Genomic DNA, 118932 nt, shown 5'->3' with positions numbered 1-118932 from the left:
ACATACATGTTGATTGGGCAATGTTCTTCCCTCTGAAAAACCCTGGTAGGAAGAGAACTTGAGCGTAAGGAAATCAAAATGATCAGATGGAGGTGGGAACAAACTAGTTGGCAACTAGTAAAATTTTTTAACCTGTTGGTTTCCTCCTTTGTGAAATGACCAGTGTTAAAAAAGTTAATTTATGTAAATTTAAACATACTTTAGAAAATACTGAAGAAACACAATTCCATATTGCTAACTGAAAACAAACTACACAAAATTAGAAAAACCACATTTTACCCCTCACCCACAACATACTGTGACACCAGGTTTCAGGACTTCAACTTCAGTTACTTAGGCACCATCGTCATGGATCTCTGCCAGTTTCAGAACCATCAAGTTTACTTTCATAATACCCTTGCTGATTGATAGTCTTTGACTGGAATTCAAAAGTAGGAAGTCAAGAGCTACCTGGAGTAACAAGCAAATTTGGCCTTGGAGTACAAAATGAAGCAGGTCAAAGACTAACAGTTTTGCCAAGAGAATGCACAAGTGATAGCAAACACCCTCTTCCAACAACACAAGAGAAGACTCTACACATGGACATCACCAGATTGTCAATACCAAAATCAGATTGATTATATTCTTTGCAGCCAAAGATGGAACAGCTCTATGCAGTCAGCAAAAACAAGACCAGGAGCTGACTGTGGCTCAGATCATGAACTCCTTATTGCCAAATTCAGATTGAAATTGAAGAAAGCAGAGAAAACCACTAGACCATTCAGGTATGACCTAAATAAAATCCCTTACAATTATACAGTGGAAGTGACAAATAGATTCAAGGGATTATATCTGATAGAGAGAGTGCCTGAAAAACTATGGATGGAGGTTCATGACATTGTATAGGAGGCAGTGATCAAGAACATCCCCAAGAAAAAGAAATGCAAAAAAGCAAAATGGTTGTCTCACGAAGCCTTACAAATAGCTAAGAAAAGAAGAGAAGCTAAAGGCAGAGGAGAAAAGCAAAGATATTCCCATTTGAATGCAGAGTTCCAAAGAATAGCAAGGAGACATAAGAAAGCCTTCCTCAGTGATCAATGCAAAGAACTAGAGGAAAACAATAAAATGGGAACGACTAGACCTCTCTACAAGAATATTAGAGATACCAAGGGAACATTTCATGCAAAGATGGGCACAATAAAGGATAGAAATGGTATGGACCTAACAGAAGCAGAAGATATTAAGACGAGGTGGCAAGAATACACAGAACTATACAAAAAAGACCTTCATGACCCAGATAACCACGATGGTGTGATCACTCACCTAGAGCCAAACATCCTGGAATGCAAAGTCAAGCGGGCCTTAGGAAGCATCACTATGAACAAAGCCAGTGGAGGTGATGGAATTCCAGTTGAGCTGTTTCAAATCCTGAAAGATGATGCTGTGAAAGTGCTGCACTCAGCAAATTTGGAAAACTCAGCAGTGGCCACAGGACTGGAAAAGGTCAGTTTTCATTCCAATCTCGAAGAAAGGCAATGCCAAAGAATGTTCAAACTACCACACAACTGCACTCATCTCATACACTAGCAAAGTAATGCTCAAAATTCTCCAAGCCAGGCTTCAACATTACATGAACCGTAAGCTTCCAGATGTTCAAGCTGAATTTAGAAAAGGCAGAGGAACCAGAGATCAAATTGCCAACATCTGCTGGATCACTGAAAAACCAAGAGTTACAGAAAAATATCTACTTCTGCTTTATTGACTATGCCAAAGCCTTTGACTGTGTGGATCACAACAAACCGTGGAAATTCCTTAAACAGATGGAAATACCAGACGACCTTTTCTGCCTCCTGAGAAATCTGTATGCAGGTCAAGAAGCAACAGTTAGAACTGGACATGAACAACAGACTGGTTCCAAATTGGGAAAGGAGTATGTCCAGGCTGTACATTGTCACCCTGCTTATTTAACTTATATGCAGAGTACATCATGAGAAACGCTGGACTGGATGAAGCACAGGCTGGAATCAAGACTGCCGGGAGAAATATCAATAACCTCAGATATGCAGATGACACCACCCTTATGGCAAAAAGTGAAGAACTGAAGAGCCTCTTGATGAAAGTGAAAGAGGAGAGTGAAAAAGTTGGCTTAAAGCTCAACATTCAGAAAACGAAGATCATGGCATCCGGTCCCATCACTTCGCAGCAAGTAGATGGGAAAACAATGGAAACAGAGATTTTGTTTGGGCTCCAAAATCACTCCAGATGGTGGTGACTGCAGCCATGAAATTAAAAGATGCTAGCTCCTTGGAAGAAAAGCTGTAACCAACCTAGACAGCATATTAAAAAGCAGAGATATTACTTTACCAACAAAGGTCTGTGTAGTCAAAGCTATGTATGGTTTTTCCAGTAGTCGTATATGGATGTGAGAGTTGGACTATAAAAAAAGCTGAGTGCCTTAGAATTGGTGCTTTTCAACTGTGGTGTTGAAGAAGACTCTTGAGTCCCTAGGACTGCAAGGAGACCCAACCAGTCCATCCTAAAGGAAATCAGTCCTGAATATTCATTGGAAGGACTGATGTTGAAGCTGAAACTCCAATACTTCGGCCACCTTATACGCAGAACAGACTCATTGCAAAAGACCCTGATGCTGGGAAAGATTGAAGGCGGGAGAAGGGGACAACAGAGGATGAGATGGTTGGATGGCATCACCGACGCGATGGACATGAGTTTGAGTGGGCTCCGGGAGTTGGTGATGGACACAGAAGCCTGGCATGCTGCAGTCCATGGGGTCGCAGAGACACGACAGAGCGACTGAACTGAACTGACTGCTTATTACAGCCAGAGGCCCAATGTTTTACGCCTTTTATCACATTTACTCCCAGGAGAGGGCGCTAACGGTGTTTACCTGGTCCTGTTTTCACAAAATTTGAAAATATTTCAATTGCTACTGGTTAAGATCCATTTATAACTCTGGGGCTTCACTGGTGGTGCAGACGGTAAAGAATCCTTCTGCAATGCGAGACCTGGGTTCCATCCCTGGGTTGGAAAGATCCCCTGGAGAAGGGCATGGCAAGCCACTCCTGTTCTCTTGCCTGGAGAATCCCCACGGACAGAGACACGCAGGCTACAGCGCACAGGGTTGCAGAGTCGGACATGATGGAGCGACTGAGCACGCACATTTAGTGTTGCTACAGTGACCGCAGCTAAGTTACAAAGCAAGCTGGGGAGACGGTTGGACTAGGGATACCTACTCATATGTATCAACATGTTACTGCTAGACCTCCTGTTTCAGGAATCTCTCCCAGGAATACTCCCACCACTCCCTAGTCATGACATGAAGGTATAGGTCCAAGTTAAATGAAGGTAGGATTCTGCACTGGAATATAGAAACTTGTCTGCCGGTAATCTTAATCGGAGGACTCAGCCCTTGTGGACTCCTACTTAATTTGGACGCTCTCTCAAGAAAACACTGAGTTATGTAGCATACAGACTTATAAACACACTTTATGAATCCTTTTACAGTGGTAATTGAACACAATTTTTCTTATTTCCCATTTGTATGGTATGATACGCAGACAGCATGTCCATCTCTGAAATCTTCTGCATACCAGTATCAAAAAATAATTTCACATCTCAGTATTCCTGATTATGTACTACTTTTCTTAAAAGAGAGCTCCCTGAACTATACAAGCATTAAGTCCCACACTATAGAAACAGTATATTAAATCTTTAGCCTCCTTCTGTTCACACCTGTATTATCAGTACAAAATAAAAAAGGAACTTAGAACTGATCACCTTCCTGTTCATTTCTGCACTTGCATATGTTAGGTTACACAACCTGAAAATGTCCCAGTGATATGTACTAAAGAACATCCTTATTATATAACAAGATACCTAGATGTTCATAGTATTTACACACATTTATGCTATTTACCTCTAGGCCCTCCTGTGCCTGCACAGCCTCGGGTTGGTCCTCCCTGCCACCGGCCCTGGCCTCGGGCATGGGTGGCTCCTCCCAGCTGCCGAGCCTGGCCTCTGGCTCCTCAGGGTCACCACCCCTGGCCTTGGGCACGAAGTGGCTTCTCCCGGCCGCCCCTGACCTCGGACGCGGGGTAGCAGGCACAGAAGGGCCTAGAGGAGCTATCCCACGCTGAAGGTCAGGAACGGCAGTGGTAAGGAGATACCCCTCATCCAAGGTAAGGAGCAGCAGCTGTGCTTTGCTGGAGCAGCCGTGAAGAGATACCCCCACACCCAAGGTAAGAGAAACCCAAGAAAGATGGTAGGTGTTCCAACAGGGCATCAGAGGGCAGACACACTGAAACCATACTCACAGAAAACTAGTCAATCTAATCACACTAGGACCACAGCCTTGTCTAACTCAATGAAACCAAGCCATGCCTGCGGGGCAACCCAAGACGGGCGGGTCATGGTGGAGAGGTCTGACAGAATGTGGTCCACTGGAGAAGGGAATAGCAAGTCACTTCAGCATTCTTGCCTTGAGAACCCCATGAACAGTATGAAAAGGCAAAATGATAGGATACCAAAAGAGGAACTCCCCAGATCATTAGGTGCCCAATATGCTACTGGAGATCAGTGGAGAAATAACTCCAGAAAAAATCAAGGGATGGAGCCAAAGCAAAAACAATACCCAGCTGTGGATGTGTCTGGTGATAGAAGCAAGATCCGATGCTGTAAAGAGCAATATTGCATAGAACCTGGAATGTCAGGTCCATGAATCAAGACAAATTGGAAGTGGTCAAACAAGAGATGGCAAGGGTGAAGGTCGACATTCTAGGAATCAGCGAACTAAAATGGACTGGAATGGGTGAATTTAACTCAGATGACCATTATATCTACTACTGTGGGCAGGAATCCCTCAGAAGAAATGGAGTAGCCAAAAGAGTCCAAAATGCAGTACTTGGATGCAATCTCAAAAACGACAGAATGATCTCTGTTCGTCTCCAAGGCAAACCATTCAATATCACAGTTATCCAAGTCTATGCCCCAACCAGTAACGCTGAAGAAGCTGAACTTGAACCGTTTTATGAAGACCTACAAGACGTTTTAGAACTAACACCCAAAAAATATGTCCTTTTCATTATAGGGGACTGGAATGCAAAAGTAAGAAGTCAAGAAACACCTGGAGTAACAGGCAAATTTGGCCTTGGAATGCAGAATGAAGCAGGGCAAAGACTAATAGTTTTGCCATGAAAATGCATTGGTCATAGCAAACACCCTCTTCCAACTACACAAGAGAAGACTCTACACATGGACATCCACAGATGGTCAACACCAAAATCAGACTGATTATATTCTTTGCAGCCAAAGATGGAGAAGCTCTATACAGTCAACAAAAACAAGACCGGGAGCTGACTGTGGCTCAGATCATGAACTCATTACCAAACTCAGATTCAAATTGAAGAAAGTACGGAAAACCGCTAGACCATTAAGGTATGACCTAAATCAAATCCCTTATGATTATAGAGTGGAAGTGAGAAATAGATTTAAGGGCCTAGATCTGATAGATAGAGTGCCTGATGAACTATGGAATGAGGTTCGTGACATTGTACAGGGGACAGTGATCAAGACTATCCCCATGGAAAAAAGATGCAAAAAAGCAAAATGGCTGTCTGGGGAGCCCTTACAAATAGCTGTGAAAAGAAGAGAGGCGAAAAGCCAAGGAGAAAAGGAAAGATACAAGTAAGCATCTGAATGCAGAGTTCCAAAGAATAGCAAGAAGAGATAAAAGCCTTCTTCAGTGATCAATGCAAAGAAATAGAGGAAAACAATAGAATGGGAAAGACTAGAGATCTCTTCAAGAAAATGAGAGATACCAAGGGAACATTTCATGCAAAGATGGGCTCGATAAAGGACAGAAATGGTATGGACCTAACAGAAGCAGAAGATATTAAGAAGAGGTGGCAAGAATACACAGAACTGTACAAAAAAAAAGTCTTCACAACCCAGATAATCATGATGATGTGATCACTAATCTAGAGCCAGACATCCTGGAATGTGAAGTCAAGTGGGCCTTAGAAAGCATCACTACAAAAAAAAGAAAAGAAAGCATCACTACAAACAAAGCTAGTGGAGGTGATGGAATTCCAGTAGAGCTGTTTCAAATCCTGAAAGATGATGCTGTGAAAGGGCTGCACTCAATATGCCAGCAAATTTAGAAAACTCAGCAATGGCCACAGGACTGGAAAAGGTCAGTTTTCATTCCAATCCCAAATAAAGGCAATGCCAAAGAATGCTCAAACTACCGCACAATTGCACTCATCTCACATGCTAGTAAAGTAATGCTCAAAATTCTCCAAGCCAGGCTTCAGCAATACGTGAACCGTGAACTCCCTGACATTCAAGCTGGTTTTAGGAAAGGCAGAGGAATGAGAGATCAAATTGCCAACATCCGCTGGATCATGGAAAAAGCAATAGAGTTCCAGAAAAACATCTATTTCTGCTTTGACTATGCCAAAGCCTTTGACTGTGTGGATCACAATAAACTGTGGAAAATTCTGAAAGAGATGGGAATACCAGACCACCTGACCTGCCTCTTGAGAAATCTTTATGCAGGTCAGGAAGCAACAGTCAGAACTGGACATGGAACAACAGACTGGTTCCAAATAGGAAAAGGAGTACGTCAAGGCTGTATATTGTCACCCTGCTTATTTAACTTATATGCAGAGTACATCATGAGAAACGCTGGGCTGGAAGAAACACAAGCTGCAATCAAGGTTGCCGGGAGAAATATCAATAACCTCAGATATGCAGATGACACCACCCTTATGGCAGAAAGTGAAGAGGAGCTAGAAAGCCTCTTGATGAAAGTGAAAGAGGAGAGTGAAAAAGTTGGCTTAAATCTCAACATTCAGAAAACGAAGATCATGGCATCTGGTCCCATCACTTCATGGGAAATAGATGGGAAACAGTAGAAACAGTGTCAGACTTTTTGGGCTCCAAAATCACTGCAGATGGTGACTGCAGCCATGAAATTAAAAGACGCTTACTCCTTGGAAGAAAAGTTATGACCAACCTAGACAGTATATTCAAAAGCAGAGACATTACTTTGCCGACTAAGGTCCGTCTAGTCAAGGCTATGGTTTTTCCTGTGGTCATGTATGGATGTGAGCTGGACTGTGAAGAAGGCTGAGTGCCGAAGAATTGATGCTTTTGAACTGTGGTGTTGAAGACTCTTGAGGGTCCCTTGGACTGCAAAGAGATCCAACCAGTCCATTCTGAAGATCAACCCTGGGATTTCTTTGGAAGGAATGATGCTAAAGCTGAAACTCCAGTACTTTGGCCACCTCATGTGAAGAGTTGACTCACTGGAAAAGACTCTGATGCTGGGAGGGATTGGGGGCAGGAGAAGGGGACAACCGAGGATGAGATGGCTGGATGGCATCATGGACTCGATGGACATGTCTGAGTGAACTCCGGGAGATGGTGATGGACAGGGAGGCCTGGCGTGCTGCGATTCATGGGGTCGCAGTCGGACATGACTGAGCAACTGAACTTAACTGATGCTATTTACCTCTTTGCTACTCTGGTTCCACCTACTTACAAGCCATAGTTTTAAAGTTTTTGCCAAATCAACACGCCTTCTTCAGTTTCGATTTAACTTTTAGAAGTTTATCAGCCATCATTAACTGTTTGCCTACTTAACATATGCACTTCACTTAAAGTGTGCTTTATTGGTTATAAATATTGCTACACATTTAGTTTTAAAATCACTGCACCAGTTTTTACTAAAACTAATTTTTATAGTCCCTTATTGGTTGGATCGCATCGCTGACTTGATGGACATGAGTTTGAGCAAGTTCCAGGAGTTAGTGATGAACAGGGAAGCCTGGCGTGCTGCAGTCCACGGGGTCACAGAGTCAGATATGACTGAGCAACTAAACTATTGGGCCCATTACAAGAGGACTAACAAGCACTTCATCATAACCAGTGATGTGACTTTCCTTACTTAACCAATGCCCTTCAAATGAACGTTTAGTTTCCCATTTTTTAAAGTATCTCAGTATAGGCTTCCTTGATGCCCTCTCCTGTTTCTGAATATGGCAGAATTGCTTACCTCTGAACTGCTACTTGAGGATATGTAAAGCTCCGTTTTACTTAACAGAATATATTTTTAGGGGTCCTTCTTAACAACACTGTATAATCTAAAGTATACTGTGCTTAGAAAACACCTTAGGATGAGTGATAGACACATAAAAAATATAGGACGTGCTAAAAAAAAAAGGGGAGTGACGGTGGTGGGAACAGTCAATATTCAGTTTGAAGCCATACTTTATTTTTAATGTAGCTAGAAATATCCAGTAACTATGTATTTTTAAGCAGAAAAAAATTCCTTTACTTTTCCTTTTTATATAGCATCATTGGCACAAGAAAAGGACATTTCTGGTTTAGAAATGATGTTATGATGTTGAGTTCCTACTGAAACAAAGTAGGTACTTTATATTAACCTACAAATCTAAAAGCACAGGATTACATTTTCAGAAAAACAATTTTACTTTTACCCACTTATGTTAGAACATACTTAGGTAATGTATAAATCAAATAAAAAATCCAGCAGTAGCTGGTCCTGAGGTACTCACAGCACACACCGGACATTTTGAGAATGGAGAACACACATTAACAAAAGGAGCATCAGCAAGCTCAAATTCAGGTTTATATGCTGAGTATTTCTGAAGGGTTTAAAATGAATGCTCAATCAGCATAGTTTTTTCTCACTTCACTGATGCATTTCTATTTGCTGGTATACAGCAAAGGGTGAGAACCTGAATTAACTTATGATTTCAGAAATGTGTTCCATGGAATTTACATCACTGCTCCTACCACTGATTCCTCAAATAAGCAAAGTATAGGGGGTCTCATCCCTTGAAATTTCTGTTAAACACTGGCACTTTAAATTGAAAGATAGCTAAATAGAAACCTAGCAATTCCTGTTAACAGTGCTTGGACTTAAGTCTCATATAATGTAAGAATTGGATGTATAACAGAAAATCATTTTCTTTATCCTTGGAAGAGAGGAAAGAGGAGTAAAGAGAGTTGCAGTATTTAAAAACTGAATAGAACAATGAATCTTTCACAATGCTGACAACTCCACAATGAAGAATCATCATGAATCTCATTAATTCTTTAGTGATTAGGAAGACAAGTTTCCCTCTTTGTGTATCAATTAATTCAAAACTCTCCAAAGATTAATACTACAAGATAAACTCAAACTGCAATAGGTATTTCCTAAGTAGGAGACCAAACATCAAAGGGAATCCCTTCTTCCAAGGTCCTTTGATATGTTATGATTTCACCAAAGAGAAAATCTAACACTTAAATATGAAATCTCTTCGCCAAGTAAGAAACTGAAGCTATTATGGGTATTACCCTACATAGTCACTGTTTGTATTAAATATTAAACCCAGCATTAAATATGCCTGCACAATTATGCTATGAATGATGATAGCAATGATGTTAGTCAAAGAGGACCATCTTTAGCCCAAGAAGAGGAGGAGGAAAAAACTGAAAAGGAGCAGAAAAAGCAGACAAAGAATTGGGCATTTTCTGATGTGAAAAGGACATTTTTAAACACAGAAATACAAAAAGGAAAACATTCCCTTATTTCCCCTATGTGGAAATACGAAACATTTATTTTAGGTATCAGACAAGAACAGAGCTAAGTAATCCAATTTTACTGCAGCATTATAAAAACCATCCCTTCACCACAGTGTAAGATTTAACTGCACGTGCACAAGGGGACATGTGATATAAAATGTAGTGCGATGGCTGCTGCCCTGCCAAGTACTTCCAGTCCCTCCCCAGGTCCTACTGCAATACTGGTGGTCCCAAGAGTTCCAGAAGCAAATCATTTAAGATAGTAACAACAAAGCAATTAAAAAGACAAATCAAAATGCCTCAGTAACCATATGTCCAATTCAAACTTTATCTATTTAAATGTTGTATTTGTCTCCCACTAACAAATCTTTATTTCACTCAAACTTGGAACAATAAATCTTCCACACTGATGTATCTTACTTGCCTAATTAATTCAAAGGAAAAAAATCAAAATCATTAGTAAAGAAAAATGTAGGGGTTAATACACCTTTTTAAATATTTTTAAGGTTTAAAAATTGCTTAAAGTTTTAAATTTCTAGTAAGAAAACATTATCTGAATGAATACCCTAATGGCAAACGGCTGTAAAATGTTTTCAGCTGCATTTGGGGCAAAGGGGTAGGGATTATCTTCAAAGCACCCCAGCTTTCTTCATGAGAAGGTCAGAGGTACACTGGTTTGTATTATTGCAACATCCATTAGGTGATCTAAGTTGCTTTTCCTCCAGCAGGGCTTTATGTCAGAAAGGCATTATGCTTGACCTCCAAATTTGGCCGACAATTTACTGATGAGATTCATAACCTTTGGGTTGCTCTGATATTTTGACATATTTGCCGGGTTCTGGGCCACATCCTGGAAGGCCACCATAACTTCTGGATCCTGCAAAGAAAGGTATATGTATATGTATTTGTAGTATTAAAAAAAATATACTCTATGGGTCAATTTTATTATCCTAAACCCTATCTCTTAGACCTATAGTTCTGATATACGGCAGAAACTGACACAACACTGAAAGCAATCATCCTCCAATCTTCCTCATGGCTAAATCAACTCAGATTTGGACAAACCCCTGATGCATAAATATTATTAATGCACACTTCAAAGTCAAACTCGACTAGGTCACTCAAGACAATTGAAAAAAGAGGTATACAATTTTGATATAAAGAAAAGGACAACTGGATATAATTACCAACTATTGCAGAGTATTCCCTATAGACTGCTTTTTAAAAACTTGAACTACTCATTCTGAAAAACAGAAAATGAACGTCACGACTACATAATAAGCTACTGGGTAAATTCAGCTCAGTAAAATATGGCTATCAGAGTAACCTTAATATGTTCCCACATAGAATTATGAAAGAAATGCTTTAATGATATAAAGTTCAACTTTGTTCTTCCAAGTCTTACCTGCATGGCTGCAAGGACCTCTGGATCACTAAGAATTTCATTGAGGCCAGGCATTCCCGGCATTCCAGGCATTCCCCCTCCCATTCCAGGCATTCCTCCAGGAAAATTACCAGGCATTCCCCCAGGAAAGCCGCCTGCAAGAATAAATGAGAGATCTGTGTAGACACCAACCATATTCCCAAGTAGTCTGAGAGCATATTATTTCCTCTGATAAAACACATGTGCATGCACAAAGAACAAGGGTGCTGCTGAACACTAAATAGTCTGAACATTCAAACTGGATGCTACAAGAGGTAATTTTTATCATCAAATTTTCTCTTTAAAAATAAGGCTGTAAATACTTTTTCCCTAGTAACAAAACTAGAGAGAAAACTAATAGTCCCTTGGAATTATAAAATTGAAAAGTCTCATGTTGATATTGGAGAAGGAAATGGCAACCCACTCCAGTATTCGCATGGGAAATCTGATGGACAGAGGAGCCTGGTGGGCTATAGTCCATGAAGTCGCAAAGAGTCAGACACGACTGAGTGACAGAACACACACCAATGTTGATATATGGCAGAAACTGATACAATATTGTAAAGCAATCATCCTCCAATTAAAAATAAATATTTTTTAAAAAAGAAGAAATACAATTAAAAAGTGTAATAAGTCATCTTGTATCTTTTCAGTCTTTAATATTATTCATCTGTTTCAATTTAAAGTCGTGTTTTTTTCTTCTTAAAAACAATATTCTTCTAAGCAGTTATTCCTTCAAGAACTACCCTAAATACATGTTATAAAAAGTTGTGGATTTTTGGAAGTTCCCTGGTGATCTAGTGGTTAGGATTTGATGTTTTCATTGCCGTGGCCTGGGTTCAATCCCTGGTCAGGGAACTGAGATCCTTTAAGCCACACAACGTGGCCAAAATTAAAGAGGAAAAAAAAAAAAAAAAAGAAAAAGCCTATGGATTTTTAAATCTTCACCCAAATTGCATCAAAATTTCTGAAAGTGAAAAAAAAGTTCTAACAAAAAACAATCTAATTCTAGTATATGTTTAGATTATAAACTCAAATTTTTCTACTCAATTTTTCACTACCATTAATCTTTACATTCACTGGAGATATTCTAAAGTCACAATGAACACACTATAATAATATAGGGACATCCTAAAGAGAAATACAGGTAACATTAACATATTCTATGGATCAAGTCATTACAAGTAAAGCTACTCTAAAGAAGAAATATATACAACAAAGTGATTTCCATCTGTCTCAACAATTCAAACATGCCCATAAATAACCAACAATCACAGATAAGGAGACCTGAAAACAACTTCTAGCTTCTTATACTTGCTGTGACTTTCTAAAACTAGTCTCCACAAAAATTACTGACCCAAGGCAACAACAGTGAGAGAGCCTGTTTGTCAAATCTATGTAATAAAGCCCATCATACAAAAAAATTATCTCAAGTGCCAGCCCACATTAGTGGTCATTTTCTAAAACAAGCAACCTGATATGAGGTATTAACTTATAAACAAAAAGTAAGCCATGAGCTAAAATCTATTTTCTTGCTTTTGCTCCAAGTCATCCCCACCCCCTTTTTTAGTTGCCGGCACATGACCTTTCACCACAGCAACCACCTTTTGTATATTCTAAGTAGAGAGGTGGTGTGTAGCTGCCTCTATAACCCTTCACAAGAAAGCTAGTTACTTTGAAGCTGCTGATTCCCCATTACAATGACAAACTCAAAAAAAAACCAACAACAAAAAAACTCTTCATCTTTACGTAACTGTCACACTGCCTCAATTCAGAAAGTATCCAAAAATATACTGAGTACCTTTTTAACAGCTCTTCTACCTATATTGCAGAGGCCTCTGCTGGTGGCTCAGACAGTAAAGAAGGTAAAGAACCTGCCTGCAATGCAGGAGAACCAGGTTTAATCCCTGGGTGAGGAAGATCCCCTTGAGAAGGCAATGGCAACCCACTCCAGTACTCTTGCCTGGAGAATTCTATGAACAGAAGGAGCCTGGTGGGCTTCAGTCCATGGAGTCGCAAAGAGTTGGACACCACTGAGTGACTAACACTTTCACTGCCAGTATTCAAGGCTTATAGGAAAATAATATACTGTATTTCCAATAACTAAATTTTACCAAGAATGAAACTTTCCCAGGGACTAATGGTACTAAATACAATATACACACCTGAGCCCCAAAATGAAGAATCCCCAATTATCTACAATATTAGGAACTTTAATTTTTCTTTCAAAATACCTGGAAAAGAGCCATACTGAGATCCTGATTGTCTTCTGGCTTCTTCCTCCTTTAATACGAAAAGGAAATAAATTACATAGTAAGAAGTCTGCTGTCCATGCCTACCTTATCCATACAAACCATGAAAAAACTGTAAAATAAACTAGCTAGAGGAGGTACAAGAATGAAAAGTTTCAAAAGGCAATAGTGGGCTAAAGACAACATCCCATCCCTCAAAAAACCAATTTTCAACTGGATTCTCAATGAAGAAGTATTACTTTTGGTGGGCTTCCCAGGTGGAAGCTAGTGGTAAAGAACCCGCCTGCCAATGCAGCAGACATAAGAGCAGGTTCACACTCTGTGTTCTTGCCTGGAGAGTCCCCTGGACAGAGGAGCCTGGCAGGCTGCAGTAGTCCACAGGGTCTCAGAGAGTTGGACATGACTGAAGCAACTCAGCCTAACTTTTGGTAATGATTTTAAGTAGCATTTTGGACTTGGAACTAAAACTAAAAAATAACGAGTCAATTTTAAATAGCTATGAATTCACTTCTAAAACAGAAAGAATCATAAAACTTAAAATCAGGGCATGCATTCTAAACAAAGCAAATAATACTGCCAAGTTTTAAATTAATTACCTGGCCAGGAAGTCTTGATTTTAGGAGAACACAAGCAAGGATAAATTGGTGCTATAAAAACTCACTTAAGAACTTGAAGACTAAGCAATGAAGGGAAGGAAAACCTCCTTTTAAGTAGTATCACTATCCTATGGAACTGCAGCCAGCTCTTTTTATTTTTAAAATGCCAGGAATTAGAATGATATCCAAAAAAGTCTAATCTACTATATTTCTCTTTAATGGTTTAGGTACAGAAATCTTACCCTCTGGGCTCTCTCATGTTCTTCCCGAGCCTTCTTAACCCTTTCTATTCTTTCTTTGATCTCACGCTCTTCACGTTTTCGCTCATACTTCCTCCGATGTTCAGCAATTTTCTGGGCCTAGGAAAGAAACAGTCACAGAAAAACGTCTTCTCTGAAAATGGAATAAGGTCAACACAAATCAATGGTTTTGTTAAAGAATTATTTTTCTTTGGGGAAAGATTAAACTTAACACACTGTTCTGAAAAATTAATTAGGTTTATCTTACAGAAAAAGACCTAACTCAGCCACAAGCAGATGGTGGATAAATTTTGGGTTAATGGCCACCATTAAAGGATGTGAAGAGGGAACCATGTCTGGGCAGCTACAGTTCACGTGCAGGCAGCAGATCTTAGAGCTACCACGGCCAAGCAGCGAGACTCAGAACCTCAATGACGATGTGAGTGGGTTTCCCTGGCAGCTCAGGTGGTAAAGAATCTGCCTGCAACGTAGGAGACTCCAGCTCAATTCCTGATCAGGAAGATCCCCCGGAGAAGGGAAAGGCTACCAACTCCAGTATTCTTGGGCTTCCCTGGTGGCTCAGGCGGTAAGAATCTGTCTGCAATGTGGGAGACCTGGGTTCGAATCCTGGGCTGAGAAGATTCCTTGGAGGAGAACATGGCAACCCACAGTATTCCTGCCTGGAGAATTCCCATGGAGGGAGGAGTCTGGCGGGCTACAGTCCACAGGGTCTTAAAATTTTGAGTCAGACACGACTGAGTGACTAAGCACAGCAGAGGCTTATCAATTGTGACGCAGAGAAAAGAGGCTGGGATTTGAAGTTAGAGGAATGTTAAAAATTTCAAACAACTAGTGCCAAGATGATAAACAGATGTCAAATTGCATGGCAATTCTTGCCCGATACCTGCCATGGGAAGGCAGAGACTGGGAATACATATAGCAGTTATTTCCCAGTTTAATTATACTTAAGTTTTCCTCATCAATCAAATGAGGGGGCAAGGAAGAGAAGTATGTTAGTTTTAACCATAAGAATCAACCAGGCACTAGTACACAGTACATGTCAAATACTTGGAATCTATCATTTATTTATAGAATCAAAATCTAAGATTCATATTCGACTGTTACTTTAGCTTCATGATTATTTAAGAATTTGCATTCTAGAATATTTCACTCAATAACCTTGTTGATTTAGCCCTGTTACAAAAAGAAAGAAAATCAAATCATCTGACAGATTAAATTTAATAAAATTTCCACTATCTTAAAGTCTTTGAGAGTAAATTCTTCAGAGTGGAATTTCACACAAAAGGAAAGATCTGCCATATAGATGCACTAAGTTATTTTAACTAACAATTTTAGACAGAAATACAGACAAGCCAGACTCAATCTTGGGTCACATTTTCTAGATTTTGTTTTCTCCTCTGCTATCAAGTTGATGCCCCCTTTACCATTTCTAACTTTCTGGTTGTAACTTTGCAGGCCTGCAAACAGAGCTTGCTGTAAATAACTGAATGAGAAATTAAAGCATGAAAATCCAATGAGACTTTCTGAATTCAACACAAATTTAAGTGATTACAGACTATAACTTCTAATGGTTGTTTCTTTGCATCTGCAGTAAATTTACTGCCAAGGGCTAAGTAACAGAGCCAAGGAGTATCACCGTGATGACGTTCCCTTCCTTTACTTTAACATACCCTTGGCTGAACTTCCTTCAGCACTGCACTAGCATCTTCATCATAGTCCAGCTTACAGGCAAGGGCAAGATCATGGGCAGCTTCTTCCCAATGGCCCAGAAGTCTGAAACAGATTTAAAGTAATTTTTGGAGGCCTTTATCCATACTCATTTATGTAGCACAGTGTCTTTCTTATAAAAAAGGACTGTAACAGGACAGGTTTAAGTTAGATAAGGAACTACAAATTTTCACGAACTAATTATTACATTTCTACTCTACAAAAACTTAGTATGAGTTTATTTCCTCTATGGTAATTGGGAAGCTGTTTTACTAAAAAACATTTAATAACTTTAAAAAAAATTCTTAATTCAGAATATATTTTTAAAAATTATGTAGAGCCACAACTTTCAACTCATCAAAAACAGAGTTAAGGGGTGTGGGGTGGCTCTGGGGCTAGGGATGGCGGCGGTCGCTGTTGCGGCAGCTTCAGAACCAGCAGGAGGAGCCCAGGGAGCGCTGTAAGACGGGCCGGCTCCCAAGACAGTGGGGAGGACACTGCTTCTTATTACAGCTGCTCAGAAGCCCCGGAAGCTCAGATGTGGGCGCTCCAGCCAACAGCACAGAGGGGTGCAGGGCAGTCACAAAGAAGCCCCTTCTAACGCCCCAAGGAGTAAACCGACCCTTTCCAGGATTCCAGACCACCACAAAGCAGTATGAAATCTGTTCATGAGAGGAGTCAGGAATGCCTTCCACCAAAAAAAGAGACCTCCCCATGACCAACGAGGATATGGGGAGAACCACCAGCTGCTCAACTAACCACACACCCGCCAGTGATGGCTCTGAATGGTCCCCAGGGGTTGTGCTGGTCGGGCAGAGCCAGAGTCAGCCTGGGGGGCAATGGAGCTGAGGCCACCACTGGTCTGACAGTAGACCAGCATGGCATGCTGTATAAGGTGGCTGTGCCACCTGCCATCTTCTCCCCAGCTGGCTTCCCATCTGTGGTGAACATGAGCCCTTGCCCCTCAAAAACAAACAAAAAACAGTTAACATGATGTGTATTTAACATGCTAACTTCTATATGAGATAGGAAACAATACATGTGTACACATTTTATTTAAAATAGAAGATGAATAAGAAACTAAAGTTTGGTGAGTGAGTGAAGTCGCTCAGTTGTGTCCAACTCTTTGCAACCCCATGGACTGTAGCCCACCAGGCTCCTCCGTCCATGGGATTCTCCAAATGGAGTAGAGGATAGCAATGGAAATGAGACTTCGCTGGGTATACCTATTAACTCAGTTTTGAGTCTTTAAACATGCAAATGTTTCACATACTCAAATAAGAACGGACAGAAATAAAACAAGCCCTAACCCTGAACACAAGCAGAAATAAGAAGAGGCTACTTGTTTATCACATTGACAACATTAACCATGCAGGAAAAATCTATGCAAGTAATTTTTAAAGTAGCATTTTGACTATATCTTAAGTGAGATGTATTCTAAGGATAAGAAAAAACTATCAAAAAAAAAAAAACCACTTAGAGGGTCTATCATTTTTTAAGGCATGATTCTAGGAGAATACTGTCAAAAAATACAAAAGGGAAACCATTTAACGCTGAATTTTAATTGAAAATGTCAGTATAAACTCAAAATTTTTAAACTTTTCACCCCAAGAACATTATATTTTTAAGTTAACTGAAATGACAGTGATGATATCCTGGAAACAATAAACATACCTAGTGGCCAAACCTCAGTTTTCCACAAAATAGTCCCACTAAAACAAACCATGATTTCTTGGAGAAATGGTCTATTCCAAGTCAAAGTACAGAATGACTTCTTGTACCAGTAGACAAAGAAATGCTCAAAGACAAATGGGGTCTTCAAGACAATCCACAGCAATGCATGATCTTTTGTATATTCAGAGAGCATTAATAACAATTTTCCAATCTTTTACATGTATCTTTAACATTGTCTTCTCATTAGAGCTACTTTACTGAGTCACCTAATACAATTGCCAACATCCGCTGGATCATCGAAAAAGCAAGAGAATTCCCGAAAAACATTTATTTCTGCTTTATTGACTATGCCAAAGCCTTTGACTGTGTGGATCACAATAAACTGTGGAAAATTCTGAAAGAGATGGGAATACCAGACCACCTGACCTGCCTCTTGAGAAATCTTTATGCAGGTCAGGAAGCAACAGTCAGAACTGGACATGGAACAACAGACTGGTTCCAAATAGGAAAAGGAGTACATCAAGGCTGTATATTGTCACCCTGCTTATTTAACTTATATGCAGAGTACATGATGAGAAACGCTGGACTGGAAGAAGCACAAGCTGGAATTAAGATTGCTGGGAGAAATATCAATAACCTCAGATATGCAGATGACACCACCTTTATGGCAGAAAGTGAAGAGGAGCTAAAAAGCCTCTTGATGAAAGTGAAAGTGGAGAGTGAAAATGTTGGCTTAAAGCTCAACATTCAGAAGACGAAGATCACGGCATCTGGTCCCATCACTTCATGGGAAATAGAAGGGGAAACACTGGAAACTGTGTCAGACTTTATTTTTGGGGGCTCCAAAATCACTGCAGATGGTGACTGCAGCCATGAAATTAAAAGACGCTTACTCCTTGGAAAAAAAGTTATGACCAACCTACATAGCATATTGAAAAGCAGAGACATTACTTTGCCCACTAAGGTCCGTCTAGTCAAGGCTATGGTTTTTCCAGCAGTCATGTATGGATGTGAGAGTTGGACTGTGAAGAAGGCTGAGCGCCGAACAATTGATGCTTTTGAACTGTGGTGTTGGAGAAGACTCTTGAGAGTCCCTTGGACTGCAAGGAGATCCAACCAGTCCATTCTGAAGGAGATCAGCCCTGGGTGTTCTCTGGAGGGAATGATGCTAAAGCTGAGACTCCAGTACTTTGGCCACCTCATGCGAAGAGTTGACTTATTGGAAAAGAGTCTGATGCTGGGAGGGATTGGGGGCAGGAGGAGAAGGGGACGACCGAGGATGAGAAGGCTGGATGGCATCACTGACTCAATGGATTTTGAGTCTGAGTGAACTCCGGGAGTTGGTGATGGATGCGTGCTCCTATTCATGGGGTCGCAAAGAGTCGGACACAACAGCAACTGAACTGAACTGAATACAATAGGTCCCAAGCATGTTCATCTCCATCTGCACCCGCCCTTGAAGCACAGAACTTTTCCAATCCAGTAAGATGTAAACAGCACAGGACATTTCACCCCAAACCACAAAGACTTATCCATATATTAAACTTTGCTTTCAGATCTGATTACTAATCTGGGTGAAATTCATTTATTTTCCTCTTTATCTGATAGTTCATGTTACCAAGCAGTGATTGAAGTAGTTTCAAGTTACTGTATTCCTTCTTCCATAATATACTGGTTGTTTACTGTTAAGTTACAATGACAAAGTCTTAAAATAAGAGAAAGTTTTAAGACACTGATATAAAGTTACTCTCTTTTCTTAGAGACAACTTTGAGAAAAATCCTTGGCCACATGTGGCCAAAGATGTTAACACTGATATTCACTGAATGGAAGAAGTGAAAAGAATTCTTATTTTCTTACTTGTTCCGTATGACATAGAGTCTCTCAGTTTTACATATTGAGGATGTACCACATTAGGTTTTTTTTTTTTAATAAAAAGAAGGTATACTAAAATACCAGATTTAAATTTAAAGAGCTCTGAAAATAACTAGGTTCCGTTATTTACCTGTGCGCTTTCCCTCGCCACTTGTATGGCTGAGCTGAATCAGGATTTATTTCAATAGCTCTGTCACAGTCTCGGATGGCAGCATTTGGCTTCTGTAATTTGATGAAGACACTAAAAAATAAGTTTGGTGTTAAAAAGTTCTATCTAAACAAATAAGCAGAAATTAGCTCCTTTATTTAGATTTCTCACCTGGCTCTCTTGGCATACAGAATAGCCAAACGAGGATTTAGCTTGATGGCATCTGTGAACAAGTCAATGGCTTTCTGTAGTTCACCTAAAGTGAAACAAGTTTACTGAGAAATAGTGGATAAAAAATATTAACTGTTTATCTCTTTTATTAGCCTTTCACATTCCCCCTTTAGTCCAGTAGAAGACTAGTTTCTAAATTAATACACAAAAGTAGCTCTTCAAAGCAAATCTTTACTATACCTATACTGTTAAGTCACCCAAGACAGAGAGAATTTTGGGGAACACAACCCCCCTTAAAAATATCAGAATACCACACTCTTGGTAGGACTTATTGACTTTTTAAATTAAGATAAAATCAAACTTATAAAGGAAAAAGTAGCCATACTACATTCATGAGGCTGATATAGAAATTCAAAAAAAAAAAACTAAACGTATCAGAGACCAATAAACTATACATATCAGAGACGGTTCAAAAGCCAAAAAAAGGGAGGGGTGGTGGTGGAGTAGAACTGATGAGAGACCATACCCATATTTTAAATTCATTTTCAGTATCCCATTCTCATAGTTGGCTTTTGTTTATTAGTACCTTCAGTAAAGTCAGTTAATAAATAAACATAATACACAGGAAACTAGTGAGACAAAACAAACAGTTTTAAAGTAAAGGCCACAATTCACTATGAAAAATATTTACCCAGTTAACTAAAGTGTTAAGGACCTTAACAGAACTCATGAAACAATGCAGAAAAATGTTCTGTCTTATCAGTTACTCCTACAGATGTCTATTAGAAGTTAGATTTGGATGTCTAACAAGCAATTCACATCTACCAAAATGAAACTCTTAATTCCTACCCCATCTCCAAATTTACTCCCCTACCCTACATTCTCAACTAAACACTTTTTATGTATATAATAGGATAACACAAGTAAATATATTAGAGACAAAGATTTTGACTTTACAAACTAAATGGCTCCTTTGTTCAGTCTAGTTTAGAGGTCAGTAACATTTTCTAGAAAGGAAAATTTAATAATTATTTCAGGCTTTGCAGACTAACAATCGTAACTATTCAGCTCTGCAGTTTTAGTGGGAAAGCAGCCTCCAACAAAACATAAATGGGTGTGGCTCTGTTCCACCAACTCTATAAAAACATGAGGTTGCAGTTTGGAAACTCCTGATCTACCCTCAAGCCCAAATCTTGCAGTTATTCTTGACTGCACAATCTGAAACCAAAACCCTTCTGTCTCTACTTTTAAAATATATCTGGAATCTAACCACTCCTCATTCTGTTAGGTAAACAGAAATCCTAGGGGGTAGGGCTATTAAGAAAATATTAGTGTGGAAAAGGAATGGTCAGGAAGAGAAGTGGCTGGGACGAATTGCTGGGTACAAATTAAAAGCTGAAATAGGTGAAGACGACCTTTATACAGAAGCAGTAAAGTGTAAGTAAAGGAACATTGAAGGAAAGTGAGAATGGAAGACTAATATTCAAAAAGAGAAGAAGGCTGGGGCGGCAAATATGGGATCTGACTCTAGCAGGTCTAATGCTATAATTATCTTCAAAACGTATACAAAAGTTAATTGCAGGTTACAAGCAAAGAAGTGTGTAACAATAAAAAGTTCTAAGTAAGAATAACCTAGGAACAGTGATCAGAAAGCAATAGAGATGTTTCAGGTAGACAACCGATTAAGGTAACGGCAATCATATAAAGGAACCTGAGTAACAGTCAATACTGAACTCATTCTAGGGCCTTTCCTGATGGTGTGGAAACCATTTTAAAATAAAACTTTAGTCATTTTCTAAGTCGATGGATGAAGTCCAAATGCACAACAGCATCTATTCAACAATGGCACTGCGACACTACACCACAGTTATGAAGGGGTCTGCTCAGTACCCAGTTACTAAATGATTTGTTGTTATACATTTTAAGTAATTAAACAATATACTTAATACTATCAGCACTCTCCCATTCTGATAGGATTTTCTGAAGAGGTTCTAACATGCGAGACTAGAACAAGACTGTTATGTCAATGGACAGTATTTGTCAAGGGTTTTACTATGTAAAAAGTTGAGGCTCACTGATCTAATACCTTTTGGGGTGAAGACGTCTACCTTTCAAAAGCCTCTTGTCAGGGGAAAAACACTATAGTCAGGAAAGCACAGTCTTGGAGTGACAATCAGGATCTGTCCACACTCTGAGGCAAAATAATGATACTTGAGTGCTCATTCCAGCCTCTCTATCAATGGGCAAGAGCTGAGTGAAGAACAGGACACTTTCTTCTCCAGCACAAAATACTCAAAAAATTTTAATTCCCTTTCACTTTCCCATTATTAACAGTTACTATAGCAGAAAATTAGAGAATATTCAGACTACTACAGAAATATAGCAAAGAGAAAAAAAAAGAACACTCACCATCATTTAGGGCATCAATGGCAGCCACTTTTTTATCATTTGCCTGATCCATCATCTCCTCAGTTATCTAGGGGGAAATTGAAGATCAACTCAGAATTAGTAGAAAAGCAAAGAGAAAGAGCAAACAATTTGGATTTTCTTAGGGGTGTAGTAATCACAACTCCCATTTTCATTCATTTGTCTCTGGTCTTCAGGGAATAAAGAGGATAATTAGTAAGAAATCGTACAGGATACATTTAAATCTTCCATACTAAACAAATTTCACTCTCTATACTCTGCCCTAGACATGATTTTTGCTTCCCTCCATCCTGATCAGAGCAGGTTTTTCCCAACCTAGTTTTTTCAAATCTTTTCTAGTTATTCACAAGTATAGGCATAGCTTTTTTAAAATTGTACTTTGCAAAGAAACACTGCACCTTTTACAAACTGAGGGGGTTTGGCAACCCTAGGAGTCTACAGGAGGTATTTTTCCAACAGCACTTGCTCATTTTGTCTTGTATTTGCTATGGTGATCTGTGATGTTACTACTATGACTTGCTGAAGCCTCAGATGGCCAATTTTTTTAGCAATAAAGTACTTTTAAATTAAGGTATGCACATTTTTAAAGACATAATGTTATGGCACACTTAACAGACTACAGTATAGTGTCAAGATAACTTCTTATATGCACAAAAAAACTTGTGACTCACTTTATCCTAAAGGTCTGAAACCTAACTCACAATATCTTGGAGGCATGCCTGTACTATAAAACCCAGTCTCCTCACAAGTGAAAAAGTTAGTTCCTAAGAGGCTTGAATCTACACAAGAAAAACGTCTCATTCTTTTGGTCCAATAACCATCCATGAGCACCTATACTAGACAGAACAAGACACTGTACAAGATGTTGACACTACAAAGATTATTAATGACAAAAACATAGCAAATGTCCTACAAGAAGCAATTTAACAAAAAAAATCCACTCTATCACCATCACTATAAAATATGCTGGCTTCTTAAAAAAAATAAATAAATAAAATATGCTGGCTAATTCATTAAGAAAATGATTTGACGATTTAAAAACTGGAAGGAAAATACCAAGCTGTCTTTGTACCTAGAAAACCCAATAGAACTGACAAGTTATTAGATTTGCTATGACAACTGAATGAAGTTCTCAGATACAAAAGCTACATAAAAAATAAACCCAGAGTTCTTCCACATCTGTAAAAGTCAATTCTAAAATACAATAGAAGAGGATACCATTCTAAGAGCACACAAGACTTTCAAGGGAGGGGAAGGGGCAAGAGATAAAATTCTGTTAAAGGACACAGATAAACACTATGCTCATGAAAAATCTATTGACTACATCAATCTTTCCAGCCGTCATGTATGGATGTGAGAGTTGGACTGTGAAGAAAGCTGAGCACTGAAGAACTGATGCTTTTGAACTGTAGTGTTGAAGAAGACTCTTGAGAGTCCCTTGGACTGCAAGGAGATCCAACCAGTCCATTCTGAAGGAGATCAGCCCTGGGTGTTCTTTGGAAGGAATGATGCTAAAGCTGAAACTCCAGTACTTTGGCCACCTCATGCGAAGAGCTGACTCATTGAAAAAGACTCTGATGCTGGGAGGGATTGGGGGCAGGAGGAAAAGGGGACGACAGAGGATGAGATGGCTGGACGGCATCACCAACTCGATGGACATGAGTCTGAGTGAACTCCGGGAGTTGGTGATGGACAAGGAGGCTTGGCGTGCTGCTATTCATGGGGTCGCAAAGAGTTGGACACGACTGAGTGACTGAACTGAACTGAACCGAACCTCAAGTTACTCAGTAAATTCAAAGCAATTCCAACAAAAATTCATACAAGTTTTGGACAAACTAAAAAACCCTTTTAAAAAGAACAAAGGAAAACACACTTGTCAGATAGTAAGACATCCTGCAGAGCCAGGATAATTTGCAAAAAGACGACTTCAGCTTACGGCAATATGGTACACACGATACTCTGAAGAAGTCTAAAATACACCTTTCAAAAGCCATCTATGACCTAAGAATGTAGAAATCCTCAAAGAACAAGATTAAACGAAGACATGAAATTCAGCCAGGTGCCAGGCACTCCATCTGCTTTTAACACTGTGGAAGGTATCAAACCTGGTGACCTTGCAATTCTGTTTTTGAACATAGTGCAGGACACATGAAACAAAGTCTAGATTCAGGTGACACAAATGTATGCTGCCTACTCAGACAGCCTCCAAAACCAGTCGGGAACCCCAAATGCCTATTCCAAAAATAAACCTGTGCAAAGAGGGAGGGCTGTGTAGTGAGAAGAAAAAGAAATCTCCACTGAGAATTCATAACCACAGTCACATTACTTGTGTAGTTAAACATTCAAGGAAAAAACCATGAAAATTTAAAGTGGCCCTTGAGTCAGTAGCACCAAATCAGAGTGTTGATGGAAGCAAACATCTCTCTCTCCGGAGAAACACCTATTTAGGCCTCAAAAACTTTCCATAAAACACACAGACACACACACAGACAGTCTCGTGCGCACGCGCGCGAACCACAATAAACAAAGTACCTCAATGAACAAGAGTCAGAAAAAATAACAGAATAAGACCAGCAAAACAATCTGATAAAAGAATTTAATGTGTTTTAAGACTATTAAGAAAGATCTGAAAATGAGTAAGGAGCAAGACACTTATAAATAACCAAGTCATCTTTAAAATAAAAATCAAAGTGAAAATATCAAAATGAAAAACAAGCATTCAAATTCCAACTTCGATAGAACAGCTGATTAGACAAAGAAAGCATATATAATTCATCAGACTGTTAAAGAGATGGAACTTAATGATGAAAAGGTCTAATGTGTATCTAACTAAGGCTTCTGAATGATAGTAGAGAGAATGGGAAAGAAGCCATTTTTGAAAGAGATACTAGCTGTAAATACTCCAGAGCTTAAAAAGAAAGTTAATCACCCTAGGATTTAAGATGCCTAGTAAATCCCAAGTAGGATAAATACAAAGTATTATAAACCTAGACACACTGAGATGAACACCACCATTTTACACAGTAAGTATGGCAATGATGAAATAGGACAATATTAAGTAGTGATAAGGGCCTGGACCAATCTTTTAAGCTATGATTAATATATTACACTGTTTCTCAAGCTCCATTTCATTATCAATGTCCAAAAAAGCTTACTAGGCATTTTGCCCTTAATTCTCATCTCCTTCATTTTAATTGTGCAGATATACTCCATACATGTTAATGTGTTATGATCTTTGGAATACCACTAACCACTGTAACACCTAAAGGTTTGTGTCAAGACCTGCCTCCCAAGAATCAATTTTCACCAACTTGAGATTAATATAGTGTGTTGTGACAAAATCATTTTAGAAAACAACTGGTACTAAGAGGCAATTCCACTTGTAGAAATCAATGTGAGGTGAACTCTATAGTTTCAAGAACAGTTCAACCAGATGCAAAACTGAAATAGGTTAACAGAAAACAAGCTTTTTTTTAGAGTATGATTAAAAATACAGGGAGTTTTCCCAAATATTTTAAGTAATAAATGCTTTCCCATATGCCTTAAGTCAGAGTAAGATTTAACATCCCCTTTTCCTAGGAGAAACACGTCATAAGGTAACTGCTACAGGTAAGCTTTCACAGTCCTGACAGCAAATAGAAAATAAGCTATTGACTTTACCTCTACATTTTCATCTCCCATTTCTTGAGGTGCATCAGTGTCTGGTTCAATCACACCTTCATTGTCAATTTCTGTCAAAGTTAAGAAAATGACAATAAGAGCTGTGCTATCCAATATAGTAGCCCCTGGCCACAGGAGACTATTAAAAACGAATTAACCTTGGCTTGTATAACTGATGAACTGAACATTTTACTCTAGATTAACTTAAATATTTTATTTTGTTAGTTTTATTTAAACCGATATACTAAAATATTTCCTTGTAAAACACAATCCTATTGTTTTGGTGAGATTACATTTCATTTTAATAGGCACATAATGTATGTTATCACACTGCAGTAGGTACCCTGACAAGAGCAGAGTCTACACACTATTCCTAGTATGTATTACACACAGACACACCACTGATTTAGTCAATGTCAACAAACCGATTCAATGCAAATACTCCGTTCTGGACCAATACACTATACTTTTTTTTTTTAATTTTACGCTGATAGCACAAGTTACTGTGAAACTCTGTTGTAAATCGTGGTAAAATATTTAACTTTACCATTTTCTATCTTTGAAAACAGCACGGATAAATTTTAAACTAAAGGTATACTACTGACAGGGCTTCCCAGGTGGCACTTGTGGTAAAGAGCCTGCCTGCCAATGCAGGAGACAGAAGAGGTTTGGGTTCAATCTTTGGGTCAGAAAGACCCCCTAGAGAAGGGCATGGCAGCCCACTCCAGTATTCTTGCCTGGAGAATCCCATGGACAGAGGAACCTGGAGGGCTACGGTCGCAGAGAGTCAGATACAACTGAAGTGACTTAGCATAGCAAGTACTACTGATACAGTATTAGGAAACATATTTAGCAATGTGAATTTGATAAAAACAGTTTCCTCTAAACAGTCAAAAAAGAATGAAATTAGAATTAGCTACCTGAAATCAGAATTCACATCCAACAAAGAAAATTTTAATTCATTTTTAACAGGAACTGAGCTTGTGTGTGCACACTCGGTTGTGTCTGACTCTTTGCAACCCCATGGACTATAGCCCACCAGGCTCCTCTGTCCATCGAATTCTCCAGTCGAGAATACTGGAGTGGGTTGTCATTTCCTCCTCCAGGGGATCTTTCCGACCCAGGGACTGAACTCTCGTCTTCTTCACGGCAGGCAGATTCTTTACCTGCTGAGCCACCAGCTTAATTCAAGCACAAAATGCTTAGTTTTTTAGAAATGATTATAGTCATGATAATTTTCATAAAACTGTATAAGACTAAAAAATATTTTACAGTAAGTAAAAGACCTGATTAAGCCCCCAAACAACAAGCCCTTTCCAACATACCAAAGATTAAGAACCAATTCAAAATTTTAAAAATTTTAACCATTTTTTTTTAGCTTTTAGATAGGTTCTATGAATTAAGAGACTATCCAATTAATAACTAGGGTATATATTTATAGTCTCAAAGGACCTCCAAATTTATGAAGAAATTTATCAGTTTGTAGTCTGAAAAAACAAAACCAAATAAAACCCCAGGCCCATGACACATCAATTCTTCTAAACTGAACCAATATTACTAACAGAGATGTAGATACTAAAGGAAAACAATTTTTTGGTACTTGATTCAGTTATTTGAACATTTTTACACACATCTAGAAAAACCTGGGTATGTGACCCAAGTTTCTCTACAAATTTTTTTTTAAACAAAAAAAAATTGTTTGTTTTTTTTTTTTTTTACAAATTTCATGAAGTCTGAATACTGATCAAGTATTTGCAACAAAAATGTAACATGTGCATTGAGATATACTATAAATATTTAAATACTCTGAATTTGAAGACCTACTATGAAAAATGGAAAAACAGCTCATTAACAATTTTTCCATACTGATCACATGTTGAAATGCTAATAACATTTTACGTATTAGTCTAAATCCATTATTTGAATTAATTTCAACTGATTTTAATTTTTAAAATGTGGCTACTAGAAAATTTCAAGTTTCATATGTAGTTCATGTTATACTACTATTAACACTGATTAGTCAATCTAGTAAAAAAATCAACACGGGATCATACTATAGTGATCATATTATATTATCAAATACACACTAACTACCATCTCCTCACCTAGATCACTTTCCTCACTTGATGGTTCGTCTGTCTTTATGTTTTCCTCCGCCTTCTTACTATCTGTTTTTTCTTCCTAGCAAAGGGAAGGCAAACAATGCTATCAGCATTTAATAACACACCCAATATATATTCTATTAATTTATACAGAGTTATATATATACTATTCACATACATTATATTTCAGTTGTTAATGTTCTTTCTTGTTGTGTTTTAGTAAACTTCTTTTAGTTTTCTATTTTTATTGCTCTTTTTAAGTACAGGTCCACTCCCTTATCCAAATCATTTAGACAATGAGTTTTAGAATTAAAAAAAATTTTTTTTAGGAAGCTAATAAAATGGATATACCACATATTATGCCTTACCAGGTACTACAGTCCACAACTCCCCATAATCAAACACATTACTACTTTTGCAAAATAAAAAAGTTTTAGCAGGGATACATATTAAACACAATTTTATCCTCAAACATATTTATCATATGGCAAAATAGTATATCTAGGGCTGAGAATCTACCAAACTGACAAGTGACTCATCTAAAAAAAGAATTAACTATTTCTGGAGCTTTTACTTCTCTCATTTCACCCCTCAAAGATAATGTTAAATAATAAAACAGCAAATTTTCTCATCAATTTAAGACAGCTAAGGAGAAAATTCTGAGGAGGGGAAAACCTTCTAGACATAGAGGCACAAAGTAACAGAAAAAAGAATCCTGAAGAGAGCACTCTTCCCCCACCCTCATTTCTAAACTTTAGCTACCAGTAACCTCCCCCACGACTGCGTGACTTCACTTTCACTTTTCACTTTCATGCACTGGAGAAGGAAATGGCAACCCACTCCAGTGTTCTTGCCTGGAGAATCCCAGGGACGGGGAGCCTGATAGGCTGCCGTCTATGGGGTCACACAGAGTCGGACACGACTGAAGCGACTTAGCGGTAGCAGTAACCTCCCCCAGCAACCTCCCTACTGTACACACCTTTTCGGCAAATATGCTAAAGCAACACCCTGAATCACACTCAGAAATACCCCTCACGGAGTAGCCAGAAAAAATAGAGCACAACAAATTTGGGCTGTTTTTTCACTTACTTTCCAAATATTAATAAAGTACCCACAAAAATACTATACTACATGCTAAAAAATGATGATAATTATGAATGGGAGTTCCCCAGAGGCCCAAAGGTTAGGATTCGCTGCAGTGCCAGGTTTGATCCTGATCCTCAGTGGGGAAGTAAGATCCAGCAAGACATGCGGCATTGCCCTCCCCACCCCAAATGATGAAGACTACAAATGCACACAATGACAGAGCTTGCCACTTACAGCTCATGCATGTAACATGCATCCAGCGTTTATTCTCACTTATTTTACAACACAGTGAACATTCAAGCCCACATTCTAAGTGTCAAATCAGATTACAGAGATTTGACCGCAAAATATAAATCTTACTGAGATCTTATTTCCAAATGATTTCTTGGAGAAATCAGGGGTGGTAATTTGAGGGCAGCAGGTGAAAAACATTCCTAAGAAACCTTATAGTACTTTATCACTAAATACACAAATGAAATTTGTAACTTACCTTGGTATTTTCTTCCAATTTAGTTTTATGAGCAGCAGGTGGTATTTTACCCCCCATGCTTGAGGAAGATGAGAAAAAAATATATTTAGAAAACCAAAATTAAATGTGCACCTTTCCCATTCTATTTAATGTGATAGTTATCAAAACGAATCTTCAATTACTCAGTATCTTTGATACTGATAATGAAAAATGGCTCCTGTGCACCAATCACTAAATCATTACATAATCCAAAACACCTAAGCATGCAATTCAGCAGAGTGAAGGGATTTAATAAGGAACAAGCATACAAACAGGACAAAATTCTTTAAAAATAACTTTCAAAAGAACATAGTAATCAAATATGAGTTCTTTTCAGTTAAATTTTAATGAAGACACTAGAATTCTTAAACTAAGTTTCAAAATGCAGCATTCCAGAAATGTATTTAGGGTGACATCCAAACACAGTCCTAACAGTTTAATTCATGTTAAAACCTTGGGAGAGTATGGCAAAACCACTGCAATATTGTAAAGTAATCAGCCTCCAATTAAAATAAGTAAATTAAAAAAAAAAAAAAACCTTGGGAGGTAACAGTCCTGCCAAATAATGTATTAAACAAAATCTAACCCTAAGGAAAGATCAGACAAACCCAAATTGAGGTAAGTTCTATAAAACAACTTGCTCGTAATATTAAAAATTGCCAAGGTCATGAAAATCAGTGAGACTGAAGTACTATTTCAGAACAAAGAGACATGACAACAAAGTGCAACATGTAATTCTGCAGACTAGATAATATTAATATCAGTTTCCTGAGCTGAGGACTGCACTGCAAAGGACAGTCCTTGTTTGTAGAAAACACACACTAAATGGCACTGGGGACACAGTGTTGAAAATAGTTCAGGAAAAAAGTTCTTCATACTACACTTGCATTCTGTTTGCAAGCTAGAAAACTGTTTCCAAAAAATTTAAAACTTGGGAGGAAAACCCAAGAGGATTTTATTCATAAACTAGATTTAGAATTTCTCACACTCCAAATTCTAGTTAACTACTGGAAGGTAACACCAATTTATAGGTACAGAAGTTTTATTTTATGCTTCCAAGATTGAAAACAAGCTAGTTCCCTGTCAAAACTGCAAACTGGACTTTGTCAATACAGGCGTTTACGTAGGACTAGTGCAGAGACCTTCTCATGTGGGATCACAGAAGACTTCAGTCATAATTCTCTTACTTTGGTAACATTCAGTCTACTCTGGTATAGTTACTGACACACATGTACAAAAGACTGGGTGCTATATTCTAAATTCACTGACAGTAGAAATGCATTTGGTTCACTTCATTTAAAATATTTGCTGAAACAAAGGTTTACTATATAGGACAGAGAACTATTGGAAAAGGAAATGACAACCCACTCCAGTATTCTTGCTTGGAGAATCCCACGGACAAAGGAGCCTGAAGGGCTACAGTCCATGAGGTCATGAAGAGTCAGACACAACTGAGCAACTAAGACATAATGGAAAATAATTTTGAAATATATATATATAACTGAATCACCTTGCTCTTCACCTGAAACTGTATTTCAATAAAATAAATATATATATATATATTTTAAAAAGACAAAAAAAGAGTATCTGCTGAAGAGCAACGGTCCATGTACTATGCTGGAGACCAGAATACAAAGATACTCCCTTTTATCTTAAATTACCATAAAATCAAAGGATAAAAAGCACCTACAAGACAGAATGTAGACCGAGTTGTCAAATAGGAGAAAACAGCTTCAGAAAACACTTCTGCCTCTAGAAAAACAAAAATATTCCAAAACATATTTCTCGGAAAGAATGTAGCCTCCCCAATTCCCACTAGCTACCGAGCCAAAATTTTTTTCTTCATATTTCTCTTTGTCCAGTATATTAAACTTATAAATTCTTAAAACTAAATGAAGTTTGAAGGTATAAATAATGGTAGAAATTATGGCAAATAAGCAAACAGATTGTCTACGCCGCGGTATCCATGACTAATTTAGTACTGGAGTAGAGGAAAACCTGAAATGGAAACCTGAAGTAGCGTTTAGGAATATTCTTAGACCTTGCAAGTCTCCACATTCAGCCCAATCTACTATAACCTTAGACTGCTTTAAGAAGGGTGATATGAAGGCAGAAAAGAGAGGAATTGAAACACTTCAGACCGCAACCATTTAAGTTTTAATTTAGATGGAAATAAATAACAAAAGCTTGTAGGTTAGTAACTCAACTTAAACGTTCAGAATTAGGTGTGTACACATGCCAAGACCCTTCATTCCATACTTAAGCCAACCAAAAGAGAAATATGAAAAGAACCAGAAAGAAAAACTGGAATTACCTATGGGAAACATTAAAATAAGACACAAGGTTATCTTTTTTTTTTTTTAAACGACACCTGAGAGTATTTTTCAGACCTTAAATCAGAATTCTCTTACACAGAGACCAGCTCTCCGTGATAAGTTAACAACAATGTTCTCAGATATGTTTTAACTTTTCTTCAGGGTCCTCTCTACCCATCTAGTGGTGGAACAAACCATGTATCCACAGGGTATAACGTTCACTTTTGATGCCACTTATTTCTTTCTGCAGTATAGGTCCCCTTTTCCTGCAATTTTAAGAACTTGAACTAATTGTAGGCTCTTTCCTCTAAAGAATGGATAATAAGAGGAAAGCACACAAATACCTTAAGTGACACTTTTGGATCAAGTTACGCAATAAACAACTAAAATCTAGATCTCAGTTTCTAGTCCTGAAAATCTAACTGCAACTCTTACGGGCTTTTTTCTGTCAAAAAGGAGGATTTGCAGAATAGTATTCTTAACTGTTAACAACTGTTACTAAGCTACTACAGTAACTAACTGTAAGTGTGCTCAAAATTTTACATAAATATCAGGAGCAGAAATCTTATAGTAGAGAGAAAACTGGTATGGGTAAACAAGGACTGAGAAACTTAGAAAAAAAAAGACTATCCCACCACAAATAATGTTGATGGGTTTGAACTTAAATCTCTTCATTAGAACAAGCTCATTGGAAGAACTAGTCTTTCAAATGTTGGCTAATCGTTGGTGCAGCTTTCCCTATAAAAATATTACTGAAGTAAACAGATCAATGTTTAGGGTAGTACCTTTTAAAGGTCTCGTTTCTTTGTACTGTCGCTACGTAACACCGTGAGATGCAATTTTGTATGTCATCTCTTTCAAATTCCTCACCAGAGGTATTGATGTTTAAAATATCATCTCGGGGAAGGGTTCCCTTTCTTCCTTAAGTTCCCCTCCAAAACGCAGAATACTAACCTCTAAATATCAAAACGAGTTTCTGTGTTTATTCATTTGTATTACTCAATAGATTGTTCTCATACTGTTTCATAGCTAGCATCTGGCACAATGCCTGTTCAATTAATTTCACGCTCGTAGCGACGCACTCTGGAGTTACAGATAACAAGAACAGACGGTGTTAACAAGCGGGTTCTTAAAAAATCATTTTTCTTACAGTGTTTGAAGTGATGGAACTGCCACTACCAAAGGACAAGAAGTGATTCCCAAAATAAATCTACGCACTTAGAATCGTAAAGGTAATCACATACAGCTATCACTTGTACCGTAACTTATTAACCACACCAATTTTTAAGAGCATAGTGCGTATGAGTTGCTTTGTGTTCCTGCGACCTCAAGAGGACACCAGAGATGGCAAGAAAAACAACTCCACGCTAAAGAGCAGTCTTGCCGCCCTCCCCCTCCCGTCTACGGTGTCCAGGTCCCCGCAACACCCTGCATCTCCGTATTTCGACGAAGACACACCCCTGACCAACTCAGGGTGCAGGGAACCCAGCGCTGCCATTTCTTTCCGTGCCCCTGAACCATCTAAGCGTCCCGATCCTCCATTAGCCCCTCGAGGTGGCCTCGAGGGAGCGAGCCCCGCCGCCGAGCTCCCCGCTCCTCCGCCCCGCGCCAGCTCGCGGCCCAGCACCCGCTCCGGCCGTCCCTCTTCCCTCCCCCCAACGGTCCTCAGGCCCGGCTCTCACCTCTCCACCCACTCCCTCAGGAAGCGCATTTCCTCGGTGTGCAGAACGCTGGGGTCCTGCTTACACATTTTCACGAAGGCTCGAAGCTCGCTCACTTTGCGGGGGTCCATAGTCTAGCGGTGGCGGGAGGCGGCGGGCGCGGCGAAGGCGGCGGCCCGATTCCAGGCCCGGGCGCTACTTCAGCGTGACCGCGTAAAGGGGGCGGCTGCCGCGAGGCAGAACAGACTAGAACCTCCCTGGCCGCTGGCTCCGCCCACCCAACGGTCTCGTGACCCCGGGTCCTTCGCCTGTTCATTCCTACTCCCTCTGCCGCGGCCCTGCGCACTGCTCAGAACCTTCTAGAAGCGTGGCTGTTCGTGCTGTTGCCTGCCTCTCCATACACTCATTCTTATATTAACGCTAGAACTGGTGCTCTAGAGGGATCATCCTCCTATCCTGTGCTTTCAAGGAGGCGGAAGCTGTTAGACTCTGCAGGTAGTTATTTAGAATAGAATAGTCTCTTGAGTGTGACCATTAAATAGAACAGGATGCCATGACGCCACCAAGATGGCCCTCCGGCCACAGCGTCCCTCACAGCTCCGGGCGTGACGTAAACATACTGCGCCGCTGTGGGAGGAAAGCCCGGCGCGAGGCGCCGGCCGGAAGGGGAGGGGCGCCCGGCCAGGTTTCCTGGCGACGCAGCCCTGCTGGCGACCGCTTCTGCGGCAGGTTTCTTCGTTTTGTTCCTGACGCCTGAGCGTGGCAGTTATGCCTTGGCTACTCTCTGCAACTAGGCTTGTTCCCGCGGTAGCAAGCGCCCGCAGCCTCTCAGGTTAGACTTAACCTCCCACAGTGTCCCCTCCGGAGCTTGCTCTGCGAAGCCTGAGGCGCGCCAAGCGGGATCCAAGTTGGTCTCAGGCGACCCCTGCTTCGGCGGGCCATTCTGTCGGGACTTCCACGCCCAAACCCTCTGTGCACTCCTCGAATTTCTTCTCTTCCTCCTACTGCCCCTGATAAAGGGTGGGCCCGGTGTTCTCTCTACCATTGAGGTATTCTGGTAGTTGAAATGACTGCAGAGAGAAAAGTGTGTGCTGTCTTCCCCGAGGGGCTAAGTCATGCGGACTCAAGAAACTTGTGTCAGTTATCACACTTGTTCGGGTGACTTGTCTCTCATCAAGTAGCTCTTGTTAGGATAACCTAATAAGTTTAGGATAACTTAAAATCGTATTTTCCTGTTTTTAACGAGTTGACATGAGAGCTGGCTCTCACGAAATGGAAGTGAAACGTTACATTTAATAATACAAATCCTTTGAGTAGTTCCTCTTGGAAGAGGTAATGTTTGGAAATACTCCCGAGGCTTTTTATGTCTGAAAGTTTTGCTTGTAAAGGCAGGGTAGAGTATTCTGGGAATATGGGGGGGGGTTAATTTTTAGGATGTATTGTATCGTGAGGAATTAATGCAGTGAACATGAAACTTGATCAGTGAAGGCTGAATCGTCTGCCTTTCAGGCAGATCTGCCATTGGGTCATATTTTAGTTTTGGGGGGCGATAGATGAACAATGTGTACATCAGAGCATGTGGTCTGTGACACCAAACTGTGTCTTGGCATTTATTTGTTGTGTTGCTATACTTGAATTTATTGACACTGGGATGGTAATTATATCAAACTTACTCCTAACTCTAAAATATAGAAATAAAAAGTAATAATTGTCCAGTGCACAGAACTTGGTCTTTGCTTCTAATAGCTAGGCTGAAGAAATCTGTCCCTCTCCATCAAGAGTAGGTGAATAGATACGCTGTTAGTCTTGAACACAAAGGCCATAGCTTATGATTTAGAGCTGGAACCATTGATTTACTTGTGACTTTTCTTCTTTTTTTGTATTTGTTGAGGCTTTGTGTGAAACCCGACTAATCAAGGTTTAGGACAAGGTACTGGATTACACCAGGGCTTCCCTGGGGGCTCAGCTGGTAAAGAATCCACCTGCAGTGCGGGAGACCTGGGTTCGATCCCTAGGTTGGGAAGATCCCCTGGAAAAGGGAACGGCTACCCACTCCAGTATTCTGGCCTGGAAAATCCGATGGCCAGAGGAGCCTGGCGGGCTGCAGTCCATGGGGTCTCAAGACCATGGGATCTCAGTTGACTTAGCGACTAAACAACCACCATACACATACAGGCTTTCTGAATGAATGATCTCATTGGGTCTTCACAAGTCCAGTAAGTTAGAGCAAATATTTTACTGATAGGGAACTGAAACTAACATAGTACCACAAGTAGCAAATCAGGAATGTTTTGTGATTGCCATATAGTCCTTTTCCTGTTATACTTGTGCTAGGTGTTACTCTAGCTTAGTAGAGTTCTTTTGGAACCTTTTATTGAGCCAGAATAACTTCAGTCCATAACTTTTGAGTTAGGGTGTCATTCTGGATGAATCTCCACTTGCCTAGAGTTACAGTCTAGTCAGATGATAGAGAAGCAGCAGACGAATGAGAATATAGCAAAGAACGGTGATTAGAGTCTTGACTCAAGTGACATGGGAGCTCAAGAAAGGCAGTATTGTCAAGTGGCCAAGTTGTATCTGACTTTTGGCAACCTGACTCCCTGCAGTGGAAGTGTGAAGTCTTCACCACTGGACCGCCAGGCAAGTCCTACTTAACGCTGCCATAGTGGGCCTGTTTAAGTGTATCAGATTATGTCACTCTTCTGCTCAGAGCCTCCAGTGGCTTCCTGCCCCAAATGTTATACCATAGTTTATAGTGTGATCTGCAAGTCATTGCATCCTGTGGACTTGTGTTAGCTTTCATACTTCATGCTTGCTCTCAGAAAAGGCCACGCAGATCTCCTCCATGTTCCTCACGCACCTGGTACCACATGCTTTAGGGACATTGGACTTGCTGGTCCTGCTACCTGGAATCCTCTTTGATCAGATATCCACGTGGCTGACTCCTTCATTTTATTGAGATCTTTTCTCACACGTAACCATCATTTCACCCTGGCATGCTCTTGCTCCAAAACTTGTATGTCCTTCCCCTGATTTTTTTACTTATACCTGTGACTAACATATTTTACTTTGTATTTATTTATTGTCTCTCTCCAGTCTAAGCTCTGTGGCAGCTAAGAGTTTTTTGTTTGTTCATTATTGTATCCCAGGTACCTAGGACAGACCTAGGTAGACCTAGGACTACCTCACAAGTAGTGGGTACTCAAAAAATACCATTGAATGAGTGAAAAAATAAATAGGATGAAAGCAGTGTATTTTGAAAATGAAATAATTATAGGAAGCTAAGAAGTAATTGAGTTGAAATTAAATTCATTTAAAGGAAGCAAATGTATAAAAACATTGAGCTCAAACCAGTTGCTCAATATCTGATATGTCTGTAACTCTGAAACTCATCTGTTTTTCTTACATCATAAGCCTAGGTTGTGATGGCTAAAGGTGGTATTTTAGAGTAATGTATTTTTATATCCTGTGTACATACTCAAAAAATTAGAAAGTTTCCTATCTGGTAAACGTCACTGATGGCCACCCATGCATGATACAGTCACATTGCTCTGGAGAATCCAGGGTAAGTCTGGCTTTAAAAGGAAAAAAAAAAAGTAAAATACATGCATGCATGCTGTCACTTTAGTCGTGTCTGACTCTTTGCGACCCCGTGGATTGTAGCCCTCCAGGCCCCTCTGTCCATAGGATTCTCCAGGCAAGAATACCAGAGTGGGTTGCTGTTCCCTTTTCCAGGGGATCTTCCCCACCCGGGGATCAAACCTGCATCTCTTAGGTCTCCTGCATTGGCAGCTGAGTTCTTTACCGCTAGCACTACCTGGGAAGCCCAGTAGCCAGTTAAAAGTCTGTCTGCTGCTGCTGCTGCTGCTGCTGCTAAGTCGCTTCAGTCGTGTCCGACTCTTCGTGACCCCATGGACTGCAGCCTACCAGGCTCCTCCATCCATGGGATTTTCCAGGCAGGAGTATTAGAGTGGGTTGCCATTGCCTTCTCCATGTAAAATACATGTAACATCAAATTTACCATGTTAATAATTTTAAACAGTTGTGAAAAGATCTCCAGAACTTTTTCATCTTGCAAATCTAAATCTGTATCCCCTAACAGTGCTTTATCCTCCTCCCTGCAGCCCCTGGTAACCGTATTTCCACTTTCTATTACTATGAATTTGACTTTAGATACCTCATATAAGTAGAATCATAATGTCTCAAAGTTCATCCATGTTGTCACATGTGACAAGGTCCTTACTTTTTGAGGCTGAATTCAGAATCTGTGTATGCCTATATATATAAACATTTTACTTATCCATCCAACCGTCAATTGACATTTGGACTGGCTCCACCTCTTGGCTTTTGTGAATAAGTGTACTATGAACATAGACGTCCAGATATAAGTGTAGCTATTTTTAACTTAAAATGCGTGTCTTAAGTTGTGTATGAAGTGCTCTGTGATCATTGAAAAAAGTCATCTCATTAATAACTATGTAGACTGAACCCATGTGTTTTAATACATTTTTAGCTGCTAATGCTTTATGTGTGTCAGAAGTCTGTGATGTAGCTTTAATTAGATCAAAGGAATGATTATAGACTTGACTAAAGAAAAACTTCGTAATATAGAAGCATGTATATAGTATATAGAATATAGAAGCATTGCAGGCAGATTCTTTACCATGTGAGCCCTAAGGGAAGCCCAAGAATACTGGAGTGGGTAGCCTATCCCTTGGGCTTCCCTGGTGGCTCAGAGGTTAAAGCGTCTGCCTGCAATGTGGGAGACCTGGGTTCGATCCCTGGGTCGGGAAGATCCCCTGGAGAAGGAAATGGCAACCCACTCCAGTATTCTTGCCTGGAGAATCCCATGGACGAAGGAGGCTGGTAGGCTACAGTCCACGGGGTCATAAAGAGTTGGACACAACTGAGCGACTTCACTCATTCACTCACACAGCCTATCCCTTCTGCAGCATATCTTCCTGACCCAGGAATCGAACCAGGGTCTCCTGCATTGCAGGTGGATTCTTTACCAACTCAGCTATGAGGGAAGCCCATATAAGCATTTATCTCAAAAACAAAAAGTAAAATAATTGTTGCTGTTTTCTAAACTCTTAATATCACTGTTACTACATTTCATCTTTTTCTAACAAATCTAATCCAATGACCACTCATCAGATGTCTACAGTCCTGCTAAGCATGTTAAAAACATAATCTTAGTGTAGTATTAAACAAATATTATCTACAAAACTGATTAACAGAAACACACACAGAGTTGTGTTCAAATGTTATATGAACATAATGTGTCTGAAGAATCAATTTAACGATTCCTTTTAGTTGACTTCTTCTTCTGTACTTCTTTATGCTTCTTTTTTTTCCTCTTACCACCTTCTTTGAATCCTGCTGAGAAAACAGAGGGATTCCAGTTACTGGTGACCCAAGTTATACCCTGCTCATCATTGTTTGCATGTTTGGGGCTGCAAGATTTTGGTGAATAATTGTTAAATGACTGTCTTCTCCAACTGCATTCTTCAGCAAAGCCCTCTTCACTTGCCACACCATTTGAAAGAAAGAACTTCAACTCACCATCGTCTTCATCTCTTTCTAGGTCATCCTCAATAATTATTTTTGTATTGGTATTTCTGCCATTAACAATCTTACCTGAAGTTGTAACAGTAACGTAGTTATCCATCCCACTATCATCAAATGCCAGGGAAGAAAATAAATAAAGTCCCTCATGGCCCAGTGAATCAAATGGTGTATAGCTTGTATCATATGAAGAAAATCTCTCAAAAACTAGGTATTCACTGGATGTAGAGAAAAAGGATCTTGCACCTCTGTTTCTGCTTCCATCGGAGCTCCTTGAATTACTTAAAAGGTCTTCAAGTGAGTCTGCAAAGAAATGAAATGAAAATGGGTCCCTTTCACGAAAAATTTCTTTGAAGACATCATCTGGCTTACGGAATGTGAAGCCGTATTCAGAAGAATCATCGAAATCACTTCCACCTCCACCATTTAATCCTTCTTTGCCATATTTATCATAAATGTTCCGTTTTTCATCATGTGATAATACCTCATATGCCTCAGCTACTTCTTTGAATTTTCTCTCGGCTTCTTCTTTGTTTTCTGGATTTTTATCCGGGTGCCATTTAAGTGCCACTTTTCGATAAGCCTTTTTAATATCCTCAGGTGAAGCATGTCTCTCCAATCCTAGAACTTGATAGTAATCCACCATGTTTTTAACAAGATGGTTGGAAAGGGCTGCTCTAGGGATTGAGAACCGTAGTTTCCTCTCAGCTCAGGCTCTGCTGGTGCTGGTGGTAGAGGCAGTGACTGTAAATAGGCGTTTTTACATTGAGGACAATGTTATTACCTTGGACCACTGCTAGGAGACGTTAGGATACTGATTATGTGGCAGGCAAGCTTACAAGCTTATGTCAGAGGGCTGCATTGTGGTGTCACTCTGGGCTTGGTGTAGGGACCAGACCTTCTAAATGAAGCTAGTCCAGAGTCAAACCAGACCATCCTTAACCCTCTGGACTGTTTCTCCCATGTTTTCCTAGAAGCCTCGAACAGTGCCCCATAAACCAGTGAAACCTGTTGTATGGCCGCAGCATGCCCCTTGCACAATATGACCTCTGGGTTACTGAGCTTTAATAACCTACTTCTCAGTTCTTCCATGTTTTGGTTTGGAAAAATGAAGAATTTGTGAACTTTGAAAAAGTACTCAAGCAGTTGACATACTTATTTCAACCTTAGAAAGTCATTGTATTGGTTTCCTGAGACTACCATAACAAATTAACACGAACATGTCTGCTTAAAACAGTAGAGGACTTCCCTGGTGGTCCAGTGGATAAGAATCCCCTTGCCGGTGCAGGGAACATAGGTTCGATCCCTGGTCCAGGAAGATTCCACATGCAACGGAGCAGCTAAGCCCAAGTGCTACAACCTGTGCACCTTGAGCCCGTGCTCCACAACAAGAGAAGCCACCCAGTGAGAAGCTCACGCACCACAGCAGAGTAGCCCCCCCACTCCACAACTGGAGAAAACCCACACACAGCAGCGAAGACCCAGCATAACCAAAATTTTTTAAAAATAAATACATTAAAACAACAACAACAAACGTAGAAATGCGTTGTCTCACAGTTCTGGAGACCAGAAGCTTGACATCGTGTGTCGGCAGGCCTCCATTCCTTCCAGAGGCTCTAGGAGGGACTCCATCCTTTACGTCTCAGCTTCTGGTGGCTCTAGGTATTCCTTGGCTTGTGGCCACATCACTCCTGTTTCTACCTCTGTGGCTACATTGCTTCCTTCTCTTCTGTCTTCTCCTTCTGCATTTCTCTTGTAAAGAAGGACACAGGTCATTGGATTTAGGACTGACTCAGATAATGCAGGATGGTCTTTTTATCTCAAATTCCTTAATCTAGTTCTACATCTGCAGAAACCTTTCTTCCAAATTAACAGTCACAGGGTCTGGGGATTACAGCATAGACATATCTTTTGGGGGCTACCATGCAAAATATTGCAGTGTTAAAACCATTTTAGTGCACTGAGACAAACTTTTTAATGGAATAGGGACTAAACATAACAATCATAGGAAGAATAGTGTTCAGTGAAATTTAAATACATACACTGTCATTCCTACTTTATAATCCCTACTAGAACCTTTAACTTGATGTAGACTTTCGCATTTTGCTGTTGAGTGATTGTATGTTCACAGGGAGATTGTATGGCACTAATAGTGTCACTGGGAATTTGGCAGAGAGGACTTACCTGAGTGGCAGAGTGGAGAGGAAGGAGCAAAGATTTTGAAGTTAAAACTGAGTTTAAATCCTAGCTTTCTAAGTACTGCGTGAGAAAGTGGAAGTGTTAGTTGCTCAGTCATGTCTGACTCGTTGTGACTCTGTGGACTATAGCCTGCAAGGCTCCTCTGTCCATGGAATTCTCCAGGCAAGCATACTGGAATGGGTTCCCATTCCCTTCTCCAGGAGATCTTCCCAACCTGGGGATCGAACCCAGGTCTCCTGCATTGCAGGCAGACTATTTACCGGATGAGCCAACATTGCACAAATTACTTCAGAATCTAATTCCTTATTTGTGGTTTTTTTTTTTTTTTTTTAAGCAATAACGCCAACCTCATGACAGTTAAAAATCTAATTCCTTAGTTCGGTGTACAAAGCCTTTAGTTGTCTGATCCTTATCTTGCGGATATTTTACTTTTCCTCCAGCAGCAGCACTGACCTGAAACTCTCTTTCTGTCCCTCTTCCCTTAGTAAGCACACACGCGCACATGTTTAAGCACCGTGTCTTCTCTGCCTTCCCTTTCGTGTCCCATTCGTGATACCTTCCACTCCCCTTGTCGCTTTCATTTGACCAGTTCCTGCTCAGAGTAGGCGTCAGCTGCTTCTGCAGCCCCACAGGAGCCCCGTTCGTGTGCTTCTCTGTTCCCCAGAGCTCTGTGCCCTTCTTTGTCACCGAGCCTTCCCACAGCATTGTTTTAGACTTTGTGCTCTCAGAAACCTTGTGTGTGAATCCACCACTGTGCTCACCATGTGGCATTGCTCTGTCTCAGATCCACTAGACTCTATATTCTTTTAAGACCAGGGCAGATGGTCTTATGTTATTCTTGTGTTTTTTCCAGCATGTGCCAGTCACACACTTAATAGATCTCATTGAGTACTCAAGTATTGAACTCTAGTATTCAGTACTAGTATTGAAGCTTACTAGCTTCCTGTGTACTAACGGTGATTAAGCGTTTTTCATACATCATTTCATCTAGCTCTAACATTCCAAGATGAAATGAGATAGTATGTGCATATTTTCCCAGACTTCACATATTCTCAGTAAAAACATTCACTTTTTCTGAATTTTAGGGCACAGCATAACACTACTTCAATGAAATGCTTCCTGCCCCTTCCCCTGCTTTTGTTTCCTTTCTTCTGTTCCTTATTCATATGCTAATCATACTGTGTGTATATATGCCTCTATTATGTAATAGCAGACTAAAGTCACTCAAGGTAAAAATAATCTTATTTCTATATCCCTGAGGCCCAACACAGGCTCTGGCTGGCTCAGAGGAAGGGCCATGCAAATATTGAAGGAGATACTGACTTACATTTTTCTAAAGCCACTGCTGGAGACAGATAAATGTTGATATACTGTGAGGGCTAGCTAGATGCACACTTCCATTTCATTGTCCTTATTTCTCCTTCAGGATGCTTGTCATGTTCACGGCGAAGATACTCCCTGCAGCCCATCCCAGAGAGGAGGATACCAAACCGATACTTAGGCCAGCCCAGCCCCTTTACACACCCACACCTCCTCAGACCAGGTAAGGCCTTTGAACTGTAATGACCGTCTCTCTCTTCAGATGCTTTGTCTAGAACCATACCATCCAGTAGAATTTTTTAATTAATGTAAATTTAAATAGCTGTAGGGCTAATAGTACTGTTTAGACAGCACCATCTAGGGGAATAAACATGATTAGGCTAAAATTCAAAATATCAGTGAAAAAAATATGTATTTCAAGATGTTTTTAAAGAAACGTTTCCTAAAACATGATTTCTAGAACTGTGTTCTGACTGTCGATTCATTGTGAACTGTGTTAAAGACGTGCTGCTGCTGCTGCTGCTGCTGCTAAAGTCGCTTTAGTCGTGTCTGATTCTGTGTGGCCCTGACGGCAGCCCACTAGGCTTCCCTGTCCCTGGGATTCTCCATCAAAAACACTGGAGTGGGTTGCCATTTCCTTCTCCAGTGCATTAAAGTGAAAAGGGAAAGTGAAGTCGCTCAGTTGTGTCCAACTCTTAGCGACACCATGGACTGCAGCCTACAAGGCTCCTCTGTCCATGGATTTTCCAGGCAAGAGTACTGGAGTGGGGTGCCATTGCCTTCTCCGAAAGACATGTTAGGAAACATTTTTCTTGAAAACATGAAATGCTCATTTCAGTATTAACAAAAATATTTCTATAGAGATTACACAAGATCTCCAGATGTGATTGTCCCAGCTTTGAGAGGTGCTAACAATGATAAAGGTGATGCAAAAAGTTGATAAGAGTTTACTCCACTGATTCTTATAAATTGGTAAAGGTTTACTGCACTGATTGTTTTTCTACTTTAAGATTCCAGTATTGCTGCTAGAAGATATGTCATTTAGTTGAGTTCAGTCGCTCAGTCGTGTCCGACTCTTTGTGACCCCATGAATCGCAGCACGCCAGGCCTCCCTGTCCATCACCAACTCCTGGAGTTCACTCAGACTCAGGTGTATCGAGTCAGTGATGCCATCCAGCCATCTCATCCTCTGTCGTCCCCTTCTCCTCCTGCCCCCCAATCCCTCCCAGCATCAGGGTCTTTTCCAGTGAGTCAACTCTTCGCACGAAGATATGTCATTACTGTTGTTCAAATTCATACCTAAGTTTTCTTTGTTTTGTTTTTTCAAAGAGACAGTTAAGTGATGAACTATGATGAATGAATATCATCCCAAAGAGGTAGATAGGATGAAACCAAATGCTTTGTAGAAAATGCAGTCAGGTTTTCCCAGGCTTCTGCCATGGAAAGTTAAATCTGTATTTACTGTGTAAGCCTAGATTATTAATACAATCTGAATGCCTTTGGAAATATGTTGCTCTTTCACTATCTCCACTCAGTGAATGATACCAGTGTGTCTCTCAGTGAGGGCTTCCTGTTGCTGATTCTTCATCAGACTAGAGTTCCTGCTGGGAAGTCGGCTGAGACTCAGGAAATGCAGCTCACCACTGAAACACACAAGAAATCAGAGTTTTTCAAAGCTGTAAGGTAAGCTTTGTAGCAGTACAGTTGGTGCTAATTTAACTATTTCTCTATCCAGTCAACCTGCCTGTAGCTTCAGTTTGATATTAAGTTTTACCAGCTTTGAAAATTACTGATTTCTCGTGGTGAGATACTTTTACATGGTGAGCTGCATTTTCCAGGCCTTGAAACTAGTAATCATATCCTCAGGGTGATGGCCTCTGTGTCTAGACTTATTTCTGTCATGTACATGGTAACTATATAAAAAGTGAGTATGAATAAATATACACATACAAGTTCATATGTTCATATAAACTGTGGGGAGAAAGGAATATACGTCGTAATCTTTTATTCTCCTGGACAATAAGGATTGGTGTAAGTGAGAAGGGATAGAAGTAGGTGGAATTTGAAAAGAGAATTATCATTGTGAGAGAAGCCATCACATACAGTTTCCAAAGTATTAATCACTTATCTTCCACCGTGTAGAGATGTAGAACTTATCAAAGTGTTAAAATAATTGTGGGGTGTAGGAAAAGTCAATTATTAAGAAAAATTAGAAGACATGTAATCCTTTTTTAAAAATCTCTTTTATAGACCTAAAGTCAGTTTGTTTGAAATATAAAATTATGTTTCTATGGTATGTTTTGCTCCCAAAGGTTTCCTGTTTGGCATGTTTTCCCAGTACTTGCCAGTACTTTAAACTTTTGGAAAACATCTCGGTCATTTTCCTAATTATTATACAAGTTCTACATATATTATAGGCAAATTAAAGAATACAGATAAGCATAATTTTAAAAGAAAAATTACTCATAATTCCACCATTTAGAGAAAGTAACCATTGACATGTTAGTGCTTTATTTTTCTAGACTTATTTCTTACATAGAATTGTGTGTGCATGTATACACACTCTATATACTGATCAATTATTTCCTTAAAATAAATTCTTAGTGGGACTTCCCAGGCAGTCCAGTGATTAGGACTCAATACTTCATTGTGGTGGCCCAGGTTCAGTCCCTGGTCAGGGAATTAAGATCCCACAAACCATGTGGCAAAAAAAGAAAAACCCCAAATTTTTAGAAGTGAAATTACTGGATCAACACCTGAATTTTGAATTTCCCTGGATTTCTTTTGGCCATACCTGTGCGTTTCCTGAAGCAACAGTAACTTGGAAGATATTAGCAGAAAAACATGGGAGATAAAGGAGTTCTGTGTTGGCTGTGCTTACTACTGCTTTAGATGGAACTAAAGAGTCAGATTCACTCCCCCAAGTCCTCTCAGTGGTTTTTAAAACTTGTCCTTTGCTTAAAGAAGTCTGAGCATTATAGGCTATTTCTTGACATTGCCATCTCTGTGTTAAGAACCATGACAGAAATGTCAGTTCATCCTCCTTGATCATTAACATGCCTTCTACTTATTATCTATCACCAGGAAGAAAAGGGATTCCATGAAGGAAGGCAAGTGGCATTCTGAGCTAAATACCATTACGAACCATGAGTCTACTTTTACAGTATCTGTACAGGAAAGACACTTAGATAGTTCCTTGACATTGCAAGGTGTACAGCTTCATCAACAGTTCCCTTCCAGAGGATAGGAAAAATTAGTGCCTAATTAAGTATTATTTACAAAAACCTATATTTCTAACATTTTTATGTTCCTAAGCAAAATTAATTTTGGAATATGTGATATAGTTTGGAGCTTAAAAGGGGGTTATTCAAAGAGTTGGGCTTATCAGAATGACTTGTCTAACCTATGCAGAACCACTTCTTGGTTTTCTTTCAACTACAGCAATGACTAGATTCACTGAGACATAATCAGAACACAACTGTGTGGGCCAGAATTTGAGGGAATGCCTTTACCATGAACTTTTTTGTCCCTTATCATCAAATAATGGCTAAGACTGTATGGTTATTGTTAAGTGTAATATTTAAAATGATGAAAAGAAAGGTTCTAAAGTGGATTATACATAATCATTCCCAAATCTTCACTTAAAAGTTTCAAAACAGTTAGTTATCATCTTTAGTTTAGTGATAGTTTAGTTGTAGTTCTGCCTTAAGCAAGGGGTGTATTTTTTTTTAAGTTTTGTTAAACATGGTTGACTTTAATAGTATCTAAAAGATCAAGATTTATGTCAGTAGGGTGAGATTTTTATACTATTATAGATACTGCAGAAACACCTTTGTGCATATTTCTTGTCCATACCAAGAAATTCTCTGGGGTAAAGATTAGCATGAATCTACCCCCAGGAAAGAATTGGAAATCTTCTAAAGAACTGAATAACAAAAGTCTGCTGAATCACTCGAAACTCATTCCTGTCATTGTGCAAGAAAGCCAGATAATTTGGCGCTTTCATGTAAAAACAATTACTTTTATAAGGATAATGATTGTCCCTATACCTACATACAACAATATAACTCATACCCCATTCAAGATATAGAACATTGCCATCATCCTAGAAGGTCCTCGCATACCCTTCTAGTCAATCCCACCTCCATCCTTAACCACTGGTCTCGTTTCTATCAGTGTGATTGTTTTGCCTGTTCTTGAGTTTTGTGTAAGTGAAATCATACAGTATGAACCCTTTTTCTCTGGCTTGTTTTGCTCAGTATATGCAAATAAAATCCATTTAGAGATTTTTTTCAATTATTTGGTCATTTCATTTTTTTCAGACATTTGTGTTTTACATTGTAAAGGAAATGTTTGTTAACTTTTTCTTTATCCCCATTTTCCAGCTATATAGTAATAGATCATTTTATGCACTTCTTTCTTATTACACAATAAAAGCTACCTAATATTAAACAGAATTCAGGGACACGTCTTCAAATCAGACCATGTTAAAATCTTAACCTAGGGACTTCCCTGGCAGTTCAGTGGTTAAGACTCCTGTCTTCCACTGCAAGGGGCACAGGTAGGAGAACTAAGAACTCACATGCCACAAGGCACAGCCAGAAAAGAAAAAAATCCTAACTTAGTTAGTTTCCGGAAGTAATTAAAATACATACCTAGACTGTAGCAAAGACTTGCATCTTTCCATCCATATTCAGTCTTCATAAAACTTTCCTCTCTGGGTTTTCTGCCTGGCTGATAAAATATGAAGAACATTTTTCTTGTTGTCTTCAGAGGCCCAGTTCTCGAAATTCTGGAAGAGCTTTTCTTCTTGGCAGCTGACTCTCAAGACTGATTATGAGACTTTGCTATTTAGAGTCCAGATTGTGACATCTAGGTATTTGATTGGCTAAATAAGCTTGTTCGATTAGTCCCTCTATCCTTAATTGACTTCACGTGATAAAATACTGACTGTGCCTTTTAATACTTTACAGTTTGATGAAATTACCCATAAAGTCTATTCAGATACAGTTTTATCTGAAGATATTCAGGCTACATTGACCATAATGGTTAGTTCTGAGATCAAAGGCCATAGTAACTGTCAGGTTTACCTCCAGGGTTAAAGTTCATTGCGTTATCACACTTTTACCCCCTCCTTCAATTGATAAGAAAAGGTATGTTTTTCCTTGGATAATTTTTCTGTTGTGACCAAGAGTTCCTTGAAATTTCAGAAGTTTAGAAGCGTTTAGTTAATAGTCACTCTATAGTGTTTATAATTAGTAAGCTTGGGGAAATGTAGCCAGTGTTTTAAATATTTCTCATATAGTCATTTGTATGAAATTACGTTCAAATGATGAATGCTTGAAGGATGTGAAAGATGGTTTTGCAATCCTGTTTTGATTTTTAAATAATTTTTATCTTTTTTCAGAAGTTACTTTCTAATACACTACGTGTATACTCTGTTATTAATGAAAATGAGATAACACATTCATTAATTAATATTACTGTGAGTTTTCTTTAAAAAATTTTTTTATAAACACAAAATGAATTGATTTTTTAAGTTTAGTTTTATTACATGGACTAAGGCTGTGGAATAACCAAAAGTGAAGCACAGAAAAGGGACAAAGGTAAAACGAAAAAAGGAAAAGTTGGATAATTCACTTGTTATAAGCAGCCTCTGCTTTTAGAAAAGAGTATGTGCTGTTTGTGGTAAACTGGGACATTTCCACTATTGAGTAACAGCAGGAGAATTAACATGAATAATTATCAGGGAGATAAATAGTTAAGCTATTCTTAGGCTCTAGTACAAAGTTCAGTATTCTGCGGTGGAGCCCTAGGATTAGCCAGCCGAATCCTGAGAGAAAGGAATGTGATATGAGCTCTTCTAGGACCAGCTCTCTTGCTTTGCCAGTTCAGATTGTCACAAGACCCCTCATTTATTTATCTCGTTTCTCCCCAATTTCGTTAATAAAAATGTCCATGTTTCTATTGTAGGTAAATAAAAGTTAAAAATTATTAATGGGATACAGCTACAGGTAAAACAACTAGACGCTTCCCAAGTAATCAGAAACAACTGAGTTGCACGTACTGGACATGAGTACTAGGAAAACTCGAAGAACTTTGATCCACCAATTTCTCTCCTGGGACTATCCCACAGAAATAAAAGCACCAGTGTACATAGGGCAGGAAGGCACCCTGTGGATATAAGTATAAAAATATTTATTATGATAGCAGGAAGTCACATGAATGCCCACCAACAGGGAAATTAATCAGGAAATTATGATACAGTGCCCCAAGAAATAATATGGAGACATCAAGCAGATTGAGTTGAAGTTATGCCAGATGAGTTGAGGGGAGGGATTTCTATGAGGTATTGTTGTGTTAGAAAAGCAATGTGAAGAAAAGACTGTGTGGTGTCCCATTTTTGTAAAACACCTAGGGACTCATAAAACCCTAAATGCAGGCAATACGTATGTGTTTATATGAATATTGAGAAAAACAGGATTGTTCAGTCACTAAGTCCTGTGGTGGTGGTTGTTACTAGGTCATGTCCGACTCTTTGTGATCCCCTGGACTGTAGCAGGCCAGGCTCCTCTGTCCTCCACTATTTCCTGAAGTTTGCTCAGATTCATGTCTGTAATTACCTCCGCTCTTCTCCAGTAGCATCTTTGACACCTTCCAACCTGCGGGGCTCATCTTCCAGCCTTTTCATACTGTTCCTGGGGTTCTCACAGCAAGAATACTGGAGTGACTTGCCATTCCCTTCTCCAATAAACCACGTTTTGTCAGAGCTCTTCATTATGACCGTCTATCTTGGGTAGCCCTGCACAGCATGGCTCATAGCTTCATTGAGTTATGCAAGCTCCTTCCCCCGCGACAAGGCTGTGATCCATCAAGGGGAAGTGTACTTACTAGAATACAAACCATGGGGGTGGCTCTAATGTGGGTAGGAGGGAAGGGGAATGAGGGCTCAAATAATGAAGAAATGGTGGGAGTGGAGAGTATGATGTGATTACATTTATACACAACTATAAGATGTATATATGGAAGAGTTAATTTTAAAAAAATAGATCAAAGGAACAAATGAGCATGAACAGGGTTAATTAAGAGTGTTTTGAATGAGAAGGGTCTAAAAGCAAACATCTTGAGCTTCAAGTCTTGGAGTGGAATTGCTTTGGAAGGAGAAGAAATTTTAGAAAAGGGGCACGTTGTAAGCAAGGTATTAGGGAAAGAACAAGTTGGACTTGAGACTTAGAAGTAATTAATTTCACAATAATTGGAGGAATACTAAGAAAAAAGTTTAAGTCTCCAAAGACCACATATTGTGTAATTTCATTTATATGAAATCTCTATAATAGACAAATCCATAGAGACGGAAAATAGCAGTTGTCAAAGGCTGGGGTGGATTCAGAGGAAACAGAATGACCTAGGCTAATTGTTGTGGGGCTTCTTTTTGGAGTGATGAAATTTTCTCAAATTGTTTTGACTGATGGTTCCACAAATCTGTGAATATACCAAAAAGAATTCTGTACTTCTAAGTGGGCGAATTGTATGGTATGAAAATATCTCAGTAAAGCTGTTACCAAAAGTGTTGGCCAGATAAGTTGAAGTTACCTGGTAGAGAACATTAATATGTTAATATTAAATATAAGTGTCAAAATAGCTTAATTGTTTGAATTTGATCTAATGGACAATAGAAAACCATTATAGGTTATGAGTATGGAGTGGACTGTCCATGGTTTCCCTTTTTTACCCTCTTTATCTCTTTATTTGAGATTTTAATTGCAAGAGTATATACTCACTGAAACAAAATTCAAATAATATAAAAATCATGTTAGAGAATTTCAGTTTATCTCATTCGCCGTAGGTTACCACTATAAAAATTGTGATTCTTTTCCAAATTTTTATAAATTCTTTTTTTTCTCCTTTAAATTTTTTTTTAAATAATGGGAACATATTGTTCATCTTGATATTTAACTTCTATACAGCAGTGTTTCATGGCCATTTTCTCATACTTGCATATGGAAACTGGCTACCACAGGGAATAATAATTCGTTTCCCACATCACAGAGTCATTGTGAAGATTAAATAAGTTGATTGTTGTTGTTCAGTTACTAAGTCGTGTCCAACTCTTTGTGACCCCATTGAACTGTAGCCCACCAGGTTCCTCTGTCCATGGGATTTTCCAGGCAAGAATACTGAAGTGGCTTGCCATTTCCTTTTCCAAGGGATCTTCCCACCCCAGGGATTAAAGCCGCATCTCCTGCATTATCAGATGGATTCTTTACCACTGAACCACGAGGGAAGCCCAAATAAGTTGATACATGTAAATAATTTAGAATAGTACAGACGCATAGTAAGCATTCGGTAAGCACTGGATGTTGTTTTACTCTTAATATTGTTAAGTGTAGGCTTAGGAAACAACTGTTTTAGTAGTTCTTTTGTTTGAGAACCTGAAGTGAAAGCAGGCATAATTTCCATTCAGAAGTGAAACATTCACGCAGGCATCACTGGGCTAGCAGCCAGGCAGTCTTCTAGGTACTAGTATTAAGAACTAAGACATAAGCCTTCAAAGGTTCTTAAAATGGCTTGTTTGGGTGAGCTTAAAGGAATCTGAGACTCTTGAAATTATATTTCAAAAGTTTGTATGTGCCTACACGGAGTTTAGTAAACAGAATAAATCCATAGCTTTCACTCTCTAGGGCATCTTCAAGTCTTTAAGAACCACTTACTTTATCAGATTTGATTCTCATGACAGCCCCAAGAGGTAGATAATATTACTAGAGTTCAAAGGCCTGCTATATTCCAGTTGTTATTCTGGGCCCTGAGAATATAGCATTGGACAAACAGACAAAATTCAATGTCTTCAAAGAACTTAACATTCTTTTGGGGAAGTCTTACACAGAAAATGTGATCCTTCTCCTCACCTTGTATATTGAAACTTAAGGGCAACTTGGATTGTGTCCCTGAGAGTGCCTTCTGCATAATAATGTTTAATAAATATTTGAGCGAATGAGTAAAAGAATGAACCAGAGAGCTGGAAAAGATCTTAAGGGGTCGTGATCCCAGTTTTCAGGCAGGACCACATTTAACTATCATTTCTTCCAAATTTTTGCAGTGGAATAGAAATTTGAAACCTGAGTTATCTCCTTAATTTTGCCATGTGCTGTGAGGAGATTGGGCATAAATTGAAGAAATGAACTTGAGTGTCTCCATCTAATATTAAACTATCTTAAGTATCGATACTCTGCCACTGTAGAAATGAGAAGCTTCACTGTTATCTGTCATTTCTAGGGGAGGTGACGCCAGGACTATCCCAGGTGGAATATGCCCTTCGCAGACACAAACTAATGTCTCTGATCCACAAGGAAGCACAAGAGCAGAGCGGCACAGACCACACAGTGGTACTGCTCTCCAACCCTACGTACTACATGAGCAACGACATCCCCTATACTTTCCACCAAGACAACAATTTCCTGTACCTGTGTGGATTCCAGGAGCCTGATAGCATTCTGGTCCTTCAGACCCTCCCTGGCGAGCAGTTACCAGCACACAAGGCCATGCTTTTTGTGCCTCGGAGAGACCCCAGTCGAGAACTTTGGGATGGCCCTCGATCTGGCACCGATGGAGCAATAGCTCTGACTGGAGTGGATGAAGCCTATGCACTGGAGGAATTTCAACATCTTGTACCAAAGCTGAAAGGTAACAGATGGGAGTGGAAGTCAGATCACAGGCCAGGTTGGGACTAACACCTTCTTGCCCATTTGTTCTTCATTTGCTAAAACAATTAGCATGGCAACATTTCCCTGGCACTGTGAAAGAATATAAAGCTTTTCCATAAGACTTTAAGGATTTCGTTTATTCGTTTGCTAAATTTTCATTAGATTATTCATTCAGAGACTGTCTGTTCTAGTGTGAAATCCCAGAAAGAGGATTTTAATGTGGAGGATGGACATGGGCCACTCTTGAAGATTACTGACCAGTCTGTTGACCCTTGCCTACTACTTATCGTACCACTTTTGCCAACTCTTCAAAAACGGGCAGTATTCTCAAAGAATGATTTATCATTCACCAGCAGCACAAACACCTGGTGATGCATTATAGAATTACAAATGCAGAATAGATACTGGAAGTGTAAAATCTGTGGCCCCCATTTCATACCTTCTAGCAGAATCTGCATTTTAACAAGATTCTCCAGTGGTTCATGTACACAGTTGAGTTCATGCCCCTTGAAAAAGTCTCTATGTTTATTCTGGTAGAATTGTGATCACTCAATGTTTTGAGATTCCTTTTCTAGAACTTTTCAGAATGTATGCTACATTATAAACTATCCTTAGTGATTCTTATACATCTACAGCTCCAGGAAGTATTTTATTTTTTAAAGTGTCCAAAAGTCACATAGAGCCAAATTTGGTAAATAAGATGGTCAAGTTATAAAATACTGATTTTAGACAAAATAAGGTATTTGATTGTAAAATTTCAGTCCGATATTCTTGTAAGATTTATAAACATTTCTGAAGTCATTCTCTAATTAAAAGAGGATTTCAAAATTGCTTCCAACAATCCTGGATTGAAAGTTTAAAATCTAAAAAGGTTTTAAAAGCCTAAAAAGGTTGGCCTATGATTTTATAAAATGACAGCAAATAGTCATGGTTGTTTTACTTTTTAAAAATTGCAACAACTAAGTTTCTGTTGAAAGTAAGATTAAAGTTTTACATGTAGTCTATATTTAAAATCGTTTTTATTTTAAAAAGTAAAAATATTTTGGAGATTGTATCACTAATGCATACCCAATCAACATTTTTAGGGCTTTTCCCCCTCTTCTGTCCCAAGTCCATTGTATGAAACATAGAAATCTTCAGATTTAAATTGTTGGGAATGCTACTCATAGGCTTCTGTCAGAAAATAAAAAGGGGAAAAAACAGGTAGAGACATGGTCTAAGTGGAAAAAATTTTCATGGTGTGCCTTATCTTATGTCTCAAGCAAAAATCAACCATTTCCTTGGGTCTGCAAAGTGAAAAGGTGAACTGTGGTTATCTGTAATGAGAACACATGGCAGATGAAAGAGGACAGGTATTCTGGATGAATGTGGATTATCGGCTGTGAGACACCCTCTCACCAGTACTGAGACTGTTTGAAACTAAGGGATGGAGCACTTTTAACCATGAGGTTGTGAGCTGAGTACTTTTTCTGTCCCTTCTGTGTTCAGTTATTTAACAGTACCTCTAGCTGACTTGTGGTGTGGAGAACAATTGTCAGAATTGTTCTTAAACAGTTAATAAATAATCAAAGCTTGAGTAAAGCTCTAGTTTCATCTGTTGTCTACAAAAAAAACACTGAGGTTTGAGGGCAGAAAAAGCCGTATATCCAGTCTCAGAATATCTTGCCATTTTCAGGAAGGGCCTTCCCAATGACTTAGGTCCTGAGAGAGTGTGTTCAACCCTTTAGAGTTTATACTACACATTTTAAAATAGTTTTGACTCTTCAAGTCTATGACAGGTGGTATTTCTTGTTGCTGTCTTATTTTAAATCTGTTTTAAGCTGAGACACATACACTGTGGTATGACTGGATGAGGCCTGCTCACAAACAACTCCACTGTGACTACATGCAGCAGCTGGCAGAGGTCAAAGCCAGGAGCAAGAACAAGGTTCGGGCTGTGCAGCAGCTGGTACAGCGCCTCAGGCTGATCAAATCTCCTGCAGAAATTGAACGGATGCAGGTTGCTGGGAAGCTGACATCACAGGTATGGGTTCCTACCAAAAAAGTTCTTCCCAAATTAAAAAAGTCCAGCTTTTAGGGTTCAGTGAGCACCCTTAGGTTGTGTACCCAGGGCAGTAGTCTCACGGCACATGGACATACAGCTTCTGCTTTGATGTTTACCGAGTGTGTCTAGAGACTTGTGCAGTACTTAGGAAGGCAAATTAGATAATCCTTCTTGTGTCTTTTTATCCAATATCTTAGTTGTTTCTCTTTGGAAAAACATAAGTTAATTTATTTTATTTCCTTTCCTTATCATAATTACAGTAATAGTAGCAGAGCTTATCAAAGTAGATTCATGGGACCTAAAATGACCATGCTTACAAATTAATCAGTTTATTACGGAGAAGGGCACAGTTTACTGACAGCATTAACATGAGAATAGCTATCACAGCCAATGTCTGTCTCACAGCCGTGTCCAGAGAAGCTGAGTGCAGGCTCCTGTTGTCCTTCCCCAGTAAGGACCGGGCAGGGTGCATTTTCTCTGGGGCTCAGGAACCACAAATGCATGCATAGAACGCCTCGGAACCAGGAAGCCCCAGGAATCTCATCTAGGGATTTCTCATTGGCATATTCCTGCTCTGTAACAGCTCTCACAGAGACCAAGTATAAACCTTTGATCTCATTACATAGAGTAGATGACATTCTACCATCATATTATGGTACCTCTTTTAAACCATCATCACAATTGATGACTACATAATGTTCATTTAGACTATTATTAATCAGTGTTTTTCAAGTGCAACCTGTTAAATATTCCCGCAGTTTGCTTCCCAACATAGGTCCTCTATAATAGAGCCATTCTATGCCGTGAGAATCAGAAACAAAAAAAAACAACAAAACTAGCTACATTTGTATTGTTTCATATAGTCGAACACAGAGCTCTCTCATCTCTTGTCCATTTTGAGAATGTCTGTCGCTCTGGGAATCTGGGAAGTGTGTTTGTTACGTTGGCTATTGTGTAGCTCTGTTTTAGGCTCTTCAAAAGAGAAAGAGATTTCATCAGAGCCCTCCACCCCAAGGAGCTTCCGAGTCAAGGCTAGGAGAAATAGTATTGTCTTGCTTTAAGCATCTCTTGAGGCACAAAATTACGTTTTCCCTTTTATGTCACCCGTTGATTGCTCCCTTGAAACTGTTTTCTGTAGTGGCTTCACCATTTGACATTTCTGCTGGCATTATACAAGGGTTCCAATTTCTTTGCATCCTCACCAACACTTGTTTTTTGGTTTGGGGGTTTTGTTTTGTTCGTTTGCTTTGTTGATAGCCACCCTAATGGATGTGAAATGGTGTCTTGGGCTTCCTTGTTGGTCCAGTGGTTAAGAATCGTCCTTATGGAAAAAAAAGAATCTGCCTTGCAATGCGGGGGACATCGGTTCAATCAGTCCCTGGTCCCAGAAGATCCCACATGCCCCGAGGCAACTAAGCCAATGAACCGTAACTGCTGAGCCCATGCACCGCCAACTGCAGAAACCTGGGCACCCTAGAGCCAGTGCTCTGCAACAAGAGAAGCCGCTGTGATGAGTAGCCCTCGCACCACAACTAGACAGTGGCCCCCACTCGCTGTAACTAGAGGAAGTCCACACGCAGCAAAGACTAGAGCAGCCAAAAATAAATAAATAATTTTCACACGCACAAAAGAAATGGTATCTCATTTTGGTTTTGATTAGCATTTTCCTAATCACTCATTGAGCATCTTTCTGTGTGCTTATTGGACCTTTATATGTCATCTTTGGAGACCTGTCCGTTCAGCTGTTCTGCCTGTTTTCTAATAGAACTATTTATCTTTTTGTTTTTTAGTTGCACAGTTCTTTACATAGTATTCTGCGTACTAAACCTTAAGAGATAAGGGTCTCTGATTTTTTTTTTGTCCTCCATCAGACAGTTTGCCATACTTGAATTATTTTAGTTGTAGAGTGTCTCAGAAGCCTCACTGGTTCATTAAGTTAACAGTGGTGCAAGTTTCTTTGGTTAGAGCTCCACCTGCTGCCCAAAGTGAGTGAGACTCGTCTGAAGAAGTGTGAGCTTTCTCAGACCGAAGCCGTACCTGCCGTCAGTTTGCGATTCCTTTCCAATCCATTATGCTAGCTGCTAAGGTTCAGATTTATCTTTTTCAGATACCACTGATTTAAAAGCCAGTACTACTTCAGACCAGCAGTGGTTTGGCAGTCACCCAAGCTCAAGAGTTTTATTTTCATCCCTCTTATCAGAATCATCCTTTTTCTTTCAAAATAATTCCTTAACCATGTATTTTAAGAATAATTCAGGTATGCTGGAACAATTGGGTGTCCACATGTGCAATAAAGATGTTGGACCCATACCTCACACACATATACAAAAATTAACTCAAAATAGATCAAACACCTAACCTTAAGAGCTACAAGTATATAAAGCTCCTAGAAGAAAATACAGGGCTGAATCTTTATGAATTTGAATTTATTAAATATGACACCAAAATAACAAAAGAAAAATAAATAAATTGGATTTGATCAAAGTTAAAAATAGTTGTGTTTCAAAGGGCATTTTTCAAGAGCGTAAAAAGGTGACCTCCAGAATGGGAGAAAATGTTTGCAAGTCATATATCTGATAAAGGTCGAGTATTCAGAATATGTAAAGAATTCTTGCAACTCAAAAACAAAAAAGGAAAGCCCATGATAGTTCAGAGGTTAGGACTCCACACTGTCACTGCTGAGGGTGATGGTTCAATCCCTGATCGAGGAAGTAAGATCCTGTAAGCCTCTTGGCACGGCCAACAGAAAAAAAAAGACAGCCTAATTATAAAGTGAGTGAAACTTGAATAGACATCTCTCCAAAGATATACAAATGACCTAAGCACATGAAAAAATGTTTTAAATATCATTAGCCACTTGGGAAATGCAAATCAAAATCAGATACCAATTCATACCTAATAATATGCCTTATTAAAAAAATAAATAACAAATGTTGAGCTTCCCTGGTGGCTCAGTGGTAAAGAATCTACCAGCCAGTGCAGGGGACATGGGTTCAGTCCCATGGGTCAGGGAAGATCCTACGTTCCTCAGGGCATCTAAGCCTAAGCACCACACTGCTGAGCCCTGTGCTCTGGAGCTTGGGCATTAAGAGAAACCAGCACCATGAGAAGCCTGTGCACCGCAGCTAGAGAGTAGCCCCCACTGGCCACAACTAGAGGAAGCCTGCATGCATAATGAAGACCCAGCACAGCCATAACTAAATAAAAATCTTCCTTAAAAAATAACAAGTATTGGCAAGGATGTGGAAAAATTGGGACCTTTGTACATTACACTGGTGGCTCAGACAGTAAAGTGTCTGCCTACAATGCGGGAGGCCTGGGTTCAATCCATGGGTTGGGAAAATCTCCTGGAGAAGGAAATGGTACCCACTCCAGTATTCTTGCCTGGAAAATCCCATGGACGGAGGAACCTGGTAGACTATAGTCCATGGGGTTGCAAAGAGTTGGGCACAACTGAGTGACATTTACTTACTTACTCATACATTACCAGTAGAAGTGTTCAGTCACTGTGGAAAATACTTGGGGGTTCCTGAAAAAATCAAGCAATTATTATATGACCTGACAGTTCTTCTCTTAGGTATATACCCAAAAGAATTAAAAACAAGTGCTCAAACAATGGTGGTGGTGGTTTAGTCACTAAGTAGTGTCCAATTCTTGCGACCCCGTGGACTGTAGCCTGCCAGACTCCTCTGTCCGTGGGATTCTCCAGGCAAGAATACTGGAATGGGTTGTTATCTCCTTCTCCAGAGGGTCTTCCTGACCCAGGGATTGAACCCAGATCTCTTGCATTTCAGGCAGAATCTTTACTGACTGAGCTATGAGCGAAGTTGAGTCACTATTGACAATAGCCAAAAGGTGCAAACAACTCTTATGACCATTCGTTGATGAACGGATAAGCAAAATGTAGTGTATATATCTATACATACAATGGAATACTGGTCAGCCGTAAAAAGGAATGACATACTGATACATTCCACAACATTGATGAACCTTGAAGCCATTATCTTAAGTGAAGCAGACCAGACACAAAAGGCCACACATTATGTAGTTCCGTTTATGTGAAATAGCCAGAATATGTAAATCCATAGAAACCAAAAGCAGATTGATGCTTGCCAGGGGCTAGGGGGACAGTGATATGGGGAAAGTAATGGCTTATTTGGGTAGGGCGTTTCTTTTGGGGTGGTGAAAATGTTTTTAAACTAGACAGAGGTGGAGGCTGCCTAGCATTGTCAATAGACTAAATACCACTGAAGTGTTCACTTTTTTTTTTTTTTTTTTTTTTGGCTACGAGGCGCAGCTTGTGGGCTATTAGTCCCCCAACCAGGAACCAAACCTATGCCCCCTGTGGTGGAAGCACAGAGAATTCCCCGATGTTCACTGTTAAATTGGTTAATTTTATGTAATGTGGATTTCATGTCGGGTTTAAAAAAAAAAATGAATGAATGAATTTAGATGCCAGATATACTAACAAATGGCAGTTAAACGGGTCAGTTGTTAAAGACGGTGGCAGTGCTTACAAGTCTTGAGTTACTAAAGGAGAAGTGTACAGTGGGTCAAGAAGCAACAGAACTAGACTTGCAACCGTGGACTGTTCAAAGTTGGGAAAGGAGCACATCAGGGCTGCATATTGTCATCCGGCTTATTTAACTTATATGCAGGGTACATCATGCAAAATACCGGACTGGATGAAGCTCGAGCTAAAATCACGATTGCGAGGGGAAATAACCTCAGATATGCAAATGATACCACTCTAATGGCAGAAAGTGAAGAGGAACTAAAGAGCCTCTTGATGAAGGTGAAAGATGAGTGAAAAGGCTGGCTTGAAACCCAACATTCAAACACTAAGACCATAGTATCCGGTCCCATTACTTCATAGCAAACAAGGGAGGAAAGTGGAAGCAGTGACATGTTATTTTCCTGGGCTCCAAAATCACTGCAGATGGTGACTGCAGCCATGAAATATAAAAGACGTTTGCTCCTTGGAAGGAAAGTTATGACAAACCTAGACAGAGTATTAAAAAGCAGAGACATTACTTTGCCGACACATACGGATATGAGAGTTGGACCATGAAGAAGGCTGAGCACTGAAGAACTGATGCTCTTGGATTGTGCTGGGAAGACTCTTGAGTCCCTTAGACTGCAAGGAGATCAAACCAGTTAAAATTTTCAGTTGATTCAGAAAATCAACCCTGACTATTCATTGGAAGGATTGATGCTGAAGCTGAAGTTCCAGTACTTTGGTGACCTGATATGAAGAGCCAGTTCATTGGAAAAGACTCTGATGCTGGGAAAGATTGAAGACAGAAGAAGGGGGCAGCAGAGGATGAGATGGTTAGATAGCATCACCAACTCAACAGACATGAATTTGAGCAAACTCGGGAAGATTAGTGAAGGACAAATTAGTGAAGTGTGCCTGGCACACTGCAGTCCATGGGGTCGCAAAGAGTCAGATACGACTTAACCACTGAACAACAATAACCCATCAGCCAGGTCCAGAGTACAGGCTCCTGTTGTCCTCCTCAGTCAGGACTGGGGAAGATGAACTTTCTCGGAGGCTCTGGAACCACAGATACACATGTAGAACACCTCGGAACCAGGCAGGCCCAGGAACCTCAGCTAGGGATCCTAGGGTTTTGATTGTGTTGGTATATTCCTGCTATGAAGCAGCAAAGCCCTTCAGAGGTCCCAGAGAATCCAAGAGCAAACCAGTAATTTCACTGTTATCAATACTGATAAGCTGATAACACACTGCTTGGAAACTCCTCTCAGCACTATTAACCAGCATGGTTCAGACCTTGACCAGGGTCAGTGCTAGGCAATGTTGTCCTAAAATTTAGAAAAAAGAAAATGGAAGTGTCAGTCACTCAGTTATGTCCAGCTCTGCAACCCCATGGACTGTAGCCCGTCAAGCTCCTCCATCCATGGGATTCTCCAGGCAAGAATACTGGAGTAGGTTGCCATTCCCTTCTCCAGGGGCTCTTCCCAACCCAGGGATCGAACCTGGGTCTCCCACATTGCAGGTGGGTTCTTTACTATCTAAGCCACAGGGAAGCCGTCTTAGAAGTATTAAGTCTGGTAATTCCTTTATAATCTACCAATTCAGTAATGACAACAGAGAATTTGCCCTTATTTTTCTTAATAAACAACTTCTAGCTATCAGTGATTATATTCCTTCAGAGTTCCCAACATTCTAATCTAGAATGTTTCTATAAGACTTTTGATATTTGGACAAAATAGTTTCCTTAAGAATAGTTACACTAGGGGTGGGAAGGTGGGAGGGGGGTTCAGGATTGGGAACTCATGTACACCTGTGGCTGATTCATGTCAATGTATGGCAAAACCAATACAGTATTATAAAGCAAAATAAAGGAAAAATAAAAATTAAAAAAAAAAAGAATGATAAAAAAGAAAAAAGAATAGTTACACTAACAAAAGGGTTTAAAAAAAAGAATCTTACAGAAAATCCTGGACAAACTGTTTGGCCAACCCCGGAATCCCCTGTGATAGCCGCGCTGCATGTGTGCCATGTTTCCTATCTTTGTAAACATCCGCGTCTGTAATTCCTCACTGGACCTCGTTTCAAAAAGGATTTTGATTAGCTTACATGGATACATAAAATACAAGAGAGCATAAATCCATGGTAGAGTTGAAGAAAAGCGAGATTTGAGGGGAATGGAGCTAAAACAAAATAAAAACCAAAGGCACATTGTGTAAGATGTTACAGAAAAACCCGAATGAACTTATTAGCCAATCCAATAATTAAATTACTAATATTGTAGGCCGGTGGTTCTCAACCGGGGGCAGTTTTGTGTTCTCTAAGGGAGGAGGCCTTGCAAACAGCTGTGAAAAGAAGAGAGGCGAAAAGCCAAGGAGAACAGGAAAGATATAAGCATCTGAATGCAGAGTTCCAAAGAATAGCAAGAAGAGATAAGAAAGCCTTCTTCAGTGATCAGTGCAAAGAAATAGAGGAAAACAACAGAATGGGAAAGACTAGAGATCTCTTTAAGAAAATTAGAGATACCACGGGAACATTTCATGCAAAGATGGGCTCGATAAAGGACAGAAATGATCTGGACCTAACAGAAGCAGAAGATATTAAGAAGAGGTGGCAAGAATACACAGAAGAACTGTACAAGAAAGATCTTCACAACCCAGATAATCATGATGGTGTGATCACTCATCTAGAGCCAGACATCTTGGAATGTGAAGTCAAGTGGGCCTTAGAAAGCATTACTACGAACAAAGCTAGTGGAAGTGATGAAATTCCAGTTGAGCTGTTTCAAATCCTGAAAGATGATGCTGTGAAAGGGCTGCACTCAATATGCCAGCAAATTTGGAAAACTCAGCAGTGGCCACAGGACTGGAAAAGGTCAGTTTTCATTCCAATGCCAAAGAAAGGCAATGCCAAAGAATGCTCAAACTACCGCACAATTGCACTCATCTCACATGCTAGTAAAGTAATGCTCAAAATTCTCCAAGCCAGGCTTCAGCAATACGTGAACCGTGAACTCCCTGATGTTCAAGCTGGTTTTAGAAAAGGCAGAGGAACCAGAGATCAAATTGCCAACATCCGCTGGATCATGGAAAAAGCAAGAGAGTTCCAGAAAAACATCTATTTCTGCTTTATTGACTATGCCAAAGCCTTTGACTGTGTGGATCACAATAAACTGTGGAAAATTCTGAAAGAGATGGGAATACCAGACCACCTGACCTGCCTCTTGAGAAATCTTTATGCAGGTCAGGAAGCAACAGTTAGAACTGGACATGGAACAACAGACTGGTTCCAAATAGGAAAAGGAGTACGTCAAGGCTGTATATTGTCACCCTGCTTATTTAACTTATATGCAGAGTACATCATGAGAAACGCTGGACTGGAAGAAGCACAAGCTGGAATCAAGGTTGCCGGGAGAAATATCAATAACCTCAGATATGCAGATGACACCACCCTTATGGCAGAAAGTGAAGAGGAGCTAGAAAGCCTCTTGATGAAAGTGAAAGAGGAGAGTGAAAAAGTTGGCTTAAAGTTCAACATTCAGAAAACGAAGATCATGGTATCCGGTCCCATCACTTCATGGGAAATAGATGGGGAAACAGTGGAAACAGTGTCAGACTTTATTTTTGGGGGCTCCAAAATCACTGCAGATGGTGACTGCAGCCATGAAATTAAAAGACGCTTACTCCTTGGAAGAAAAGTTATGACCAACCTAGATAGTATATTCAAAAGCAGAGACATTACTTTGCCGACTAAGGTCCGTCTAGTCAAGGCTATGGTTTTTCCAGTGGTCATGTATGGATGTGAGAGTTGGACTGTGAAGAAGGCTGAGCGCTGAAGAATTGATGCTTTTGAACTGTGGTGTTGGAGAAGACTCTTGAGGGTCCCTTGGACTGCAAGGAGATCCAACCAGTCCATTCTGAAGGAGATCAACCCTGGAATTTCTTTGGAAGGAATGATGCTAAAGCTGAGACTCCAGTACTTTGGCCACCTCGTGTGAAGAGTTGACTCATTGGAAAAGACTCTGATGCTGGGAGGGAATTGGGGGCAGGAGGAGAAGGGGACGACCGAGGATGAGATGGCTGGATGGCATCACGGACTCGATGGACGTGAGTCTGAGTGAACTCCAGGAGATGGTGATAGACAGGGAGGCCTGGCGTGCTGCAATTCATGGGGTCGCAAAGAGTCGGACACGGCTGAGCGACTAAACTGAACTGAACTGAGGGGACATTTGGCAACATCTAATTATCACAGGGAATGCTACTGTCATCCTGCATTGAACAGGATAGCCCCCAAAGAATAACCTGGCCCAAAATGTTGATAGTGCCAAGGTTGGGGAACCCTGCTGTAGGCTCTACCAGTCAATCCATAATTGCCTATATTCTAAGGCTGTAGAAGCATTTTGAAAGATAAATGCCAACTGTGTTTCCTTGCCACTTATTCTAGCATACAGTGTATATTCTAAGTGGGAAGGTTGAATGCCCTTCCACTAAGTCTGTCATCAGCCAACTATTCCAACTATTGGAAAGCTGTATTATTACGCTCACAAAGCCATAACTTCAGGTCAACAAAGTTGGGGAGAACCGTGTTTTTCATTTGAGCTCCAGTATTTTGAATGTTTGGCTAAGCAACGTAGTTAAAATGGGACTATGTTCTTTTCTTCCTTCATTCTCTTTGCAGGCTTTTATAGAGACCATGTTTGCCAGTAAAGCCCCTGTGGAAGAAGGCTTTCTTTATGCTAAGGTGAGCTTTAAATGCCTGGCAAAGTTTTGTCAGAGGCAAGTGTACTTCCTTGATTTGCATATGGCACCCAGTTGGATTTGGTTCTTAAATGTCACTGGTAATTTATTAGATGAGTCTGAAGTATGTAGAGCTACCCTGGGAGCTCAGGTGGTAAAGAATCCGCCTGCAATGCAGGAGACCCAGGTTCAATTCCTGGGTCAGGAAGATCTGCTGGAAAAGAGGTAGACTGCCCACTCCAGGATTCTTGGGCTTCCCTGGTGGCTCAGCTGGGAAGCAATCCACCTGCAATGAGGGAGACCTGGGTTTGATCCCTGGGTTGGGAAGATCCCCTGGAGGAGGAAACAGCTACCTACTCCAGTATTCTGGCCTGGAGAATTCCATGAACTATTCCATGGGATCACAAAGAGTAGAACACGATTGAGCTACTTTTACTTTCTTCCACAATTAAATGGAGAAAATTGAAAAGAACAAATAAAGAAGGAAGGACTTTCACAAGTGGGAGTTAAGAAGAATCATAGTATTTAGGTAAATGTAAAGGCAGAGAATCCGAGGCAGTTCTGTGGATAGTAGCAGATACGAAACAGCCTCCAGCTTTGTCCTAGGACATAACGAAATTAGAATTTACCATTTGCCTAGCATCCTTTTTCAAATTTCCAGAGCATGTAGGTTGGTAGTTATTTGGAAGGTTGAAATTGGAAATTTAGAGCTCTTGTTAAAAATGCAAGTTGTATTCCAGTGTTTACCTAAATAAGAAAAAAAGTAACATGTAAAGTGTCTATAGACTGTAGCTCTTGTACTCAGCCTGATCATAAGTTTTCTGTGCTGTCGTCAGGACTTAACTGTTTGAAAATCATAGGAAAGTTAGAGCACTTGGAAGAAAAGAACAGATTTAGTAATAGCGTTGAATAACAGTATTGGGGTGAGAATAAAAGAAATGGACTGAAATTATAGCATAAAACTTTGGTTAAAAAGATGTGATGGATCGTTTTCCGGTATTGACTTCAAGTACTTGACTGGAGGTATGGGCTGTTGAAGAGAGACTAGGCTAGGGCAGCCTTAAGGAAGTCCTTTCTTCAGTGCTGTATTGTCAGGCTTTGCTGCTGTTTTTCAGTTTGAGTTTGAGTGCCGGGCCCGTGGTGCAGACATCTTAGCTTACCCACCTGTGGTTGCTGGAGGTAACCGGTCAAACACTCTGCACTATGTGAAGAACAATCAGCTCATCAAGGTGCGTAGATCCCCTTCAGTGCTACTGCCTCTGGGTTCAGATGCCTTGGTAGGAAACAGCTGTAGCCTCACAGCCCCTTAACCTTCAGCTTTCACAAGCTAACTGCCTTTTGTAAAACCCTTTGTTTATAAAATGCTTTTACAGACATGCTATCCTTTGATCCTCACATTAGCACTATGAGATAAGAGCAGTTATTAGCATGCCTGTTTAACAGAAAAGAAGCTTTAGGTAACTCATTAATGCAGAGCCAACTATTCTAGTCTAAATCCTCTGCTCATTTCATGTGGTAAAACTCCTTCACTGAGGTCTTGTGCCAACAACAGGCCAAGCTTATTTTGGGAGCAGGCAGATTTTACCAATAGCTTATTAGCTGTGAAGGAACTTAAATTTTATGGTTTTCTTCCCAAGTGATTTATAAGTAAAGAATCTTGTATTCCTTTATTAAGTCTACTTTTAATTATCTACTTAAATTTACAGTAAATTCAGAAAAATGAATATAGCAAACATGTAAGTTATACATTTTTTTTCTAATGAATACCCGTGAACCAATGACTCAACTCAAGAACATTGCCAGTATGTTCAATCTACTTACATACCCTTATGCTCTGCCATCCCACAGCCTGCCTCCCAAAGGTTACTAAGCAGTGTCCTAAATTTTTGTTTGTCATTCTCTTGGGTTTTTTTAAAAAGTAGCTTTATCATATAGACATGATTCCCCAAACAATATTAATTAGTTCTCCCTCTTTATGAACTATATAAAAATTACATACTGTTATATGTAGTTTTGGGAGCTTAACTTTTCTTTTTACTCAAGCAGGATAAAATAACTTTTTTCCCCATGTGTTTGTATCTGTTTACACTCCTACCAGCATATATGTATAGTTAATTCTGTTGATCATATTCTCTCTATCCCTTGCTACTATCAAACTTCTTAATTTCTATCATTTTAGTTGAAATAAGACATTGTGGTCTTAATTGCCTCTATTCCCAATGAAGTTAAGTATCTTATCTTGTGGCACAACTGGTTCCAACTTGCTCATGTGTTGTTTAGTATATTCTGATGTGTGTACATGAGTGAGATTGTCTTATAATTTTTCTCTTGCTGTCTTTTTCTAGTTTTCACATCAAGGTGTCAGTTTATTTTTTAATATTATAAAATGATTTGAATTAATGTTCCTTGAAAATTGGTTAGAACGTCCTGTAGAATTATTTGGGCCTGATATTATCTCTTGTGGGCCTTTTAACTGTGGTTCAATTTCTTTAATGTACTAAGACTTTTTATTTTTACATATCTTAATTGTAAAATGCAACTACTGGGAAAGTACTTAAACCATAAAGGAAGAGTTTCATGGGTAATTTTAAAGACTCGTGTAACCATTACCCAGATCAAGAAATAAAACATACCAGCAAGCTGTAGCTTGCTGGCCCTCTGGGCCAAATCCAGCCTTCCACTTTGTTTTTTAAATAAAGTTTCATTGGAACACAGTGATTTCTGCTCCCCTACCCCCACTCCATGGTCAGAGTTGAGTAGTTGCATCAGAGACAGTATGGTCCACAAAGTAAATATCACTAGCCCTTTACAGAAAAAACTTGTCAGCCACTGAAATAGGGCCTTACTGTGCCCCCTACCCCCAAGCGGCTTTTCTTCCTGTGGTCTTTGCCCTGCCTGTGATAGCTCCTCCTCTCCCTGATCAGGTAACCACTCTGCCAGTGTTGATAGTGACCGTGTCTTTGCTTTTCTTTTCATTTTACAATTAGTAAATAATGTAGTTTTACATTATTTGCTTTGGTTTTAGTTATGTTTGAACTTTATGTATTTGAAATACTATGTGTGTCTTCTTTCATACAACAGTATGTTGTTGCATGCCACTATAGTTTGTTCATTGTAATTGCAAAAGTGTGGAATAGCAGGTGAAATGTGGTTTATGAAGTTAAATCTATTTTCATAAGAATGCTAAGATGTTACGTGCTCTTTTTCACTCTTACTGTCTCCCAGAGGTTTTATGACATGAAACATCACTCCAAATTGAATGCAGAAGCAAATATGAGGAGACTCTAGCTGTCTTCTATTTTTCTATGCTAAATAGAGATTTGCAAAAATGTAAAGCAGTGCCACTTTTCTAACAATATTTTTTAGAAAAAGTTATTTTCATTAAAAATGTTATTTTAGCATGTAATGAGTGGGTTTATTATTTTTTTTTAATGAATAAATATTATAAACTTTTCTGTTTTAATTTCTTTATGTGATAAATATCCATAGATGAACATTTATATATTTTCTGGGTTTTTACCATTATGAAGAATATTCTGTGAACGGTATATAAGTTACCAAGGTTGCCTAAGGAACACCTAATAGTGGAGTTGCTGAGTCATAGGGTATGCATATTTGCAACTTTGGTAGAAAATGCCTAGGACATCCCTGGTGGTCCAGTGGTTTAAACTCTGCGTTTCCATTGCAGGGGGCTCAGGTTTGATCCCTGATTGAGAAAGTTCTGCATGCCACGCAGTGAGGCCAAAAAAAAAGAAACTGCCAGATGTTCCCAAAGTGATTTTATCAATTTATATTTCCATTCTTCCTGAAACAGTTTTGTAGATTATATTTTTCTAGCATTTCGTCCAAGTTTTTAAAATTATTCATAGAATTATCTTACGTTTTAATCTTTTGTGTTTGGAATTATTTACACTTTTACATTCTTTCTTTCCTTTTGTTTTTTGTTTTCCTTTATGTACCTTTTTACAGTCTTGAACTATTTTTGCCTTCTCTTTTTTTCTAATAAAACTTAATAGACAGTTTCTTTAAAAGTAAATATACATATCCCTATGAACCAGCAATTTCTTCTGAAGGTACTTTTCCAAGAAAAACTAAAACATATATCCCCAAAATGCCTTGTACAAGAATGTTGATAGCCAGTTTGTAACTAGGATATTAGATGAGGACGTTGCCATGTGGTATATCCTTAAGAAAAAGGAGCAAACCACAGCACTGCCAAGAGCACAAATGACCTCAAAAGAAAAAAATTTTAAGCTATATGATTCTATTCTGGAATAAGCAAAACTCATTTTTGGTGATAGAAATCAGATCAGCGGTTGCTTCTGATGGGGCGTTGACTGGGTAAGAGCGTAAACATATGGTTACCTAGGTATATACATTTGACAAAACTTAGTTCTGTACACTTAAGATCTGTGCAAAGAAATCTCAGCAGAGGTTTGTGGGTTTTTATTCATCTGTGAAAGTCAACTTCACATATCATTAATGCTATTTTGTCTTTGCTTATTATCTTACCACACTGTGTCCTGGCCTTTGTTAATTTTACTCTTCTCTCTTTATGTTCATTCTCTTGTTCTTTTTCTAGCTTCTTAAATTAGGTGCTAAACTCTTTTTTTTTTTTTAATACTGTGACGTGTGACTTATAGGATCTTAGTCCCCTGGCCAGGAATCAAACCTGGGCATTGAAAGCACCTGGTCCTAACCACGGGACCACCAGGGAATTCCCTAAATTCATTAGTTTTCATCCTTTTTTCCTTTCTAAGCATGATTATTTAAGAATTAATATTTCACTTTCATTATATTCCATGTATTTTCTTAAACCTGTCATATTTATCATGTTATAAACAATAAATATAATATACTGTTTAAAATAATACTAAAATGAACAACCATGTATCCGCCATCAAGGATAAGAAGAACACTGCTCGAACCTTAGAAGCTTCTAGGCCATCACATGCACATCTCCCTTTCTATCTCCTATCATCCTAACAATTGTTTAAAACATTGTTTGGTTTTTCTTCATAGTTTTACCACCAGGGTACCTGTTCCTAAACAATAATAGAATTCATTCTTGAAAAACTAGAGAATAAGCACAAATCTAGCTTTATAAGGCAAGAAGACATATTGCTGTTACTAGAGCAAGTAAGAAATAAGGGAAAATGGTCGAAAACCTATAGGTGACAGTCTAGCTTTGGTTATCTAAAAGTTTTCAATTCAAGTTAGCGGGCAAGGTTATCAACAAGCCACGAGAAACGCAGGGTACTAGAAGGGCTCTGCTCTTGACTGGCTAGTAGGAGTCTGGCACAGTTGTGGTCAGAGAGACCGCAGGCTGCCCATGGTTCTGCCTCAGGGCTTACCACAACTACACGCAGCTGTCAGGAAGAGGTCACAGCAGAGGCTTTAAACAAACTTACCTGCGTGTTCATCTTCCCTTCTTACCTCTTAGACGGCCTTTCTGGGATCACCTTCCTTCCACCTCAGCTTCCTTTAGCTGAAGGTATATAGCTGATAAACTTGTTCCACTTTCGTTTAGCCAAAGCAGCTTTATTTTATTCTCATTCTTGAGAAATGGCTATGCTAAGAAAACCATCCTAGATTGACAGTTATTTTTAGTCATCAGTTTTAATATATTTTTACTCTCTTTTCTGACTTTCAGTGTTGCTGATCTTAGAAAAGAAAATAATTATTATCTTACTTTGGGAAATTTCTTTTTGCTATATTAAGATTTCTTTTTCTTTGGTATTTCTCAGTTTTATTGTATTTCTAAGTACAAATTTATTTTTACGTGTCTCATTATGATACCTTCTGGTTCCTGAATCTGTACATTTGTGTCTTTATCAGTTCTAGGAAATGCTCAGACATTTCTTTAGATATCACCTCTTCCACGTCTCTCTGTTCACTCCTGCAAGGACTTCAGTTAGATGTGTTGATAGGTTAAACCTCTGTTCTGTTTCCAGTAAGCTGACTTTTCTTTCATGTTTACATTGGCTTTGTCTGTCTCTGTCATATTCTAGGGGATTTTGGTAGGTCTGTCTTCTAGGAAACTAAACTTTTTCATTTGTCTAACCTACTCCTTCAGCCATCCACCTAGTATTTTATTTCAGCAGCAATTTTTATCTCCATTCCCTTCAAATCCACATGGTTATTTTCTAGTTGTCACTTGTTGCTTGTTAACCTTTGCGATTCCATTCTTTATCTCTTTAAACATTTCATGACAACAGTTATGTCATAAATTCCAGATAATTCCATCACCTGGAATTCTAGAAGATCTGAATTTGGTATGTGTTGTTCCTGCTGAGTCTCGCTGACTGGGGCCTACTGCCTCATGTGCTCAACGGTGACAGCCCCTGGTTGTGAGCTCATGTTTGCTTGTTATTTGGGGGAAATTGTGAAGTCCCAAATTTGGGGACCATTTCCTCTAAACATTATTTGCATATGCTTTTGTCAGAAGTGAAGTGGGTCCTGATGACCCGGGGCCCTGTTATCCCCTGTGAATGTCCTGGGTTACTGAAGGAATCTGCTGCTCCTCTTCCCCACTCTGCAGACGCTTTCTTTCCTATATACTGTAGTACTTACCTTATCACTCCCAGCCCTAGTTTCAGTTCTGGGCTGTCTTTATTCAAGGAAGAAAAGTCTTTAAGACATCTCTTACATGATGTAATGTCAACATTTTATAGAATCTATTTTTATCCAGAACTGAGTTGTTTTCTAAAATTTAGTCTATATTTTGCCAGAAATAAAAACCACATTCATTCTTCTTATCATTATTATGTATTTATCTGACCATTATTCTACTGTGTGCCAAGTTCTGTGCTTATTTAGATATGAATGAGATATGGCCTGTCTTCAAAGGCAGAAACAGAAAATTTCAGTATAACGTGACAAATGGTAAAACAGATTTACGCAAAGTGGGTTTTTTTTCTTTTTTTGCTCCCACCGAATGTTTCGATGGAGAGCAAAAGAGGGAGTGACATTCTGAAGTTAAATGAGTAAGTTATATGTGAATAAAGGCCTTCAATACCGACTTACATAGGTTTTTTTTTTAATTAATAGTGACAGAGGTAACATTTATGATGTGCTAATGTTCACATTTAGTAATTCAAACCCAAGCACTGTGGTTCCAGAGCCAACACATTTAACCACTCTACAGTGCCGTCTTTCTTGAGCCAACGTGAATTCATATGTAACACTTAGATGCTGTTTCTTGTGAGAAGGAACCAGAGATTAGTCTCCTTTAAATTGGAACTTTTTTTTTCTTAATGAAAGGCATAAAGGGTTTAAGTTAGAAGATACTACTGACAGTCATAAAGTCACCTTTGTTTACCTGTCTTGTTCTTGTTCCAGGATGGGGAGATGGTGCTGCTGGATGGAGGCTGTGAGTCTTCCTGCTACGTGAGTGACATCACTCGTACCTGGCCTGTCAATGGCAGGTAAGGCTGCTACAGATCCCACTGCTTCTTAGGAATAGGAGTTTAAAAATGGGTATGTTTGGAATAAAGGACTAAAGAAATATACAGGGTCCCTCCAGCTCAGGTTAACTGCCTTTACAAAGCTCCTGATTCTTTTCTGAGACTGCTTTATTCATCATATCATAGGATGAGGCACGTAAAGATACCTAGTTAACGTGTGCACACACTTTAAAAAAAAATAAATTTAAAGTTTTTACTTTTCTGATTGCAAAAATAATATTTAAGTTTTGGTAGAATAGTTTGGCCAGGTTAACCCTCCACAGAAAATAATTATAGAATCTGGACAAAATATTAAAAACAGCATTTAGAACTTCTCTGGTGGTACAGTGGATAAGAATCCGGCTGCCAGTGCAGGGCACAAAGGTTTGAGCTCTGGTCCGGGAAGATTCCACATGCTGTGGAGCAGCTAAACCCGTACGCCACAGCTAGTGGGCCTGCATGCTGCAATCACTGAAGCCCGTGCGCCTGACGCCTGCACTCCACAAGAAGAGAAGCCACTGCAGTGAGAAGCCTGCACACCGCAACAAAGTAGCCGCCACTCTACAATTAGAGAAAGCCAGCCTGCAGCAACAAAGACCCAGTGCAACCAAAAATAAAATAAAAATAAAAACAAGTATTTGAAGACACCAGACAGCTTTCTAAAAGCTGGCAGCAACTGCAGCTGTAAGTCTGTCCTTGAAAGAAAAGCTGTAATGGGTAAGATGTAAGTGGTTAGAGTTTTCCTCCATTGCTGCTAAAGAAATGATTATTCTAAGGACATGCAGAAACTAGTAAGTTACTAGTAGCCAAAGTATCGACTAGTTTATCCCATGACATCTGCTTTGCTTGTAAGAAGTAGATCTTTAGACTGTTTTTTTCTTTGGTTGGTTGGCTCGCTGACTGGTTGGTTTTGTTTGTGTTTGTGTTTTTTTAATGGTTAAAAAAAAAATGGGAAGGATCAAGGTTCAGCCTGATCTGGCCCTCTAACTGCATTCATGGCTGGATGCATCCTCTCACTTCACCATGTCTTATCTGCTGACCGTTGAGTTTTTCTAATCAAACTTAGAAGAAAACTCCCTGCAATATCAGGCAGTTCCAAATTCTCGTTCTTGGATTTCCCTGTCGCCAGGTTCACGGCACCTCAAGCAGAGCTCTATGAAGCTGTTCTCGAAGTCCAGAGAGATTGTCTGACCCTCTGTTGCCCTGGAACCAGCTTGGAGAATGTCTACAGCATGATGCTGACATTGATAAGCCAGAAGCTAAAGGAGTTGGGGATCACGAAGAACATTAAGGAGAAGAATCCCTTCAAGGTATTTCACTTCCTTCGATCCCAGTTCTTAAGAACACCTGACATGCTGCTTGGGCTTTATCCTATGTAAAGCTAATTCGATTTAGAAACGGGAGTTTGTGATTCTTCTGTAAGAGGGACTTTTTTGAGCATAGAGTAAAACAAAAGGCGCAGTACTTCTTTCTCCCAGAAGATGGCAGCACATGCAGTTTATTGCATACTGTGTGACTAGCTCAATCTTCAGAAAACATAAGATGAAGTCTGGTGTAGACAAGGTAGAAAAGGACAGAAAAGGGAGGAAAGGTTAACTCTTTAATTCTTTTTTAATGATTTTGAAAAAGTAGGGGTCGAAGGGTGAAGGTGTGTGTGGCTTCAATAACATTGTTGAGACTTTTAACAGTATCCTCACTTGCCATGTCTTTAGGGAATTTCATCTGCATCCAAAGTATGATGGTGTTGAAGAAAACTTTAAAGACTCAGTTTTAAATTAAGATGCCAGGTGGTCAAGCCAGACAGACCAGTAAGGTATCTCTTATCTCCAAGTTAGACTGCCAGGGCTTCTTTTATCAGTAGGGAAGAAGCTGTAATTCCTCCTGTTCCTGCCAACAAATCTTTAATTAACAGACAGAAGTATTCAGGTTGGTAAATGCCTCATAATTACTGTGCTATATGACATTTCCTACCTACCCCACAAGCTGCTGTGAGATACTTAGGGTCTCCAGAGAAGGCTCCCTGAGAGGGATGTGGGCATGTTGGAAAAAGAACTGTTCTAACATAATTATCTCCCCTCCCCGCCAGAAAAGAAATTTTCACTTGCCGTTGTCATTGCTGGGGCGAGCCCAGTTAGCATGTGTGTAGTATGAAATGGTAGGAACAGAAATGTGGATTCGTTATTAACAGAATGCCATTGGCAGAATTACACACAAGAAGTAGCAGTTTCAGTCTCTTAAGCATCAGCCCAAGGATAGATGACACAGGCGGCAGAGCTCAGGGCAGGGGGCAGTATTGACACATCTCGTGGATTTACACAGGCCCAACTTTTCCCTTAAGGGTCATTGCTCTGATAACACTGTGCTCATATCATTTCCAGGCTGCTCGAAAATACTGCCCCCATCATGTTGGCCATTACCTGGGGATGGATGTCCACGACACACCAGACATGCCCCGCTCCCTCCCTCTCCAGCCCGGTATGGTAATCACCGTGGAGCCAGGTAAGGGGAGGTGCCAACAGCCTCCCATCCCCTGGGACACAGAATCCTAGTGTTAGATAGAAGGGTAAACACTTTCTTCTTAGTAAACCAATGTAATTAAATTAGAAGAAACAGGAATATGAATCTCTCCAGTATAGAAGGGAACTTTATTTTAGATCCTCCTTGAGCTTTTTTATTTAACATCACACAATTTGTTTAATTTGACTTCTCCAATAAACAACAGATGAGGAATACTTCCTATCAGTAGATATTAAGAAGTAAATATTTATTTTAACCCTGCCTTTGCCAGGACCAGTTTGTACTGGTCTTCCTCTTGTGGTGGGCTGCTGACGCTTGTGGACCCCTGGCACTCTCCTTCAGAGATTCTCAGATTCCGCACATTCATAGTTGCAGCTCCTCTGCAAACTGCATGGAACTGCCTGCATTATCCCACTCTTCAGTATCCAGACCCTTTCTCCTGGGCTTCAGAGAGAGCGGGCAGTCCGATAGTTCCCCAGCTTGAATGATGGTAGGCGTGGGGCAGGAGAGAAGTAGAGGCCATGGTGGAGTGTGAAGATGGAGACTTCAGGTTAGTTTTAAACACAGATGCTGTTTCTGTCATGAAAGCAGATCTCAGTCTTAAATTTCAAGTGTTTTCACATCTAAATTATATAAGTTATAGCTGGGACACGTCTTTTAAGCTCCCCTCTGAGTCCAGGCGTATGTTGCTATCTGTGGCCTTATTTACCATTTAGTCCAATCAAGCTGGCACTTCCTTAGACTTTGACTACACTTTCCTTTGCTGACCCTTTTCTTATCACAGAACAGCATCTCTGAGTATAGAACAGGAAGTTTACAGTTTCTTAAAATGAAAAGACCTGGTATCTTTCTGATTTTGTGATTAGAAAGGGAAACTTGGCCTTTTAGAATTTTTCAGATGTTCATTAAACTCTTCCTTTTTCCCTCTTTATATCATGTGCATCAGTTACACTTATGACTTATTTCAGTATTTCTGCAGCTTCTGGTTGTTGAGACTAATATAAGTGTTTTTTAAATACATGATAAAATTCTCTATGTCCTTATTTTTGCAAAGTACCCTTCTTCCAAGGGACTGTTAGGCAAAGAAAGAATGCATTTATGTAATCTACAAGTTCCCAGCATATATTGACATACTCATAAAGTAACTTTAGTGGCCTGTTTGAGCCATTAGCACGTGATAGAATCATATCAACATTATTGTAGTTGAAGAGATCTTGAAGACTAATAACACAAAATAACTACAATAATAGTTCTAGTAATGTTCAGTTCAGTTCAGTTCAGTTGCTCAGTTGTGTCCGACTCTTTGCGATCCCATGAATCGCAGCACGCCAGGCTTCCCTGTCCATCACCAACTGCCGGAGTTCACTCAGCCTCACGTCCATCGAGTCCATGATGCCATCCAGCCATCTCATCCTCGGTCATCCCCTTCTCCTCCTGCCCCCAGTCCCTCCCAGCATCAGAGTCTTTTCCAATGAGTCAACTCTTCGCAAGAGGTGGCCAAAGTACTGGAGTTTCAGCTTTACCATCATTCCTTCCAAAGAAATCCCAGGGTTGATCTCCTTCAGAATGGACTGGTTGGATCTCCTTGCAGTCCAAGGGACTCTCAAGAGTCTTCTCCAACACCACAGTTCAAAAGCATCAATTCTTTGGCGTTCAGCCTTCTTCACAGTCCAATTCTCACATCCATACATGACCACTGGAAAAACCATAGCCTCGACTAGACGGACCTTAGTTGGCAAAGTAATGTCTCTGCTTTTGAATATGCTATCTAGGTTGCTCATAACTTTTCTTCCAAGGAGTAAGCGTCTTTTAATTTCATAGCTGCAATCACCATGTGCAGTGATTTTGGAGCCCCAAAAAATAAAGTCTGACACTGTTTTCACTGTTTCCCCGTCTATTTCCCATGAAGTGATGGGACCGGATACCATGATCTTCGTTTTCTGAATGTTGAGCTTTAAGCCAACTTTTTCACTCTTCTCTTTCACTTTCATCGAGAGGCTTTTTAGTTCCTCTTCACTTTGTGCCATAAGGGTGGTATCATCTGCACATCTTAGGTTATTGATATTTCTCCTGGCAATCTTGATTGCAGCTTGTGTTTCCTCCACTCCAGCATTTCTCATGATGTACTCTGCATATAAGTTAAATAAGCAGGGTGACAATATACAGCCTTGACACACTTCTTTTCCTATTTGCAACCAGTCTGTTGTTCCATGTCCAGTTCTAACTGTTGCTTCCTGACCTGCATACAGATTTCTCAAGAGGCAGGTTAGGTGGTCTGGTATTCCCATCTCTTTCAGAATTTTCCACAGTTTATTGTGATCCACACAGTCAAAGGCTTTGGCATAGTCAATAAAGCAGAAATAGATGTTTTTCTGGAACTCTCTTCCTTTTTCCATGATCCAGCAGATGTTGGCAATTTGATCTCTGGTTCCTCTGCCTTTTCTAAAACCAGCTTGAACATCAGGAAGTTCACGGTTCACATACTGTTGAAGCCTGGCTTGGAGAATTTTGAGCATTACTTTACTAGCATGTGAGATGAGTGCAATTGTGTGGTCGTTTGAGCATTCTTTGGCATTGCCTTTCTTTGGGATTGGAATGAAAACTGACCTTTTCCAGTCCTGTGGCCACTGCTGAGTTTTCCAAATTTGCTGACATATTGAGTGCAGCCCTTTCACAGCATCATCTTTCAGGATTTGAAATAGCTCCACTGGAATTCCATCACCTCCACTAGCTTTGTTCATAGTGATGCTTTCTAAGGCCCACTTGACTTCACATTCCAGGATGTCTGGCTCTAGATGAGTGATCACACCGTCGTGATTATCCAGGTCGTGAAGATCTTTCTTGTACAGTTCTTCTGTGTATTCTTGCCACGTCTTCTTAATATCTTCTGCTTCTGTTAGGTGCAGACCATTTCTGTCCTTTATCGAGCCCATCTTTGCATGAAATGTTCCCTTGGTATCTCTCATTTTCTTGAAGAGATCTCTAGTCTTTCCCATTCTGTTGTTTTCCTCTATTTCTTTGCATTGATCACTGAAAAAGGCTTTCTTATCTCTTCTTGCTATTCTCTGGAACTCTGTATTCAGATGCTTATATCTTTCCTTTTCTCCTTTGCTTTTCGCTTCTCTTCTTTTCACAGCTATTTGTAAGGCCTCCCCAGACAGCCATTTTGCTTTTTTTGCATTTCTTTTCCATGGGGATGGTCTTGATCCCTGTCTCCTGTACAGTGTCACGAACCTCATTCCATAGTTCATCAGGCACTCTATCAGATCTAGGCCCTTAAATCTATTTCTCACTTCCACTGTATAATCATAAGGGATTTGATTTAGGTCATACCTAAATGGTCTAGCGGTTTTCCCTACTTTCTTCAATTTAAGTCTGAATTTGGTAATAAGGAGTTCATGATCTGAGCCACAGTCAGCTCCTGGTCTTGTTTTTGCTGACTATATAGAGCTTCTCCATCTTTGGCTGCAAAGAATATAATCAATCTGATTTCGGTGTTGAACATCTGGTGATGTCCATGTGTAGAGTCTTCTCTTGTGTAGTTGGAAGAGGGTGTTTGCTATGACCAGTGCATTTTCTTGGCAAAACTCTATTATAGTCTTTGCCCTGCTTCATTCTGCATTCCAAGGCCAAATTTGCCTGTTACTCCAGGTGTTTCTTGACTTCCTACTTTTCCAATCCAGTCCCCTATAATGAAAAGGACATCTTTTTTGGGTGTTAGTTCTACAAGGTCTTGTAGGTCTTCATAGAACCGTTCAACTTCAGCTTCTTCAGTGTTACTGTTTGGGGCATAGACTTGGATTCTTTTTTATATCTATTATCTCACTTTCACTCCACATTTTTATTGGTAGGTACTGTTAGGATCCTGGCTTTACAGATGAATTGTAACACACAGAGGTTAATTTACTTGCCCCAAATCATCCAGTCACTGCCATTTTTGAACCAAACATTCTACTTCTTTTTTCTACTTCTCAGGAATTTATATTCCGGAGGACGACCCAGATGCCCCCGCGAGGTTCCGTGGTCTCGGTGTACGGATTGAGGATGATGTGGTGGTGACTGAGGCATCCCCGCTCATCCTTTCTGCAGACTGTCCCAAAGAGATGAAGGACATAGAACAGATATGCAGTAGGGCCTCTTGACCCTCATGGCAGCCCGTGTGGGTCTCAGGTGCAGGAGGGGTGGACGCAGGCATCTGTGCGTGTGTGCTTTCCGGGGGTCTCTGTGTGGACACTTGCTCATGTGTTCCATTGGGGAGTGCTGCAGCTGTGTGATTGTGTGTGTTGTCTTTTTGTTTTCTGTGGCTAGAAATCTGGAAAAATTGCATTTTTGGACTGTATGTTACTGCAACTTTATTAATTCTGTAGAATTAATGACTGAGACAAGGTTAATGTTAAGATATAAGGAAAGATGTTGGTTACATATGTCCATGCATTCCAGTTGGCACTTGTGGAAAATTCTCTCCTCTCCAGGTCCTTCCCCTTCTGCACTTTTCCTGAGATGTACCTAATATCATAAAATTTTTGTGTAATGCTTGTACTTCGAGCTAATCACCAGAGTCTGCCTACATTTCCCTCCATACAGCATTGAAAGCCACCTGTCAGTGATTGTGGGTGGCCAGGACGTACCTTCCATAATACCTGCCTTACCTGTTCAGGAGCCCACGTGAGCCCTCGGGGCACTGGTGTTCTCCAGCCCCATCACTGAGCCACAGTCCAGATTCTAGCAACACTAGCTATCAAACAGAACATTTTTGAGCTTTTCTTACTATTTGGTTGTCTGGGACCTGGAAGGTGTTTAGAGTCTTGATAAGGAAGGAAATGGAAGAGAAAGAAAAGTATGTATGTGTCTGCTCTAGATCCAGACCGCCATCTGTCTGTTTTCAACCTAAAGAGCACTCCTTTCCCAGATATCCTTGCTGTCTTTATAGACTCTTACCACACCGATCCTCAGAGCGCAGCCTTGAAGCTGCTTCTCTGGCCCAGGGCAGATTCTCTGCTCACCCTGTTAAGAGTCAGGGGAACAGCACCCGGTTATCATTCTGTGATTTCCTCTAGCGCTGATAAAAGCAAAACATGGAACCCAGCCAGTAGCTGTAAACACCCTCTGATCCTTTCCTTCCTTGGACGTTAGCACTGGACGGGCAATGGGAAAGGCTAGCATTTCCCTCCATACAGCATTGAATGCAGTTATGTTAAACTCAGTTTGCAGAGTGAATGGGCTAGACCCTTGCAGATGGTTTATTTGGGAGCTTCAGTCATAGGGGGCTGCTTTAGGATATAGTGTATTCACCTCCTTTAAACCTGAATATGAACCCAAGATGTATAAAACATGCTGTTAGAACATAAATTTAAGAAAATAATTGCTTTAGGGAAGAACAGGCTAGGAGAGGAGCATTGTTGCCTCTGCCACATACTTTTATGGCTGTGAAAGTATTCGGGAGTTGCTATTTTTCCGTGTGATAAAGAAACTGTGACTATGTTTTTTTAATTTGAAACACAGCAGTTAAGAAGTAGAATAATAACTCTCCTCTTCCCATAGTTGTACCCAAGTTAGGAAGGTACCTCTCATGGTGACTTAAAGCTGTCTTTGTGTGTCTTCTTTTAAAATATTGTTATCTTTTCATTAACTTTCGTATGGTCAGAAAAGGAAAACTCCTACTATAGACATTATATATTAATTGGGTTTAAAAGCCATAAAGTAAGTTAAACCTCCAGATAAAGACACTGTTTCTCATTAAAATTTTAAAAATGGGCTTTGTTACATATTTTAAGACATACATAACCAGCATCCTCCTTAACTTTCTTAATAATAGAAAGACTGCAGACATGATGCGTGTGTGCTGCCTCTCCCTGTCCTGTGTCCATGTCAGATCACAAGCACAGCACAGCGGCTTTTCACCAGCCCAGCTGTGACTTCAGAGTCTTTCCAATAACTGCTGTCAATAAAACAAGAGTTGGGCTTTGAGTTACCCTCTGCTTACCATCCCTCAGCTGGCATATGATCAACGATCATGTAACTTATTTTTGTATGTATGTTAGAAAGTACATGAGGGCCAGGGTGGCAGCATAAAGGACCTCGCTTGGAAGAGGTTTTTATGGTGTGGTTCTATTTTTTTTTTTTTTTTTTTAGTTTCCTGAAGTGGGATCTGTATCCCAGAATGTAAGCTGATAAGGGTGTGTTTTAAGCCTGAACAAATATACTTCAAGCTGAAGTGCTTAATAATTCTAATATGAGAATGTGACTGTATCATTAAGCCCTAGTGGTAGAGCAGAATTCCACTATCACAAAGCGTATGGGTCTTCCTGGCTGCTCTCACCTCTGCCTATGTGTCCCTGAGGAACTTGGGGTGAGCATCAGTATTATTCAGGTCAGGGGTCTCCACTGAAACCCAAGCCTTTGGGGGTTCGCTTCATGAGGAGCTGAGGGAACTGCAGTCTTTGCAAGCATTTCTTAATGCTTTGTTTGACTTTTGTGCAATTATATAAGTTCAATTTGGACAAAATGCTGTTACTTTTTAAGGCGGTATTGACTGAAAATAAATATATCATTCCCCAAAAAGGGAAGAGCATTTGTTACTGTCATTTTAAAAATAAACTGTAAAACAATATAAGAATGTATGCTTGGTGATTGTATGTTATTTTCAAATCTAAAGTTCATAGCTTTAAATGCAACTTTTGTTTTACAAAGCATTCATTGACGACTGTTGGCAAACTTGGGATAATCCTATCAGTCATAGAAGGGGGAAACCAATGGATTAGATTTACTCAAGGATGTAACATATAACATGGTGACTATACTTGATAACATTGTATTGTAAAATTGAAATCTGCTGAGAAAATAGAACCTAAATGTTCTCACACACAAAGAAATTTGTGAGGTGATGGATATGTTAATTAACTCAATGGGAGATATCTTTTCACAATATATATGTGTATCAAATCATTAGGATGTACACTTTAAACATCTTATAGTATTGTCAATTACACCTTAAGCAAACTGGGTGGGCGGGGGGTGGGGGGCAGCCTTCTCAGGTGGCTCAGTGGTTAAGAATCTGCCTGCCAATCAGGAGACACTCAGTCCCCAGTCCAGGAAGACCTCACATGCCTCGGAGAAACAAAGCCCCATGCACCACAACTGTTGAGCCTGTGCTGAGTCACTTCAGGCGTGTCCGACTCTTTGTGACCCTATGGACACAGGAGTCTCCAGACAAGAATACTGGAGTGGGTTGCCGCGCCATCCTCTAGGGGATCTTCCTGAACCAGGGATCAAACCCGCATCCCATATCTCCTGCGTTAGCAGCTGGTTTCTTTACCACTGGTGCCACCTGGGAAGCCCCATCTGACCATGTGACTGGTTAAAATCCTTCGGTGGTTGCTCATCACTGCAGATAAAGACCAAAACTTCGCATGGCTCTACCGAACATTGCATGCCCTGGTTCATACCAGTGGTAAATGTTTATCAACTGACTCTAGGAGGATAAGGGAATCCCTAGTTGTAGCATTTGCCAATTTCCATGGCATAAATAGGACAATTTCAAAATACCAACTTACGGATCTGGGAGAAGAGGCTAACGATTGTTGCACATCTTTGCAGGCTCGTATCACACTGGTTCTCTTCATGTTTGAGCCATTCCAGGCTTCTTTACGAGTGTACTATGCATTCTGTGCTTGCAGCCCCTTCTGTATGCTGTTGGCTCTACCTGGAATGGCACCTTCTTCCACATCCCTCAGTGTGTGTGAGTGCTGGAGCCAAACTGCATCAGTTTGCAGGAGCAATTGTTAACCTTTTGAGAATTTTGCAGTCTGACTGCTAAAGCTACAAATCAGAACTGTATTTCTTTTTTAAGAACTGGTTTTGTTTGTTTTTTAGTATTTATCCATTTGGCTGTGCCAGGTCTCAGTTGTACACAGGATCTTTAGTTGCAGCATGCAAACTGTTAGTTGTGGCACATGGGATCCAATTCCCTGACCAGCGATTGAACTTGGGCCCCCAGCATTGGGTGCTTACCGTCTTAGTCACTGGACCACCAAGGAAATCCCAAGAGCTGTTTCATTTTATTTACCAGCATACCACTGCATCCAGTCTTCTTTGTCTGGCTCTCTTTCAATCTCAAACCATTTCCTCTAAGAGGACTTCGTCTACCTTCCAGGCTATCTTTCCGCTTCAAGGCACCCTTTACTTCTCCTTTCCTAAAATTCACTGGAATTATCGTTAACTGACTATTGCCTCTCTTCTACATATGGTCAATTCAATGATGAAAAGGGACCTTTCCAAGTTCTTAGAATATCAGATACCTTTTAATCTAAAGCAATACGGTATAGTTGACACACGGCAGGTTCTGTGAATATTTTAGGAATATTTGTTGAATGAATGAATGGGTGGATCAACTGAACAGAGCTAAACTGAACAGCCCACTGCATTGTAAACTAAAATTATGAAGGGTAAGAATCTCTATGGGGTCTACAAAAAGTTTATGCAGCAGGAGCTAGTATACAGAAAGGCATGGCCGATCATCACAGCCAGGAAAATATCCAAAGCAGAGATCAGCACATGAGGCTTTCATAGCTTAATGGGACAGCCCCGCCGTATCTCTTCACAGAGCAAACAACTTGCAGACTGTTGCTGCTTCCTCTCCTGTATCTCTACAATACCTGCTTCCAACAAAGTTTAGAATTTTTCAAAATTCAAATAAGATTAAGTCACTTTTGGGCTTCCCAGGTGGCGCAGTGGTAAAGAATTCATCTGTCAATGCAGGAGACACAAGAGACTCATATTAAATCCCTAGGTCGGGAGGATCCCCTGAAAATGGCAACCTACTCCAGTATCTTGCCTAGAAAATCCCATGGATAGAGGAGGGGACAGTCCAGGGAGTTGCAAAGACTCAGACACGACTGAGTACATGTGTGCACTCACACATGTCACTGTGAGTCCCCTCCCTTACACTGTTCCCCTCCAGTGCCTTCCAATAACATCTACAATAATATCCCCACCTGATCTGACCCCTACCTGCCTGTCTCACATCTCTTAACCACCCTTGCTCCATAAGCTTCAAATTTATTCAGTCAACACATAGTGGGCACATACAATGGACCAAGCACTGTTCTAGGAGTATTTGTTATCAATAAAGAAAACAATAGGGAATTCCCAGGCTAGGATACCAAGCTTTCACTGCTGAGGGCCCAGGTTCAAACCCTGGTCGGGAAACAAAGATCCCACAACCTGCACAGGGCAGTCAAAAATAAAGAGAATAATAAAATATACCTTCTCCTGGCCAGACACACAGAAGCAATAAATCTAATAAATGAGTAAACAAAAAGAAGGTACATGTACCATTAAAGGAAAAAGTTCAGTGAAATGAACGGGAAGCATATCATACAGGGTCTTTTAGTCCCTTGCAAGGAATTCAGCTGAAATGTTACTCCTCATAGGGACCTTATCTAATCACCTATTTTAATATTGCCTCCACCTCTCCTCAGTCTCATGACTTTTTTTGACTTATTGATACCTGCAATTTTCTGATATGTTTGTTGACTTGTATATTATTTCCCTGTGGGGTGTTTGACTCCGCATCACTGTATCTCTCCCATTTACAACTGGACTCGGTACACATTCAATGAATTTGTTGAATGAAGATACTGCTAAGTCACTTCAGTCGTGTCCGACTCTGTGCTACCCCATAGACGGCAGCCCATCAGGCTCCCCTGTCCCTGGGATTCTCCAGGCAAGAACACTGGAGTGGGGTGCCATTTCCTTCTCCAATGCATGAAAGTGAAAAGTGAAAGTGAAGTCGCTCAGTCATGTCCGACCCTCAGCGACCCCATGGACTGCAGACTTCTAGGCTCCTCCATCCATGGGATTTTCCTGGCAAGAGTACTGGAGTGGGGTGCCATTGCCTTCATATGCCCTCAATACTTTAATTTACTCTGGTTTTCCAATACTCCGGCAAGAAAACAAATAACTGAATTCCTAAAATGGAATCATTAATTTAAAAAACTTGCTTTGTAAGGTTTCCTGTCACACATTTTCTATAGTCTGGTTAAAGCTGTGGTGGTGTTTCCACAGATTTGTTGTTCTTTACGATTAAGACAAGGAAACAAATCCTATTTCTTCTGGTTTAACAGTGGAGTCAACACAATCCATCACTCTTCAATTTTCTTTTAAGAGAAAACATGAGATTTCAAAAAAGTCAACACAAGATTTAAGAGTGATCGAGCAGAGTCATACCTCTGCAGGATTAGAGATGAAAAAGTGGAGCCTGGTCTAGAGATGGGAAGGTGACAGAAAGTACAGGTGCTTTTGCGGTTAAGGAATGATCAGTAAGAATAAGTGGCAAATACCTCACACAAATACTTCAAAAAGTGCAGCGACTTCAAATGCGAGGATAGCGCAACTAGAGGCAAGAGGGCCGAAATTAAGGAGAAAGATGAGCACTCGTTGAGGAATGGGAAGAGTGTGCTCAAGCGAGTGAAGATGAAATCGTGCACTTGAACCACAGACCCTTCCAGGGCGGACTGGTGTATTTGGGGTAGGCTGGGGCCGGCACCTCCCAGGCTCCTAAGCCTTCTCCGTCCCCCTCTTTCAGGTGGGCAGGTGAAGGCAGGGCTGGAGAATGCCTGTTCAGTTCAGTCCTGGGGAGGACACTGGGCAGGAGGGGGAGACCATCTTCCCGCTGAATCCTGAGGATTTCCCGAATTGGAATCAGGAACTCGAACGGCCTTTCAGGGAGGGTAAGCACCTCCGCCGGGTTCAGAGCCGATCAGTATCTGGAAAGCCCAGTGTGAGGTCTCAGGTTTGGCGGCAGCAGGAGGCGGGACGCCCACCCTTGCTCCTTCCCCGGAAGAACGCGACGAGGACCGGCGGGCAGTGGGGGCTGCGCGGCGCCGGGGAACGAGAGGCGGAGCCGGTGCTGCAGGTCGCGCGGTGCAGGCGAAGGAAGCAGCCGCCGCCCCAGCTGAAGAGCGTGGCTGGGGGCTTCCCGGGGGAGGGCAACAAGAGCGAGTGCTTTCGAACGTCTCCACCCGGCTCGCTCGCGTCGGCCGGCCCCGCCCCGCCCCGCCCCGCCCCAGCCACTCCGGCCTCCGCCTCCTCCCGGCCAACGCGGGGTAGGTGTGTGAGGAGGGGTAGAGTTGGGGGGGGAAACTAGCGCCAGCGCCTTTAAGGGGCGTGGCTACACGCTCCGCCCCTACCTGCCCCTAGCGCGCCAGTAAGGGGTGGGGTGAGGGAGGAGGTGCCAGGGTGGGAGGGGAAGCGAGGCGTGCGCTGGCGCGCAGGCGCAGTAGCCGGCCGACAGACTGTGTGTTTCCAAAATGGCGGCAGCGATGGATGTGGATACCCCGAGCGGCACCAACAGCGGCGCGGGCAAGAAGCGCTTTGAAGTGAAAAAGGTTGGGTCTCGCCAGCGCCTTCCTCGGGGAAGCTAGAGAGACGCGGATCTGGCTGGCAGGCCCGAGGATGACCGAAGCGCAGAGGAAAGGGCTTCATTTCAGGGCGTTCCTGGGAAAGGGTACCAGGAAAGGAAGCGGGGGGGCGGGCCTTAGGATTGATCGGCGTGGCTGCGGCCCACTGTCGGGGGCGGTGTTGGTTTCGTTCAGAGGCTGAGGGGCCAATCACGGAAGTGCTTATTGAGATAGCGCGGTTGCGACTTGACTGCAGGAGCCAAGCGCCTGAGCTGTCACTGGAGTGGCGGAGGGGTGGGGAAAGAGCGGGTGGGGTGGGTGGAAGGGGGGAGTCGGAGCCTTGCGGCGGGTGGAGGATGGGGGCAGTGCGGCGAAAGCCGGGAACCTGAGGTCCTACCGCATTGGAGGCCTCTGAGGACCCGGGCTGGACATCTCCGTGCCCTGCCCCTGTCTGAAACTTGGAGTCCCTCTGACGGACCACGACCTGGTCTTCGCCTAACCGAGGCCTCCATTAGCCCTCTCCGGTCCCCGCCCCTGCCAAGTTAAAAGTGTCTCGAGTGTAACTCTTGGCTCTTCTGAGAGGTCTGTAGGTTTGTCACAAAGCTGCCCCGAGTCCTGCGGTCATATCCAGAAACCCCCTGTCCAAAAAAAAAAAGCATGGTGGAATTTGTTAAAATGTGAGCTCAAACCTTGTGTCATTTAGCGAGAGTTGAGTACTAGTTGCGAACGACCTGGTAGAAATGGAAAAGCAGAAATGTGTGGAACGTGGCTATTTGCATGATATGCCTTACGGTTGTTTGCAACTATACAGTTTGGGAGAAAAGTGCCGATTCCCAAGTAAGGTAAAACAAATATGTACAAAATGAAGACTCTGAAACAGGGAAGATGTTGTTCCTGGAACATCTGGCTAGACCCTGACAGTATTCCCCCTCCTGGTGCTTTTTGTCGTTTCATTGTGGGCACTGCATGCTCAGGTACAGCCAGCAGCCATATTGAAGAATGGAAGTAGGATTTTTTTTTCCTCCAAGTTGAAGCTGTCTTGTGAAAAGTACTGAAGAAGTTACCAGACACTGAAAATTAGGCTAGAAAGAGAGGAAGGTTTAGGAAGTGGCACCAGATTCGTGGATGAAAAGGAGTTTGGAAATATTTATAATTGCAGAGGTCAGAAGGTTGAGTTAGTTAAATGCTACTTTTAGATAAACTCTTGTGGAAATTTAATGTAACAGTCTAAGCAGATAGGAACCAAAATTCTAAAGTTTGTTATGCAATTATCTTGTAAGAGTTAAGAGATGACCTTGGTGTGTACTGACACTGGGTGATTGGTTATCCGCTTATCCCATGATTACCCGTTTTATGATCCAATCATCATCTTAGTTCATTCTGTTCCTTGCTTTCCCCTATTCCTGCTTCCAGAGTTGCCTTGAAGAGCAGATATTCATTTATGCAGAAATTGAGCTCTCCTGCAACTGGCAGTTGCAGGAGAGCCTGTGCAGTAATTCAAGTTTGTGATTATTAGACCTAAACCAGACACTTATACATTATTCCTGATTTGTTTACATTGACATGGCCACCTAAACTGTAGGTAAAAATTAAAAGATGACCTTCATTTCTGTGTTCATATACTCGACTGTTGGGAGAATGGGTGTGCATAGTGTAGCTCTTGCTCTCTGAAATAATAAATGAGAGTAATGTACTATCCAGCAGCTCTTTTGTTTAGTGGTCCTTGTAGCCAAAAAGATGATAAGTGCAGCGTGAAATCCCAGAGCGTGTGTGTGGTTTATGTGTCGTATGTGTGTCTATGTTACAAGGAGTGGAGTGCATTGTTCCCGTTTTCTCTTTGCAGTGGAATGCAGTAGCCCTCTGGGCCTGGGATATTGTGGTTGATAACTGTGCCATCTGCAGGAACCACATTATGGATCTTTGTAAGTAATTGAAGGAGGATGGGGGGAAGTTGAGAAGGTTACAGAGATTGCGGCTATCCTGATGTGACCAATTTTCTTCATCACAAAGAAATATAGTTAGAGCGTTTGGGGCCTTCTACATCTAGTTTCAAATAAAGTAGCTTTTTATGATATCCTGCAGGCATACCCATCTCTCAGAATAAATCTGCTCAACCTAAAGATGGCAGGGCCACATTTAGAATGAATTGTGGACACCCAGGTCCTGTTGACTATATCCTATTCCCCATCATGTAACCACAGTCAAAGGCAAAAACAGTGAAAGAAAATTAACTTTGAGCTAAAACGTTCTGTCCAGCACTAGTTTTTGCTGGGGAAAATTTATGAAGAAAAGAGGCCCAAGAGTGGATTTTCAGTGTTAGCCCCAAATGTAGTTAGAGGACATCACTGCCAACACCTCGGTAGTCAGTTCATTGCTCTAAAGAAATTTTATTTCAATTTCCACATATTTCATTACACATAGTGGGCAACACATAGTAGGTTTGGTTCTAGTTGTTGATGGAAGTTAGTATCCTTATAGTAATAGAGGCCAGAATGTTGATCACACCAGGAACAGTCATTTTTTTCATCCAGATACTAAAATGGTTTGATTGAAATCAGAAATAGCACAAAGAATGTGCAGCTTTCTAGAATTGAAGTTATAACTTAGTTTTAAATGACTTACCTGTCTCTTCGGGTTTCTCTTGAGCCGCTGTCCTGCTTTACTCTGGTAGTTCCTCTGACTTTCTCTCCATTCTTGAAGTGCCCATGGTCTTGTTTAGAACCCTTACATATCCTGTTTGAATCTTCTCCATCTCTTCTCTACCACTCTCCCCCTATCTTTATCTGACTCAGCACTAAGTGTAAGTCAAAAATGCAGGCACATACATAACGTTTTCTGATACTCATATTAATAAAGTTAAACAGATGATTTGTATTTTATCCTATATCCAGGATATTTTAAATTTCAACATGTAATCAGTATTTTAAAGCGAAATATTTTACTTTTGTACTAAGTTTTCAAAATGCGTTATACACTTCCAGTGCATCTCATTTCAGACTAGCCACATTTTAGGTGCTCAATAGCCATACGTGGCCAGGGCTACTTATTAGGACATGCAGAACTAACCCCTAGTTGGTCTTCAGATCTCACTGTAAACTTGCTCAGAGATGTTTTCCCTGACCATACTTACATACACACAAACACAAGCTAGAACAGTTCTGTTCAGTATTTCCAAGATGTCCTATAGTTTCCTTTGAGATTCTGTGGCAGTCATTTAACTTAGTTGGCTCTTCATAATTCCATGTTATTTACAGCTGTGTTCTAGCATCTGGCGTAGTGTTCTAGTACCTAATAGTTTCTCCCTAGGTGCTTGCTCTGTGAAGAACAGAAACAATAAGGGGCCAGTCTGTGATCACTGCAACTCGAAAAGCACAAATCAAATATTTTGTGTTGGAAAGTAGTCTTGGTCTGTGTTGGTCGTTTACTGCCCTTGGTTTCTTTGAGTTTTGACCCTGTTTTAACACTTTCACACAACAGTCAAAGCAGATCAGCAGCTACCATGATGTTTAATGGAGATAGAAAAGACCCATCACAGAAAAACACATGCACGGTTTTCCATGTGCTTGGGTGGGGTTTTTGATTACATGCTTGCCCTTTTTTTTTTTTTGGCTGTGAATTTTCACAAGGAGTTATACCCAGAGAAAATTTTACTTTCTTGAGGCTCTCTTCTATAAATACTTAATGATTTTATATAATCCTGACTTTTTTTTTTTAACTTCTTGTGTTTAAGTCATTGTGTGTCTCTGGTTGCAAGAGAATGGACTTCTTGAGAAGACAGTGACAGACAAAGGCCACTGATACTGTCTTCTCTTAGTGTTGAACGCTTGAGGGATTGATGTGGGCTTTTAGATAGACACCTGAAAGTGAAGTCGCTCAGTCGTGTCCGACTCTTTGCAACCCCGTGGACTGCAGCCCACCAGGCTCCTCCATCCATGGGATTCTCCAGGCAAGAATACTGGAGTGGGTTGCCATTTCCTTCTCCAAGATAGACGCCTGCTTTATCATATATTTGAAATGTCAGATGCAGAAGGAGAGCACTGAACTCCTATAACAAAGTAATTTCACGTCATGTGTTTTATTCATTTGATGAATATTTACACCCTGGGCATTTTGCAAGCCTCCAGGATAAAACAGTGACTGGGCTCAGGTCTTTACCCTTATGAAACATACCCTTCTGCCTATTACAGACACTAAAGGGAAGTCTGGTCACTGCAACTGGACTTGTCTTCCTTTCAAAAATGAATTATGGTTCTTGTAAAAAGACTTTTCGTTAAAGATGAAAATAAGAATCTTGATTTAGCAGTGGCCATTTTCTAACAAATTCTGGCCTGGTGGTAAATGAATAATTATATACATAGTTGTAAATAAATGAGTAATTATGTCTGAGCTTCAGTTGAACCCACCTACAAAGCATTCTTGGTCTGAAGACGTCCCTTTTGGCATCCAGGTTGATACTATATGTCCTACTTACAGCCTTGGACTTCACTTTGCATTACCCTGCTTCTTAGTTCTTTTAAAGAGTTACTGAAAAATACAATCTGCTAGGTGTCATTTTCTCCATTACCTCTGGTAATCTTGTCCCAGATGAAGGGTTGTCCAGAAGTGCTTAGACCCTGCCTTTGCCCATAAGTTAGTCTTTTCCTAAAACCACAAAAAAGATCCATCCGTGTTTTCAAAGGGTGAAATCTCTTCACTTCCGGGAAGAAGCTATTGCTTCTTTAGCAGTCCTCTGGTGGTGATGGCCCTTGTATTAAAGTCCTCAAGCTTTGTAAGAACACTTCTGCCTTTGCAGGGGTCCGATAAGAACCTGTTGCATGCTGCTTTTTTGTCTGCTTTAGGCTGGCAGTGAGCAATTTCTTCCCCTGTTTAAGCAAACGACTAAACCCCTGTGCTCACTCTCTGAACCAAAAGCTTGAAAACATTTTATCTTTGAGAACACTTAGTAATTTATCATGCCTTATCCCCTTTTATCTGGCATTCTAGATTGCAGTCCTATTTCTGATTTTTAAAATTATTGTTAAAGTGTAGCTGACTTACAATATTTTATTAGTTTCAGGTGTACAACCTAGTGATTGAAAGTATAGCGTATATTCCCTTTGAATTTATTATAAAATGTTTGCTATATTCCCTGTGCTGTGCAGTTTATTTTTGTTCTTTCTTAAGAATTTTCTGATAAAGAATAGATACATATTTGGCCCCCATTCTCTCTATTTATAGAAGCCATTTTTGTTTCCTTATTCAAGTACTGAGAGCCTACTTTGCACTTGGCATAGAAAGACAGCCCCCTAAAAATATGTAGACCTAGAAAAATTTAAACACGGTAATATACCTTGAAACAGTTTCATTATTAAATAATAATAATTGTGCCCCTTACTTAGCTGATTTCTTAATACATAGTCCGCATCTAAGTGAGAGGATTCCACTTGAAGAACATCAGATTTTCTTTTCTCTGCCATCTCTTTGGAACAGGGTGCATTCACAGCCCCCATACATTCTTTTTTTTTTAATATTTTAAAATCTTCATTTATTTATTGGGCTATGCCAGGTCTTAGTTGCAACACGTGGGATCTAGTCCCCTGACTAGGAATCAAACCAGGCCCCCTGCATTGGGAACAAAGTCTTAGCCACTGGACCACCAGGGAAGTTCCCCCTATATATTTTTTAATTTATGACATAGACCCTAGCTAGCTTCTCCACTTTTTTCAGAAGGAAAACCAGTTACTCTCTTTAAACTGTGAATCTGGGTAGCAAAGAAGTTCTGTGATTTCAGATCCTTTGCCATTCATATTTTTGAAGGATAAGGAAAAGCATTATTATGTTATATATCACTTCCCAAGACCAAGTTAACATCTCAGCATTATTTTCTTACAGTTTTACTATCTTCCACCTATTAAAGTATGAAATAATTGCCTCCTATTAAATAGACTTTCCCGAAGCTTTTTATTCATCAGAAAGAAGACTCCATTTAGTTACCACCTTCAGAGAAAGCAAATTACACACTAGTAATTCTTGTTCTTGGAATATTTATCCCCAGTCGAGCTTTACTCATCCTTTCTTGATCTCAGTCAAATTTTCATTCCATTTAAGTTCCCTCCCTTCCCCCTCTGAAATGGATATTTGGGTAGTTTGCGGTAATTTGTTCCACTCACTGGTCAGCAACGTCTCGGGGCAGTAAGCATCACAGCTGGTGACCCCCAGTTCTCCAAGCTGTCGGCCTCACAAACTTGCTGTGTTGTCGGTGCTTTGAGGACCTGAGTTTTGATGTCCTCGCACAGAGCATCCACAGCCGTCTACACCCCCTTTGATTTGCTCTGTACCAGCTTCTTGTGTCTGCCTGACTCCTTTAGGGACTTGAGCTTGTCAATGAGGCTTTCATGTGGCAAACCTGGGTGGTGTAAGGGCCCAAGAGCAAACATTCACCCCGCACAGAGAAGACGCCAGTTCTCAGAACACCAAGAGTTAGGAGGTGGCTTTAAGAATTTACTAAATTTACCACATTAGGAGGAATCACTGTCATTTGGACTAGTCAGGTCACGTTCAGAATTAGAAAGCACCCTTTGCTGCATTGCTCTGTTTTTGAATCGGGGGAGGAATTCTTTGCAAGCGTGCTGTTAAGTCATAGCTCTGCCTTCTCTGTTCATCACCCCTTTCCACATTCATTAAAAAAGAATTATGACTAATTAATCACTTGAAATTCTGTTCCAGTTGAGGCCATCACCACCACCCCCTCCCCTGTCGTGTCTTCGCGCGTGGGTAGAGCCACTGGAGGTCAAAGGTGGTTGCTTGTGGGGGCCAGTGATCATGTCGCTCTTGTTCCCGCAGGCATAGAATGTCAAGCCAACCAGGCGTCCGCTACTTCTGAAGAGTGCACCGTGGCGTGGGGCGTCTGTAACGTAAGGCAATATCTTTTCCTCCCAGTGTGGCTTGTAAACAGTGTTTCTTCTCCTTCTTTGCCCATCTTGTAACTAACTAGGGAAAAAAAGACTAGCCCACCTTTCTCCCCAAAGGTACACAGATAGCAAAAAAAAAAAAGGCACTTAAAACCATTGTACTATTCACCTGTAAAAATTATTAGTTATAGAGGCAGTAGTGTGTCTCAACTATGAAGTATACCAGCATCAGCAGCAACATTGTTGGGCTTCATCTTTGAGAACTGCCTTCAAAGCCTACGGCACAATCATTGGAACATTCTGTTAGTGGAAATCTTTACTTGCTTATCAGATTTTCTTAAAGGCTGAGAGTCTTGTGGAACTAAGTTAGGTGAATAAATTGAGCATTCCTGTGTGTGTTGCTGGGGCACGGAGGGGGTGGGGCAGATGTACCAAGTTAACATTTGGGTTTTTTTTTTTAAATGTGCTTCGTGACAGAAATGTTTTGTGCAGCATCATTGGACTGAATGTACAGCCTTCCAGGGAGTGACAGCTGTGAAGGATAATAGACATCAAATATGTTATTTCCAGCATGTTAAAAATTCATCCTTATAGCCATGTAGTCCCAGTCATATGAGCTAAAAATGTCCTGTCCGGGTGTCCTGTGCCCAGGGGACAGAGAGCTCCCAGCATGACAAGAAGCCACACTCGAGTCAGACCACCACTCCCTGTCTCTGTGACTGACTTGCTAGGCAGCTGCGGGCAAGGTATTGGCCCCTCTAAGCCTCATATGAAATGGAGCTGTTAGTAGACTGCTTAGCATCATAATCAGGATGAAATGATTTTATGTTTAAAAAAAATGCTTAGAGGAGTTCAGGGTTTGGGTGGGGCATGAGCCACCCATCTCCTTGCATGACCCTGCAATAAAACTTTTTCTCTGCTCAAAAAAAAAAAATGCTCAGAGTACCTCCTGCAAGTCCCTTTGGCAGTCTCACAGTAGCCCCTGTTGGTCAAGGGACTGTGCCATCTTCGAGGATAAAGGATAAAGCATATCGGGCTCTTGGCTCTCCATGGCATTCAGGTGTAGAGTGAGAACCATGTCACTTTGTGGTGGAAGGGAAAGGAGTGCGCTGCTCCTTAAATGTGACTCAGGAGAGGCACACTCGAGAGACCTGCCACCAGGAAGAGCAGAGGTGTGCCTGAAGCCTTTGGACTAGTCCTGGGCTCCCGTGTTGGGGACCGGCTCTGTGAATTACGCACGTCACTTAACTCATCTGGGCTTCAGTTTCCCACCTGTAAAATGAAGATGATAATACCCGTCACACTTGGCGGGGTTGCTGCCGGCTCCAGTGAAGTAATAGGTGTTTACAGCCCTCCTGTCGAGTGTAAAGCACTAGGCAGTGCGTTTTGAGACTGCTGGGTGTGTCCATTGATAGGTCTTAGATTGTTCGCAGGAGGAAAGCTGGGATCGAGGATGTTCAGGGATGCTGTCCCGGCCCAGCAGCCTCATTTGCAGCCCCTCTTTCCCTGCGTCTTCAGGGTGGGGCACAAGTACAAGGACCCTGAACCGTGGCAAAGAGCCTAGTGGGGCAGCTGGGAGGGAGAAGGGGGTCCTGAATGCCCTTAGGTGAGCCTGTCCCCACTGCCTGGGGATTGAAAAAATGCCACCACTTTCTGCCCTTTGGAAATTTTGTTTTTCCTCTTTTTCACCGTAAGTTGGGTGAGCATCAGGACTAAAAGGATCTTGCAGAGGGCCGTCACCTTGGGAGTCTTTGTCCCTCTGAGTAGCCCCAGTGCACTGGTGTGGACTCTAGTCTTCATCACTGCATTCTGTTTCTGTCTTTGTGGAAAGTCGGTTTTCACAGATGATAATCCACATTATGATTCTCTAAGTTCCATGCAGGTTTGGGTAGACACACTGACCAGGTTTCGGGGCTGTAAGCCAGGCCTGCCCAAACTTTCATTGTGTGTTGGGGTGTCACCACTTCTCCCTAGGCCCCACCTCAGCCGACCCGTCATGGGTCAGATGCGGGGACCCTTGTTGCTCCATCCTGATGCTGCTCACACGAGCAGGGCTGAAGGATAAGCATCATTGCAGAACTGCATCTGCACATCAGTGACACACACAGACTTTGCTTTTCCCCAGATCCGAAGGCCAACTCCTCATTCCCTGTTAGCACCAGTGTTCTTGGTACTTTTGCCCTTTTACTTCCCATCTTGATCATGGAACTAGCCCTTTGATGCCCTTCCAGCTGCTTGCATGCAGCGTGCCCATCACATTGCTTCCTCTTACCCTGATTTTTTTTATCTGATTCCTTTTTTAAGACCCTGGAGAAGGAAATGGCAACCCACTCCAGTGTTCTTGCCTGGAGAGTCCCATGGACGGAGGAGCCTGGTGGGCTACAGTCCACAGGGTCAAAAAGAGTTGGACACAACTGAGTGACTTCACTTCACTTCACTTTTTTAAGACAAAGTCTCTCACCCACTACTAGAGGCTTGTTGAGTACCAAGCTTTCATAATATCAATGCCTCTATGAGCAAATCTGAAATAGAGTCCTTTGGGCAGTGTTGAGCTGGGTTTGGAAGGTCGAGGACATGCCCGTCACAGTTCTGGGTGGTTGGCGGGAGTGATGCACCGCCACGTGCTAAGGAGAACCCTCTCCTCCTGGGGTTGCCTTCTCCAAGATGGGCAGGGAGCTGGAGACCCAAGAGTGGGGAATTTGAAATGTGCAGATGATTGAGGGTCTCCTTTTGCCTGTGTGTGAGGAAAGCAAGCCTCCCCTCCAGGCCGACTAGACCCAGGAAGCCCCACTCCATCTTATCTTAGGCAAAGGGGAAGAGACCTCATTGCGTGAACACCCGCCATGCTTCCTAAATGTGTTCTTCATTTGGTAGGAAGGAAGCCTCTCACAAATGTTTCATGGGCCATGGCCTGGCACCTAGCCGGGTGTGACCCCTTGTAGACCTTTTGTCTCCCATTGTGTGCTGCCTTCCATGGTTCTTCTCCAGCTGCTGTGTATCACCACCCTGCTCCCTTTGAGATATATTGTCCGTAGACGGCTAAGCCTGCACAGAATTATTTTTAATAAAATGTATCTTTTTTTCCAGCATGCTTTTCACTTCCACTGCATCTCTCGCTGGCTCAAAACACGGCAGGTGTGTCCGTTGGACAACAGAGAGTGGGAATTCCAAAAGTAGGTGTCCCCGGCTGTTTCGACATCGTATGTAAGGTTGGGCTTTGTGGTCAGTGCTGTTCTTGGACCCACGTCAAGCTGGAGGGTGCACAGTTTTAGAAGATGAAGACATAGAACATGCCTGGTTCATAAAGTAGCTTTCAGTTAGTTAGACAAGGATTCGTCTCTGTGGAAAGTGCATAAGGTGAACCAACATTAGAAACTTGCAGCCTAGAGTTTCCCAGCCATCTAGGTAGGGTCTTTGGAAGTAGTAGTAGAAGCTTGCAAATTCTCATTTCACAAGCTATTAAATATTTCCACAATCACATCAAGAATAAGGCTCCAGGGGCTAACTAATGTCATCTGTCTTTGCTTTGGGCTAGAATTATATCATGTTTCATTGGTTTATCTCACAGGGATTAATTCTGATACAGCTGTCTGTGGCTATCTCAACTAAATCATTATTGTTGCTGCTGTTAATTGTAGTAGCGTGTAAGTAATACACGGCGTGCAAATTTTCAAAACTTCAAATGATCAGTCTGTACTAGTAATTCCTGAAAGAGGAATTTCTGGTTTAAGAGTGTGTATGTTTTTATTTTTGATAGTGTCAGATTTTTTTCCTTTCCCAAGAGTATGTACTAATTCACAGCCCCTACCAACAGTGAAGCAGAAGACTTCCTCCTCCATTTCTTGCCAGTGCTCTGTTATCAGACGTTCTCATCTTAGCTACTGACAGGTGAAAATTAGTTTTCAATTGTATTTTTTTAAACTTTGAGTAAAGTTGGGCTGCTTTTCATATGTTTTTATGCCTGTTGTATTTGTCTGTGAAACGCTTTTTTATCTGTTGAATTTTCAGTTAATTTATCAAATTTTTAATGGAAAGGGGGATTTTTGAAGTTCTCAAGAGACCTTTGTAATTGACTGTGCCGTGGAGCAGGCTCAGGGTGCCATTTTGGACCAGAACTGTCTCACGTAGCCCATACACGTGCCCAGGGCTGAGCCTAAGAAGTGGGGGGTGTGATGAATCCTCCTGCTGGGCTTTGACACTGTCGCTTTATCCAGCTGGTGACTTTGCCTGGCTGTGGTTATGAGTGCCCTGGGAAAACAAATTCATAAGACGCAAATTTCATTTCAGCGTGCTTTAATCTGATGGATAACTTCCAGGTTATTCTCACTAACAAGCTGGAGCTCTACCCTGTGAGGACTTTTTTAGGGAATTTTTAAGCGAATTTCTTATAAGGAGTGCTTACAGAATCTAGCAGCCCTTCAGGGTGATGGCAACAGTGATGCAGAGTTCTGGTGCCCTGGACTCCATCTGTGCAGCAAAGTATTTTCATCAGAGGCGAACTGCCCACTAAGAACCACAGCAAAAGATTAAGATAATAATGGATTCTGTGTTCAAGAAATCTTACATGTGGAAAAAATGTCCTACCATTGGTTATAATCTTTCTGGAGCCAAGTTTTGGCCTCTGAGGAAATCAGAAAGGACCTGAGATCCATAGCTAGTTTCTTGACAGTTCTTTCTTCGGTGCTCAGCGGACTCAGGGCTGTAATTGGAACTGGTGATAGATTTTGACACTGAAGCCTGTTCGGTTACTATCCTCTGTACGGGCCTTACCCTAAACTAGCCCAAGTACGGGAGTTGAGGGGAAGAGGCGGCCCACAGGGAGGGGGGCGGAGGATTCAAGCTGTCTTAGCTGCTTACTGGCCATCAAGTGCAGCTCCCTTGCACAGCCGTCAGCCGTGATTCCTCTCTGTCACTGCCCAGCATCTGCCTGGCACCAGGAAAGAGTCAGGTGGGTGCAGTTGAGTGGGGGACCATCACTATGAAGAGGGTGGTAGGGACAATGTTACAGGAGGCCAGTAGGCTGAAAGGGGCAGAGACCAGGGTTATAACCCAATCTTCAAAGTTTTAACCAGATTGGTGGATATATTTTTAGCAGGTGTTACAGTCTCAAACAGGGAATCACGATAAGGAATGAATTAATAATTTACTTTGTCTTCCAGGTATGGGCACTAGAAAAAGAATTCTTCCATCAAGCTCAACTGTTTTTGTTATCCACTGAATGACTTGCCCTCCTGTTACTTAATTATAAATTAGATAGAACTGTGTCTCTTCTGCTTTTGTCTTTTCAGTTTGCTGTTCCGGCAGCCATACTGTATTCTGTGTCAAATAAAATCCAGTTGGATTCTAGAGCAGACGCTGTCTTTTGTGTATGTGCAAAAAGTGAACACAAGTAAAGGGCCTCCCGCCCCTTTCTAGGATGGAAGGCCAGGTTTTGAAAGTGAGGTGTTTGTTCATCAGAGCCAAAGCAGGATCGTCCTGTGAGCACATCGCTTGGTCTCGAGGACGCCTGGTCCACAGCCTGGCTGCTGCTGATGATCTTGGGCGAGTGGTCTGTCTGCTCCGAGCTCTTCCTCCTCCGTGAAGTGGCTGCTAAGGACTAAACAGGATCATGTGGGCACAGAAAGAGGCCTTATAAACTGTGAGAATGCTGTACAGGTGTTAACTTTGTGTATGACATGTTGCTTTCTCAGTTTAGAAAAGTTAACTTGAAAAAAAATTAATATGTCATGGCTGGCAATGGAGTCATCTGTGAACTCAAATTGGAAATCAGTGTCATTTAGAGTTAACGGGAGAATTCAGGTTTCCCTTCCTCACCACCACCCTTTGTAATTTGTTTAAGATGCCTTGGCTGTGGACAGAACTGCCAGTTCTGACACTACTTCAATCTCTTAGTCTTTAACTGAGAGGCGGGTTAATTTACTGCAGTGATTCTCAAAGTGTGTGCCGAGGACTTGCAGGAGTAATGGAAACACTTTCAGGAGGTTCACGAAGTTCCTTTTCCGGCTGCATGTCTGTACAAGGCCAATTTTTCTTTTCTTCCTTCAGCCAAAGCAACGTGTTGAATGAAGAAGCAGCGAGTCCAGCTGTCTTCTGCTAAGTCAGATATACAAGAGATTTGCAAAAATGTAAAACGGTGCCACTCTTCTAACTTTTGTTTTGAAAACTAGTTACTTTGAATAAAAATATTTATGTTAACCGATGGATTTTTGTTCTTTTAAAATCTTTTAAATTTCTCAGTTTGATTTCCATCATGGTAAATATCTGTAGATGCAACCCCCATAAAAACTCTTTGGTTTCTTCAGTGTTTAAGATCATAAGGGGATCCTGAGACTCAAAAGTTTGAGAACCTCTAGCTTGATAATAAGAACTTTGAGGTCCAACCTGGGTGGAACCCAACTTCCCCACTTGGCCGCCAATAGTGCAGGCACTCAGGGTCAGGTGGTTGCTGCCGTCGATGTTCCTTCCACCCTTGGCAGAAATCACCTCCTCTAAACCCCTTTCAGGTGGTCATTCACACTGCAGGAACACTTGAGCGATGCAGAAGAACGGTTTTCAGACAGCTGGCGTCACATATTTGCAGAGTGCTGCCTGGGTGTTCATAAGGACCCCTGGTTGCAGAGCAGCCGACTCCAGCTTCTGCTTAGGTCATGGAACGTTTGTGAGGGCTAGAGGGCCTGTGTCCTCTGAAAGGAGTAAGGGACACAGAAGGGGCTGGACCTAAGAATGAAAGACTAGACCCAGGGCATCCCTGCTGGGATTCTCTCTGTCGCTCTTTCACAAAGACTAGCTTCTCTTTTGTTGGCTACGCTTATAGCTTGTGAGATCTGGAGTCCCTGACCAGGGATCAAACCTTCGCCTGATGAATGGCGGTGCAACTCTCCCAATTCCTGAAGCCGCAGGCATTTAGAGGCATCTGAGCTACTCCCTTCGCCTCTGCATCTAAGTAGTCATTAAACTCCATTCACCCGCTGCCCTCTCACTGCAACCTGTGCCCTCTTCTCCATTCCCATCGCCACTGACAGAGCACAGGCTGTCTTCATTTTCCTCTAAAACAATTGCAGTTCTCCAACTGTTATCATTAGTCTCCTTGCTACAACCTGAAACAAATCTTTAATTTGACTGATGCCCCTTCCACTAGCTGGGAAATGTCTACCTATATGGACAGAGTTCACTTCCCATCGTAGACGAGCGTGCCTCATCCCGGCTCCTCCGGCTTCCAAGCAACTGGAGAGGTAGGGAACCCCACCTCCATCAGAGACACTCGGCCTGCCATCCTCTGTGGCTATGGGCAGCAGCACTGACCCAAGGCCCAGTGCAGACAGCCAAATGGGTTGTGACAGCCGGTGTTTAATAGCCTCAATAGCCAGCACCTTCCCAGACCAGTTCTGTGGCATCATTTTGGCCGTGGTCCCAGTGGCTGCCCATTTTCTGAGCCTGATTCTCCAACATGCCTTGTGCTGCGGTGAGCTCTCCAGCATCATTTCTTACGTATCCAGTCTGCTGCGACGACAGCCCAGGCCTTTGGTTCTCAACTGTCATCATTAATCCCCTCCTGCCTCTGCCAGGTACGTCTACACTGTTTTCTTATTCATTCCTAAAAAGCCCATCATTTTATGAAAATGTCATCTGACATTTTTTCTTCACCTCTTCAGCCAACAGAACACTTCCAAAAGAGTCCTTTGCCTGTGTTTTCTCGCCTCGGTTTTTGTCCCCTATTTGATCAGTTTCTTTTTTTGCTGCACTGCTTGACATGTGGGATCTTAGTTCCCTGACCAGGAATCGAACACCTTTCCCTGAAGCAAGGAGTCATTAACCGTTAGACCACCAGGGAAGTCCCTCTAGTGATATTTTTTCCTTCCATGCCTTTTATTTTCTTCCTGCTTGGACCAATTTTTCAGCCTACTGTTGAAACACCTTTTGAGGGCCTCTTGTCCCCACTGAGCCCACTGCCTTGCCCTCTTACTTGGGCCTCCACCCCTTGGCATACAGAGCCTCACATGACCTGTAACCTCAAAGCACATCCCCATCTCTGTTCCTCTCTCTCCAGCCTGGCATGAGCTCCTCTGACCTCATCCCAGTGCCATGTGGAAGCTTCAGCTGGATTTGCTTGAACCCCCTGTCCTTCCAGGAATATCTCCTGCCCAATCCAGTCCACCTCCCTACTCCCTTGTCTCGGTGCTGAGTTACCTGAGAGGCTAGCCCTCCCCAGAACTCCTCTAAACAGGGTCAGGGCCCCTGCCTCCCTTTAGGGCCTCCAGCGTCGTGGTGTTCTCTTTTCTCCGAACTTTTTGAAATCTCCCCCAAAGTGAGGCCATATTTCTAGCTAAACGCAGGCTATGATGAAGTCTGAAACAGCGTAGTGTCTTTCACCAAAGTGTCCTCTTTCTTCTACTTTCTTCAGAGCAACCTCAGAGTAGCAATTTTTCAAACTAATTGTTTCTACATTTTGCGTTCTGAGACATGAAACTAACCATTACACAAAAGTAGAGCCTATCATCCTATACTTAGCAGAGAATGGAACTATTTTCAGATGCCTTGATAATTATTCTATGTTCTGCCAAACAAACTCCTCCTGGAAGTGATAGCTTCTATCTTGCTCAGAGACACTGATATCCAGACAAACAGTCTAGAAACATTAAACTCATCTTTAATGCCACCTCAACCCTCATCCCAAATATCCATGTGGATACTGTATCCTATTATACTTCAATTTTGCATCTCTCAAATCCACTTTTATCCACTCTGTCTCCACTATTCAGGCCTTGATCATCATCTGGATTGTTGAAATGTGTTCATTATTCCCTTCACCTACAAGATTAAAGTGGCTTCCCAGGTGATGTTAGAGATAAATAACCCTCCTGTCAATGCAGGAGACTTAAGAGATGCAGGTTCGGTCCCTGGGTTGGGAAGACCCCCTGCAGAAGGAAATAGCAACCCATTCTAGTAGTCTTGCCTGGAGAATCCCGTGGACAGAGGAGCCTGGCAGGCTACAGTTCATGGGGTCACAAAAAGTCAGACACGACTGCAGCAACTTAGCAGGAATGCATGGGGCTTCCCTCATAGCTCAGTTGGTAAAGAATCCACCCGTGATACAGGAGACCCCGGTTCGATTCCTGGGTCGGGAAGATCCGCTGGAGAAGGGATAGGCTACCCACTCCAGTATTCTTAGGCTTCCCTTGTGGCTCAGTTGGTAAAGAATCTGCCTGCAATGCAGGAGACCTGGGTTTGATCCCTGGGTTGAGAAGATCCCCTGGAAAAGGGAAAGGCTACCCACTCCAGTATTCTGGCCTGGAGAATTCCATTGACTATGCAGTCCATGGGGTCGCAAAGAGTCGGACACGACTGAACAACTTCCACTTCACTTCACTTCACTTCATGCACATAATAGAAAGTATCATGAAAGAATAATCCGAGGACTTCCCTTGGTTTATTAGTCCAGTGGTTAAGTCTTCACCTTCCAGTGTGGGAGGTACAGGTTCGACCCCTCGAGGCCAAAAAATCAAAACATAAAACAAAAAGAGGAATGTAACAAATCCAATAAGACTTTTAAAATAACTCACGTTAAAACAAAAAAAGAATAATCCAAAAGGTCCAGTTTTATGTTGTCTAAAGATTCTGCCCCTTCAACAGACTCATGTTCTCTGACTCTTCTGAGCTGTATTCTCAGGAGTCTGCATCTTCATTCATTCAAAATTGTTGGGGAACAAGGCAAAGATGAAGGAACATACATTTGCCAACAATTTCTTTGTTTACACCACTAATGTTTAAATCTCACCGAATTTCAAAACTTCACAAAAATACAACTGCCTAGAAATAAACATGTAGACATGCTCTAACACTAATCAAATGGAATAATAATTGTACAATGGGACTTTGATAGGGTAGAATATTTTCTTTAATTGTGAAAACTGATAAATACATAAAAGCGTTTATTATGTGATGCCAAAAGGATTATTAGGGGCATCGTGATTGCCCATGTAGTATATTCGACAATATACTCCAGTAAAAAATATAGACAATATGCAAAATGAGATTGCGGTTAGGCATATTGAATTGTGGATCATTTATCACCATGTTTCGTTTATTTTTGCTACGTTTCCTCTTGCATTTGAACAGGAAATAATAAGGAAAAGGGGGGCTTCCCTTGTGGCTCAGTGCTAAAAAAAAAAATCGGCCTGACAATTCAAGAGACTCAGGTTTGATCCCCAGTCCAGGAAGATGCCATGTGCTGCAGAGCAACTAAGTCCGAGAGCCACAGCTGTGCTCTAGCATCTGGGAGCTACGACTGCTGAAGCCCACATGCCTAGAGCTCTGAAACAAGAGAAGCCACGCAATGAGAAGCCCGAGCTCCACAACCGGAGAGTAGCCCCCGCTCGCAAGCAGAGAGAAAGCCTGAGCAGCAACAAAGACCCAGCACAACCAAAAGCAAAAAGAAATTTAAAATATTTTTTAAAAAAATAAAAGAAGAAAAAGAATCCCCCCTCCCCCTCCCCCACCAAGATCCTAAGTTGTCTTCAGACTCCGGAAGGCTCCGCTTACCAAGATCAGTGGCTCAAAATACTGAAGCATGATCCTCAAAACTCACGACTTCCATCATGTTCTCATATATACAACCTCATCTGATCTTCCTAACCGCTGCCTCTCTCAGATCTTTGCTTCTGAACAAAGTCAGTGGCTGGGTTCCTTGTCTCCACTCCCATCCCAGGGCGTCTTGGAGACACCTGAGACTGTTCAGCTCCCTTGTGTCCTACTAACAACCCCATTCTTCATTGCTTACCTGCTGGGTGTTCCTATAAAAATGGCAGATGTTGTAAAGCTCAGGACCCTGTCTCTCTCCTTGCTTTATCTGAGTTGCCAAGCTCCTCTCTGCTGTCATTATATCTGCCTTTGTTATATCCCATCCTCTTGAGTATACAGCATTATCTGTATTTTCACACTCCTACTCAAATTTCTCCCTAAGGCCTTCTTGATCTCCACTGCCTTCCCATAGCGAGGGGTCAAATGAGTTTAAGCTAAAAGCCTGGCTCTGCTACCAACATGAAGTGACTCTGAACAAGGTTCTGAGCTTAGGAGCCTTATCTTTAAAAATAGGTATAAGGGATACCATGAAAAGTGAGAAATAAAATTAGATCACCTGCTGAGATTAACATCGAAGAGAGCCAAACTGGGATTACAGATGGGCAGACAGAGGAAAAGTGGATCCCAGGCAAGCAAGAAAGGACCGGGAAGAGATTAATGGCATTAATACATCCAAATAAATAATATGTTGACTTCTAAAGGGCCTTAATCTCAGCAACCTAAAACCTGAGCCTCACTGAGTCAAAAGTAAGCAGGGCCCATCCCTACTCCCTGCAGAAGAAGCAGCCTTGGCTACTAGACTTTGACTAGTAACAGCCATTGACAAAGCCAACCTCCCTTTGGAAATCTTTGTCTGCTTGATACGTTTGTTTTGTTGGATTTTATTATTTATTTATGTATTTGTGGCATGCTTTCTCTAGTTGTGGCGAGCGAGGCTTACTCTCTAGTTGCAGAGCTCTGGCTTCTCATTTCAGAACTCAGGCCCTAGAGTAAAGATTCCAGAACACAAGCTCTAGTTGTGGTACACCACCAGCTCAGTTGCCCTACGGCATGTGACGTCCTCCCAGACCAGGGATCAAACCCACGTCCCTCACGTTGGCAGGCAGACTCTCCACCACTGGACCACCAGGAAAATCCTGTTTTAAATATCTGCATCATCTAATTAACTTTAAAAAGCTCTTCCTTGGCTTTCCCATTGAACTTAAATTGAAACTTCTCACCCACAGCAACTTCTTCTCAGGTGAGCTGACCCCTGCCTGCCTTCCCACATCTAAGAATGTCATTCCCTCTGGTATTCACAGAACTCCAACCACCTACCTGACCCCCACTTCTATGCCCCAAGGGAGCCAGGACCTTGGCCTGGGGCTCCCCCACTTCTCAGCACGACTGGCTTTAAGTCTCAGAGCTCCCGTTAATTGCCACTGCCCCAGCAGGACTTCCCTGCCACCCATTCATTCTACCACATCGACCCATTTTATTGTCTACACAGTACTTGGTGCTATTAAAATCCTCTTGGTCCCTTATGTGATCACTTGTTTTACCTGGTTCTGAAACTTCAGGAGAACAAAAACCTCACCTGTCTTATTCACCCCTAAATCTCCAGCACCTACCAAGGTGCCTTTGCTGATTGAAAAAATAAACACAGGAATGAGAGATCAATTGACTCTTTCCTTTATTTAACTTAAGCTGACCAAATCAACTGTGATCCGGGTTCGGTGGTCTATTGGGAAAGAGTATTAAACTGACAGTGGAGATGTAGTTTTCTGATTCTTGTAATAGCTATGGTTCACTTTGAAATTAATGTTATCTTTTTAAAGTCTAAGGGTTTGGTAATTATTGTTGATGTCTATATTTACCATTATTGTTATTCATTACTGTTAATGACGTGCCAGCCATCAATGAGAACTTTATCATCCAGTCTTCACAAAAGTAGAATCTACAAGATTAGTGCTGTTACTGGTCCATGTTACAGATTAAGAAACTGAGGCTCAGGGAGCTTAAGTGACTGTATAAATTCTCACTGTAGGGAATGGCAGAGGCAGATTTTAAATTGAGGTTGAAAGTGAAAGTATTAATCACTCAGTTGTGTTCAACTCTTTGTGACCCCATGGACTGTAAGTAAGTAAGTAAAGTCACTCAGTTGTGTCCGACTCTTTGTGACCCCGTAGACTGCAGCCCACCAGGCTCCTCAGTCCATGGGATTCTCTAGGCAAGAATACTGGAGTGGGTTGCCATTTCCTTCTCCAGGGGATCTTCCCGACCCAGGGATCGAACCCAGGTCTCCCACATTGGAGGCAGACGCTTTACCCTCTGAGCCACCAGCTCTTCAGAATCCTTTTCCATGGGATTCTTTGGGCAAGAATACTGGAGTGGGTGGCCCCTGCCATCTCCAGGGGATCTTCCCAACCCAAGGATTGAACCCAGGTCTCCAGCATTGCAGGGTAGTCTGATGCAAAAGCTGGTGTGCTCATCCCAAGGCCCACAGTTGGCGCTGAGCTCACCCAGGGGATTCGACTCACCCTCTCTTGGTCTTTGGTGATGATGACTCCACCTCACCCCACACCTTCCAGAAGCCTGGCCCCTCAGTGTGCAGCCATCCATACCCAGAGTTGTCAGTCTTTTTCTTTCAAATTGTGGCCAGCTACCACCTTTAGGGAAGGAGTGAAGATGAGACCTGTTAGTTTTTTGTTTGTTCACTTTGTTTTTTTATCTTTTAAAGTCTTTATTGAACTTGTTACTATATTGTTTCTGTTTTATGTTTTGTTTTTTTTTGGGTGAAATGTGGCATCTTACCTCCCCAACCAGGCATTCAATTCACATCCCTCGCATTAAAGGAAGGCAAGGCTTTTTTTTTTTTTTTTTTTTGGATGGCAAAGTCTTAACCACTGAACCACCAGGGAAGTCCCTGCTTTGTTTTTTTAGAAGCTCAGTTCTTAATATATTGAAGGTCAGAGTGGAATGTACAAATCAGTAATAATAATAACGCTGTGCATTAGATTGGTGCTTGGGAAAACAGCCATATTCTCTGATTTTTTTTTTTAAAGAAGTAATTTCTTTTTTCTCTTTTAGTATTTATTTATCTATTATTTATTTATTTATTTGGCTCCTCCAGGACTTAGTTGCCAGCCTGTGGTATCTTGTTCCCTGACCAGAGTTCCCCATGTTCCCTGATTGATAAGAAGGCCTGATGTTTGTGCAGCCCTTAGCATTTACAAAGGGCTTTCACTCCATTATCTCATGTTTCCTTTACACTAGCCTTTCCCAGAAGAGGCTATGTGGGCGAGTAGAGAGGAGGCGATCTTAGAAAGAGATAAACCTGGGTCCCCTCCTGGCCCACCACCAAGGAGCCATGAGACCTTGGGCAGGTCACTTGATTTGAGTCCCTTTAAAAAAATATATATATATATACACACATATATATACAAACACAATATTTCATTGTAGTTTTGATTTCAGTTCAGTTCAGTTCAGTGGCTCAGTTATGTCCGACTCTCTGCGACCCCATGGACTGCAGCACACCAGGTCTCCCTGTCCATCACCAACACCCAGAGTTTGCTCAAACCCGTGTCCATCGAGTCGGTGATGTCATCCAGCCATCTCATCCTCTGTTGTCCTCTTCTCCTTCCGCCTTCAATCCGTCCCAACATCAGGGTCTTTTCCAATGAGTCGGCTCTTTGCATCAAGTGGCCAAAGTACTGGAGTTTTGATTTACATTTCCCTAATGACTGATGACTCTTGCCTGGAAAATCCTATGGACGGAGGAGCCTGGTGGGCTGCAGTTCATGGGGCCGCCAAGAGTCGGATACGACTGAGCGACTTCCCTTTCACTTTTCACTTTCATGCACTGGAGAAGGAAATGGCAACCCACTCCACTGTTCTTGCCTGGGGAATCCCAGGGACGGGGGAGCCTGGTGGGCTGCCATCTATGGGGTCACACAGTCGGACACGACTGAAGTGACTTAGCAGCAGCAGCAGCAGCAATGACTGATGGTGTTTAGCACATTTTCATGTACTTATTGGCTATGTGTATGCCTTCTTTGGCAAAATGCCTATTCAAATCCTTTACCCATTTAAAAAATGTATTTCTTCACTTTTGGCTGTGCTGTGTCTTCCTAGTTGTTCAGGTTTTTCTCTAGTCACTGCGGTGGTGAGAGGGTGGGGAACTGCTCTCCAGGTGCAGCGCGCGGGCTTCTCTTGTTACAGACCACAGGCTCTAGGGCACATGGGGTTCAGAAGTTGTGGTGCACTGGGCTTAGTTGCTCGACGGGGATCCAGGGATTGAACCTGTATCGCCTGCATTGGCAGGCAGATTCTTTACCACCGAGCCACCTGGGAAGCCAGATCTTCTGTTTCTGCAGCGCTACTGTCTGTATTCACATCCCCCCAGAGAAGACCCTGAGACAAGAACTCCAGAGCTTATTTCGGAGGAGACTCCCGGAAGCGCAGCAAGGGAAAGGGAAAGTGAAATGGAAAGTGAAAGGAGAAGAAAATGAGGACGCGCCTGCGGGCAGCGGGGCTCCGCCTCACTGGGAGGAGCCTCGCCGAGCTCTCAGCGCTGTGCTCGCGGGGGGTGTGTCCGCCCACTCCCACCGCCCTAGACGTTTCACATCTCCGGCCCTTCTGGGCTGCCCGGAACAAAGGGCTGAGCACTGAGAGCTGGAGGTAAAGACTGCATGCAGGGACATCCCCGGCCGTCCAGTGGTTAAGACTGCGCTTTCACTGCAGGGGGTATGGGTTTGATCCCTGTTCAGGGAACGACAATCCCACATGTCACACAGCATGGCCAAATAAATAAATAAAACAAAACAAATCTGCATGCAGAGAAGCATCTCCTGTACCTGCAGGTAAACTAAAAAGGACCAAGAAGTGATGGGGCAAGGTACCAACAGCCTCTCCAACCACCGTCATCAGCCAGCTGCCTCTCAGCCCTTATTGCTTTGTCAGTCTTGCCTGTTCAGAGCTTCCTCTGGATCAGACTTCTACTCTTGCCTTTAATCTCTGTGCATCTCCAGGTTTCTGTGTCACTCTGCTGCCCAAGTCTCTGTGGAAGCCTCACACTTAACCAGTCCTCCAGAGAAGCTTGGATGGCCCCTGGGGTCACCGACCTGATTGGGCGGGGCTCTCCACACCCAACCGGCTCATCAGACCCAGGCCTCCAAAGCTGGCTGCCCTGACCACAGGCCCTGACCTTCTCCCAGCCCCTATTTCTAAGGTCCAAAGAATAAAACATAACAACTCGTTCACAAGAACCATTTCTGACTCCTTTTCCAGTCCCAGGTCTCCCAGATTGTTCATCTGTATCCCCCTCTGATGCTGAGAGATCATGAATGTTCATCAGGATTCCCCTTTGCAAATGAAGATATTGGGGCTCAGAGTGTTTAGCTAAGGGCACACAGTTAGTCAAAGGCAGGCATGCACTTGCACGAAGTCTCAGTCATTTTCTCTCTTCTTAAAAACTTCATTTGCTTACAGCTGCGTCAGGTCTTAGCTGCAGCAAGAGGGACATTTCTTTGGGGCACATGGGCTTCAATAGTCGAAACATGTGAACTTAGTTGCTCCCCAGCATGTGGGATCTCAGTTCCTCGACCAGGGATCGAACCTGAGTTCCCTGCATTGCAAGGCAGATTCTTAACCACTGGACCACCAGGGAAGTCCCAGTTGCCTGATTTTCTGTTGAGTTGTTGGTCATTCCTGTTTCTTTCAATATCTTCTATATTTTCCATGACAAATATATATGTATGGCAAAGTTTGCTCTCAGCCCATCACACACACTGTAACTTCCGTTTTGGTACCTGCATTGATTCCTGTAATGCCAAACTCCCCAGATTGCCCTCCTGCTCTCTGGTTCAGCGTCTGTCCTTCTCCCTCTGCCTCTTCCTGTGAAGTCTTCCTCATCACATAAATGGCACCATGACCATCTAGGCTCTGGTAACAAAGAGAGGGCTTCCCTGTTGGCTCAGCTGGTCAAGAATCCGCCTGCCAATGCAGGAGACACAGCAGACATGGGTTCAATCCCTGGGTTGGGAAGATCCCCTGGAGAAGGAAATGGCAACCCACTCCAGTATTCTTGCCTGGAGAAGTTCATGGACAGAGGAGCCTGATGGGCTACAGTCCACGGGGTTGCAAAAAGAGTCGGATACAACTTAAACTGTCACTAAGAAATATGGATGTCTCTCTCTATTTTTTTTTTTTTTTTGGCCAGCTTGGCTTGCAGGATCTCAGTTCCCTGAGCAGAGACTGAACTTGGGTCACGGCAGGGAAAGCCTGGAATCCTAAGGACTAGACCACAAGGGAACTCCCTGTGGGCATCTCCTTCCATCTTCCTTCTCCCTCATCTATATTTGACTTATCGCCAAGCTCCATCAGCTTAACCTCTTAGTTCAGTTCAGTTCAGTTGCTCAGTCGTGTCCAACTCTTTGCAACCCCATGGACTGCAGCACGCCAGGCCTCCCTGTCCATCACCAACTCCCAGAGTTTACTCAAATTCATGTTCATTGAGTCGGTGATGCCATCCAACCATCTCATCCTCTGTCATCCCCTTCTCCTCCTGCCCTCAATCTTTCCCAGCATCAGGGTCTTTTCCAATGAGTCAGTTCTTCACATCACGTGGCCAAAGTATTGGAGTTTCAGCTTCAACATCAGTCCTTCCAATGAATATTCAGGACTCATTTCCTTTAGGATGGACTGGTTGGCTCTCCTTGCAGTCCTGTCAAATCCATGCATCTCTCTCCATCTCCCCTACCTGGTCTAAGGCGCCATCACCTCTTACTTAGACACTTGCCAACAGCTTCTCTGGTTTCTCTACATCTGCTCTGCCTCCTCCAATCCATTCTCTCAGGATCTTTTTTGACTCAGACTGATCTTATCACTGGCTGGAGCCACTTTCTCCCTCGAGGGACTCTCCCCAGCTCCCCAGTGACATCAACCTTCAGAGCAAATCTTCCTTGCTCCTTATTTCCTGGAGACCTTTTCACATTCACATTCTTTCTCTCTTGAAAGCTACCATCCCCACTCTGTATTAATTTTCTCAAACAGGAATGACCTTTCTTCCTCCCTCAAGTTCAAGTAGAGTCTCCCTCATCCTCACCAGGGTTCAGCCAGCTGAACACTGATGTGCAGCCCCCCTGGACTCTGAAATGCAATTCACCAGCAGGAGTGGAGGTCGGTGTCTTCTTTTCAGAGACAAAGGAGGCTAACACCAGGGAAGGCAGAGCATCAGTCAGTTCACTTCAGTTCAGTCAACTAGGAGAAGGTATCCCTGGAGCAGAGCCCTGAAGGTGAGGACAAGTCTTCCAGGCAAAGGCCCAGGCTGGGGACAGACACAGTGTCTGACTGAAACATGGAGGCTGGCACAGCTAGGGTGATGCCAGCAAGAGTGACGCAACCTAGGGTGAGGTGTGGGAGTTGAGGGGGTGTGGGGGTGGGGGAGTGGAGTGAAGGCGGAGAGCAGCCAGATTCCGAAGTCATGGATTTGGAATTCTATCCCAGGGCCTTAGCAAGCCAAAGGAGGGGAGTCACTTGCTGTGATATATGTTTTAGAACATTCGCTCTCTGTGCTCCATGAGAATAGACCATAGTGGAGCAGATGTGGTGATGGGGGCGCTGTGTGGGACCAGGAGGGAGTAACCATCACGGGACCAGGACTGAGCGTGAAGGCCACGAGCGATGCCGGGTACAAGGTAGATTTAGAAGCAGGCTTTTAGCACTTGGTGATGCGCTGGGCAGAGCTGCTGCTGCTGTTGCTAAGTTGCTTCAGTTCAGTTCAGTCGCTCAGTCGTGTCCGACTCTTTGCGACCCCATGAATCGCAGCACGCCAGGCCTCCCTGTCCATCACCATCTCCCGGAGTTCACTCAGACTCACGTCCATCGAGTCCGTGGTGCCATCCAGCCATCTCATCTTCTGTCGTCCCCTGACTGGTTGGATCTCCTTGCAGTCCAAGGGACTCTCCAGAGTCTTCTCCAACGCCACAGTTCAAATGCATCAATTCTTCGGTGCTCAGCTTTCTTCACAGTCCAACTCTCACATCCATACATGACCACTGGAAAAACCATAACCTTGACTAGACGGACCTTTGTTGGCAAAGTAATGTCTCTGCTTTTGAATATGCTATCTAGGTTGGTCATAACTTTCCTTCCAAGGAGTAAGCGTCTTTTAATTTCATGGCTGCAATCACTATCTGCAGTGATTTTGGAGCCCAAAAAATAAAGTCTGACACTGTTTCCACTGTTTCCCCATCTATTTCCCATGAAGTGATGGGACCGGATGCCACGATCTTCGTTTTCTAAATGTTGAGCTTTAAGCCAACTTTTTCACTCTCTTCTTTCGCTTTCATCAAGAGGCTTTTTAGTTCCTCTTCACTTTCTGCCATAAGGGTGGTGTCATCTGCATATCTGAGGTTATTGATATTTCTCCCGGCAAACTTGATTCCAGCTTGTGCTTCTTCCAGTCCAGCGTTTCTAATGATGTACTCCGCATATAAGTTAAATAAGCAGGGTGACAATATACAGCCTTGACGTAGTCCTTTTCCTATTTGGAACCAGTCTGTTGTTCCATGTCCAGTTCTAACTGTTGCTTCCTGACCTGCATATAGGTTTCTCAAGAGGCAGGTCAGGTGGTCTGGTATTCCCATCTCTTTCAGATTTTCCATAGTTTATTGTGATCCACACAGTCAAAGGCTTTGGCATAAGTCACTTCAGCACAACGCAAATAGAGGTTTCCAGGGTGACTTCTAGGCTTCTGTTTTAAGTGACAAGATGAATGCTAGTGCCATTTACTAGGGGGAGAGAGGGCTTGTTGGTTCACCTCTTCCATTTCTATATATACATATATGTTTGGCTGCACCGGGTCTTAGTTGTAGCATGTGGGATCTTCATTGAGTCATGCAGTCTTAGTTCTCTGACCAGGGATCGAACCCAGGCCCCGTGCATTGCAAGGCAGACTTAACCACTGGGAAGACCACCAGGGAAGAGTCCCACAGCTTCCATTTGGGAGGGTCTTTTAAACAAGTGGAGATGTCCGGCAGACCGTCATGCCAGGAACGCTACAGAGAGGCTGGGGGTGAAGCTATAATCGGGGCTTCACTGGCAGACAGTGTTCCAAGTGTGTGGCTGGGTTAGAGCACCTGGGGAGTGAGTTCAGGAGAGAAGAGAAGGGGTCCAAGGAACAGGCAGAGAAATGGGCCCATCACATTTCACACTGTCCAAATCCAGCTCACCCCTCACCACTCGGACCCTCAACCTCCTATGACTCCGAGCAGCCCCTAATCTGGCCGTCACCCACACTTCCTGATCAACCAAATGCTCCCACCGTGCTCTGGAACTCACAGCCTGCCATCGGCAAAACCCTGTCCGTCTCCACATCTTCTCTGCTAGCCTGACTCTCCCCAGACACTGCTTCCTCTCAGTCCTTAAATGGGGACTGCTTTCTCCTCGGGACTCCCTGGACCAAAGGGCCGGAGGCGGGGTGAGCCTCCTCTACGCTCCTGTTTCCTCTCCCCCTCTGCCCCTCTCCCCCTCTCCCCAGACGCAGTCACTCTCCTTTCCTCAGATGCCTCTTTGGTGCACAGGCCCTTAGAGGAGGTCCCTACTCTATAGTCACTCCCCTGCCTTCCTCCCAGGTACTCCGCATCCACCCCAGGGCTCACCACCTCTCTCTCCACCTCTACTCCTTCCTGCCTTCTTCGTGAATCCTGCATCCACGGGTTAGACCACCCATCGAACCCCCAGGCTCTTGGTCTCTGTGCTGCCAAGAATCTGTTCTTTGGCCACCATTGATCTTGTCATGCCCCGAACCTTGTTTCTTGCAAGAACAGCCCCATTTCCAGACCTTCTAGGGCTTCCCATGTGGCTCAGTGGTAAAGAATCCACCTGCCGATTCAGGAGATGTGGGTTCAGTCCCTGGGTTGGAACGATCCCCTGGAGGAGAAAGAATGGCAACCCACCCCAGTATTCTTTCCTGGAGAATCCCATGGACAGAGGAGCCTGACCGGCTACAGTCTGTGGAGTTACAAAGAGTCAGACATGACTTAGCGAGTAAACAGCACAGCAACCAGACCTTCCCAACGCCCTAGTCTGGTACTTCTACCTCCAACTATATTTCCTCTCTTTTAGTCTCCTGGGACTTCCTCATAGCTCAGATGGTAAAGAATCTGCCTGCAATATAGGAGACCCAGGTTCAATCCCTGGGTCTGGAAGATCCCCCAGAGAAGGAAATGGCAACCCACTCCAGTATTCTTGTCTGGAGAATCCCATGGACAGAGGAGCCTGGCGGGCTACAGTCATGGGGTCGCAAGGAGCCAGACACGACTGAGCCACTAGCCCACACACATGCTTGGGACCCGTAAGCTACTGGCGGCCCATCTTTTCACTGCTCACCCCTGCCTTTCCCATCTTCATGTCTCTTGTCACCCAGATTGGCTCCGTCATTGTTTTAATCCATTCCTTGCTGAACTGCTGAGTGTCCTTAGGGGGATAGCACCCATCTGAGGTGGAGCACGGGCTCTAGGTGCAAAGGCTTCAGTAGCTGGGGGACACGTGCTGAATGTTCTTACTTTGACTTTATTACATGAAAGTCAAAGTAACAACATTTGCTGGGAAAGACTGAAGGCAGGAGGAGAAGGGAGTGACAAAGGATGAGATGGTTGGATGGCTTCACAGACTCAATGGACCTGAGTTTGAGCAAGCTCTGGGAGATGGTGAAGGACAGGGAAGTCTGGTGTGCTACAGCCCATGGGGTCGTAAAGAGTCGGACACGCCTGAGCGACTGAACAACAGCAACAAAGGGCCTCCATGCTGCTCAGCAACCACCCTCACCCACAAAGTTGGTCCTTTTATTTTTCCTCCCATCTCTCTCAGAGATAAAGTTATCTGTACTAAGTAGAGCCTCCTTCTCAGCACTGGTTCTGTAGGCATTTTATCTGGATGATGGGGTAGAATGTCAAGGGCAAGGAGATCTGAGGTCTGCCCACCCATCCTGCTGAGGGCATGCCGAGTGTTATGGCTGAGAGCCAGAGCTTTGATTTGCACCGGCTGGTTTTTTTTTGGCTGAGCTGGATCTTGGGTCTTCTTTGCTGCCCGCAGGCTTGTTGTAGGTGTGGTGTGCAGGCTTCTCATGGCGCTGGCTTCTCTTTTTGTGGAGCATGAGCTCCAGGCACACAGGCTTCGGTTACTGCAGCGCTTGGACTCAGTAGTTGCGGCTCCTGGGCTTAGTTGCCCTGCTGCAAGTCGAATCTTCCTGGACCAGGATGGAACCCATGTCCTCTGCACTGGCAGGCGGATTCATTTCCACCATACCATCAGGGATGTTGCTATAGTGGTTTTGAGACTAGAGGGGCAGCCCCTATGACGGGGAAGGACACAGTATTTATCCAACAACAGTAATTTGGAAAGCAAAGAGATAAAATGTTCGGCTTCTCCTGGGGTGGGAGGAGGAGATTATATCTGGGGTTAGAGGCGGGAAAAGAGAGTCAGGAGGAGTTTGGTGGGGCCTTGCTGATTCAGGAGAAGAGCAGGAGTTTACTCCTGTAGTCCAACAACTCCTGGGACCGTTGGAAACACCCACCACTTAAGTGGGTCCAGCAGCCCACCTATCACCTACATCCAGGATGGCGGAGCCGTGTGTCTCGCCCACCCCACTGGTGGTCTAGCTGGCCAAGTCCTTCTGCCCTGAAGCCTCGCTCAATCCATCCAAAGCATCCATGAGAATGAAGAAGACCTTGTCAACAGTCATGACATAGGTCAGCACTCTCTGGACACTTTGGGGGCTCGTGGTGGTGGAAAGCCCCTGGCACGTGTTCTGGGGAGGATCTATCCAGAACTAGCTTGGGCTTACTCCCCTTTGTGGATCAGTGGTGATACCCACTCCCATTGTCCTAGCTTTCAGGGATCGTGCTTTGTTCTGGGGTGGCGAGGGGAGGAGGAAAGGCGCCTGGTCCATTGAATCTCTCCTGGAATGGCTGTGGCCAGGAAGCTTTCTAAGTCCTGTCTGTGCCTAGAGGCTCCCTAGTCCGCTCACTTAGCTCCATCCTCATTGCCACTTACCTGGTTATTTATCCTCTCTCAGAGATCGCTTTCTGATAAATCTCTTTGGCTTACTCACTCCCACTCTGCTCCATTATTCTAAAATCCAGTTCTGGGACTTCCTTGGTGGTCCAGTGGCTAAGACTTCGAGCTCCCAGGGCAGGGGGCCCGGGTTCGATCCCAGGTCAGGGAACTAGATCTCACATGCTGCAAATAAGAGTCTGCATGCTGCAATGAGGATCAAAGATCCCATGTGCTGCAACTGAGACCCAGTGCAGCCAAATATAAACAAAGAAATATTTATTTAAATAAAAATAAAGCCCAGTTCCTGGGACTTCCCTGGTGATTCAGTGGTTAACACCAGGTGTTGCCAATGCAGGGAGTACAGGTTCGATCCCTGGTTGGGGATCCTATATGCCATGCAGTGTGGCCAAAAGATAAACAAAAAATAAAACTCAGTTCTCATCATGTTGTTCCAGGGACTTCCCAGGTGTCTCTACTGGTAAAGAACCTACCTGTCAATGCAGGAGATGTAAGAGACCTGGATTTGACCCCTGGGTCAGGAAGATCCCCTGGAGAAGAAAATGGCAACCCATTCCAGTATTCTTGCCTGGAAAATCCCTTAGACGGAGGAGCCGGGAGGGCTACAGTCCACGGGGTCACAAAGAGTGAGACACAATTGAAGCGGCGTAGCACGAAGGCAGGGTTGGCAAATTTCAGCAAGAAGGCCAAATGCAGCCCACTGTCTGTATTTGCATAGCCTGCGATTTAAGAATAGTTGGAAAAAAACTCAAAAGAAGAATAGTTTTCTTTTTTATTTATCTTCTTATTTTTTGGTCACGCTACACACCTTGAGATCTTAGCTCCCTGACCAGGGATTGAACTCTCGCCCTTGGCAGTGAGATCTCAGAGTGCTAACCACTGGACCACCAGGGAATTCCCAAGAATAGTTTTTCATGACACATGAAAATTATATTAAATTCAAATTTGTGTCCATATTTTTCTCTCTTTTTTCTGTGTGTGCAATCCACAGACATGTGGAATATTAGTCCCCTGATCAGGAGCTGAACTCATGTCCCGTACAATGGAAGGGTAGGAATCTTAACCACTGGGCCACCAGGGAATTCTCCTTTCATTTTTCAAAAAGCCCTTGTGTGCCTTCGGGCTTCCCTTGTGGCTCAGCTGGTAAAGAATCCACCTGCAATGCGGGAGACCTGGGTTTGATCCCTGGGTTGGGAAGATCCCCTGGAAAAGGGGAAGGCTACCCACTCCACTATTCTGTCCTGGAGAATTCCGTGGACAGTCCATGGAGTAGCAACGAGTCAGACCCAGCTGAGCGACTTCCACTTTCATTGTGTCCCTTCTCCACTTGGCTGAGTTACTCATCTTCTCCCGCTGTGCTCTGAGGTCACCTCCTCCAGGGTGCCCTGTCTGGCCCCCTCCAGGCTGGATTAAATGTCAATTGAGTGTGTCATCCCAGACCCCTCCACCACATCACCTGCTGCAGGGCAGACCCCTGGGCTGTTAGCTGCTCTGAGAAGCCCAGGAAGCTAAGAACTTAGAAGTGCCCTTGATTGAGCAAGGCGGAGACTGGTGGGGCCTGCAGGAAAGGGTTCAGTGGAACTGTGAGCAGAAGCCAGGTTGTTGTGGGGATCAAGGGATATATGGGGAAACTGAAGCAGCCAGTGTAGACAACTCATTCAAAAAGAATCGGCTTAGGAAGGGAAGAGGCTAGTTGTTAGGAAAGGACACAGAGGGGAGGAGAGAGGCAGGGAAGGAGGGAGAGACGTGAGGAGTTTGGTTTGCTCTTGGCAAAGAGTCAGAGAGCCCACAGAAGCCTGAGGGGGCATCCAGGAGTAGAAAGTGGGGTTTAGGGTGTGAGAGCCCATACAGTGGGAAGGACTGGCCTTACATGGCATCCTAGTCCATCCAGGCTGCTGTAGTAAAATACCGCAGACCCGATTGTTTACGAACAATAAACATGTATTTCTCACAGTTCTGGAGGCTGGGAGTTTAACAGCAGATTTGGTGTCTGGCGCTGCCTCGCTTGATAGACGAGGCTAAGGGTGGCTCCCTCAGGAGCCTTGTTTATATGGCATGAATCCCGTTCATGGAGTAACCTCATCAGCCCCAAAGACCTCCTAATGCCATTATATTAGATGTTAGGATTTTTTTTTTTTTTAATTTGGCCATGCCATGTCAGTTGCAGCATGTGGGATCTACTTCCCCTACCAAGGATCGAACCTGGGACCCCTGCATTGGGAGCTCAGAGTCTTAGCCACTGGACCACCAAGGAAGTCCCAGGTATTAGGATTTAGCACATGAATTTGGGGGGACAAACATTCAGATGAAGCAGATGGAAAAAGGACATATATTCCCTTCAGGAGGCAATGAGGTGGGCTCCTCGGTGGCAGGACATTGTGGGGAGATCCTGTCTGAGGGCCTTTGGTTTCTGTGTGGAATAGAAGGTGAGGTCAGAGGTAGCCTCTGCAGAGGGTGCCAGGGTGAGCTGACGAGGACCCAGTGATAGTCACCATCCGTGAGGCGACAGACCCTGTGGTGACCCGGCTTCCTCCAGCAAAGCTCAGGGCCCAGGCGCTCCCCAGGAGAGGAAGGGCAATCAGACTGACCCCGAGGTGGGGGTCCCAGGCAGGCGCAACAGGAAGGTGCAGCAGGGAGAAGAGGATGTCGTCAGGAGAGCAGCCGCGGTGGGGAACTGTGGAGTCCACGAGGGAGGGGAAGGGGGTGAGGACAGGCGTGGAGTCAAAGATGGGCCTGAGGTCAAAGAACAAGAGTTCAAGCCACTAACAGCTGGAAAGGAGGGGCTCATATGTGGGCACGAAGGTAGCAGAGCAAAGGAGGGGCTGGAGGGGAGACAAAGATAGAAGCTGAGCTGTCAGGGAATGAGCACAGCCGAGACAGGGACTTCAGAGGAGGCGGGAAGGACAATGGTCTGGAAGACTGGGGCAGGTGCCAGGAAAGGAGGGTCGACGCTAGAGCGAGGGAGGGTTCCTGGGAAGGGGTGACCTCAGAGGAGAGCGTGATTTCTGTTCCAAGGTTCCAAACTGGTGGCCTACAGGCCAAATCCTACTTTGCTTTGCTTGCTCAAAAATTCAGTCAGTAAGGGAATTCCCTGGTGATCCAGAGGTTAGGACTTGGCGCTTTCACTGCTAGGGCCATGGTTCAGTCCGTGTTTGGGGAACTGAGTTCCCACAAGATGCGTGGTGCAGCCAAAAAAAAAAAAAAGAATTTAAGTCAATATGAAAAACATCAGGTTTCTCACAATGATCCAGACTGTTGGCCTCTTTCTCTTTGTTTGTTTCTGAGATATAATTCCCATACCATAAGATGCACATTTTAATACGTACAATCCAGTGGATTTTAGTACATTTGTAAAGGTGTATAGTCATCATTATTACCTAATTCTGAAACATTTCCATCATCTCCAAAAGAAAGCCCGTACCCACTAGCAATCCCTCCCCTCTTCCCTTCTCTCCCAGTAACCACTTCTCTATGGCAAGTGTCTATGGACTTACCTAATCTGAACATTTCATATGAATGGAATCATACAATTAGTGGCCTTTGGTGTCTGCCTTCTTTCACTTAGCATGTTTTCTGGGTTTATGTTGTAGCATGTGTTGGTACTTAGTTCTTGTAGTGGAATAATATTCCCTTATATGAATAGACCACATTCCCTTATATGAATAGACTACATTCATGCCTTGATGGACTTTCAGGTTGTTTCGATTTTTTTTTTTTAACTTTTTGGCCACACCTGAGGCATATGGGATCTTGGCTCCCTGACAGGAGATTGAACCTGTGCCCCCTGCATTGGAAGCACGGAGCCTTAACCATTGGACCACCAGGAAAGTCCCTAGGTGATGTTTTTGACCAAGAATCAGCTTTCCAAAGAGAAAAGGAAAAAAGTTTCAGGAGGTGGAGAGCAGAGGGCTATTAAAACAAGAGGGGAATTACAGAATAGTATGGAGAAAAAGAGATGGCCAAAACAGCTGATATCTGGGGCAGTGACTGAGGATTAGCAGGCATGGCGGGATGAGCATCCCTGCCTGGGCCTCAGAGGGTTGAGGCCGGGCAGCTCCTGCAACGGTCCTGGTGGATTCGGAAGGACGAGTCCTCCAGGCGCTGTAGCTCAGTGATTTAACAGCTGACAGGGGAACTGGTTCCAATCTAGATCAGCACTATTCAATGAAAACAGATTATGAACCAGATGTTATCAAACCACTGTATTTTTTTTTAAAGAAGACTTTATTTTTCTTTTAGGCTGCTCTGGGTCTTCGTTGCTGTGCGCAGGCTTTCTCTAGTTGTGGTGAGTGGGGGTTACTCTCCAGTTGCAGTGCACAGTCTCCTCACTGGGGTTCTTCTCTTGTTGCTGAGCACAGACTCTAGCGTGCACAGGTTTCAGCAGCCGTGGCTTGTGGGCTCCGCAGTGAGGGTTCAGCAGCCGTGGCGCATGGGCTTAGCTGTCTTTCGGCATGTGGGATCTTACCAGACCAGCGATCAAACCAGCGTCCTCTGCCTTGCAAGGCAGACTCTTAACCACTTATCTT

At 42.0% G+C, this 118932-nt stretch overlaps 4 protein-coding genes across 9 annotated transcripts; 2 read left to right on the top strand and 2 right to left on the bottom strand.

Moving 5' to 3' along the window:
* Positions 1-9597: 9597 nt before the first annotated feature.
* On the bottom strand, positions 9598-34077 carry ST13 (ST13 Hsp70 interacting protein). The gene is made up of 12 exons (XM_040233232.1): positions 33476-34077; positions 29461-29518; positions 27888-27963; positions 25783-25853; positions 22105-22171; positions 19696-19780; positions 19507-19617; positions 15793-15895; positions 14105-14221; positions 13249-13297; positions 10997-11130; positions 9598-10468 (listed from the first exon to the last, which is right to left on the bottom strand). Exons 1-12 carry the CDS (start codon positions 33583-33585, stop codon positions 10340-10342), a joined length of 1110 nt encoding a protein of 369 aa, XP_040089166.1. The 5' UTR covers positions 33586-34077; the 3' UTR covers positions 9598-10339.
* A 45-nt stretch (positions 34078-34122) lies between these two features.
* Positions 34123-80099, top strand: XPNPEP3 (X-prolyl aminopeptidase 3). 4 transcript variants are annotated; one of them, XM_040233229.1, is made up of 12 exons: positions 34123-34286; positions 42648-42764; positions 44102-44224; positions 51815-52222; positions 54063-54265; positions 63459-63521; positions 64633-64746; positions 70859-70944; positions 72092-72272; positions 73341-73461; positions 77455-77649; positions 79612-80093. In XM_040233229.1, the coding sequence occupies exons 4-11, from the start codon at positions 51871-51873 to the stop codon at positions 77619-77621; spliced, it is 1287 nt and encodes a 428-aa protein (XP_040089163.1). In that variant the 5' UTR covers positions 34123-34286; positions 42648-42764; positions 44102-44224; positions 51815-51870; the 3' UTR covers positions 77622-77649; positions 79612-80093. The 4 variants fall into 4 exon arrangements, with proteins under 4 accessions (XP_040089163.1, XP_040089161.1, XP_040089162.1 ...); XM_040233228.1 differs by having other exon boundaries at positions 34142-34286; positions 44077-44224; positions 79612-80099; XM_040233227.1 differs by lacking the exon at positions 44102-44224 and having other exon boundaries at positions 34138-34286; positions 79612-80099.
* On the bottom strand, positions 38754-40103 carry DNAJB7 (DnaJ heat shock protein family (Hsp40) member B7). Its single transcript, XM_040233231.1, has one exon. The coding sequence runs from the start codon at positions 39666-39668 to the stop codon at positions 38754-38756; it is 915 nt and encodes a 304-aa protein (XP_040089165.1). The 5' UTR covers positions 39669-40103.
* Positions 80100-84736: 4637 nt separating the features above from the next.
* On the top strand, positions 84737-97963 carry RBX1 (ring-box 1). 3 transcript variants are annotated; one of them, XM_040233225.1, is made up of 5 exons: positions 84737-84866; positions 86722-86800; positions 91701-91771; positions 94856-94941; positions 96928-97963. In XM_040233225.1, the coding sequence occupies exons 1-5, from the start codon at positions 84789-84791 to the stop codon at positions 96938-96940; spliced, it is 327 nt and encodes a 108-aa protein (XP_040089159.1). In that variant the 5' UTR covers positions 84737-84788; the 3' UTR covers positions 96941-97963. The 3 variants fall into 3 exon arrangements, 2 of the variants coding, with proteins under 2 accessions (XP_040089159.1, XP_040089160.1); XR_005719704.1 differs by having other exon boundaries at positions 84756-84866; positions 94856-95656; positions 96928-97116; XM_040233226.1 differs by lacking the exon at positions 91701-91771 and having other exon boundaries at positions 84758-84866.
* The last annotated feature ends 20969 nt before the right edge of the window (positions 97964-118932 follow it).

The sequence above is a fragment of the Oryx dammah genome, unplaced genomic scaffold (assembly GCF_014754425.2).
Source record: "Oryx dammah isolate SB20612 unplaced genomic scaffold, SCBI_Odam_1.1 HiC_scaffold_29, whole genome shotgun sequence".
Lineage (NCBI taxonomy): Eukaryota > Metazoa > Chordata > Mammalia > Artiodactyla > Bovidae > Oryx > Oryx dammah.
The sequence above is the reverse complement of the archived record's forward strand: the minus strand, read 5'-3'. Positions and strand labels throughout refer to the sequence as shown.

Excerpts from the sequence above, each read along its gene's own strand:
- DNAJB7 (XM_040233231.1), bottom strand. The coding sequence starts at position 39,668 with ATGGTGGATTACTATCAAGTTCTAGGATTGGAGAGACATGCTTCACCT.
- RBX1 (XM_040233225.1), top strand. The coding sequence starts at position 84,789 with ATGGCGGCAGCGATGGATGTGGATACCCCGAGCGGCACCAACAGCGGC. Across the intron at positions 84,867-86,721 it reads AGCGCTTTGAAGTGAAAAAG|TGGAATGCAGTAGCCCTCTG; the intron begins GTTGGGTCTCGC and ends TTCTCTTTGCAG. Across the intron at positions 91,772-94,855 it reads TGGCGTGGGGCGTCTGTAAC|CATGCTTTTCACTTCCACTG; the intron begins GTAAGGCAATAT and ends CTTTTTTTCCAG.
- ST13 (XM_040233232.1), bottom strand. The coding sequence starts at position 33,585 with ATGGACCCCCGCAAAGTGAGCGAGCTTCGAGCCTTCGTGAAAATGTGT. Across the intron at positions 29,519-33,475 it reads CTGAGGGAGTGGGTGGAGAG|CATGGGGGGTAAAATACCAC; the intron begins GTGAGAGCCGGG and ends ATCTTCCTCAAG. Across the intron at positions 15,896-19,506 it reads TGGCGAGGGAAAGCGCACAG|ACTTCTGGGCCATTGGGAAG; the intron begins GTAAATAACGGA and ends AATCTGTTTCAG.
- XPNPEP3 (XM_040233227.1), top strand. The coding sequence starts at position 34,223 with ATGCCTTGGCTACTCTCTGCAACTAGGCTTGTTCCCGCGGTAGCAAGC. Across the intron at positions 34,287-42,647 it reads AAGCGCCCGCAGCCTCTCAG|GATGCTTGTCATGTTCACGG; the intron begins GTTAGACTTAAC and ends TTTCTCCTTCAG. Across the intron at positions 70,945-72,091 it reads ACCTGGCCTGTCAATGGCAG|GTTCACGGCACCTCAAGCAG; the intron begins GTAAGGCTGCTA and ends CCCTGTCGCCAG.